The sequence below is a fragment of the Peromyscus eremicus genome, chromosome 2 (assembly GCF_949786415.1).
Source record: "Peromyscus eremicus chromosome 2, PerEre_H2_v1, whole genome shotgun sequence".
Classification (NCBI taxonomy): domain Eukaryota; kingdom Metazoa; phylum Chordata; class Mammalia; order Rodentia; family Cricetidae; genus Peromyscus; species Peromyscus eremicus.
Genome location: NC_081417.1, coordinates 163,800,761 through 163,924,388, shown reverse-complemented (window position 1 = coordinate 163,924,388; position 123,628 = coordinate 163,800,761). Strand labels below are relative to the sequence as shown.

The 123,628-nt window shown below is 50.7% G+C and overlaps 3 protein-coding genes across 7 annotated transcripts; 1 reads left to right on the top strand and 2 right to left on the bottom strand.

Moving 5' to 3' along the window:
- Window positions 1–3,233: 3,233 nt before the first annotated feature.
- Morn1 (MORN repeat containing 1) lies at window positions 3,234–63,297 on the bottom strand. 4 transcript variants are annotated; one of them, XM_059255503.1, is made up of 14 exons: window positions 63,022–63,297; window positions 62,087–62,158; window positions 59,112–59,153; window positions 57,844–57,954; window positions 56,691–56,781; window positions 55,946–56,033; window positions 47,245–47,341; window positions 46,430–46,540; window positions 41,078–41,201; window positions 40,452–40,624; window positions 21,163–21,299; window positions 21,000–21,079; window positions 6,043–6,086; window positions 3,234–3,553 (listed from the first exon to the last, which is right to left on the bottom strand). In XM_059255503.1, exons 1-14 carry the CDS (start codon window positions 63,098–63,100, stop codon window positions 3,405–3,407), a joined length of 1,398 nt encoding a protein of 465 aa, XP_059111486.1. In that variant the 5' UTR covers window positions 63,101–63,297; the 3' UTR covers window positions 3,234–3,404. The 4 variants fall into 4 exon arrangements, with proteins under 4 accessions (XP_059111486.1, XP_059111485.1, XP_059111487.1 ...); XM_059255502.1 differs by having other exon boundaries at window positions 59,055–59,153; window positions 63,022–63,294; XM_059255504.1 differs by lacking the exon at window positions 63,022–63,297 and adding an exon at window positions 62,674–63,015 and having other exon boundaries at window positions 59,055–59,153.
- Rer1 (retention in endoplasmic reticulum sorting receptor 1) lies at window positions 63,277–75,455 on the top strand. The gene is made up of 7 exons (XM_059255506.1): window positions 63,277–63,512; window positions 66,338–66,425; window positions 67,930–68,034; window positions 71,119–71,218; window positions 72,746–72,824; window positions 74,109–74,244; window positions 74,820–75,455. The coding sequence occupies exons 2-7, from the start codon at window positions 66,345–66,347 to the stop codon at window positions 74,907–74,909; spliced, it is 591 nt and encodes a 196-aa protein (XP_059111489.1). The 5' UTR covers window positions 63,277–63,512; window positions 66,338–66,344; the 3' UTR covers window positions 74,910–75,455.
- Window positions 75,456–76,622: 1,167 nt separating this feature from the next.
- Window positions 76,623–83,314, bottom strand: Pex10 (peroxisomal biogenesis factor 10). 2 transcript variants are annotated; one of them, XM_059255501.1, is made up of 6 exons: window positions 83,133–83,314; window positions 82,513–82,593; window positions 80,524–80,930; window positions 78,959–79,134; window positions 78,740–78,875; window positions 76,623–77,749 (listed from the first exon to the last, which is right to left on the bottom strand). In XM_059255501.1, exons 1-6 carry the CDS (start codon window positions 83,236–83,238, stop codon window positions 77,681–77,683), a joined length of 975 nt encoding a protein of 324 aa, XP_059111484.1. In that variant the 5' UTR covers window positions 83,239–83,314; the 3' UTR covers window positions 76,623–77,680. The 2 variants fall into 2 exon arrangements, with proteins under 2 accessions (XP_059111484.1, XP_059111483.1); XM_059255500.1 differs by having other exon boundaries at window positions 76,623–77,769; window positions 83,133–83,310.
- Between the last annotated feature and the right edge of the window lie 40,314 nt (window positions 83,315–123,628).

Here is a 123,628-nt window from a genome sequence, read left to right as displayed (position 1 = left end):
TGCCAGGCTCATCTATGTCAGTCAGAGAGGGGGCTGACTCAATATGGTTCGTGTCAGAGTGCTGCTGCTCACAAAGCCATGGAGCCCAACCACCTGGTCCTTCCCACCCACAGAAGGGAATCTACCCAGACAGGACAGAAGCTACGGCTGTTATTGTGCTAGGCATCGGGCCTCTGGATAGACGTGAGGCCACCATATTCTCAGAGCTATGGCCAGACCTGTATTCACTTACCTTAGCCACAGGCTCAAGTTTCCCAATGGTGGGTACCCAGATCAAGATAGGGCAGCTGGGGTACAGTCACTCCCTGGACATGTGCTCCTACTGGGCTACCACCCCAGTCTGACTATCATAGAAGAAGGGATCCCACAGGGAACAAATCTGGAGTGGGGGTTACTGGATGGCAGAGCCTGAGTTGTAGGAGCTACACCCTTAGTCACCTTTGGAAATGACTCCTCCCAACCCCAGGATAGTGAAGGACCCTCAGGATGGGATCCCCAGGCTTCAGTACTGCCCAAGAGGTCAGCTTGACCATGCTGTTGTCTAGTGAAGTCTTGGGGCTTGAGTGGCCTGTGGGCTGGAGGTCAGCCTCTCCAGGGGCAGGGCACTAAAGAGTTGTAAGCTGTGTACTCTGCAGTTCTTGCACTGGGCTAGGCTGGATGCTCAATCCCCTCAAGCAGGTGTCTATACCTAAGACCTGTCCTGATGAACTCATTTGTATTTATGCATATATGTGTAGGAGCACATATGTGCAAGTGTGTGTGGAGGTCAGAGGACAATCTTGAGTGTCATTGCTGAGGTTCTGTTCCTCAGGCACATTCACCTTGTTTAGAGGCATGATCCCTCACTAGACTGGAATGTGCCAAGTAGGCCAGCCACCTCCCCAGAGCTGTCTGGGATTACAAGTGTGAACCACTTGGCCTTTTTTTTTGGGGGGGGGAGGGTGACATTTTTATATTTTTGGTTTTTTGAGACAGGGTTTCTCTGTGTAACCTTGGCAGTCCTGTAACATGCTCTGTAAACTAGGCTGATCAAGCTCAGAGATCTGGCTGCCTTTGCCTCCCTAGTGCTGGGATTAAGAGGTGTGTGCCACAACTTTCCAGTGGGGAGGGAGGGGCTTTTTACTTTTTTATGAGTTCTGGAGATCAAACTCAGGTCCTCCTGCTTCAAGGCAAGCATATTACCAATGAGCTTTCTCCTCTATCCTGAATTTATTTTTTTGCTCTTCTTGTTTATAGATAGGGTCTGTCTGTATAGCCAAGGCTGGACTTGAATGCACAATGATCCTCCCAAGTGCTGGGATTATATACCACAGGCTTGGCTCTATAACTCTTCTTGGGTGTTCAAATTTCATATGCCTGGACCACTTGGCTAGGGCAGGGTGGAGGTGGAGCTATAGACAAAAGCATCTGCTCCTGTTCCTGTCCTGATCTCACAGAGGGCCAGGCCAGGCCCAGGGACCACAGTTTTCAGGAGACCAGCATTTGCTGGTGCAGATATTCTTGGCCAGAAGAGGCAGTGTCTGTCTGGGTACCATGGCTACCCCTGACGTCCTGAGACAAGGATAAGAAGTCAGTGTGACCTCTCAGATCCTCAAAGGCCCCATCAGGAAGCTAGGGCAGGGGAGGCAGGGGTCTTGCCTGGACCACTAGACCCTGATCATCTGGCAGGTTTGCTGACAACTGTGTAGATGGGTAGGCTGGAGCTGTCTGTTTGCAGAGGGTCTGTGATGGAAAGTGGCCCCACCTGGCCTCCCTTGACGGGATAGGCCTGATGTCTGCAGAAAGCCACTGTGGCACAAGACCTGCCCGCCATATCCCACACAGAGTAGTGACTGTGAGTTTCCTGATGAGGGTTTTGTGACTTTAAAAGCTGAGCATGCTTTTGGGGAATTAAATACCAAAGGACGCCTGACGATGGGCTGGAAAACGGCAGCTGCTGCTGTTCATTCCCAGCGATTTTCCTTCCTAAATTGAAACATCATTTTCTTTGTTTTTCTTTTGACAGAAATGTGGTTTCATCTTGAGGAGGAGAAAGGAGCTACAGAATGTTGTACTGTGTCTGAAGGGCAGACTCAGGAAGTGATGCTCAGAAGTAGTTTGAGAGATAGGCAGAGGGTGGGTCCAAAGACCTCCTATGACCTGGTGAAAGGTGCTTGTGAACTGAGGCACCTTTGGGTCACTGGTGTCAGAAACCCAGGCTCACCTCAGCCTCAGGCTCTGCATGGTGCACAGGAGGGCTGAGAACTGTGGGTTCAGCTCTGAGGTCCATCACTGCATCCAAACCAAGGCCACTGACCTTGACTGGGGCTTTGGGAATACAGAGAGGGTAGTCACCTGTCTTGCTCCTATGATTTCTTGGAGAGTCACTGGCTTAGTGTCTCATGTTCCAGGGCTTTAGAGGCACAGTGTCTCTCTAGACGGGCTGCAGTGCCACAGGGGCAGGGCAAAGAGGGCATGGGGGCCTGTGGAGCAGTAATCTGCCCCAAGTGTCCCGTGGGGAAGTCCCAGGCAACATGCAGCGGCTATTCCTGAGGACATTGCTATTGTATTGGGGGCAGACTTGGCATGTGTCATCAGGGCAGACGCTGAGCTCTGATGCCCCTTCCTGTGGCTTAATTTCTTCAGGAAAGAGGGAGCAGTTGGCCAGGTAAGAGGGTAGGCTGTGCTGGCAAGTGACTAGGGTAACCCAGGAGGGGATGGGCCAGGATGAGGCAGTGCCATGTCCTGCACTGCCCAGCTGGGTCCACATATGGACCAGTAGGCCCAGCCAGCTAAGGGTTGACAGCCACAGTTCTGAAGCCAGGAAGTGGGGGTTTCTGCAACGGAGTAAGCCCTCCCAGGGACGCCTTCTGTGTGGGCTAATGGCCAGCTGCTCTTGGCCTCCTCAGCAGCCAGTGTGCCCCTTAATAGCAATTGTGAGATTCTCTCCAACTACCCTATCTTTCCAATGCTGGAGAGGACTAGGCAAGAAAGCCTCTTCACTTTGCAGTGCCGTGGGAATCTGACCTGAGGTTGGCCATGCTGAGTGGCAAAGTTGCCCCCAGTCTCTGCCTTCACAGAAATCTAATGCAGACCTCCATGGGCCTGGGAATAGTGTAGGTAAGTCAGATATGAGGGTTCTCAAAGGGCACAGGGGCACTGAGTCCCTTCCTGTATCCCACAGAACTCCAACTCAGCTCAGGACTAAGGCCCAGGGCCTGCTGGAAGGGGCCCCATGAACGTGCTACTCAAAGTTGGTATGGAGAGTTTTATTGAAGTCAGTAGCTGTGGGGCTCATGTGAGCCAGCTCCCAACTCCCAGGCTGTGGTCCCTGGGGGAGGCAGCATGAACCTCCATTCAAGGGAGGGTGACCTTCCCTTGAGGGTGTTACTGGCTCCTTTATATCCACAGGAAAGGAGTGGTTTCTAGCTTAGAGCTTCTGGGTGATCTTCAGGGACATGGGGCCACTGGCTGTCCCTCTTTGCCAAGACTCGCAAGTGTTTGAAGGTGGTGGGCAGCCTATGGCCCAGGAATGGAGGAGTAGTCACATCACAGACCATGACCACGTACTCCCCTGTGAGGATGGGGAGGGATATCTCAGGCTAGTATGGCCACTAGAGCCCAGGCTCCTCACCATCCCTTGGGTATCTCAGCCTGTCGTCTCTTCCTGCCACTGTTTTCTCAGGCTCCCTACATTAGGACCCTGGGCCAGACTGCCATCCTGAGGCTGGGTGTTTGTGTTTGGGGCAGAGAAACCAGCTTTTCAGACCCAGGCATCCTAGAGATTGAAGTAAGTGGTGGTGTTGGGAGAGAACAGATGTGTGGACAGCCCTCAGGGTCAACCCACAGAGACCCCTGCTCCCAACTGCTAATTAGGCCACGTGGTTGAGTCTTTTTGTAAATACTTGTCTACACTGTTTTTGGAGAAAATACATTCATGTTCTCTAAATGTTTAAGAAATAGCGGGGACTCTGAAGGTTTGAGGTGCTTGGTGGGGTCCTGAGGCCCAGGGGGGCCGGGGGAGGGAAAGCCTGGGGGCTGGGGGAGAGAAAGCCTGGGGGAATGGGGGAGGGAAAGCCTGGAGGAGGGAAAGCCTAGGGGTGGGAAAGCCTGGGGGGCTGGGGGAGGGAAAGCCTGGGGGAATGGGGGAGGGAAAGCCTGGGGGAGGGAAAGCCTGGGGGGCTGGGGGAGAGAAAGCACTTTTCCTTTCCACAGTCTGTAAACTGTCTGGAGAGCTTCAAAGTTGAAGAAACCATAAAAAAGAAAATAAGAAATAACAAAAAGGAAAGTTGCCATAGAAACGGCCCTCTCTCCCTCCCCTGAGCCCGCTGGGGCTGGCACCAGAGTGTGGAAAAAGCTCCTTGGCTGGCCCAGGCTCACACCAGGAATGTGGCCACAGCTGAAACTGGGCTGGAGCAGGCTCCCACCACCAAGCGCAGCAGAGCCCAGCCGAGTGACATTCCAGCCACTGAGCAAGCGGTTACCCTCCATTCTGGCTAAGCTGAGGGTTATGCCTTCCTGGACAGGATGAGAGAGCCTGGGGGCTGGAGGAGTGTGCTTGGCCTTGGGTCAGTTTCTTCAGAGAAACTGGCTCTAGGAGGCCCATGAGCTGGGGCTGGGATACTTGGGGAGGGGGACGCATATTCCACCAGTAAAGCACAGGCAACAGGCCAGCGTCTCTGGCAGCTGGAAGAAAAGCCCTGCATAGCGACGCCACAGTGTTCCCAAGCAGCCCATCTCTAGGCGGTCCCAGGAACATGCAGCTGCACCAGGCTTGGCCAAGGGTGCTGGCCTGGGGAGCCAGTGTGAGCTCACGGCCATGGCCGCAGAACCAGGCCACAGGCCTGATCTGACCCTGTTCCTGGGGCCTGTCCCCATCAGATGCAGAAGACTGGCATGAGAAGAGCTGGCTGGTGTGTGCACTGACACCACATTGTTCAGGTGTGGGCTCGGAGCCTACTTACTGTCCCCCAGGCCAGCTCTTGCCGAGGGGCTTGGCTGTCACCTGGCCTTACCCAGTGTGGAGCCCTCAGTCCCTGGAGCTACCACACAACTATAAATCAGGCCTAGAGTTCTGCTGATTTCTTAGGCTTCCCATGACCCTATGTGAGAAGGGTCTGGATCACGCAGCCTATTGACCTCCCATCAGGATCCCAGAGATGCCGGAACAAGGGTTACGTTTTTGGGCCAGGCAGATGAGCACCCATGTCAGCTGCCCAGAGCTTGGGCACTTTTAGGGCATGGAACTGTCTAGAGAAATAATTTCAGTCCTGTGTTCTGAGGAAGTAAAGGCTTTGGCTTCTCTGGCTCTCTGGCATAGAGAGGAGGGCCCAGGCTTGACCACTGCCCCAAAGCTGAGAGCAACTTTACAAGAGGAGCTTCTGGCCAAAGGCCTCCTGCCCAAGCCCAGCTTTGGCACTGCCCAGGCCCTAGGACTATCACAGCTCTGAAGAAGCCCTGGACCAATGACCCTTTTCCCAAGCCTAGGGCTCTGCTGGCTGACACCTTAGAGCCCAAAGATTCCTCTTACTGTCTAAGGGGGGTGTCAGGTAGACCAACAGGCAGGGATTCTGTGCTAGGGCACATGAGGGTCTGAGAGTCTGAGACTCATGGCCACTTTGTGGTCCCCATACCCTTCAGGTCCAGCTGCTGATGGCCTCATTGTGGTCTGGTCCTTTGCCAGTTCAGGCACTACCTTGGCAGCTACTCTTCTGAAATGGTGAGGAGGACCCACACCTCCCACCCCTACCACACTTAGTTACCCAAGGTCCCTAACTTACTCAGCTCCTTCCTTTCTGGAACATTCTTATTACCTGTGAATCTTCCTGGCTGCCTCACAGCCTTGGCCCCTGTTCATAAAGCCTGGAAGTCGCTTGTGATTTTTCCTCTACTCACAGTCCACACACCTCCATCCACCTCTAGGATACCTGGGCATCTGCCTCCCCCCACCACCACCACAGGCCTGTATCGGCAGGAAGCAGCATCTATCCCCCAGACACTGTTTGCCTCTGCCTTTGTCAGTACAGTGATGGGCTTCTTTGTGGTCCACACCAAAATGCCTACCTAGATATGCAGATGTCGATGGTTCTACTGTGGTCCCATCAGGCCTGTGGGGAGAAGAGGAGGAACCCCTGAGTATTCTGCCCAGTCCTCTTTGGGTGTCGATTTCACCCAAACCAAGGCCAGCAGTTCTGGGGCAGATGCTGGGCCCCAGGACAGCAGAGCCTGGTGGCCCCCATGTGTCCTGCCTTCTCTAAGGCTCCCCTGTCTTCCAAGGCTGTATGCTCACATCCCCAGGCTCTGGTTGTGGTGCCTACTCTGAGAGCTCTCTCAAGCAGCCCATTCCTGGCTCTCTGCCCTCTAGGCCCCACCGATAGAGCTCTGTCTGATGCTTCATAATCCCAGAACTGCTGGGCAGGTGTGTAACAACCACACCATGACCCTGGACAGTCTTGCCTCCTCAGAACCAAGGTATAGCTTTTGGGATGCAAGAGGTTCTCATACCCAGCCTAGCACATGGGGAGGAGTAAGGAGCTGGTCTAAGAACAGCTGAGGTCTGGGCCTGCTTGAAGGTTGCCAAGGAATACATCCATCTTTCAGAAAGAAGTGACTCAAGGGGCTGGGGAGATGGCTTAGTCGGTAAAGCCGTTGTTTTGTAAGCACAAGGACCCAAGTTCAATCCCTAGTAAAATGTCAGATATGGTGGCATGCGTTTGTAACCCCAGCACTGGGGAGGTGGAGGCAGGAGGACCCCTGGAGCTTGCTGGCCATCCAGTCTAGCCTAATTGGTGAGCTCCAGGCCAATGAGAGACCTTGTCTCAAAGGAGGTGGACAGTGCTCCTGAGGATGGCATCCAAGGTTGTCCACTGGTTTACATACACACTAAAAGAGATGTGACGAGGCTGAGGCACCCATGTGATCCCTCAAAAAACAAAGGCCAGTATCACCTGGGAGACTCCAGAGTGGGAGAAAAAGGACAAAGGTAGAAAAAGGTCCCATTCTGGAACCCCTTATCCAGAGGCTCTGCTCTGGCTCCTGTGCCTGAGAGATGGAGACCTTAACACATCTGGGATCGAGGCCAGGTGTCTACATGGGGCCAGCATCCTCACCCTCCCATCAGGAAAGAGAAGAGGCTGAAAACCCAAGTCATTCAGAGACCCAAACCCAGGATGTGCCAGAGGGCCCCATTTTGCCCTTAACCAGTGAAGGTTAAGAGACCTTCACTGCTGCCCACAGGATCCATGAGAAACCTGAGGGGTTCCCAATGTAGGTACAGCCCGTTTCTCACATGCTTCAGACTTAAGCCCAAGTCCTACATGGGGCCCAGGGCCCACACCCTCAGGCTCTGAAAACAGCCAATGAGGGCTGGTCCAGCTTTTGAGACACACCCCGAAGAAGGACCAGCTGCCCGGGTGGGTCATCTGAGGAGGACCTGGCAAGGCCCTGATGAATGTGGCCAGTACACGTGGCAAAATGGGGCCCTCTGGCACATCCTGGGTTTGGGTCTCTGAATGACTTGGGTTTTCAGCCTCTTCTCTTTCCTGATGGGAGGGTGAGGATGCTGGCCCCATGTAGACACCTGGCCTCAATCCCAGATGTGTTAAGCTGGGCTGCATGCTGAATGATGGGTCTCTATGGACGGACGGGGAGGAGCCTCAAAACTCCAGCCACTTGGGTCTCCTCCCTGGCCCTGGCCCTCCAATCTGGGGCAGTTGATTTTCTGTCACTAGTAGCCCAAGGTGGAGAACAGCCAATGCAGATCTTGGGACGGTGTGGAGGGTCCCTGTCCAGGTGGGGCTTAAGTGACCAGCAGATTCTGATCCCTTGACAAACTTAAAGACCACATGCCTGGTTTAGGTGATAAAAAATTAAAGACAAAAGACTTTAAAATGACTTCATTTTAAGTAGGGAAAACGGCCTAGGCTGGGCGCCAAGAGTACCTTAAAGGGGAAGAGATAAATAATTTAGCAGCAGGAATAACTAGAGTCTGTCAGGCTGCCAGCTTTAAGAGAAATAAAGGGGGTTACAAGAATCCTGAGAGTTCCACGAGTTTTTAGAGAGCCCCAGGGCTTTGAGGAGGCCAGACACAGCCAGGCAGGAGCTGGCGTCAGAGCTGGTGGTTAACTGGGCAGTGAAGGAAGACATGTGTTGGTCAGGCCTGAGGCCAGGTCTCAAGGAGACCTGAGAAATGGTCTGAGAGAAGTGGGCCACTCTATGGTACTTGGTAGCTGTGTGAGGGAAAGGTTCCCACTGGTCCCAAAGTCATGGGTTGGGTAAGAACAGTATGTGCAGGGTGGGCTCAGCAGGAGACTCAGACCAGCTGAGGAGACAGTGTTGCCAACCCTGGGCAGGGAGGGGCCCCAAGCTGGGCTGGCATCCTGAGTAAACCTGGAAGCCCCTCCATTCTTCATGACCTCCTCTAAGAGTTTTTTTCAGTTTTTCTTTCACTCTTTTGAGACAGGGTCTCATGTATCGTGGGCTAGCTTTGAACTGGTGATATAGCCAAGGATGGTTTTGAACTCATCCTCCAGCCTCCACCTCCAGAGCGCTGGGATTGTATGTGTACACCAGCTCAGTTTGTGGGATGCCAAGCACTGAACCCAGGACTATGTGCATGCTAGGCAAGTATGCTACCAACTGAGCTACACCTCTAAATCTCTGTTTTGAAATGAGGCCATGGGCTAGAGAAATGGCTCAGAGGTTAAGAGCACTGGCTGCTCTTCCAGAGGACCCGGGTTCAATTCCCAGCAACCACATGATGCCTCATAACCATCCGTAATGAGATCTGGTGCCCTCTTCTGGCCTGCAGGGATACATGCTGTATACATAATAAATAAATAAATTTTTTGAAAGATTTATTTATTTATTTATTATGTATACAGTGTTATGTCTGCAGGCCAGAAGAGGGCACCAGATCACATTACGGATGGTTGTGAGCCACCATGTGGTTGCTGGGAATTGAACTCGGGACCTCTGGAAGAGCAGTCAGTGCTCTTAACCTCTGAGCCATCTCTCCAGCCCAATAAATAAATAAATCTTAAAAAAAAAAAAAAGAAGAAAAGAAAAAGGAAAAAGAAAACAAGAAAAGAAAGAACTGAGGTCATGCAGCCCAAGTTGGCCTGGAATACTGAATGCTGGGATATCAGGAATGCTCCATCATGCCTGGCTTCTTCATGGTTTTAGGATTGGGACTCCTGGTGTGAATTCTTATTTCCATCTTTTTGTTTTGTTTTGTTGTTATTTGAGACAGGGTTTCTCTGTGCAGCTTTGCGCCTTTCCTGGATCTCGCTCCGTAGCCCAGGCTGGCCTCGAACTCACAGAGATCCGCCTGCTTCTGCCTCCCGAGTGCTGGGATTAAAGGTGTGTGCCACCACTGCCTGGCTTCCATCAAAAATTTTAAAAGTTTAGCCAGGCGGTGGTGGCACACACCTTTAATCCCAGCACTCGGGAGGCAGAAGCAGGCGGATCTCTGTGAGTTCGAGGCCAGCCTGGTCTACGGAGCGAGATCCAGGAAAGGCGCAAAGCTGCACAGAGAAACCCTGTCTCGAAAAACCAAAAAAAAAGTTTGCCTTAATGAAAAAGTTTGGCAGTGGTGTTGCACACTTTTAATCCCAGCACTTGGGAGGCAGAGGCAGGTAGATCTCATGAGTTTGAGGCCAGCCTGGTCTACTGAGTAAGTTTCAGGACAGCCAGAAATACACACAGAGAAACCATGTCCAGAAAAACCAAAATCCACCCTCATTCTCCGCCCCCTGCCCCCACGAACGTTTGAATCCCAGCATTTGGAAGGTGAAGGCATGAAAATTAGGAGTTCAAAGCCAGCCTGGGCAACCTGAAGCCCTGTCTAAAAATCAAACGAGGCTGGTAGTGGGTGAAAGCATTTGCTGCACAAGCCTGACTGACAACCCTTGGATCCCATGATGGAAAGAGAACTGACTTCTAAAACTTGTCCTTTGACCTCCACACTCATGCCATGGCATGTGCCCACATTCACACTCATATCACACATATACAATAATAGTAGTAGTAGTAATAATAATTTTTTTTAAAAGCTCAACACAACACAAGCTTGGCCATCATTTACTGTTCCCACTTGCTCTCTCCCCTTTTAGGGTCTAGCTCCCTGTGTACTCTGCTTATCTCATCTCTCTCAACTCTTGGGATGATCTGAAGGCCATCTCCAGGTGGGCACCACTTCTCTTTTTCAAGGTTCCTCCACTCCTCAGGAAGGTTTTCACTTTGGATGGGTTGGTTTCATCCCTGCCAACTTCTGGACTATTTTGCAGATGTGTGCCACCCAGGTCCTTACACATATCGGGTCCATGTTCTTGACGGAACTGAGCCCCGCTGGTCCCTGCACGTTTGACCTGACTTCTTAGAGCCGCCCAGGACTCTGCGTGTCCCTTACACTTTCCTAGCGACCACTGAGTCCAGTTGCAGCTGTCCTCATGCTCTTGTCAGTGGCTCTCCTCTCTCCCATCTCATTTCTTTGGTTTTGATTGAATTTGAATTTTCTTCTCTCTCTCCCTGTCCCTCTCTCCACCCCACTCCCTTTTCCGAGACAAGTTTCTCTGTGTAGCCCTGGTTGTCTTGGAACTCGAGCTGTAGACCAGGCTGGTCTTGAACACAGAGACCCACCTGCCTCTGCCTCCCAAACGCTGGCATTAACCACGTTCAACACCACTGCCCAGCTGAACTTTTTCCTCATTTTGGGCTGTATTTCCCTGTGTCCTTTGTTTGATTGCTGACTTATTTAGTAGTGTGGTGGTAGAGCATAGGGCCTCCAGAGTGCTAACACTCCTTGCTGAGCTGTACCCTCAGCCCTTCCCAAACTTTCATCAGACCCCAGACACTATGAATTGTGCCCTGTTGAGGTCTTTATGTTGTGTCCATTGAAATGTTTTGATGGTTACTTGCTTAGAGATGGTGCCTTCCATCTGGGTTTTGTTTTCAGGGCTTCTTGGGTGTGGCTTAAATTCAGGTTAATTATTCTGAACTACTAAGAGAACCTGCCAGTACCCTGTGTATTTTGAGGTCTCCAGCTAGGTGTCTCCACCTTGCATACCAGTGACTGTCTTGGTCTGGACATACTGACCTTGGCTCAACTGACTGACTCTGAGGCTCACTTTTTCTTTTTAGTTTTTTACAACAGGATTTCTCTGTGTAGCCTTGGCTGTCCTGGAACTCTCTGTAGACCAGGCTGGCCTCAAACTCAGAGATCTGCCTGTCTCTGCCTCTCTTGAGCTGGGGTTAAAGGTGTGTGCCACCTTACCCAGCTATGGGGCTCACTCTTTACCTTTTCCCAGGCTCCCAGCTCCATCTCCTCCCCTCAGGAGACTCACAGAGTTGTTGGGGTTCCCTTCCCAGCACTGCATCCTGGAGGCTCACTGTGATTGTTTTCCCCCTTTGGGCTCCCTACCCTCCCTTGACTTTCAGTGGCTCTCATATCTTTCTCTGGTTTTTAACTGCTTCTTTATTTTTGAGGGGACAAGTCCCACCCCACATATTGTCTGGGCTGGAAGCAGAATCTGTTCCCACAACTACAGACCAACACCAGATGAGGGAGCCCAGCTTATACCAATTCACCTTCTGAGAGTCCAGCAGATGGGATGTGTGCCAGCTCTCAGTGAAGTCCAGGCTTGGAAACTGCTCCCAATCACCTGGCATGGTCCAAGGATGCAAGACTGAAGGCAAGTGTTTCTCAGCAAAGAGGAGAGCTCTGATGTTCGCTCCCAGGGGCCATTCAATGGGCATGCTCATGCTTGCCCAGAATTCTACTCTCAGCCAGAGAGGCTCAGCTTCTGAGAAGCCTGTTACAAGCTACAGGTCACAGATCCAGGGGTGTCTATGGAGCAGGGTTACTAGAAAGTATTCCTCTGGGCAGGAAGCCTCTGTCTTTCCTCTCAAGACCATGTGGGCTCTGTTGGAGAGCAAAGGTGTCAGAGGCACATGGAGGCTGTCAGTTTTGAAAAAACTGCTGGAAGGAGCCTGAGGCATGACAGGAGGCTGGTCCCAGGCTGACTAGACACACAGCATAGCCTCCTCCATACTCCTGACACCTGTTCCAGCAGCCTGAGACTCGGTGGGGCCTCACATGGGCTCTCAATCCTAGCTACTGCTGGATCTGCAGGGACACACTCCTGCTACCTACACTATCCTTGAACTTAGCATCAGTCAGTGTATTTGTGAAGGGCATTGTGGGGCTCTGTGGCTCACTAAGGAGTCACAGGCTTGTGTGGTGGGCTTGTATGAAGATCTCACAAAGGAGCAGAACAGCAGAACACACAGGTCATAGAAGTTCAGATAGCATGCCTTTCTACCCACCGCTGCATGGGCTTGGCCCTCTGTGGCTACAGATCAGTTTTTGCAAGCCTTGAAGGAGATCTGGGGTGCTAAAGTGGGTCTTGACTTGCCCTTTTTGCCTCTTGTGGTCCAGCTTATGAAACAGATACCCACCATCATCCTTGTTCCTAGTCTGGCCTCGTCAGGGGATCTGAAGTAGGGCCTGAGCCCAGTGAGCCTGAGGTGCTCTTGATTCCAGGCTAGAGGAAAGCAGGGGTGCAAGGTACAGGTTCCTAGGTCTCCGAAGAACCTATATGAACCTCCGGGTCAAGGTCAAGAGCCTGAGTAGATGCTTCTGTCCTGGGATTCTTAGGGTTGGATGCAGCCAAGCCCCTGCACTAACAGACCATGCTGGTTTAAAGAGCTTCTGAGTCAAGAGCTAACCAAGACACAAACTGGGAAAAACGGCCACTCCAGGGCAGCTCTCTGAAGAGCCAGGCCAGGCCACCCTTAGCATGAGCCCTCAGGGCTTCTGTAACCCCCTGGGACTCCAACTCAAAGTTCCAAAATTAGAACCAGCAGCCAAGTGTGTGTGTGTGTGTGTGTGTGTGTGTGTGTGTGTGTGTGTGTGTGTGTGATGCTGTCACTTTCTGAGTCTCCAAGGAGAGGAATAAGGGCCTGAGTGCTTGGCCAGTGACATTTGTGTTCCCACTGCCAGGGTGCTGATTCCAGTCCTGTGATCCCTTCTCCTGGACACGGGCCAGAGCAGGAACCTCAGCAAATAGGCTTGGTTGGCTCTGGGGTCACATTGCTATATGCCACTCCCATGAGGCCCCAAACAGAGGCTCAGCCAGGCTTCTGGGCAGCCATGGATAGGCTGTTTCTCAGGCCACAGAACAGGGGTTTGATGACTTCACCTTCCAGTGCTCTGTTCCACTTTGTTTGGTAGGGGTGCCTGTTCAGCGGGGGAAGGGTCCCATGTGAAGGAAGGGTTAAGGCTGCTGTCCTGTGTCCCATTCTGCCATGGGTCATTGTCCCAGCACTGGCAGGCGGGAAACAGCCTGCTGGGTGTGGGAGATTAGGGCTCCAGGATGCAGGCACATCCGAGGGCCAGCTGCTCCCTCCCAGCCCTCACACCTGTTTCAGTTTGTTACTCCTGCTTAGACAAGACAGGGCTCATTTTTCGGTCCTTAAAACTTTTTAGAGGAAGCTGGAAAGATGGCTTACCAGTTAGGAGCACTTGCTGTTCTTTCATGGGGCCAGAATTTGGTTCCCAACATCCACATCAGGTGCCTCACACCTGCCTATAACTCTAGTTCCAGAGGATGTGACGCCCTCTTCTGAACTATACCAGCGACCTCACACATGTTCATATACACAGACAGACAGACAGACAGACAGACAGACAGACACACACATTTAAAAAATACACTTCCTAAAGAAAGGAAGAGCCCAGGAATCCCTTCATTACTCCTGGCTTTCTGCACTCATTGCTCAGGTAAGCAGGTGAGGTGACAGAGGTCCATAATGGGCCTCAGGATCCCATGACACAACTCTTACTTCTTCATGTCCTTTCATTCCAGTGCCTACACAAGGGTCTAACCAGTCCAGGCTGCCCAGTCCCTCATCTCTGGAGTGCTCATCTTCCTCCCTGGGGCACTTCCATGTTTCCTGCAGCTATACTATGGGGGCTTCAACCCAGAGATAATGTGAAGCCCATCGCTCTGCACATGCCACTCAGCATCTGTCTCGCAGTCAGAAGAGAGCTCAGCCTCTAGGAGGGCACAGATGAGCTGCAAAAGAGCTGGGGAAGGGACCGGACTGTGCCTGTGGTGTCACAACCACATCTTGTGAGTCTCTGGGTCTATCAGAGACCATTCAAAATCATTTGAGTTCAAGGCCAGCCTAGTTTAGAATGAATTCCAGGACAGACAGACAGGTCTATGCAAAGAAACTCTGTCTCCAAAAAAAAAAAAAAAAAAAAAAAAAGGCAGCATTTTTTTCCTCCAGGATTCTCCCAGTATGGCTTGTAAGGGAAGCAGAGGGAAGGGGGCGAGGCGCCCAAAAGTACGTTCAGAATAAGCACCAGAATGAGCCAGGCATGCATCACTATGGATGGCATCAAGAGGCTGGGGGTCCAGCAGGGTGGGACTGAAGTGGGGCAGTGAGGAGCTACGAAACCACCTCCCTGTGTTGCATCCCCACCCCACGGCCTGGCGCCTCCTTCACTGGGTCTCATACACGTTGGTTGGGTGAAAGAACTGTGCTCTAAGCTGTGAGTCTGTGGGCTGCAGGCCTGGAGTGTGATGTCTCTCTGCTGGCTGCATGGCTGTCTCACTGGTTAGACCTTCTTGTTTGCCACAGTGCAGGGCTCAGTGCTACCCTGCACCATCAGGTTTCAAACTGGTGGTTGACTGGGTTCTTGCCCAAAATGTCTTGGTACACCAGTGGGCTATGGTAGAGGCTACTCACAGGGTTGTTCTTGTGAGGCAGCCTTGCCTACGGCATCATCTTGAAGCCCCAGGTTCAAGGCAAGAGGAAGCCTAGGAAGCTAGCATCTCCCTACCATGATGAGTGTTTGGTACTTCCTTCAGGGGGACGAAAGTCCAGTGTTAAGGGCACAGTGGCCACCTACGGCCAGCTCAGGAGGTTGTACAAGCTGCCAAACATCAACTATCTTTTCAAGTATATAAAAAAATTAATTGACTCCATCTGTGTTGGCCTAATGACTGATTAAATGACTAATCATGGAAGTCTTAATTAAAACCGTTTTTCTCAGAACTGAGGAGGGAGGAGAGGCTCTGATGGTCCCCAGCATGTGTCAGGCATTGGGTGAGTGGGTGAGAGACACCAATGTGCAATCAGGCCCAAGGTCATCTGCCAGGACTTCCCACATACATTACTGAGTGATTGGATATGTCTCAGCATCCTCACTGATTGAGTTTCAGGCAGTTGCATTTTTTCCATCTCAAAGCATGCCATTAGGGTTTCTGGGGGAAAAGTAACCAGAGACATTCTCTTATTGTATGGAATGTTCATGTGTGGCGGGACAAATTCACAGCCACACTTATTAAATCAAGTCCATCTTTTGCAGCTGACACGATTTCACATCGTGCAGAGACTGACAGGGCCCTTTGTCATGTAGTGAAATTCCATAACATGCTTGGAATGTCTCTGCAGGAATGCAGCAAGGGGCCCTGGCAGAAACATGTTCAATCCCAGGAAAGCTGGCAGGAGGAGCCTGCAGGACTTACCTATACTGCCTGCCTCTCTCTGCTGCTGGGGTGCACCCATCCATGATTGTTTCCTTCCTCGGAATAGTCTTGGTCTGGCTTTGAGTAGCCATGTATTCAGAGAGAGATCGGACTCTGAGAACATGAAAAACCTACTTACAGAATAAGAGGGATTCCTTTCCTACAGCCCAAGAACCCTACCTAGGACACACCTCTCCGTCATTCAGCCCTTCCGGCCTAGGCCCCAACCTCATCAGTATCACTAGCAGCATCATTGGAGTATGGAGGTCAAGAGCTCCATGCACTCAAGGACTGGACTCTGAACTTGCCTACAGGGCCCCATACAGGGCCCTGGATATAGTCGCTCTCTTCCTTTAACACCATGCACATAGTGATCAGGCCTGGTGAGCTTCCCACAGGCCCAGTGTCTGCTGGAGGGCAGAGGAGTGAGGCAGGCACCAACTGGGCCCACAGGACCTTGCTCATGTAGAGCTTGGTGCTGCTGAGATCTTATGGCTCCCTTCCCTACCAAAGCACCTGTTTTCAGGCAGCACAAAGGGACATTTTTGTAGTCAAATGAGAAGTTCCAGAATGACGCCTGCGAGTTCTAAGAGGCAAACAGGCTCTCCAAGTGCTGTACTCCTATGTAAATTAGACCCCATGTTCCCCTGCTCTGCTGTGAAATTACAGGATGGCATGTCACTCTCAATCTTTGCAGAGGTGGAGGAGCTTCTTCCCTACTCAGTCCTGTTGTCTGAAGCCTACAGATGACAGTAGTGACTGCTGATGCTGACTCTGACTCAGGCAAACCTAATCAATGAGACTGTCTCAGGTTTCAAGAATCGCCAGCTGGCGGCCAGGGTCAGTCTCGCCCCAGGACCTAGAAGCCCAGACTATTTTCTGCAGGCCACAGGGATAAGGGTATGGGTCCTGTGTGTACTGGATAGTTTTATGTCAACTTGACTCAAGCTAGAGTTAGCTGGAAGGTGGGAACCCTCTTTTGAGAAAACACCTCCAAAAAATCCAGCTGTAGGGCGTTTTCTTTTTTCTTTTGGTTTTTCAAGACAGGGTTTCTCTGTGTAACTCTGTCTGTCCTGGAACTCACTCTGTAGACCAGGGTAGCCTCAAACTCACAGAGATCCACCTGCCTCTGCCACTGCCCCCCCTTGCCCCTGGTGCTGGGAATAAAGGTGTGCACCACCACTGCCCAGTGGGCATTTTCTTAATTAGTGATTGATGGGGGAGGGCCCAGCCCATTGTGGGTTCTATAAGAAAGTAGGCTGAGCAAGCCATAGGGAGCAAGCCAGTAAGCAGCACCCTTCTATGACCTCTGCATCAGCTCCTGCCTCGACGTTCCTGTCCTGACTTCCTTTGACGATGAACAGTGATATGGAAGTGTAAGCCAAATAAACCCTTCCCTCCCCAACTTGCTTTTTGGTCACGGTGTTTCATCAGAGTAATAGTAACCCTGACTAAGACACTGTAGTTTGAGGACAGAGGTGTCCTCAAGGATATATTGCAGCATGTGCTGGGCTCACCCTTGACTGTTAACTCCTAGATACCATTGGCAGGAAGCTCTTGTCTCACATTTGGTCACTCTTGGTGAGATGGCAACTACCTGAACTTCTCAGTTTCTCCTCCCACAACCCTTGATCTTGAGCTACCTATGTCTAAACACACAGAGGCTACGGTCCACCATCCCACTGTAACTTCTACCTAGCATTGACCAATGCACAAGCCACCGCTGGCCCTTACCTAAGCTGGCTTGGCTACAGGGTAGGCCTTGGCCACAGAGGTCAAGAAGGTTGAGTAGCCTCACTTGAACCTAATTAAATGAGATCCAGGTTTCTACGCTGAGGGGTAGGAGGGTTCCCAGAGGGCTGAAAGTGGTTTCCAGTTTAGCCAGCGTTTTCCAGCAAGTGTGAAGTGGCTTCTCTCCCTTCATGCCTGGCAGGTTGAGGTGCCATGCAGTGGTGGCAAGGTCCAAAAGTTGTCGTCATCTTATGTGCTTACCTTGGCTGACTGAAATTATTCCCTTGACATCTTGGCTGCAGAGCCCAGTCTTTGCCAGGAAAGAAGGAAGATTAAGAACTATGACCCAGGTGTGGCAGCCAGCCTAGCTGGGTTAGGCAGGGGCAGGGGATGTGGCCTGCAGGCCTACTTCTCTATAGACTAACTATAGAAAGTAGGGGGACCCTTAGGGGCTGGAGAGATGACTCAGTGGTTAAGAGAACTGGCTGGTCTTCCAGAGGACCTGGCTTCAATTCCCAGTACCCACCTCCAGGGAATCTGACACCCTCACACAGACATATATGCAGGCAAAACACCAATGCACATTAAACAGAAAAAAAATGTGAAAGTAGGGAACCCAAATGATCATAACTAGATCCTTTTGGGCCCCCCATAGGAAAGCCAGACCAGAGGTTTGCTCAGGACAGTTGTGACTCAGTGGCTGTGTTAGGTTAGGAGTGGTAAGAACATCCTGGCAGAAATGTTGGGTCATAGATCCTCAAGGTTTCCTGATAATTGGGCAGTAGTAGGCCAACAGGCAGAACCAGGTGGGGTTGCGGCTCCATGAAAGGTCTGAGTTGTCTATTGTATGATCCACATTCCGTGAGGTGATACGGTGCCAAAGCGACAGAGGCCTGAAGAGCACCTGAAATGGAGGTCTCTGAGTGCTGGGCGCAAGGGAGGGAAGCACTCCAGATCTGGTCTTTATTGGCAAGGTTTGAGTCTTGATAACTCCAAGCTCAGATCACAAGAGTTCCACCTCCTACGCCTCAACAAAGGTTCCATAACCAGGTTCCTAATCCAGAGTGGCCCCTCATTCTTCCCCTCCTACTTATCAGGGTTTGTGGGCATGAGCCTCTCATATTCGAGCTCTGCCCAGGTGAGGGGCCCAGGACAGAAGTACACCCCCATGATGCTACTGGGCTCTTACACTCCTGGTTTACAGAGCCAGGCAAGGCTGCTGGAAAGGACACTGTCCTAGAATCCTGGAAGGTAGGCTCTTTTGGTCAAGGGACTTAAGGATCTGGTATCTAAACTGCAGAAGGATGGCAGAACGCTTTGATTGCCAGAGATGCTGAAGACACAGTGGGGATAGACCCTGCCATGGCTCCCACATTCTTTCTAGAGAAGTAGTTAAAACTCTTAGAGAGATTAGGAGTCTTCATGGGACAGAACTGAGAAGCCCTAGACAATGTCTTGAGGTAAGCTTCCAATACAGCATTTGCATGGTGAGGATAGCCAGGCCAGAAAAGACAACACCTCATGGCCCCGAGAACATGGTGCTGAGGGGGATGGGGAGCTTCTCTGCCTGTGACAGCTGTCCTAACCACAATGCCTCTCCAGGATGTAGCTCAGTTGGTAGAATGCTTGCCTATTATGCAAAAAACACTGGGTTCCATTCGCAGCCCTACATAAACCAGGTGTGGCAGCATAGGCCTGCAATCCAGCACTCAGCAATGGGAAGCAGGAGGATCAGAAGTTCAAGGGCACTCTCAGCAACATAACAGGTTCAAGGCCAGCCTGGGCTACATTAGATCCTATTTTAAAAATAAACAAAAAAATTTAAAGCTCTCTCTGGTGTTTCCATATTCTGGAAACAGGAGAGCAGCTGCTCAGAGGCAAAGTTCCCAGGAGAATGACCTTAATCTCAGTAGTAAGTGTGGAGTCTGATGACTACCTGTAGCCCAGAACTGTGATGCTGGAAGAAATACAGAAAGTAGGCAAAGCAGGGTACAAGCAGACACTGGAGGTGTGGGTCACTTTGAGTTTGCACACTGACTCAGCTGTCTGTCGGGGTCCGGGAATCCTATTCTGTGGTCACTTAATTGCAGACAACCTTGGAGTTTCTTAGTGGGCAGTGGGTGAGAGAATGGACCTTCCTTCTTTTCTGGAGGAGGCAGCAAAAGCCTTTGGTTGAAGGGAGAAAGGTGTCCGTGACACCCTTGGCAGAGGTTCTCCATGAGGCCAGACAGAGCATCCTGGGCCTTGAGGTAATCAGCATGAGTGGCCCTGGTGTTCAACTGTCGGCTCTCATATCCTCTCTAGGAGGAAACACTGGGCGGATGGGTGCTCCACACCAGCCAGATCTTGGTTATATTTTTAAGTCAGCTTTGGCTCTTGTGCAAACATGCTTCCTCGTCGATTCACAGGCCCTGACTCAGAGCGGCCTGGGACACATCTCCTGCTGTAAGAGGCTCTGTCCTAGTGCCGCCTTTGAGGGCATCAGTGACTTGTCAGTTCGCCAACACTTCACCAGCCCCCAGCGTTCCTGGCTCATCCTGTACCCACCGTGTCACCGTGAGCAACCCCACTGCAGGAGTGCCAGCAGGCAGCCTCAGCTCTGTAGGCCACAGGCTCTCCTTCCATTTCTACCACATCTCTTCTCTGGTAGCCTCACTGTTGGGTCAGTCTGCTCTGGGCATTTCATGTGAGCCTTACACTGAAGCAGTGCCCTCAGAACACTCCTGAGCTCCTGCCTTCTGCATGGGGCAGAAGACTGCCAAGGCTACAAATGCGGAGAGATCTGACTGGTCATGTGTAGGCACACTTCACCTGTCCCTTACGCTCTCTCCTGGCTATCTCAGGGGTAATGCTCTCCTGTCCACATGCTTCCCTGTCCTCTGCCTGCCCTACTTGCCAGTCTCTCAAGAATTGCCAGGACTTCCTGATCCGATTAGGTCCAGTGAAGGCCCACACCCGACATGTTCCACTAGCTGAGCACCTGGCATGTGGGTGCTGGCTGCTCTGCAAGGTACCTACCACGTCTCCTTGTCTCATAGCTGCTAAAGGGTGGTGACAGAACTGGCTGCCACATCCTCCTGAGTCAGCAGACATGCTGTCTCATCACCTCCCACTGTGACAAGCAGCCTTCTGATTTGTAAGACAGAAATCCAGACTTGATTTAGGAGAGCCATTGCTGAATGGTAAATCCCCATGCCTCAGTTTCCTCTCCTGTGAAATGGGGCTAGTTACAGCACTTGACTGAGTGTGCCCATGGCACAACCTGGCACCGAATGTTGAGAAAACATGTCCATTCTGAGTGCCCCACTCTCACCAGGTATCCCTACCCAACGTGGAACTTCTCAGGTGTATCCATTTTTGATTGCTATCTACCTCTGAGGGGCCCATAGTGTTGGGCTACCACTGCTACCAGGCCTCCTGGGGCTCCAGCTGGTGTTGGGGTGCAGGGTTTACAGTAAGAGAGCAGAATCAGGCAGACTGCTCACCTTGGGCCTTACTGGGTAAGCAGTGGTCATCAGCCACAGAGACATAGATGCTGTGCTCAGTGGTTCAGTCTCTAGCAAGACAGGCTCTGAGCAAGTGCGTTGCCTCCCTAGATGCCCTACAACTCTTTCTGGCCATCACTTCACAGACCCCCTCACCATGGTGCCCTCTGAGTGCGCCTCATGAGGGCCTAGAGGCGGGCGGTTAAGGCATGTGTGTGACAAAGGCCAGGGCTTTGCTGCAGCAGACCCCATTGAGCGCACTTTTTACCTGGTGCCTTTTGGAGGCTCCTGTACAGTGGGTACCACCTCTGGGGGATTCTGGACACCTTTGGGTCTATTGCCGCTCTTCTAGGGGTCAGACAGAAGGAGAGAAGAGGTTCAGAGGGGCATGGTGGTGGTAAGGAAAAGTCCCCGATGGCCTCAGGGCTTACCTCAAGCATGCTGGGTAGGAACAGGAAGGGCTGCATCCCAGGTGGAGGAGGTCCGAGGAAGATGTCCACAAACTCGGCACAGCCTTGTTCCACTCGCTGCTGACAGACTGCAGGACAGCAGGATTCATATCTCCTTGCTGGGCGGGTTTGCCCAGAAAAATAAAGCAAAGAAAGGCCCTGTGAACTCTGAGCAAAGGGAGCGTTTTCCTGTCACCAGGTGAGTGGGCAAGAGGCAAGAGGTGGAGCCTGGCTGGGAATGAACCTGTGTCCTGGGTATTCTTCTGAGCCAGTCCGAGAGAGAGGAGTACAGACAGGGAAGGATCGAGAGAGTGTGGATATAGCAGTGGATATGCTGGTGGGGCAGCATGGGCACAACACTTCAAACAGAGGAGTACAGACCAGGCAGTGTGAGCAGCCAGTGTGAGCAGGTCAGAGTGGACAGCTATGGGCAGGTCAGAGTGGACAGGACAGAGTAGACACGTTAGTATGGATAGGATAGTATGGGCAGAGCACTGTGATAGGATGTGATATGGACAGTGTAGACAGGACAATATGGACAGGATATTGTCCACTAGGGAGTGTGGATGGAGGAGTACGGGCCAAGCAATGTGCACAGAACAACCTGGACATAGCAGTGTAGACAAGGCAACCAAGTAGACCAAGTGGCATGGATGGGACAAGTGTGGAACGGGCAGTATGGACAGAGAGGAGTGTAGAGTAGGCAGTGTGGACACAGCACTGTGGGCAGGGTTGTGTGTCCAGTATAGGCAGTGTGTAACACGGACTTGGGCTTGTCTGGGGTTTACACAGAATCAGCAGGCCCTGCTGACGACCAGGAGGGCTAGTTCTTCAGCCAGACCAGCAGAGGCACTTGGCTCTCCGGACCCAAGCCACACAGACCACACTTTGGCCTCTTTTCAGCACAGTGCAAGATGGGACACTTTACCCATCAGGCCCCAACCACAGCAGGTTGGGGTACAGGAACTTCTTGTAACCATTAGTTCCTGCCTGGGCAACAGCCCCAAGAGGCTCAGAGGATGAGCCCCCATAGACCCTTGCCCATACTGGCTCCTTCTTCCTCTTTCAGGATCACAAGGTGTGTGTGTGTGGGGGGCATCTTCCTCTGCCTCTACTCCACTCACAGGTGGAGATGCAATCCTGGAACCTTCTGTCTCTCTTACAGTTAGCGGCTTAGCCCAAATGGTGAGTTCTAGCACTAGGTTGGTTCAGGGCTCCTGGTCCTTCCCAAATACATGTGCACACCACAGCCCACTTTCCTGTAGGACCAAGCTCTAGGGTCCTCCCAATGGCCCTTGACCTGAGGGTCCCTTATTGGGAAAGAGACATAAGCCCCTTGAGAGCCAGAGGACTAGGGAGTTCTAAAGGGGGAGGCTCTGACTAGAGCAGCAGCCTCAGATTATGAGCTGAAGAGGTGGTTGGGCGTTTCACAAAAGAGTAACAGCAAAGGCTGGAAGACAAAGGCTGGGTAGAACAGAGGGCAATATTTGGGTGGGGTCCTGAAAGAGGGAGTACAGTCTGGATCAGCATCTTTAGGGGTGGTGAGATGTCCCAGGACAATGTCTCTTCAGGGAAAAGGGACCTTCAGGTGGGACCCCCGCCCCATGCTCAGCTCTTGGGGTTGGCTCCCTTGATGGGACTGGGGTGAGTGGAGTAGTGTCTTTCATCTGTGTGCTAGACAGGGTCCTGGGGCCAGAGGCATTAATGTCCCTTCCCCAGAGTCCAAGTTTGCAGCAGCTGGGCCTCTGAAATATCTCCAAATTACAGGTGGGAGAATTATTTCTCTCAGAGGTGTATTAATTTTGTCTTATGGTGCATTAATAAAAACCTTTTTCTTATGCAAGGACATTCCTTAGCCAATGTCCTTCCCCGCAGCTCTGTGCCCTGCACACCGCTGATGTCCTGGGCAATGACTGGGAACAGCAATGCTGACAACATGGTTTTCAGCTCTCTGCACACTGATGCGCCGTGTGGACCATGGGCATCAGCTCTGCCACCTCCTTTAAGAACAACTTTTGCATTAAGATGCCAGCTCTGTCTTCGTATCTCAGAGGCTTGTGCCCAGGCAGGGTGACTGCTGGATGCCCCTAACTGGGAATACTGACAACTCTAGGCCCACACCATAACATTACTTTAGGCCACGACTTGCCCCGTACCAACTCCAGGAAGTGAAGTAGGTAGAAGACCCAGCAAGAATTTCTGATGAGCAAATAAATCTATCTAGACCAAGGCTATGAGTGTCTGCCTCCCTCAGGCTGGGAGGTTCTGGCCACACTGTAAAGGACTTCTCCAGAAATCACCACAGCTGGCATCTATGGAGCATCTGCTTGGTGCCATTCATCTGTGGTCATATCTGGTGACCTCATGTAATAAAGGCTGTCACTGCTACCATGTGGTTGCTGAAAAATGGACATCCACACAAGGTAAATGGGAGCCACAATGACAACATATGACATTCACATTGCTGATGCTAACCATGCTGCTTCACGGGAAAAATGGCATGGAATACTGGGAACCTAGAAGCCTGGTTCCTCCGTCCACACAGGACTGACACTTGAGGCCATTTGTGTATGTGGCAGACCTTCCCCCATCCCAAGAATGAGGCTGTCTGGCTGACCACAACCCTTGTTATTTCAAGTAAGAGAAATCTTCACTTCTCACCTTTGCCTCTTGCTCCCCATGGCCTAACAGACTGCTCCATTCAGCAGGACTGTGCTCTGCAGGGATGGTGTCCAGACAGGCCACACAAGGTCATCAGCTGCCTCTCCTATACTAACCCTGTGTGTATCTGGTCAGAGCTCTTAGGGAAGGGAGACTCATGGCCAGGGAATGGGCTAGAGGCACCCACAAGCATGTGGCTTCCCTAGAGGAAAAGGGTCACTCGGAAGGCTCGCCAGCTGGAGGAGGCCCTGCTGGCTGCTCTTACTAGAATCATGAGGTGAAGTTGACTCACAGTACTACCATCCAGGAACAGATATACTTCTGTCCATGGCTTCTCCACAGCAGATGAAGATCTGGGTTTCATGAGTAAACAGTTAGTACCCTCTATAACCCGGCTTCAGGGTAACTGTGAGCTCTTTTACCCCATTATCACTGGCTAGTGCTCATGCCCACACCATGCCAGGTCCCACTGCTGGCACCTCTGGTATAAGCTGGCCTCTGTTTTTCTGCTCATAACCCCTCTCACTTCTCACAGAGGTAGCTAAGTGTCACGTTCATCCAGAGGAGCCCCAACTCCTGACTCAAGCACGGATGCACAGCTTCCTGCTATACCCACATGTGCCCGGGATATCCACATACTACAGCCCCAGGCACGTGGGCCCCCAATACAATCCTCCTCCTCCCCTTACAGACAGATATCCTTTCTCCAACAAGTTATTCCTACTCCTGTCATTATTCTACTCCCGGGGCAGGTCTGTAGCTCCGTCCTTGAGTCCAGCCCACTACCGTCTGCAGTGGGATGTCTATGATGGTCCCAAATGTCACCAATCTGCCCTCACCCGAGCATAAAACTGGTTCAGTGCATTGGTGAGACCCTGTGACGGTTGCCCTGAACTTCCAAGGGTTTTGTCTGGCTAGTGGGGCACAAGTGAAACCTCTAGGCAGAGGCCATAGAATGGATTACATTCTCTGTCTCATATTCTCAGCTCTGCCAAGGTGACAGAGGGCAAGCCCCTCCCCTGCTCTACACTCTCAGCACTCTGAGCCCTTCTCCCCTGCACCCTGCTGCTATTCATTCTTCAGACAACCCTAGAATCTCTCTCACCAGCTGCCTTTTATGCCCCAAGAGCTATTTGTTCCCTTTCCTTGTCACCCTGTCGTCCTCCGCCTACTGCTATGGATGGCACCTGGAGAGGTCGTGACCAGTGTTGCCCCTGCTGCCATGAATCCCAATGGCTGTGGTGCATCTGACCTCCTGCTCGGTTCACCCTGGGGCACTCTTCTCACTGTGCCCACCCTGTCTGCAAACTGGGTCCTATTAGGCCAAACCATAAGAGAGATAAGGCTAAAGACTGCAAGAGCCTCCTAAAGGCTTAAGATCTTACTGCCTGGGAGAGATAAGCCACAGAGCTACTATCAGATAGGATGCAGTGCTGTCAACAGAAGTGTGTCTTCCAGCCACTGCCAGCCTGGGGTCACTTCCAATGCTTGAAGGGGAGAGGCATTCTAACACTACACATTACCCCACACCATCTCTGCAGGAGGGAACCACCCCTGATGGTGGTGGTGGTGGTGACAGTGGTGGTGGGGGGGGTGGGGGGGTGTTCCCACCTTCACCAGTTCTAGGGCAGGGACTTTGCAGCAGGTAGTGTCCACGGTAGCTACCAAGTGCTCTGTGGTTATTCTTGGTGCATTTTTTTTGGAGGCTCTCCTGCCCTAGTAGCTACATTTGCTACCTCCCCCAACCAAGAGGCCCAGGAACAGGACTCTTAATCTCTGGGAACCAACCCTAAAGCCTATGTCAGTGCTGATGGCAATTATGGCTTTATCAGCAAGATAAAGGTTGCTGGGCCACCTCAGGGAAGGAAGCTCTGGAGATGGGAGGCTCTGCTAGGGATCAGAACGGACAGCCTGACCTCTTTGTGAAGGAAATATCAATTAATTATCTTTTTACAGGCAAACCAATTAGACTCCCTAATCACCTGTGTAGGACACCGAGGCAGAAGGCAGAGAAACTGCAGGAATAAACAAACTGAGAGGACTTGCCTCGCCGTGAAACAGCCGCCCTGGGCCCAGGACTCGCCAGGAAGAGCACAAGCTGTAGGCTAAAATATTTTCTTTGTTTAAGTGAATTCAAAAAATCAAATGTTACTAGCCCTGAGGGGACAGAATGGACTAGCCTGGAGGTGACCAGATACAGTGCATTTGTCTCCAGTATGCACTCCATTAGCCAAGGAGCAGCACAGTGCCTGGGTAAGTCAGCGGTAGAGTTCCCATCAAAGGACGCCCAAGGTAGGTCTCCATGCTGCCAAGGGCCAGGCAGGCAGCCCGGGCTTTGAAAACTGCCCAGGTGTCCAGGTGAAGGTTTCTGCACCGCTGTCCATATGTCTGCCCTGTTCATCTAGGGATGCTCTTGTTCTTTTGGCCTTGCTGTGGCTAGGACTAAGCTGACAGAGGTTCCACCCTACAGCTAAGGGGCAGCAGTCTGCATAGGTCTCCCCAGCATGCAGCCCTCCAGCTCTCAGATCCTCTGTTAGCCTTCCACAGGCCAGCAGAAGTGAGCCAATCATGTGCAGCTCTGAGGCTCCCAGGCCTTGCCAAGCACTTCTCACAGTGTGTACACACCCAGCGACCACCCACTGCCCCCTTTAGACAAGCAGGAGAGTAGGCACAACCATGCAGGGCTAAGTGCCCCACGGCTCTGCAGGTGCCTTGGCCGAGGGGCTGTTCTTGCTTCCAGTTTGGCTGAGGAATGGTTTGAAATGTCTCCCATAGTCTCATGTGCTGAATTCTTGGCCTCCAGCTGGTGACACTATTTTGGGAGGTTGAAGAAACTTTGAAAGGAATCAGGTCACTGGGCTCAGATCTGAAGGTTACACCAGGTCTCCAATCTTCTACGCCCAGTGCTTTCTGTCCACAAGAAGTGTGGAGGGAGCTAGTGAGATGTTCAGTGGGTAAAGTACTTGCTGAACAAGCTTGACCCTAAGTTTGGGTCCCCAGTACATGTACAAAAGCCTCTAGCTCCACCTGCCACCACACACACACACACACACTGGTTGTGAGCCTAGCCTTTAATGGTTGAGCCATCTCTCGAGCCCACATCAATATATATATATAACTCTCCTCCATTATATGTTCTTGTTGCTATGACATCTTGCTTGAGTATATGGGGTCAAGTGGCCACAGATGGAAACCCTGAAAACCATGAGCCAAAATTAACCTTTGCTCTGGGTTTGGAGAGATGGCTCAGCAGTTAAGAGCATTGGCTGTTATTCCAGAGGACCTGGGTTCAATTCCCAGCATCTACATGGTAGCTTACAACTGTCTGTAACTCCAGTTCCAGGGGATCTGATACCTTTACACCAATGCACATAAAATAAAGTTAAATAAATTAAAAACAAAACAAAACAAAAACCCTTGCTCCTCTGAGTTGCTTATGTTGGGTATTCTGTCATAATGCCCCATAAGTAACTAATACAGACCATCTGCCTTATCATGAGGGTGGAAAGGTATGGTCTGAGAACCAATGGGCTGTGCCTGCATGCCAGATGACCCCTCCTGGGGCTATATACTATTTGACCTGGGCCAGGGGCCTGGCCCCAGAATCAGCTGTGTAAATGGCTATTTATTGGGTAGGAAAAGTATACAGGGTTTCTAGCTTCAGCTTTGCCCTAATTCCCTCCCCTGCAGGCCAGCTTTTGGTGTTTCTTTTTTTGTTTGTTTGTTTTGAGATTTTATTTATTTTTATTTTATGTGTTATGGTGTTTTGCCTGCGTGTATGTCTATGTACCACATGCATGACTGGTGCTAGAGGCAGGCAGGAGAGGACATTTGATTCCCTGGAGCTAGAGGTATAGACAGTTGTGAGCTGCCCTGTGGGTGTTAGGTATTGAACCTGAGACCTCTGAAAAAGCAGACAGAGCTCAAACTATTGAGCGATCTCTCCAGACACTCTGCCTCGCCTGATGGAACTCTCTCTTAGACCAGGCTGGTCCCGAACTTAGAGATCCGCCTGACTCTGCCTCCTGAGTAAAGCTGTGAGCTGCCATCACCCTAAACTTTTGATAAAGAATAAATCAAAACTGTCCGGAGCAGGGCAGTGGTGGTGTACACCTTTAATCCCAGTACCCAGGAGGCAGAGGCTGGCCTTTGTGAGTTCGAGGCCAGCCTGGTCTACAGAAGTTCCAGGACAGCCAGAGCTACACAGAGAAACCCTGTCTTGAAAAACCAAAAAGAAAAAAAAAAAAAAATTAAGACTGGGCATGGTGGTCCATGCCTGTAACCCCAGAACTCAGGAGGTGCAGGTAGGAGGATCAGAAGTTCAAGGTCATCCCTGACTACATAATATATGAAGCCAGCCCAGGTTACACAAGGCCCTGATCAAAAAAAAAAAAAAAAAAAAAAAAAAAAAAAAAAAAAAAAAAAAAATCTAATTCCAAATGTTGACCTCTAGAACCCTGGATGGGGTGTAGAGCCTGATGAAAACGGTGACTGTGGGTTCTGTGTTCTGAGCCAGGCTCCGTGATGGGCAGTGGTGGCTCTGGGACCCCAGGAAGATGCAACAACATGGCTGCTGAGTAGAGCCACGAGAGCTACAAGGTCCCGTGACAGTGCAAAGCCCGCCCTCACCCGGCCCCACACTCATTGCCAGTGTTGTCTACCCTGCTTTCCTGTAGCATGGAGAATGGATCTCATCCAAACACTCTTGAGCGTTTTATGAGAGCTTGCCTTGGGATCCAGAGTGAACACCAGAGTGCCATTTCTGTTTAGGTTCTACTTGGTGGCTTTTTAAAAAACACTTAAGGCAGGGTCTCATTATATATAGTCCAGGCTGGTTTAGAACTATGCAACCCCAGCCAGCCTTGAACTCATGATAATCCTCCTATTTCAGCCTTCCAAGTGCTGAGGTAATAGGCATGAGCCGCGGCCTGCCCCACGTGATTTCTTTTCTGAAGAGCCCACGCTTTGTGCCACACCTAAGCTGGTTGGAAACTCCTTTGTGAAACTCTGCAGCCTCAGGCACGCGGCTGCTCCATGCCTGCCTTCTGGAGCTCTGTGTCAGAACTGCTTTGCAACAGGGAAGCCAGCGTGCTGCTGCTGGCAAGCTTCCAAGACTGGGCTAATTCGAGGTTCTTTCTGAGTCTGTTTCTGACACCCCCGCCCACTCCTCGCCTTCAGGAGGCTCTCCCCAGCCAAGCTGTTTGTATACAGTGAAACAGCAAGGCTGGGCCACTGGGACAGCCCCAGGCCCTGTAGGGATGCTGGAAGGACCCAGGCCAGGCGAAGCTAATTTGAGGTCCCCAGGTGCCTGTTTATGTGGGGTTCCTGATGGCTTTTCATCCTCTGCAGGCACCTCTGCTCAGAAGCAGCAGCTGTCCAGGGCAAGCCGGGTACAGTTAAGAGCTGAAAAGCAAGAAGCAAAGCCATCCCAGAGACAAGTCTGGGTGTCCACCAAGCCTGTAGCCCTTCTGAAACCCTGCCTGACTCTAAATGGTTGTAGCCTGGAATATGAGACCCTTACGTCCCTGGGCAGGATGGATACACATAGTCCTCAAGATCAGGGCACCTCAAGTGAGCAGAAACCAACTAGAGGGCCCTGGGTCAAGGCCACAGGTGAACAGAGCTGATCACAGATGATCATGAATGGTTGGGGTTCCCACTCTGGCTAAGCTCATGCCAGCAGTCACAGAGTAAGTAGAAAGGTTGGCTGACAGGGGTCCTGGGTGGGGATAGCAGGGCCCTGGGTAGGGGATAGCAGGGGTCCTGGGTAGGGGACAGCAGGGGTCCTGGGTGGGGATAGCAGGGGTCCTGGGTGGGGACAGCAGGAGTCCTGGGGTGAGGTATAGCAGGTGAGGTGGGAGCCGCCAGAGATAATTCTTGTTGATTTGGCTTCTCTTTCTCACTTCCATCATCACTGTCCCTGAAGCTGGGTATGGTGGAGCACACCTTTGATCTCAGTACTTGGGAGACAGGGACAGGAGGATCTCTGTGAGTTCAAGACCAGCCTGATCTACATAAGTGAGTTCTAGGACAGCCAGGATTTCATAGACTCTGTTTTTATTTATTTGGTTTTTGAGACAGGGTTTCTCTGTGTAGCCCTGGCTGTCTTGGAATTCACTCTGTAGACCAGGCTGGCCTTGAACTCACAAAGATCCACCTGCCTCTGCCCCCTGAGTGCTGGGATTAAATATGTGCGCCGCTGCCACAAAACAAAACAAACAACAATAACAAAGCTGCCCTGCAAGCTGGCCGGGATGCAGGCAACCTTGCTGCTTGTCTGGTGGAAGGTCTTTAGAATGGCCCAAAGACACAGGAGAGGGTGATCTCAGCACTAAGAGTCACCCCTGAAAGAAGGGATGACACACTGGCAGACCCTGGTCTGGAGAACTGCCTGTCCCTGCTGCCTCTACCACGGTCCTCCGTGGAGTGGGCCATGCTTCCTCTCTCCCTGCCTCTGAATGGTTTCAGCATCGGCACTGTCAGCAGAGAATGGCAGCGGAGTAGGCAGAGCCACCCAAGCAGTGGTAGTGCATGTGACCATCTACCATTTAAGACGCAGTGCATCCAATGCAGCTGTGACCTAAAAGGGCCACTGTCCCATACAGTGTACCTTGACTTGCTGTTCCAGGAGTCCTGCACGGCTGTAGAGCTTGTTGCCACCTCCTTCCCAGCAGAGTAGAGAGGCCTCCTGGTTCTCAGAGCTGTGGGGAGTACTAGGCTCCTTTAAGGCTCCTAGGGCAACCTATCTATGTCCCATTGTGGACTCTAGCTGTGGAGGCCAGCAGGGTTCCTGGTACTTGGGAGGATGGGCACAAAGGGCTGCAAGGGCTGCAGGCTCCATCCTGACAGCAGGGTGCTGCTCAAACCTGTCCAGCAACCACATACTCTCTTAGGAAGTGGCAGGTAGGAAGGCAGGAAGGTCTTTTCTTTCTTTACTCATAAAAGCTATTGGGGAGCCAGAGGTGTGGCTCAGTGGTATCTGTGTGCTGGTATTTGCAAGGCCCTGGCTTCCACCCCTAGTACTGCAAAAGTCCATCAGAAGAAAATGTCTCAGGTCTACAGACACTGCAGACATCACAGACTTCAGGGCTTGCAATTTATCCCAGACCCTAAAGTTTTCCACCACATTCACAGAACACCATGGCAGGCACACAAGGGCACACCCCGGGACCAGTGAAAGTTCCAGACCAGGCCTTCTGGGAAAGTCTGTTTGTGTTTGTCTGTCACAGGTCCTACAACAGTTACAAGTAGGCTGTAAGTTTTTGGGCAAAAGTGGCCTCAGGTCTGCTCCCAAACCTAGGTGGAGTGGGGATTCTGTGAAGTTACCTACAGGGTCCGCTCTGGGGCTTGGTTACAGTGGCAGCTCAGTCCCAACTGAGCACTGTCTCCTCCCCTTGAACTCCGGCAGGATTTTTTGGGGCTTCAAGGCCACCTAAAATGTCACATGCTATTAGACTTACAAGACATCCCAGACTTGCTTCTCCAGGCACACACTCTTCAGTGGGCTCTGGTTCAGGGTCGTTATTCTTTTTTTTTTTTTTTTTTGAGACAGGGTTTCTCTGTGTAGTTTTGGTGCCTGTCCTGGATCTCACTCTGTAGACCAGGCTGGCCTCGAACTCACAGAGATCGGCCTGGCTCTGACTCCTGAGTGTTGCACCACCACTGCCTGGCTAAGGGTCATTATTCTTTATTTAAATGCCCCAGATGGTCTCAGGTCGGCCTGCAGTGCCCTTCACCACTGTGACTGGAGCTCCACTGTGACTGTCCTCTGGCAGACACTCTTAGCAGTTCTCCCCCCACCAGCCCTGCAGGTCCCCATCTCCACACTCGGGTTGTCAAGAAGCCAGGGTATGGAGATCCAGCACCAGGTGCTACGCCTGCTCTCTGCTGCTGGGGGGCCTGCTCACACACCCAGCTGTTTGTACATAGGTATACAGGCACACATCTATGTCTACTTTTATATTTGCCTATAATACCACACTCAAACACCCTTTGGCTTCTGAGGGTCTCATTTTCTGTACCTGACCTCCTTCCTCTGGGCTCTCAAGGCAGGGACTCATTGGATCTACCCTACTATCTTGACTCTGTCACCACTGTGGTCCTCAAAGAGCCTCCCCCAATCTCTCAGGCCCAGACCACTCCTTGCAGCGAACCTTCTTTATGCCACTTAGGGCCCCTCTTTCATGCCCTTAGCATCCCTCATGGGCCCCAGATATGTCCTCATTGTTAGGACTTAATAACTTTAGGATTGATTTTTTTTTTTTTTTTTTTTTTTCAGAACAGGAAGGGAGGGAAAAGCAAGAGAGAACCTCAGGGGCTGGTGGGATAGGTCAGTGGGTAAAGATACTTGTTGCCAAGCCTGACCCAAGTTGATCCCCAGGAACCACAGAGTGGAAGGGGAGAACTGAACTCAGGAGAGTTGGCATCTGACTTCCACATATATGTCATGGCAAAAATATATCCTCCTTCCATAAATAAAGACAAAAATAGAATTAAACCTTTTTTTTATATATATATATGAAAAGAGAGAACCTTTGAAAATTAAGAAGCCCTAGAGGAAGGGAGTCAGTGAGAGATTCAACTTTACTCAGAAGACAAAAGAGCTAAAGGCACAACTGAACCCTGGGGAAGGGAGGGGGTCCTCTTCCTCTTCCTCCACCCCTCCTGCATGTCAATGTGGGGACCCCACCCTCCTCACAAATTCTCTGTGTGTCTTTGCACAGATACCTAACATCTGAGTAAACTTCCACTGTCATTACTGTTTTGGCATGGGAAGCAATACATCTTTTTATGCTAAATTTTTCTGGGACATTCCCTCTATATAATAATTCCTTAAAGAGGAATTTATAGAATAAACTTCACTTTAGAAATACAGCTCTCTCAGGCTATCCTGCAGTAATTAACCATAGACAATTAATATTAAAATGCAGTGTCACCCTGTGAGGCAATGAAATTTCCAGAAACTCTCTGCTACACATTCCGCCACTTTATTGGCGAGATTGAATTAGCAGCAAAGGGCACCTTGGTTTTTAAAACTGTCATACAATAACGGTTGATTCTTCATAGATCAAATGTGATGAATGCTCAAAACCATTTGTCCAACACATGAAAAAGAGAAATCATTCAGACCAATTGAAAACATTCACTAGGAGGGTTTTGTGTATTACCAAAAGAAAAGAAAAGAAAAGAAATCCAACCTTCTCCCATGGCACTGGCTCCTTTAGGTTCCCAAAGCTAATTTGCAAGGGATTGTCTGAACCATGGGCCCAGAGCCCACCTCGTCCCTCCTGCAATCACCAGCCGGCGCCCACAGCGTCCACCCGCAATCATCCGCACCTGCCGCATGAGTCAATGGGCCCAAATTGCGGGGCGCGGCAGACGCCCCACCGAGAACAAGGAACACAAAGGGCTCTGCGCTTCAAGCTGTGGGTGGGAATTACAAAAGGTTAAGAGACTAAATATAAAAAGCCCTTTGAATATAAAATCAATGTGCTTTGTTGCTAAAATCTGGGTGCTGTAATTTATCCAAAATAGGACTTGCAATATCTGGCAATAGTCCACGCCTAGGAATTGTCGGTTCTGCTCATCGAAATGCAAATAGTCTACTGGAAACTTAAAAACAATTAAAACAACTGAAATATTTCATATCAACAGAATAATGAAATACCACACTTTGCAATTACCTATTACTGACATTAGGCCTCCAGAAGCAGAGTACATTTTCTCTTTTCATTTTACTTATTTGTGTAAGTGGAAACACAAGTTTTTGGAGGGCTTGTTTTTTTAATTGTCTAGAACCCCAGACCAAGGAGGCCTGAGACCCTAAGTCCTAGTTGGAGGCATGGTGGGCCAGGTCCAGAGATGCCTGGGAGGAGGGGCAGTCTCCAGAGTTGTCTCAATGACCTGGTGGCTGGTACATGTTTAGCAAACCTCAAGAAGTCTACCTACAGGTGAGGTAGGGGAGCGGACTGACTAGTCTCCTCTGTGGGCAGCAGCAGGCTCTCGGGGGCATCGGTGGCCTCCACCCAGCAAACAATGCCTGCTGAAGCCTCTCCTGCCAGCAGTGTGGAGCTCTTCTCACAAGGCCACTGTGTCACACTCAAGTCCAGAGAAACTGAGGGTAGTCTGGTGATGCTGTGACTCTGCGGAGGGATGGGGCTCCTCTACTGTGGCTGTCGACCTCAGGCTTCAGGATCACACTGGAACCCTGACGATTGCTCTAAGTGTGTGCCGCCTCCCGCTGCGCTGCTTTAACTTCAGGCTGACTCATGTGCTCTCTCTGTTTCACTCAAGTATCCTTCCCACCTCCTCCTCAGGGCAGCCTGACCTCTGAGCTGGGTTGCTCCAAATGGAAACCCCTCAGGACTCAAAGGTGCGAAACAGGAGGTTGGGTGAACATGCTGTCCTCTAGTGGGTACACAGTAGGAGTGCACCTAGGTAGCATGTCCCCCTAGCTCTCACATGAATGACCCTGAGCAGAGGCTGTTGGTCAACCTGACAAACTCCTGCAACGTGCAGTCAGCTGAGACCATCATGGCGCTTTGCACACTCCCTGCTCTGGCAGAAGCAGCAGCATGCTCACTCCCAGTGCTGTTATAGCTGGTAAGCCCACCATCATAGCCCCATGGTTCTGGGTGCTAGAGGCTGGGTTGAAGAGCTTTGGGGGTCATGGTGCAACAGTCTTTGTCACAGATACTGAGTGGAGGCACGGTCGGTCTATACCTAAAGCAGTGCTGGGGACCCTCTCTGATATCCATTTGTGTATGCAGCATTGACGGTATACCTTGATGGAATTTCTACTTGGCAAAGATGCCCACTGTCCGGTTTCCCCTTCTTCTCTGATAATGGAGCCTAATCTTTGTTGGCACATTATACTTATCTCCATGTGACCTGATACATAGCTGTGTAACCAAGTTCTGCTCCTCATATTTTCTTCCTTCCTAGCATGATAAAATTTAGCATGATATCTGAAGCTTGTGCAGCCTTCTAGGATCATGACAGTAAATGAAAATCACAGAGAAGCATAAAAATAGACAGAAATGGGGATCCCATGGCTGGTGATGAACCTGCCCCTGTCCCTGGGCTACTGTACAGGGAGAAGCAAACATCAATGGAGTTGAAGTTATTATTGTGCCATTTGCTAAAAGCAGCCATATCTCATCCTAAGCACTCATCCTTCTCACAATGAAGCCACATTTTCCAGGAGCACAGGTCAGTCCCATATATCTGGACCAGCTTGAAGCGGCGGGGGTGGGTGGGTTGGGGGAGTGGGATGAGAATCATCCTTGGCTCTGGCTATGCTTGGTGCCTAGTATGTAAGAGACATCTGCACACGACTTCTGGTGGTATCCTACATGCCCCTATACAGAAGCACCATCCTAAGGAGCCTCAGCAGGAACAAGACCCATGCAGCTTTTGGTCCCCTTCATCTCAGGCCTTCTTCTGAGTTAATAGCTATTGATGTGAGCTCTTGGGCTCTTGTCTCTGCCTTGCTCTTTAGTGTCTTGTTTAGATGGTAAGATGAGTGGACAGTTTCTGAGATGACCAAATATATAATCAGGACATCCTTGACCCATGGTGCCTGGCTCCTTCCAGACCAGCATGGGCAGAAGTTCTAAGCTGGTCCTCAATCCTTCACATAGCATTCAGAGCCACAGGACCTGAGAAAGCCTCACAGCCTTGGCAAGGATCGTCCAACAAGGGATGGATGTTGGCACACAGTGAGACAGCAGAGCACCATGCCATGGACAAGAGCAAGATGACCAGGGTTTCTGACTGTCTGAAGTCCACTCTAAGGACATAGTCCCTGGTCTACTTTCTCCTTACACAATGAGACTGTTCTGGATTTCTACCTATTACTGCTTTCTTTGAGGAAACCAGTGCCCCACTCTGGCTGGAGTCTCTGGGCACAGTTTGACATTTCTTCTATGTAGGACTTGCCTTTTAGTTCCTTGTCACAGGTTGAGGCATTCCTCCCCAGATGCCTCCTCCTTCCTGCCCACCCAGAGAGGGGCTCTAGGAGCAGCCCCAGATGTGGGAGAAGCCCCAGCCAGGTCCTTGACACAGGCTTTGTCCTAAGCTGTAACATTCGGGCTTCCTAGCTACAAGGGATTCATCACTCTTTGGCTGAGGGTCTTTTTTATCAGACCTTGCTCTTGCCCAGGACAGAGTTAAACTTCTGTAGTGACTTAAGGGCTCTGCAGAATGCCTAGGGAGGAAAGGCGCATGGTGAAGGGCCCTTCCATACTGCAAAGGCCTAAAGGCCAGAACAGGAAACTGGAGGTGCTGGGTGGGGCCCCTGCAAGTAATGCTGGGATCACTGGGGCAGAGGAGTCAGGTGTCTTTGTCTGGGTATCAAAGGCATACTAACAGGAGAGAGTAACTGGAAAGAAAAGTCAGCTTTGGATGCTACGTTGATAGAAGGAAAACTAGTTTAACTGGACCATAGTCTGAAAATTAGTAGTATAATAAATCTGTCCTAAACGGGATCACAGAAAACAAGGGTAAGACTGAAGAAATGAGAGAGAAGGGTGTGCTCTACTTTGTCCACCATGGGCTGGTAAAAAGAAGAATCACCTCTCCTGGGTTCCTAGTCCTCTTGGCTTGGGCTTCTGCCTTTCCCTGCCAGGGATCTGGGTTTCTCATGCATGGAACGGCAGCAGAAGAGTTACTTCAGCTGGAAGCAGTTCTAAGGAGCATGTTCCAGTGCTTGGTCCTGGAGCCCTGGGGGCTGAAGGGCTCCCGGAGAAGGATGGGAATTCATGTGTCTCTTGCTCAGTGAACAGTTCAGTTCCCAGTGGGGTCCAAGGGCCTGAAACTGCCTACCCAGGGGCCACTCCTGGGCCCTTCAGCCCACCTGCTGAGACAGACAGGCAGACAGAGCAAAGATTCATCCATTCCATGAGACTCTTGGGCAAGCAAGTTTTAAGAAAGGTAGAAATAGAGCTGGAGAGATGGCTCAGCAGTAAGAGCACTGGCTGTTCTTCCAGAGGATCTGAGTTCAATTCCCAGCACCCACATGACAGCTCACAACTGTCTGTGACTCCAGTTTCAGGGGACCTGACACTTTCATACCAGTGCACATAAAATTTAAAAAAGAAAAGAAAAGAAAGGAAGAAATAGGCAGAAAGCCATTTATCTGACCCTTGGTATGCCACCTTGGTTCCGTCCGGATTTAAATGGGTCCACCCTCACCTAGCCCTCCTGCACACGGAGGGGGTGGGGTGGGCTGGTTATGCATGTGGCTTGCCAGCTCTAGGAGGTGGAGGTTGCTGATCTCATTTTATAGAATAATCTCAGTCCAGTTAGAAACAACGGAAATGGCAGTCCAGCTCTCACAGATGGGTCCAGGGTGCTGGCTGGCCCTTGAGGAGCTCCCAACAGGGAACAATGACCAGGGATGTAGCTCAGTGGCAGAATATTTGCCTAGGTCAGTATCAGACTTCAAGTGTCAGATTCAAAGCCTTGTGGCTCTTCTTTCAGAAGAGCCATGCTCCTTATGGTTTCCTACATGCCTGAGACCCCAAAGTGACACAGATCTCACAGGTCCCAGAAGGAATCTGGGCCTGGCTCCTGTGTTAACTACTGGGTGTACTGGGGACCTCTGGGGGCCCTGTGCCCCCTTGGTGATCTCTTCTCAGGCTGTCCTGGGATAATATCACCACAAGGACCAGACTCTGAGCCACACTGTGGAGCTGCCTGTAGGAGACAGGGCGGGCACTTTCCAGCAGCACAGAGCAAGCTCTGAAATCTGGGGCCTGGTTTTCATTGAGACCGCAGTACTTGGCTCTGAAAGTCTCTCAAAGCGGAAGGCGTGGCGCTCAGTGAGTATTTTTATGCAGAAATATGAGAACTATTCTGCCGATGCAGCATGAAATTGCTCCTGTAACTGAGGTGGAGTCAGACAAAGCAGGAGATGGACTAGGCTGGCTCCTGGGGTCCTGGCCCCCAGGCCAGAACAGCATGGCTTCTGTTCATGGGTATACAGGGTCTGGTTGTCCTCTGGAGACTACAGCTTGCCCATAAGGGAAGAGTATGAGTCCCCACCCCAGCCTCTGTGTTCACATCGCAGAACCTTCTGCCTTTGTTACTTGTCTCAAGATGGCTGTTTGGACAGTCATCTTCTTGTCAGAAATGTTACTGCCCTGGCAAAGACAGGCATATCACACTCTGGGAGCCTCTGGCCACCTACTGGAAGGATTTCTGGGGAGTTGGGGCCAGTACCCCAAAGGTCTGTGTGACTGAGACTTTGAACTACCACCTAACCACAGTCCTTTTTGTCCCTCTTTTATCATGTGAATAACACAACCTCAGAAAGAACAAGCCATGGATAACTGCCAGGAGGGCCTTGGCAGGTCATGGGGCCACACAGGGCTTCAGAAGGCTCAGGATGAACCTTAGGAGGCTCAGGAGAGCTTAGGCACCACCATCAGGTTGGGCAGCCTGTGAAGAACATGAGCTGGAGTCAGGGGAGACCTGGCAAGAGGATCAGTGAAACATGTTGGAGGCCAAAGGCTGTATAGCCAGGGTGGGCAGGAGGGACAGAATCAGGGTATAGGGAGCTCCAGCCTATGGAGAAGCTGGACCATCTGAAGAAAAGAGGAGCCAGGGAGGGAGGTGTCATCCCTTCCTAATGCCAGCTTGAAGGTTTCTGGGCTGAAAGGCTGAGACAGGCAAAAGGCAAGAAAAGATTAGGGGTAGGAGGGCTCTGTGGAGGGACTTGTGTCAGGGGTGGGGAGTATGCCTAAATGGAAACTTACCTGTTTCAGGAAATGTCACCTGACTGGACAGCCACCTGGTGATCTCATCTATGTACTAGCTACAAAGAGAGGGACTCCACTTAAGGCTATGTGGTCTACAAGGACAAAGTGAGTCAAGGTAGGACTCTGGCTCCCACTGGCAGCCACAGGGAAGCAACAGGCAGGTGGGATAGACATGTCTGAGGTATACTTGTGATGGCCAGAAATGTTCTGTCAAACCCTGGCCTTTGCCAGGAATGGTGGCATATATCCATAATCCCAGAACTAGAAACACTGAGGCAGGAGGAAGATGGCTGTGTAAGCTACATAGCAAGACCCCGTCTCAAAAATCAACTAACAAACCAACTAACCAACCACCACTAACTAATCCAGGCTTATATACAAGTTGTGGAGAGCTATGGGACTCTCATCTCCATGCCACATCTGCCCTTGGTTTCAGGTCTGGGATGTGCTACAGCTTTCTAATACCCTGTTTTGCCTTGCTTGTCACCTAGAACAGTGGTTCTCAACCTGTGGGTTGTGACCCCCGGGGTAGTACAACCTTTTCACAGGAGTCACATATCAGATATACTGCATATCAGCTACTTATATTACCATTCATAACAGTAGCAAAATCACAGTTAAGAAGAAGTAACAAAAACAACTTTTGCTTGGGGTTCACTACAACATGAGGAACTGTATTATTAAAGAGTTGTAGCATTAGGAAGGTGGAGAACCACTGACTTAGAGCCTATACTCTGTGCCTGGCAGCCAGAGAGCTAATCCCAGTCCTGCGGGCTGGGGATCCTGACTGTCAATCCCAAGTCAGTCCACAAAGTGTCCTAAACATCAAGTGTATGATTTTTGCCTGGAAGACACCCTCTTACTGAACCTTCTCACTCCTGTTAAGAGTTAGAAGAAAGCCAGGCTGTGGTGGCGCACACCTTTAATCCCAGCACTTGGGAGGCAGAGGCTGGCAGATCTCTTGAGTTCGAGGCCAGCTTGGTCTACAGAGTGAGATCCAGGACATCCAGGGCTACACAGAGAAACCCTGTCTCAGGGAAAAAAAAAAAAAGTCCAGAAGAATCGAGATGCAGGCCCACAGCAAGGAAGCCACAAGAAGGTACACATATGGTCCTGGTGGCACTTGGCCCACTCCAATCAGATGCCTGTGTTGGTGCACACACACTACCAAGGTTGCCTCTGTTGCCACAGTCTGGTCTACAGAGCGAGTCCTAGGACAGCCAGAGCTATGTAGAGAGACCCTGCCTCAAAACAAAAAACAAAAAAACAAAAAACAAAAAACCAAAACTAAGGAAAAAAGACGCAAGCTCAGTATTTATGATTTATCAAAGTGTAAGAGAACTTAATATCACCAGGCATAACGAACTGCAGTGATTAAACGTCAGTTGCATGAATAATTCTCAAAAGACTCAAAGTAAATCTGGCTTTGAATTCTTCCAGGATGCAGTTCCACCTGCCTGGCCTGGAAGTAGGGACCACATCTTTGTGAAATGTGAAACATACATATGCATCGAAATGGCCTGGAAAGCCAGGCAGCTTGTGACCAAACAGGGCCACGGACCCACAAACCATCTGCACTGCTCAGCTTAGGACCATTGGTCTTACATAGCTGCTGGGGTTGTGTAGTAAGGATGTAGGCCACATGACCACCTAGAGTAGGAAGCCCCATCTCCTGGTTGGCCCTGTAAAGAAGGTTATATTTGCTCTCTGCTGACACCAGCTCAGGCCTGGGCCCAGTCTCCTGAGCTTCATATTTCTCCCAGGTACACTGTGCCTTGTCACCTTCCCACTCAGGTTCTAAGCACTGTTACCTTGCATACGCTTGGACTGCTGATGTGGCCCACTCACCTGGCAGGATGCTGGGGGTGTCTCCCTGGCCATGGAAGGCTCCTGAGTCCAGCACTGGCTCTGAGTCTCTCTTAGAGAGCAGTGTGTCAGTTCTGGCACTTTCCACATTAGACCCAGGCTCCAGTCCCCAGGACATGGGGATGGACAAAGGATAGGAAATACACTGGAACCCACTAGGAAAGAGATAACAAATATCACAGTGTGGGTCAAGAGAGCAGGGTGGGGAACAAAGAAAGGGTAGGGATCAGGGGCTGGGGCAGGTAGGGGGTAGGACTGAGGCAGCCCACACTCTGTATATGTCCTGGGACATACAAGTCCCTGACCCCGGGACTTAGACTAGTCAAGAAGCACTATTTAGTCATACTTGGAGGGTTGCTTGCTGAGCTTGGTCAACTAAGGCCAAAGAAGAACCAGTCAGTGGGTCCCCTCCTGCTCCCTGTGGCTCCCTCCAGTCCTCCACTCCCTGTTGACTCACCTGCTTCTATTTCTACCTGTCAAAGTCTATGGTTGGCACTGGATCCAGGCCTGCCCCAGTTATAGCACATGGGGAATGATGGGCAAGGGAACCATGGGGACATCTCTCTAATCTCCTCAGAGTGTTCCTAGGGAGGATGTACCATCCTTACAATGGTGTCTGGATGGGTGTCTCCATGTGATCTTCATCCATCTTGAAAAAGCTGACCTCAGAGTACTCTGGGAGTTGCACATATCTGACTCCAGCTGAGATCTTCAGGATCCGGCCACTCTCACCTTCCAAAGAAAGAAATCAAGAAACATATCCTTTATACCGTGTGAGGAATCAAAGATCCCGGCCAGGGGTGGGTGGATCTGGCCCCACCCTAGAGGTGGGCTTAAGGTGAAGGGCATCTGTGCTGCCCCATTTATAACTGATTGTGACTACATTCACCTTTAGCCAGTCACTTGGAAGGTCCCTGATTTGACTTCCTTGGATGAATGCCTGGCAGAAGTCTCCTGCTGGCCTTAACACTTCTGGGCTTCCTTTTTTACTCTGTACCTCTGTTCCCTCACCTTGAATCCTGGACACTGACCCTTCAGCTCTGGACCTCATCTCCCTGAAGGCCATCTTGTTCTGGCCAATGGACTTCATACTCTAGGAGGGCCTCCTCCTAACCATCTTGTGGGTCAACATGCTACGACTTGCCCTAGGCTGGCCAGTTGCGTTCTGTTCATCTACTAGCTTGACCATGGGTTATAGGCTCAGCCTCAGTCACCCGCCTCCCCAGTCACTGATACAGGGCCAGGTACACAATGGATGCTTAGGAAGCATTTTCTGAGTGGACGCACATGCTGACAGGTCTGGTGCTCTAGAGCACAGGGCCTGAGGAGTAGACAACAGTCTTCTCTGAGCCACAGAGCACAGATCCACTGGGCCCTTCTGGGGCAAGCAGAGGTAATGAAGCTAGGCACATGGCCACATCTGGAGGACCCAGTGAAGAGAAGCGTTGGCTAATATACAAGGAACACCTTGAGTGTTGTGGGTAAGGCAAGATGGCTGTGTGAGTGATGGGCAAGGGTGTGATGGAGTATAGAGTAACAGTCTTGAGCTCCCAGACCTGAAACAGAGCTCTGAGGTGAGTCTCCAGCCTTACAGGGGACTTAGGAAGTAGCCACGTTCTACAAACTAAGGAAAAACTTAGACCAAGTGGCAGACTCCAGTGGGCTCTGACTTGAGGTGGCAGTGGAGAGGGTCAGCTCAGACCCTTGGTGCTTCCCAGCAAATGCTCTCAGCTGAAGAAAAAGAGCTAGAAATCTGGGGATGGAGGGAGGAGAGCCTCCAGAGTTATGCAGGATTCACGGACATCAGAACACAGCTTTGGGCACACAAGCAACAAGACTCCATGAGGCTAAGAAAGAACTAAAGAAAACTAAGGGGCCTGAGGCTCACAAGGCTGGGGGTGCCTGTTCTTACTAGCCTAGATGGAAAGACTCAGAAGTCCCAGGAGACTGGTTAGGTAGGTGCTCATAGGGTCTTGCTTCCACACTGAGGAACATGCTGGTACTAGATGGTGCTTTCTCCTTCAGACCTGTTGGACAGATCATGAAAACAAGGCCAAAAGGATTAAGCCTTTTCCATATAACTCAACTCCGCTTCAGAACAAAAGCTCAAGAATATTTATAGGAATACAAAACATTTGGCATCCAACAAAGTAAAATTTATAATGCCTGGCATTCACTCAAAGATTACCAGGCATGCAAAGAATGCAGGAAAGTATAGTGTGTAATGAGGAGAAAAATAAATTAGTTGCAAATGACCCAGGTGCTAGAACTAACAACCAGGGACAAACTTACTACAATCCAGACTGTAATCCCAGCACTTAGAACAGTGGAGGTAGGTAGATCTCAGGGCCATCCTCCATTACAGAGTCAGTTTGAGACCCTGTCTCAAAAATGAGAGTGGAGGAACCAAGTACTGTAACTGTTCTTATGCCTCGTCAGTGAAGTAGAGATACAGGAGGTAAGAAAAGAACAAGAGATGAAGACTACAAAGCTGTCAGGCATGGTGGCTCCTGTCTGTAATCCTAGCACTCAAGAGGTAGAGGCAGGAGGAGCTGCTGCAAAGTCAAGGCCAGCCTAATGTACACACTGAGTTCCAGGCCAGCTACAGACACATGGAGAGATTCTGTAAACAATGAGTGAGATAAAAAGTACACTGGATGTGATCCACAACAAATTAGCTGATGCAGAAGGAAAGATTTGTGAGCCTAAAAATATAGCTAGAGAAGTCATCCCTCCCCCCCCAAATCAAACATGAGGGCGGGGAATGAGAAGGAAGGAGGGACTCTGCAAACTGTGGGACAATTTCTGGCAATATCACACATGGGAAAAAGAATCAAGCGAGAAAGAAACTGCTGGACAAATAATGGCTGAAATTTTCCTAATGTGATGAACCTGGAAGTCCATGGTGCAAGAAGCTCAATGCTATTGGAGATGATGGAGCAGCAGTTCTGTAACAGAGAGGAAGAACCAGAATCCTACAGCTGGAGAGGACACCTCAAGGCACCCCTCCAAGCGGCAGCATGTCAGGTGCGTCCAAATATCAACCGTCAGCTTTCATGACAGGAAGTGGTAAGGCCCTGGGAAGATGACACTAGATGGAGACATCCATCTATAGGAAGGCAGGAAAACCAGAGAGAGTTAGTGAGAATTATAACTAATGAGGCAGGGTATTGGTGAAATTATTAAGGTTGGCAAGATGGCTCAGCAGGTAAAGGTGCTTGCTTGCTGCCTACCCTGATGAGGGAAACTGCTGGGACAAACTGGGGGGCACCATCACCAGGGGGTGAATCTGCATCTACCATATTAATAACTATTGGGGCCAGATAGTGGTGGTACACACCTTTATTAAATCCCAGCACTCGGGAGGCAGAGGCAGGTGCATCTCTTTGAGTTTGAGGCCTGGTCTACAGAGAAAGTTCCAGAATGGCCAGGGCTATACCAAGAATACCTGTCTTGAAAAATGGAAGAAAAAAAAGAAAGAAAGAAAAGGAGATAAAAATGTAAACTTCTTCACCCAGCATCTCATAAACTGGTGTGGTGGTATACCACTGTAACTGCAGTACCAGACCGTAGAGAAAGGAGTTCAAGATCATTTTCAACTATATATGGAATTTGAGGACAGCCTGGGCTACATGGGACCCTGCTCAGCTCAACTTCCACCCACCCACCCACCCCCAAAAAAAACACCTCCAAAAGAGATAACAAAATCAGCAGTAATTATTAATCATACTAATAAAGCAATTATAATCAAATATCTCATGGAAAATAGTCATTTATTAATAGGTTTTTAAAAATACTGTAAGACTTATACATGGAAAATGCACATTGTTGAGAGAAATCAAAGTGTTAATTAAACACAGTTTTCTGTCTATGAACTATAGGCTCAGTGCTAAGAGATGGCTCACTGTGACCCCATTATAATCCCAGCAGGTTTTTGTTGTTAGAGAAATTGACAAGCTAATTCTAAATTTATATGGAAATGTAAAGGACCCAAAGAGCCAAACAGTTTTGAAAAAGAGCAAGGCTGGAGGGTGCCCCAGTTTCAAGGCATGCTGAAGGCTAAGATTAAGGTGGATGGTATGGCACAGATGAGATTTACCTGATAAAAGTGGTCACACAGATCAGTAGGCAGAACTGAGAGTCCACACAGAAGCCTAGTTCAATGGAGAAAGGATAGTCTTCCCAACAGTCATGGCTAGGGGATGGATCAGACACTTGTCTTATTCACAAAAGTTAGCTCAAAATGGAACACTAACCTAAATATGAACACTAAAATAACATAAAACTTTTATAAGAAAATAGTCTCTCCTGGGCAGTGGTGGTGCATGCCTTTAATCTCAGAGGCAGAGGCAGGTAGATCTCTGAGTTCGAGTTCAAGGCCAGCCTGGTCTACAGAGTCAGTTCCAGGACAGCTAGAGCTACACAGAGAAACTCTGTCTTGGAGGAAAAAAAAAAAACAACCCCAAATTTAAATACATTGACCATATGATACTGCAGTGCTGCTTGCAGGTATACACAGATAAATTAAAATCTGTGCCGACAAAGCCTTGTGCCGTATTCACAACAACACTGTCCCTAACATTATTAGTCTGAAGGCAATCAGTTGTGTCCTGTCTGGGCAACAGGATGCTGCTGACTAGTATGGAGGATGAGGCCAATAAACACTGCCATGCAGAGGCATCCCCAAACACCATGCAAATGGGAAGCAAGCAAAAGACCACATGTGATATGACTCTGCTGGCATGAGATTTTCAAGAGCCAAATCCATAGAGACAGGAAATGAGTGAGGGACTGGAGTGGGCACAATACTGGAAATAGGATCAAAGGGTTTCTCTAGAGGTCTGAACTGTTCTGAAAGGGCACTGTGATGTGATGGTGGCTGCCCGTATCTGCAGATTTAAGAGATCATGGACTCTATCTGGACATGATAGCACATGCCTATAATCCTAGCTCTTGGAAGGCAACAGAAAGATCAGTTCAAGGCCTGCCTCAGCTACATATTGAGTTTGAGGCCAGCCTGGTCAGTTTCAAGGGATGATACCCTCTTCTGGCCTCTGTGGGTACCCACATGCATGTGCGCATACCCACACCGAGACATACAACACAACATACACATATCATTTTTTAAGAAAGAGATCATGGAATAATTTAATACTGAAATTAATGGTATGTAAATGATACCTTAATAAAGTTGCTAAACCAACTTAATACATACATTAAAGACTTTATTCTTAATTATGTGTATATTATATGTGTGCACATGAGTACAAGTGCTCATGGAGGCCAGAGGTATCAGAACTCCTGAGTTATCAGCCCCGAGCTATGTTACGGTGGTTCTGAGTCAACGAATATGGGTACTAGGAATTGAACTTGGGTCCTTTGCAGAAGCAGTCTGCACTCTTAATTGCTGAGCCATCTCTCCAGTACACACACACACACACACACACACACACACACACACACACACACACACATAATGACTTTTTCACTGAAGCACTCAACTTAGGTGAATTAATAAATATTGGGAATTAACATGGTAGACAGGGCTTTAGGAAGTCAGTGGCCCATACCTTGTCTTGGGCCACTTTTAGGTTCAGTTACCTAAAAAAGAAATCTGATTACCCCAGAGAGGAAATGAGAGGCTGCTGAGCCAAGCTAACCATATATTTTTTATCTTCTATGCTCTGTACAATGCACACTAGTCAGTGAGTGAGGGTCTGCATGTGCCAAAACACATGTTCATGTGTGCAAATGCACATGCCTCTCAAGGCACACATATACTTGTACACACAAGACTACCTCTTCCTGGCTGTCTTACAGGCCTCCCGTACCTTCTGCTGAAACCAGGCTGCAGGGACTTCTGTAATATTATCTCAGGTGCAACCCCACCACCTTACCCAGGTTGGCTCTAGAGCCCACGTCTTCTGGAAGAGCAGGACCACCACCCTGAAGACACTTACTCTTGGCAATGTCCCCATCATCTTGCTGCAGCTGTACCTTCAATGTGAAGGGAGAGCCTTGGAACACTTCCAGTACCTCTGGGCCCAGAACCACAATTTTCTTAGCCTGTGCTGAGGGTAGAACACAGCTTTAGTGTTTATAACAGCCTCAACCAAGGGCTCCAGTTCTTTCTCGCCCTGTTACATAGTCTACCAAGATGAGGCTGCTGGGGCTGGGGCCCCCAGGTATCTGTTAGGCATAGGCAGGTTGGCTGAAGGTTTAGATCAAGGACTCATGTCCTTAGCTAGGCCTACCCCTGAGACAGCATCTCTTTCCTAAGTCTCAGGATAGGCCACTAGGAATAACATGGGAGCAAAGGATGGCCAGGAAGGTACCAACCCAAGGTAGACATGGGTTGCTCTGCAGTCATGTCAGAGTGTGGAGATCTCAAGAGGGCCTGATAGAGGTGGCAGGGGTAGAGGTGTCAAGTCAGCATAGTTTGACCAGGTAACTCCAAAATTCTGTGGCTAAGAGGCCCCATGTCTAGGAGGTATCTATGGCCTAAAAGGTACTATGGCTGGGGGGCCTGTGGTGGGGCTGTAGCTGTGAGGCCCATAGGTGGGAGGCCCTGCTTGGGTCTGCATAGCCACAAGCCCTTTTGAAATCAACTAGAATATGCTTTTCCTGAAAAGGGTTGGATTTTGTGTTCCACTCCATCCCAGCCTGGTCTGACACCTCCCATGGGGCTGCCCAGGGTCATCAGAGATACGAGGCCAGGCTCAGACACAATCCACAGCAGACCTCACAAGGACATGGGAAGTCTGGGAACACTTACCTGCTGGGTGACCATTGATAAACATCCCACAGTAAGTGACACCCGAGCAGTGGGCCAATCTGCCAAGCCCACTGAAGACATCACTGTGCCACTGTCCCTGCACAAAGAACAAGGTGGCCTTAGAGGGTGGCTCCAAGGAGTCCTAGGTCCCTTTATTATAGGACCATCCAAGGCTGTGAGGTTAATGCAGCCTTTCCTAGGTGGTGAGGCACTGCATTCTGTTAGGAGTGATCCAATTTGCTTTGCTAAGTGTTCTCCCCTTGAATTTTAATGACGCCAGGAAAGAGGTGAACAAAGGCACAGCATACACCATGCAAACAAACACCACTGAACAGGCACGCTTTTAGCACAAAGGCCTCCTAATACAAAGATGTGGCACTTGGTTGATCATGAGGAGACCTGAACCTGTGACACTACATTGGGGCCAGGACCAAGGTGGGTTGTTCTGATGCCCAGAGCTTTTAAATGAAAAGGCAATTAAAACACACAATTTGAGCACACACACACACACACACACACACACACACACACACACACACCTCGGAGTGGGGGCAGGGCACCACTCTCCAAGCCCCATTTTGCCTCCTCTACAGTACACCTGGATTCCCAAGCAATTGTGTGAAACAGCAGGAGGATTACTTTTTTTTTTTTTTTTTTTTTGGTTTTTCGAGACAGGGTTTCTCTGTGTAGCTTTGCGCCTTCCTGGAACTCGCTTTGGAGACCAGGCTGGCCTCGAACTCACAGAGATCCACCTGCCTCTGCCTCCTGAGTGCTGGGATTAAAGGCGTGCGCCACCACCGCCCGGCTGAGGATTACTTTTATAGAAAAATTTTAAATCAGAATCTTGTTTTGCCGGGTGGTGGTGGCGCACGCCTTTAATCCCAGCACTCGGGAGGCAGAGCCAGGCGGATCTCTGTGAGTTCGAGGCCAGCCTGGGCTACCAAGTGAGTTCCAGGAAAAGGCACAAAGCTACACAGAGAAACCCTGTCTCGAAAAACCAAAAAAAAAAAAACAAAAAAAACAAAAAACAAACAAACAAAAAAAACACCAAAAAAAAAAAAAACCCAGAATCTTGTTTTATTTGATTATGAATTACTTATATTGGGGAAAATCAACCCAAAACAGGCTTGGTTTAAGTCATTCTTCTGCTGAAGTTAGTTGGGCACCAGCTGCCCTACTCTGTCCTGGACCCCCTCTGCATGCAGCCTGGGCTCCCGAGCCACTGGGCCACATGGTCACTGATGGGAGTGGAACACTGGCCAGTGTCTGAGAATGCAGACAGAATAGGAAAGTGGGTGGTAGGGTTCTCTCAGGCCTAGAGGTGCTGAGAGGCTGTGGTGAGAAGGTGAAGCCCTAGTAGGGTCAGAGTCCTGAGAACCTGAGAGAAAGCTTTGCATGGACCGCTGAGAGCATGGCCACCACAAGATGGGGAGCTGCCGGCCCTGAAAATCTCATGCCTCTAGGCCTCATTCACAAATAACAGGCAGCTCTAGGGGCCCCTCTCAGTTCAGGAGAGGTCAGCAGCCAGCTGTGGAACATGTGAGCAGGGGCCTGGTGGCTCACCCCTCTGGGATGTGGATGGGTCTTCATCCTGAGAGTTGCCAAGTTATCCCTGAGCTAGGCTCCAAGGTGCCTGGGGTGGCTCCATTCCTCCAGTCCTGAAATCCCAAACTCAGAAACAGCACAGGAAGCACCATAATACCAACACAAACCAGCTGCATTCCCGGAGTGGCTGACGGTGGGTGCTCACCTGACAGTGTCCTAGCCCAGCAGACATCATTCACCCCACCACTTTACTGGATCCCACAGTCCTATGCTATGAAGAGTGTCCACTTTGCCTTGGGCAGGTTGCCAGCTGCACTGACTGTGACAATCCTTTCTTGTCACTGCAGATGTGGATGCAGCAGGGGTAGGAGGGCAGACATCAGGTTCGCTCCAGAGATCACAGGCTGCACTGAATACATTGAGCCTTGGGAGCCCTGCTTGGAAGCCTGGGAGGTGACCCATGGCACAGGGCCTTCTCTTGGTCTGGCTTTCTCTACCATGAGAATTCAGGTGTCCCATCAAGCAGGCCAGTCTTTAGTTTCCTGGCTTCCCTCTAGCGGCTTTCCCACCCCCTCCTGTGACTGCTGTCCTTACTGTATCCAATCTTTTTCCTTCCTGTTCCAATTCTCTCAAGGGTGACAATAACACACAGATGGCTGGTGATAAACGTTCTGAGCGGATACTACAGGAGGGTCACCGTGGCTCTGGCTGATGGACTCTCGAATGTGTCCTAGGCTCTGAGCTATAGGATAGAACAGCAGTTTTTCTTCTCTTTGCTCGCTGCCCACTTGGGCTTTCTGGAAGGTGCCAGTGTGGGCTTTCAGAAAGAAGGGAGAAAGGGCCATGGGCAGGTCAGGGCATGTGGCCAGGTGCCTGTTTATAGGGTGGTTGCCATGGAGGGATGTGGCCAGAAAGGAGTGCCCAGGCACCGGCAGTGATAAACACAGTGATGTGGAGGTGTCTGCCGGCAAGGCCAATGACCTGGGCAGTGGTGGGTGAAGAGCTGTGGGTGGCACCAGTCTGCCACAGGAGCCTCTCATCCAGCCACTCCCTGGCATCTCCAGCTCAGTGCTCACCATCCATAACATTTGCCATAGTTCCTGAGGTGGGTGGCCAGTGGGTTGCATGCTAGAATCAGAGCCTATGGTAAGAGCTGGAGCTTGGTGTTCCCGGCTTCAGGTCAGCACTTGGATGCTACAGATCTGTGCAAGAGACTAAAGATACTAACCTATGGACTTGCCTGAATATTATAAATTTTATATTGGACATTTGCATCCAGATCATGAATAGATACATGTTATTAAAACTCCTAGAGTGTCGGGCAGGCTCCTGTAGATAACACCCTTTTATGGTGTCCCTGTGAAGCAGACCAAGGAGGCAGCTGGACAGGTACTGGTCTGGACTTGAGAGCCAAGAGCCCTGGAACTGCCAGCTCTTACCTGGGCATGCTTAGTGTGGAATCAGTCTGCGAGTCTCAGTCATTTAGGAGGTGGAATAGGGCACCATACTACCACCACAAAGCCCCAGGGTATTAGAGACACCTGCTCTCCTCTCTGCCCAGCTGCTGCCTGACAAGCAGGGAAAGATGGATATGTATGATAGGACAGAAGAGGGTGATGATGACATAGCCAGCCACAGAAGTCATTTAGGGTTCAGATTTGCACCCCGAGCGAACACACAGCAAAAAGGAGCCAGTATCAGGAAAAGGATACCCAGGATAAGAGTACAGCAGTCTGCTCTGTGACTGTACAGCAACCCCAAAGAGTGGAGCTCAATCTTATTCCTGCCCTTTTCTGCCACAGCTGCAGACCACATTTATGACAGTGAGCACACAAAGTTTAATAAACTGCAGGAAACAAACCCTTGGCCCCTCTCATCGTGGGAAACATTTTCCAGTTAACCCATGCTGGTTTTCTTCCTACACTTTTATTAGAAGTGGGGCTCTATAGTGACCACACCCTACTTAGATGTGGATTTGGGTGCAAGTCCATCCTGGGCAAAAGTTCACCTCTTTGCTCTTGCACATCTTGGTCCTTCCTGGGGTGAACAACAAGCTCCAGACATTTTTTGAGTTGGTCTCCATGATATTATGGCATGGAGGGGGCAATTAGCACTGACTGTTGCTAAGCCGTGGGACTTCTGGTTCCCTTGGGTGATGTCACCTGTGAAGGGTTGGCTAGGCTCTCCTCCTGGGGTTGTGACTGTTATGGAGCTTGGTTTCTAGCTTGCAGGGATGGCAGGTGGCTTCACTTGCATTCTAGTAACAGTAGGCCTGCAGGATGTTGGATTTGACTGGTCTGGACTGTCTTCCTAGGATTTCAGCATGTGGAGTGGTAATAATTTGTAGGGACAGGGACACGCTGGCACTAGAACAGCACTAACTGTTGCTGTGATGGTTTCAGGATGGGGCCATTGTGGGGAGGAGCTAACTCCTGAAGAGCTACCATTGGACACGAGTGCTCCACTGTTCCACATGCTCAGGATCTTCAGTGGTGGAGACATGCCTGGCTGAATGGTCTTTCCATCCTGGCCTGCACCTTCTTGGCCAAAGGCAGGCAAGTGATATGGGAGGCAGCCACAGAGCCTTGTCTTCATCTGCCTGGTGACATGCAGGCCTCTGGGACTCTCCAGACATGCCAGGAAAGGGGGAAGCTGGGAACTGCAGCAGATGAAGACACCCATAAGGCTAGCCACCTGTTTCATGTGTGCACAGGTGTGCCAAACAGCAGGTTGCCCTCTGGGAAAACTGATATGGGAAATGTTGATTTTCAGAAAGCCACAGCTTTAGGTGACATACACGTTCATGCTATGGGAGAGGCTCCCACCAAAGACGTGGATGGAATCACATTACCACGACTGCTGTGCCAGCTGCCTGGCAGTCTCTAGACCCAAGCTTGCCTTTAGAAACAGCAGCTTTCCCCTAGAACATCTGCTCAGGGTCTGGCTAATATTATAGGTGGCTGAGGGGGACCCTGATGGACACTAGGAAATGCAGAAACGGAAACCTCTATTAGTTCCCGTTGGGAACTTCAAGCAGTACAACCACTGTGAAAAAATGTGGCAGCTCCATAAAAAATTAAAAATGTAAATTGCCACATAATGCAGCTATTCCACGGCTGGGTCTCCATACTCACAGGCCTGCACACAAATGCTCAGAGCACTGTTCCTAGTGGCCCAGAGAGGGAGGCAGCCCAAGTGTCCACTGGAATGAATGAGCAAGGGAAATGGGACTTATATGCACATGGGCCACTCAGCCTTCAAAAGGAGGCTCCTGCACATGCTTCAGTGAGAATGGACCTGAGGCCATGATGAGGTGAGAAATGCCAGTCACTAAAGGACAAATCCACTCAAGAGGTCCCCTGAGGAGCCAGATGGAGACAGAAGAAAGGTAGGGGCCAAGAGCTCCAGGGGACGGGGAGTTTGGGTTTAATGGAGCAGAGTCTGATTATATAGATGAGTTTATGAACAGACAGTGGTAATGGCCACACAATAACTTCAGCATTTAATGCCACTGAACTGAACACTCACAAGTGGACAAGAATGGTACACTTCCTGTTTGTGTGTTTAAGAGAAGCCTACCTGTTTGATGACAACATAAAGAACAGTGGTGCCTGTGGGAAGCAAGTCTCATGGTCCCTCCCACTTCACGGCCTCTCTTGGTTGATGTCTCTGCCCTCCACTCCATGCAGGTGGTGGCCCCTTGTGTGGGTGAGCCCAGCGCAGAGATGGTCATCAGCTGAGCTAGAGAGCCTCATGAAACCCTCTGCCTCTCTTGGCTAATGAGGGCTAAGTGACAGACTGGGTAATTACCTTTTCTCACTTGGGCGGCATGTGAAACCTCTTGCTGCCTCACAAGTGCAGGTCAGTGAAAGTTGTCTCAGACAGGCAGGCTTGGGTTGGCAGTTAGTTGTGAGTGTCCATGGTATCTGAACTCTGCTTTCCAGATGGCATTGGATAGCGTTCACCTTTCCTCTTGGCCTTGGGTACCCTTTTCTGTTCAGTGTCCATAAGATCCTTGAAGAAGGTACTTTTCTTTTCTTTTCTTTCTTTTTTTTTTTTAAAGATTTATTTTATTTATTATGTATACAGTGTTCTGCCTGCATGTGTCTTTGCAGGCCAGAAGAGGGCACCAGATCTAATTGCGGGTGGTTGTGAGCCACCATGTGGTTGCTGGGAATTGAACTCAGGACCTCTGGAAGAGCAGTCAGTGCTCTTAACCTCTGAGCCATCTCTCCAGCCCCGAAGGTACTTTTCTTTAGCCTTACCAAGGCCACCATAAAAAAAGTGGCTGGGGTGGGGGGATATGGAATTTAGGGCCTGCACGAGCAGATGTAGACCCGCTGGTCACTCCTGAGGACTTGACTGTGGCTGCTTTTGCCCATGCTGTTGCTTTTGGTGCAGCCTGTGTGTCGAAGCCAGAGGCCTCTGTGTCCCTTTCCCTGGACACTGCTCAGGTCTCCTGTTGACCAGCCACAGTGTGTGGCGGTGGGGGGAGGGATCAGGATTAAGCTGAGGAAGGAAGCCTTTATGAAGAGTTTTGTGGAGTTCAAGTCTGGGCCCAGGAAAAACCACAGTAATCTGAACAGTTTCAGCCTGTGTGGCAGTCTCAAGGCTTGTGCTCACTGTTTAGGCATTTAGGCCTCTCTGCTTGCCTTAGGGCCCAGGGCATTTCCATCCAAACTTGGAACAAGGACCCAAGGCTGGGCCTGCTGCTGGTGAGCAGATCTGGGCTGCCCCCTGGTGGACATACTACAGGCTGTTGACGGTGAAAGTGAGGCATCCAGGGTTCTTCTGTCTCTTCTTGGCTGTGCCACAGATTTCAGGGTTCAGAAAGGGAAGGCCTGGGCAGGGCCCCACAGATCCTAGCCACTGATAGTCAGTGGCCAGCAGGGAAGCCCTACTGGAGGTCTGAGTACTTGTGGGATAGAAATGCCTCTGGGAACAGGAGTGGAGGGAGCTCGAAGCCTCCCCTCACTCCTGCCTAGGTGATGGTGTGAAGGTATCTTTCTGGGCTGTTGGTGACAGCTCATCCATCGTCTCTGAGCAGTGGGATGGGTTCTGGAGGGACCTAGTGGAGCAAGGCCTTTCTCAAATCCCAGGGAAGGAAGGGCCAGGTATACTGATTGGGAAACCAAGTCTAGGTCCCATTTTCCCTGTTTATAAAATGTGGCAAACAGTCCCTTCACAGAGATGTGGGGATAGTTTATGTGAATCTACAGTAGAGGGTCTGGAACAGTGTCCAGCAGGTAGGAAATGATCTGATAGCCCTGGCCCTGCTCACTAGAAACAAGACACCGTATAAATGTGGCCATGGTCATGGTCGGGGTGCAGGACAAGCAGGAAATAAGTGACTCCTTTGTGTCCTCATTACCTTGTACTCTCCCATTGCACACCTGATTTGATCCTGCTTTGGACATACTGTAAAAGACAGGTCCTTTGAGGATGACCCCTTAAGTGGGCAGGGGCAGACTGGTGACTGGTCACAATAGCATATACAATGACAACGTGCACTGTCTCAGGGACAGATCAGAGGCTGCTTCAAGGCCAGCAGGGTGGCAGCAGTGTCCACACAGACTCCAACAGCCCTGACCAGACCAGTCCTGCTGGCTAGTTTTTATGTCAACTTGACACAAGATAGAATCAACTAAGAAGGAATCTTAATTGAGAAAATGCCTCCATAGGATTAACCTGAAGACAGGTCTGTAGGACATTTTCTTGGTTAATGATTGATATGGGAGGGCCCAGCTCACTGTGAGCAGTACCACCTCTGGGCTGCTGGTCCTGGGTACTATAAGAAAGCTGAGCAAGCTCTTGGGGAGCAAGCCAGTAAGTAGTGTTCCTTTATGACCTTTGCTTCAGTTCCTGCCTCCAGGTTCCTATTCTGACTTCCTTCAGTGATGGACTATAACCAGGAAGTATAATATGAAACAAACCCTTTTCCTTCCCAAGCTGCTTTTGCTCATAGTGTTTTATCACAGCAATATCCCTACTAAGGCATGGGCTGAGATCTACCCAAGCAGAACTCTTCTGTTCTATAAACAGGTATGGACATCCATGCTGTGTTTTCTGTGGCCCCACAGCTCTGTAGGAGCTGCCCTGCACCACTCCATTTCCATCAGGAAGCCAGGCCCTGAACATTTCTCCCTGACTAGTGGGCACAATGCCAGGAGTCAGCAGAGGGAGCTGCAGGCTCTGTGGTGGTTGGTTTTTGTTCCCTAGGGCCAAAGGCCTGTAGGAGTCAGCAGGGACCACTCTGAGTGTCCTGCATCTGGGCAATCTCCTACAGAGGTCCCCCAGTAGACCTCTGGCTACTCTTCCCAGTTCTGCGTGAACTGGGCTGGGCTCTTCCTACTTTCAGGGGCCTGTTCCTTTCAGTTGTTACTCTAACTGCCATGTGAGAAATCTGGAAAAAAATATGAATCACAACATCCTGGTTACTATGATTCAACAAGAAATCAAGCAGCCGAGGCAGTTCTGACACTCATGAGTCTGGAGCCTGAACTCGTCCTTCCTTCCTTCCTTCCTTCCTTCCTTCCTTCCTTCCCGCTGGAAACCCCCAATAGGATTTGTGTCGCTGTCCCAGCAGGGGGCAGCACGTGGGCTTTCAGCCTTGCATCCCGCCAGGGCCTCACCTGTGACAACTGGAGTGGCCAAGAAGCCTGATTCAGGGGCCCGTAAGCTCCTGCTTCCTGCTAGGAATTAGCGTGCAGTCAGCCCAGGGACGGTAGAACCAGCCCAGCCCTGCCTCTGGACCTCCCTGCACTGTAATCCATGTTTCTTCTTGTGCCCCTCCTGGGAGCATGCCAGTTTTCCTGTCCAAAAACTTCACATTTCTCAGGAATAGCACTGGTATAGTCTTGTCTTCTGCCCACAAAACTCACAGTGTCTCATACCTCCCATGTGGACAAGGACAAGCATGGGGGCTGACCTCAGTCCTCCTCATCAACCTGACTTACAGCACAGAGTTCGTTCCACAGGAGGACTTAGTAAGCAGAAGGAAAGTCAGCCTCCAGGGTGGGTGTGGGGATGTGAGGATGAGTTGACTGTGAGTCCATTACCTCCAAGGCATTGCCAGATGAAGTATGGGCAAACACCACCAAGGCTCCCAGTCCTTCCATGGCCTCCCACCTTCCCCCCATGGCAGCAAATGCAGTACCTCATATGTGGAGCCATCGGCACAGCACAGCACCCCATGTCCCTGACGCTGGTCTCGAACCCAGTCGCCTTCATACTTGTCACCATTCCTGAGGGCACAGTATAGGACCCTCAGCCAGGAACCAGGTGGTTGCAGTGACTCAGACCTACTCCTCTGACCAGGCACAGCAAGCACACCGGGGCCAAGGCAAAAATAGGCCCCGAACAGATGGTCTGTGAGCTCCTGCCTTGCCAGAGCTGGCTCAGGAGGGCTGGTGACAGGCGGGGACATGTCTGCATGCACCCCATCTCCCCCATGGCAGGACCCACTTTCCAGAACATGCTGGGCCCTGTGCAGGACTTGTTTGGCTTCTGCTACTCAAAATAGGAAATGACGGAGAAAAAGAAATGGGAGAGGTGACTCTGTCTGTTTCAAGAGCAGGTGTGGGGTAAGAATCCACCCAGGCACCTGAATACAGGCTTAGTCTCTAACCCTCTGCCTCAAAGATAATGGCACTGCTGGCCATTGTCCTTGTCCAAACCTAGGTCCACCCTGTACCTGCCTGACACAAAGGTGCTAGGTCCTGGATTCAACAAGTGTGGGAGGAGACAGAGACAGACACAGACACAGACACATACAGACAGAGACACAGAGAGAAACAGCAAAGGCTCAGAATATATTTAAGGCCTGGCGACTAGTTAGCACTTCCACAGACTCTACCTACCCAGACCCCTATTGCTATCAGCATTCTATTAGTTATACTCACTTAAAGATCATCTGCCCACGGCCATGTCTCTTGTTGTCATGGAAGGAACCCTGGTACACTTGCCCATCCTGGTCCTCCAGAAACCCCTGTCCTAGTGAAGGAACCAAAATATACCAACTTCACTCCACACCTCCTGATGGTGATGACCCTTTTCTCCCTTAGCCTCCTGGAGGAACATGCCTGCACCCAATTCTGGCAGGAAGATGGATTTAGAAGGCTGAGTACCAAGGCCCCCTGTAGAGGCCAGGTTGCCTTGTAGGCCTGCTGACTAAGCCTGCTCAAACAAGAATGGTAGATGCATTTAGGGACAGATAATGCCGCTGCCCATGTCAGCAGGGCTGATAACAATGATCCAGACTAGCTGTTACAGGTTCTGAATGGGGCTCCACAGGTCCTCCAAAACCACCTGGTTTTTGGTGGACAGCTTAGATTTATGATTAAGAGTCCACTTGTTTGTTCTTATGTCTTGAAATTAACACTGTATATGGTAAGCAAAGAAATGCTCTGCCTGAGTTCCCCTTGGCTTGTCAACCCAAAAGGGCAAGGAAATGTGAATGAAGATGTGGCCTTGTTGAACTGTCAATACTCTCAGGTTCTGGACAGTTCAAAACTCAAAGGTATTTCTGTTCCCTAATTCAAGCAAACCTGGAGAAAGAAAAGGAAGTTCCCTCTACATTCATACACACTAGAACCTGCTAGGATCATTCACAGGGTTCGGTTTACAAGAAAGGTCGGGCACTTTCCACAGTGCCCGAAGGGACAGGTATCTCTCAATCTGCCTCTTATCCTCTTTGGCTTGCAGATCACACAGGAAGTGACTGACTCAGGCTCTAGGGGGACCTGAGCGTTCCAGGGTCACTGGGACCTTGGAAGAGTGGATCTGGTTAAACCATGGCTGTAGCAGCAGGAATGACCACTATGAAACTGGAAGACCCACCTTAGGACAAGCTAGAGGACCCATGATATCATTAAATAATTGTAAGTGGTGGATGGTATAGCTCAGGTATGACATGTCCCTGTACAGGCTCGGATGGGCTGAACTGCACCGTGAGCAGAAAAGGGGTGCCAATCCCTGTCTTCTCTAAACTCAGACAGCTATGTCAGTGGCTCTGCCATCTGGGCGCACAGACCCCCAAGCCCCTGGGCATCAGACCTTCCCTCAGGCCGTAGAAGAGCTCTCCTTCATAGTGTCCTCCAGCTTTGTACTTCATGATGCCATGTCCTTGAGGCTCTCCTAAAACAAACTGTCCAGAGTAGGTGTTTCCTGGTGTAGATAAGAGGGAAGAATCAGGCTGTTTTCTATTTCTCTGCTATGCCCTAACCAGCGACAGTGGAGATGCCATTTTCTTTTCTTTCCTCCTTCTTGTTCCTCTTTTCTTTTTTTTTTTAGTTTTTTGAGACAGAGTTTCTTTGTGTAGCCCTGGCTGTCATGGAACTCAATCTGTAAACCAGGCTGGCCTCAAACTCAGAGATCCATCTGCTTCTGTCTCCCAAATGTTGGGATTAAAGGTGTGTACCACCACTACCTGGCCTGAGGTGCCATTTTCAAATGGAGGTCTCTGTCTCTGCCTCTACATGTACACCAGGCTGGCCTCAAACTCAGAGACATCTGTCCGCCTTTGCCTTCTGAGTGCTGAGATTAAAAGTGTATGCTACCACACCTGGCTGGTGTCTGTCTCTTTATCTTACTCTTTGGTGTGGATTGCAATGGACTAGTGTTTCCTGTCCTGGCTGAGATGGCAGACTGTCCTAGGAAATCCTCTCTGTGGCATTGATGGGGAACAGTGAAGGCTGAGCCTTTTTTTCCTGCTCTTTAAAAACAACTGAATGCTGAGCCCAAGAGAAAAGTTCCCCTGAGCACCAACAACCCACTTACTGTGAGGCCTAAAACTCTAAGAAGAAATACCCCTGACTACTGGCATAGATGTCAGGAGCAGTTTGCCCATCCCAGGATACAACATGACTGAAATATCTTTTGTTTGTTTGTTTTGAGTGCTGGGATTAAAGGCATTTGTCACCACATCTGGCCTAAAATATCTTTAATGTAGAAGAAAACTGTAACGTTAGGATGGTAAATCTTTATTCCAACTAGGTGTTAAGGAGAAGACCAAGTTGTCTCAAGAGGTAAGTGCAGAGCCTCAACTAGGAGTCCCCAGGGCACTCTTTCACTAGGTTAGGCCTTCCATGGGCATAGAGGTCACCCGAGTTGTAGGCCTCACACTGCCTTGCCCCAGCCTACATGCTGTTACTCTCTCATTGGTGGAGCCTGAGGTCTCCTGTTTACACACAGCACTTTGTGTGTCCATAAACTCTGAGAGAGTTTATGGGAACACAGTCAATAGCCCACCTATGTCCAATGCTAACCTGACCAGGCCCAGTGTTGGTAGCCTTCCCCAGTGATTTCTCCATCCACAAATTCACCTTCATAATAACTTCCATCTTTAAACAACAGCTTCCCATGACCTGGTAAGAGAAATCAATGTGCAGTCAGCTGGGGAGTGAGAATGACCATAGACCAACCCATGCCATCTGAGCTCATTTTTTTCAGAGTTAAAACTTCAGTTGCTATGGTGGTGCATGTCTGTAATCTAGCTATTCAGGCGTCTGAGCCAACCTGGGCAACTTAGTGGAAACTCCTATAAACAAAACACCCCGCCCCCCCAAACATTCCTGAATGCCAGCTTCTCAGTTGGAATGACCACAGAGGCACGAGCCGTACAGATGAGACCTTGCCTCTATCCACATGAGGAGAGAGGACATGTACGCACATGTGCCCATGCATGAGCGTGCCTATGGAGACTGAAAGTGGGTGTCAGGTCCCCTGAAGCAAGTTATGGACTGTTATAAGTTACCTGAGATGTAGGTGCCAGGAACCAAACTCTGGTCCTCTGCAAGAGCAGTAAGCATTCTTAACTTCTGAGCCATCTTTCTTAAAAGTGGGTGCTCGGAGCCGGGCAGTGGTGGCGCACGCCTTTAATCCCAGCACTCGGGAGGCAGAGGCAGGTGGATCTTTGTGAGTTCGAGGCCAGCCTGGTCTACAGAGCGAGATCCAGGAAAGGCGCAAAAAAGCTACACAGAGAAACCCTGTCTCGTAAAACCAAAAAAAAAAAAAAAAAAAAGTGGGTGCTCGGGGCTGGAGAGATGGCTCAGCGGTTAAGAGCACTCGCTGCTCTTCCAGAGGACCTGGGTTCAATTCCCAGCACCCACATGACAGCTCAAAACTGTCTGTAACTCCAGTTCCAGGGAATCTGGCACCCTCACACAGACATACATGCAGGCAAAACACCAATGCACATACAATAAAAATAAATAAATTTTAAAAAAAGTGGGTGCTCTTCAAGTAGCTCTGACAACAGTTTCAGACATGATCTTGATGCCTGCTTACAGGAAAATAATCCTTAATGGTGGTACAAAAATAAGAAACGTATGTGTGCAGGGTGGTGGTGGCTCACACCTTCAATTCTAGCTATCAGGAGGCAGAGGTAGGTAGATCTCTGAGTTTGAGGCCAGCCTGGTCTACATAGCCAGTTCCAGGACATCCAAACACTAAACAAAATGTGAAAGGTGTTGAGGATAGACTAGTGGTAGAGCACTTGCCTAATATGTACAGGCCCTGGGTTTACAAGAAAACAAAAAAGTAAAAATAAAGAGTCAGGTGGTGGTGCATGCTTTAATCCCAGCACTCGGGAGGCAGAGACAGGTGGATCTCTTTGAGTTCGAGGCCAGCCTGGTCTACAGAGTGAGTTCCAGGACAGCCTGGGCTGTTACACAGAGAAACCCTGTCTGAAAAAAAAAGAGAAAGAAAAGAAAAGAATGGTAGAGGCTGGGTGCAGTGGGGCACTTGGAGGCTGAAGCAAAAGGATTCCAGGTTCAAGGCCCACCTGAGCTATACAGTAAGACTGTGTTTAAAAAAACACAAAAAACAAACAAAAAACTATAAAGACGGGGGCGGGGGGGAGGGGGGAGACGGGACACGAAAATGAGAAGAACATTTTGGTAGCCAGTAGATATGAAAAGCCCTCTAATGTACTGAGCAGAAAGAATCAACAAATTAAAAAAGTCCTAGAAAGTCTAGACCCAGCACTTTTCTGGTGTGTGTGTGAGCTATTCGAGGGAATATTTATTTTATTCTTCTTTCCTCTATTCTTAGGTTTTCTAAAAATATGGTCATTTCTTCTTTTTTCCTATGTGTAGTCCTGGCTGTCCTGTAAATCGCTCTGTAGACAAAGCTAGCCTTGAACTCAGAGATCTGTCTGCCTCTGCCTCTCAACTCCCAAGATTTAAAGATATGTGCCACCACCACAACCGGCTGTTTTTTTTTTCTTTTTCTTTATTTCTTTTCTTTTTCTCTTTCTCTCTCTCCTTTTTTTTTTTTTTTTTTTTTTTTTTGAGACAGGGTTTCTTTGTATCGCTCTGGCTGTCTTGGAACTAGCACTATAGACAAGACAGGCCTTTAACTAAAGAGATCCGCCTGCCTCTGCCTCCTGAGTGCTGGAACTAAAGGCGTGCACCACCACAACCTGGCCATAATGCCTTGCATGCATGAAACTCATCCACGCTGCTAAGAGAGGCAATAGGAGGCAGCCTGCTGATAACACAGTTGTCTTTCCCCAGGAACCGAGAGACTCACTGTCTCAAAGCATGTGAGACAGTCAATGTCTACGTATCTTCCGGCTTTTGTCTGGTGGTTTTTCTATAAATGCTGCCACAGACATGACGGAGAGAACAGGGTTCTTCCTCTTCCTTGATTACCAAGTTTGTGTCCTGTCACCTCTCCCCACCCCCCGACAGTGTTTCTCTGTGCAACAGTCCTGGCTGTCTTGGAACTCACTTTGTAGACCAGGCTGGTCTTGAACTCACAGAGATCCGCCTGCCTCTGCCTCCTGAGTGCTGGGATTAAAGGCCTGCGCCACCACCGTCTGGCCCAACTTTGTTTGTTAATTTCTTTTGGAATACAGAGAAACTCAGGCTGAAGACTAGGAGCCTAGGTGTGCAATAACAAGCACACAGCATGCCATGATGATGTGTGTGCGCACACCTGTGTGAGTGCACGAGCGAGGGAGAGAGATGATGGTGTGTGTGTATGTGCACCTGTGAGTGAGTGAGAGGGAGAGAGAGAGAGAGAGAGAATGACAGACAGACAGAGACTTGGATCAATCGCCTCACTCTATCCCTCTCACCAATAGTTCCAGCACCTACCAGCACGTGATGAGCTCCAAGCCTACAGAACTGGTCTTATACTGGTTCCAGCATGACTGGGGCAAAGTGGTACCAGTGTGCAGGGGCATTACTGTCCTGAGCTTGGTACAACAACACTTGCCTGCCCAAGCTTCTCAGAAAACTGGCTCTGAGTTGCAAAGGTATTATGGCCTCTGGAGTGACCAGAAGCTTCTTACCATGTTTCTTTCCTCCCTTCCATTCTCCTTCATAACGGAAGAAAGAATTTGGGTATACATATACGCCATAGCCTGTATGTGGAAAAAAGATGAACAGTGACTGTTTGACATCAAGACGCAGAGATGGGGCAGCTCAGGGTCTGGAGTAGTTTGCAGGTCATTTCTAGTCTCTCAACTCTTTCAATATGACAGCATGCTTCACCTGGTTAACGGTTCAAGATGTATGGGGCTCAGTTCTGCTTACTGTTGGCCCACCCTCTTCCTCCTTGGCCCACTCTTCACTCCTCTTTCCTACATGGACATGCACCAAGGAAAAGGTAAGCCCAGCAAGAGGAGGACTAGGACAAAAACTGATTGTGGGCTCTTACGAGGGATTCAAAAGGTGGTGGTGGTGAGGGCAGAGAAGCAGTGGAACAGCTTCAGTGAGGATACAGAGAGGAGCCCAACCTGCCAGGACCTTCACCATCCTCTTGTCCCCACAGAATAAAAATTCACACTTATCCCTAAGGACTCCTGGCTAGCCTCATCTTTCTATCTTGCGGCTCTGAGACACCACACACAACTCCCATCTCTCATTGCTTTCTTACCTGCAAGTCGCAGCCTGGGGCGGAGAGACAGTAGCACTTGCCTGGACTCTGGCCTCATATCGACCCTATTTCTCCGGTTTCAGGGCAATTTTCCATCAGGCTGCATTGGGTGGACCTGCATTCCCAAGCCTTGCGTGCTCACCCTGCCTAGCCAGCCTGACCTCTACTCTACCCGCCCTCCTAACCCAGGGAGGGCAGGCCCGGAGCCTGCAGCCTTGACCACGCCTGCCGGGCACCCGAACGCGACTGAAGCCTGTCTGAGGAACAGGCTTCAGCATTGGCGTGGCCTCAAGTACCAGCCTTGCTCTTCAGAGCGACCGAGCTCCAGAGGGGATACGCAGTTTGTACCGTCTCGCGGCGGACGTCTTGGAGAGTGCCGGTTCGGTTGGAGTGAAGCCTGAGTCCGATCGCCAGTCGCCGACATCATGCCGCCAAAGGATCCCGAGCAACCATAAAGCCGCTTGTCATTGGCCTCCGGTTGCCACGGGGCGTGGCCAAGCTCTGTCTTGGAGACCGTAACATCCGAAGCAGCGGTGTCCGGTCCGGCGCCCGAGGACACCAATGCGCCTGTGCAGCACGGCGCATTTCCGCCAGCCCCGTCCTTCCGCCGGGAAGCACTCCCGCCAACGGCCTCGGCGTCCATACAGGAAGCGGAAATGGTTGGAGCTTGGGCCCCGCCCCGCGGCCATCTTGGCGGCTGGAGGCGGTGCCGCAGGACGGAACGGAAGTGCCTGTGCAGCTTCCCGGATCCCGAGCCGAGCTCTGGCGGCCGCCCTGCCCGCCATCCTCCTTCCGCAGCCGTGAGGGAGACCGCGGCTCGGCTGCAGCGGAGCTGCGAGGTGCTGGGGGTGGGCTGGTGGTGCGAACCTGGCCGGGCGGCACATCACCGCCTTCCTCTGGACTGTCAAGGCCATGAGCGGGCGGGCGGGGCCGGGCAGTGCCTTTGAGGCCGGCGAGGGGTTGCCAGGGGGCCGGCCGATCTCCGGGAGGGGTCTGCGAGGGAACTGACGAGCGCTGCCCACCCCGGCCGTGGGATATCGGAGAAAGGTGGCCTGTGGCTGCCCGTACAGCTCAGAGAGTCCGGGGTGGGCATGTGTTAGGTGTCCTCTTGCTGTCCCACCACCGTGTTCGGTTTCGAGGCACACGTGTAGGAATTAAGCCTGAGGGCGAAGACATTACTGAATGGATTGAAGGGGTGATGGTTAAATGACTCTAGATTATATGGTGACATTAAGGAAGTAAAACCTCCAGCTCTCCAGGCTGTACTTTCGGCGTCGTGCTGATAAGGCTACATTGTCTTCCTTGGCAGGATATCAGTGCAAGAGGGTTCCCTACCTTGACACTAAGAACCCCCAGTGGCTTTTCTTCCTTCACCCTTAAGAATAGAGACTAGTTGGGATGAGTTTTCAGGAACTGTGAGTTTTCAGTTCACAATGTGGAATTCCTGAATAAGTGCTCAAAAGAACATCAATAATCCAGACTCTGTCCCTTGGATCCTGGCGTGCATGTTGGGGGATTGGCTGCAGTGGAGGTAGTAAAGTAGAGGCCTGAGGGAGATCCAAGATGACCATCCTCAAAGGTGGGAGGGGCCCAGGCTGGAAGGGCTGTCAAAGAGAAAACAACTCTTGGAGCATTCAAGTGCTATTCCTTGGCCAGGAGGCAGTGACTCCTGATGCTAGGCAGAGAGCTTTCTCCTCTCTGCCATGTTCTTAGAAGTCACGGAGTGCAGAAACTAGCCAAATAACGGGCTCTAGAACAAGGCACGGGGAGAATGTCCTGTGTGCAGTACTTGTAGAACAGTTTTTAATCTTACTTTTTTGTGATGAAACATAGAGCAGTTTCAGTAGGTATGTGACGGCACTGCAGGTTGTGAGGCCTATCCAAAAACTAGATAAGCTCCCTCAAAGAGCTTGCATTCCAGTGGGAGGAAGTTGAGTGCTTACCAGAAAGGAATTGGAAAACAATTGTTAAAGGAAGCCAGTGATGTGACATGGAACTGGTGGTCAGTTTGGACAGCTTGGAGTGCCTCTCTGACCTTTTGTCTGAGTGAAGAGAAGAGGACTGCATATAGAACAGCTGGGCCTCTCTAATCCAGGAACAAGTCTGACATGTTGAGAGGCTGGCACTTGCTTGGAGCCAGGCTCTGACGCTTCAGTACAGGCTGCCATTAGATCCTCATAAGAACCTTTGAGGAACATAGTGAGGATCTCACCTCATTTCCAGATCCCAGTCCTGGGCATTCTTTAGTTGCCTTCATCCCGACAGGAAGTGAGTGCAGTACTGGGATCTGAAGCAGGCGGTGGGACTCCAAAGGTCACATTCTTAATCTTTATGCTACCTCTCTCAGGTTGTTATTGGCAGTGAGTTTAATCAAGATACAGATCAATGTTCGTCTGATGATCAAAACTCGACTAATGTGTTTTTGATAGGTTTGTTACGTATCATCTGAACCAAAGTCTTAAGCAGTCAGTTCAGCTTAGAGTACATACTTTAAAGGAGTAGCCCTGTTTTTTGTTTTTGTTTTTGTTTTTTTAAATGGTCTCACTATATAGATAGGCTGGTCTGGAACTCACTCTGTAGACCAGACAGATGTGTAGCTTTGGAGCCTGTCCTGGAACTCACTCTGTAGCCCAGGCTAGCCTTGAACTCACAGAGATCTGCCTGCCTCTGCCTCCCGAGTGCTGGGATTAAAGGCGTGCGCCACCACTGCCTGGCACATTCACAACTCTTAATGCAGACTTGAGTCTGGCCTGTGTAGCTGCTGAGGAGACTATAAGAGTACCCATTTGCCATCCAAGGTCACATTATGAGGTCACTGACATCTTTCAAAAGATTTCCCCAGTGTTCACATAGAGGCTAGGCTGGAAGTGTTGGATTTACAGCCCTGCCGCCCTACTCTAGCTGCCCTACTCTGTGAGCCTGATTTCTTACCTACTTTGGGAGCTGAGACCAAGCTCAAGACTTGCTGCAGATTGAAGTCTGCTTATATGTCTAGTTTTTAAAAGAGCATCATTTTGCACATGATGAACCTGAGACTGTAGCCAGAGAGTCTGCTGAAGGCCTCTCAGCTGTTCAGCATAGGTAAATTTAAGTCGTACTTGAATCATAGTTTGTTTCTTCTCTTCACTCTTTGTAGCAGAAGGAACTAGGACAGGTTCAACACACAGATTTGAGAGGATCAGGACCATAAGATTCTTCCTTCCTGCCTTTCAAGTAGGATTGATGACAAAGGCCCCATCCCTTAACAGTTTCCCTGAGTCCATATCTGAAGAGCTGGGTATCAGGCCGGGCCCAAGCTGCTGCTTGCCCTTGGTCTGCTGATTTGTCCTCTGTGAAATCGAGAGTGATGTTGCTCTTAGCTGTTTAGGTTCTGTAGTGAATTCTGCCTGGGATCCCAGCAGCATGTTGAAATGTCCAGGGGCAGATAGAGTTACATTTAGTTGCCAGATAAGAAAGGGGCAGGGACTCATGGGCTAACTGCTAGTCTTGTTGATAGGGAGAGGACCTGGCTCTGGGAGTATGGATCCAGGGCACAACATGGGGAAGACAGGATGTTTGGTGGAAACCCAAAGGAATGCTTTGGATGAAATGACTGGTCTGTAGAGTGGAACATTTTCACATCCTGAATGCTTTTTGTTTTTAAAGTATCTTGTGTTTATGTCAGTTACAGAATGTCTGAAGGGGACAGTGTTGGAGACTCTGTCCATGGGAAGCCCTCAGTTGTGTACAGATTTTTCACACGGCTTGGACAGGTGAGTGGATTTGTAGATCATTAATAGAAATATTTGAAAGAGAAACTTACAAATCCTCCTGAAGGGTGAGTTGCTGTTTCACAAAGAAAAGTTAAGCTACAGCTTGCCCTGGGTGCAAACTTTTGCTTTCAGGGTTTGGCTCTTTTCTTCACCATGAGTACCTGCATACGTGTTCCAGAAAAAGGTCAGGTAGAAAGGTCTGGACAGGGGGGACCCCATCCTGTTTTTGTTTGGCTTCTTTTTATTTTTTATTTTATTTTTTTTACAACCTTTACAAATACTGAAATCCTTCTCTCTTCTCTGCTCTTCCCACCCCTTCCCCTTCCCCTGCCACCTGCATCCACTCGTCCTGGCTCACTTCACCCCTCCTTTGCCTTCATGGGCTTGTTGAGTGTTGCTTCCTGAGTGTGAGCCTTTCATGTTGGCTCAGGTAGATGTAGGTCATTATGTATGGTTGTGTCTGAGGCTGCCTCACACTATATCTAAAGTCTGATTCCTTGAGCTGATGTGGCTCAATTAAAAACACCAAACTTTTGCCAGGTAGTGGTGGCACAGACCTTTAATCCCAGCACTCAGGAGGCAGAGGCAGGCAGATCTCTGAGTTCAAGGCCAGCCTGTCCTACAAAGTAAGTTCGAGAATGGCCAGGGCTAGCTTATATATATATGTTTTAAAATGCTATAATTAAATTTTAAAGTTATATTACAAAATTAAAATGTGAAATTTTAACACATGTGTTTATAGAAAAACCAAGAGTTTCCTTAGTAATGGCTATAGCTGTTTTGGTATGTCTACACGCATATAAGCAGTCAAGCTGTGGTCAGCCACTTACTAGTGGGGGTAGGCAGGACCAGTGCAGGACTGCTGGGCAAGTGCAGGGTCCTAGAGTCTTGAGAGAACATATCTGGGGCTGGGGAGATGGCTCAGTGGTTAAGACGACTGACTGCTCTTCCAGAGGACCTGGGTTCAATTCCCAACATTCACATGGCAGCTCACAACTGTCTGTAACTCCATTTCCAGGAGACCTGACACCCTCATACATACAGATATACATGCAGGCAAAAACACCAACACACATGAGAGAGCATATCTGGGGCAGGGAGAGACCCCTTGGGAAAATAGGTTTTGGGGTAGACTTTGAGCCATGAGTCTTACAGTATGGGATGATGAATTTAAGATTTATGCTTTTTCCTTTGAAGCCCAAGTCCTCTCTTTGGGGTTAAGTTGGTCTTCCCTGTATTGATGTTTCTGGGCTAATGCAGTAGCACAGTATTTATGCTTGATTATTTTATAATGTTTTTCCTTAAGAATTGGATCTGTTTCAGGAATTATTGCAGGTAAATCTTGGATTAATCATAGTCAGTGCTTCATGCTGGTATATATTATATAATCTCTTGCTGTTTCAAGCATCTCTTTAAAATTGAAACCCAGCTATACCAGAAAGGGCACTTTGTAGTACAGTGGGTGTTGTGGGCTGATGTTATGCCTTTAATTCTTGCCTTACAGATTTATCAGTCCTGGCTGGACAAGTCTACCCCCTACACAGCTGTCCGGTGGGTCGTGACACTGGGCCTGAGTTTTGTCTACATGATTAGAGTTTACCTGTTACAGGTAAGTGTGCTTTCAACTGTTTTCACATTGTGTAAATGTGCTGTTGGTTGGGGTGTTGATTGGAGGTATATTAAAGGGTGTGGTCTGTAATAATTACTTTCAGGTTGGTGGGAAATGTAAGAAAAGTTTCAGTGTGACCACCTGTTTAAAGAAGATTGGTTACAGTCTGTCCTGACTTTTTCATATTCTCTACCTAGAGTTCCTAGATGCCCAGGTTAGTCTTGCCCTTGCCCTGTGTCCTTTTCTGGGTAACAGACCCTGTGGTATCCCTCAGACCTTGCTGTGTGTCTCTGTAGGCACAAGCTGATCCCTGAAATCTTGAATGGAGTGTTGAAGACTCAGGGTACCATGCGTGCCTTTGGCATTCACCTGGGTTTAGCTGTTTCTGAGCTACTTCTATGTGGCTAAAGCAACATTAATAGGGTAGTAGATAGAGTAGCTTAGGCAGTTCTGCAGGTCCGTAGGCTGGCTGTGGAAACCTTGAACAGGTGGCTTCTACTCAGACTTTCTGTTTGGAGCCTGTTGCTTCCTAGTTAGACACTTGGTTTCCAAGAATTCCTTGCAGACCTGGGTTAGAGGCTTTTAATGTCTGTAAGTCCAGAGGAAGGCAGCTTGGAGGCCTCATCTAGAGTATTTTTTCTCTGCAGCCATGAAAGGTGATTTCCTCATTTAAAGCTCCTTCCTTCGATTCTTCCATCTATCCATCCAGTATTTAGAAGGACATTAGGACATGAGGCAACACATGTATCTACTGGATTCATTGATGCATTCACTACTGTGTGAAATTCTTCAAGTAAAAGTAGAAACTTGTCCTTTATTGTTTCTATTTTGAATTATGGACTAGACACAGTGTTGGTTTAGCGTGACATGATGGTGGTAGGCTACTCTCTGGTTTATTCTAGAAGGACTTGATCTGTACTGCATGTCTGAAATTAGTGTTGAATTTCTGTTCATTGGAACTTGGTCGATTCACTAGTGGAAAGACTGGCCTGGCAGCCTTGGGGTGGGGGTGGGGCACAGCACACAGGTTGGTTGTACTCTGTTCTGAATCAGATTTGTGCCTGACCTGGCATTCCTCAGAGCTTGGCTTTATCAAACATGATAGCATATGTGCATAAAATCTAGCTTCTAGTTGTCTGACTTGAAAATTTTTTAGGTAGAAAAGTTTCCTTTTGTTTGTATGAAAAGTACAGGCCTTTAAAGGTGTACCATTCAGTTCTGGAAGTCAACGAGGGTAAGCTTGATGGTTTAGTGTGCTAATGTAGAGACTACAGGGATTCCCAGTTCTTTGTCTTCTCTGGAAAGTTGGGCTTGAAAACTGCTGCAGGCCGCAGGAATATATCATAAGAACTCAGCTGGTTATGGCAAAGTCACTACCTAGAGGGATCAGGGAATTCCTCCAGAGGAAGCCAAATCCCAAGAAGTTTTTGGTGTTACTTGGCTTGTTATATATCAGCTGTATTCTGTTATAAAAATCATGTGTGCCTTCATAGTTTTCCCAATTGACTTTTCCCTAAGAAGGACTAACAGTGTGGACTGATCACCCTCTGGACATACACATTCCAGGTATTTGGAGAACAGCCTCAGGAAAGGCTTTCTCTGGAATCAGATATCTCCCTTAGCCACTTTCAAGGACTACAGGAAACACCACCCAGGTGGGCGCCCAACTTCTGAGGACTAACAGTGATAACAGCCCACCTGCAAGTCTCCTGACTTACGGTAAACTCCACAAGGAGACACCGCCTAGGAGAGGTGGACGTTAAGTAATAGCTTTACACAATTTAGCTCGGACCCTCCCTTTATATACCGTGACTTCCAGGGCACAAGGGGAGAAGAGAGAAGAGAATGGCAGAACTAGATGGGTAAGAACTTGAGAGGAACAAACCAAGATGGGGAAGAACTAGATTGAAGGGCTAGAAGAGAGGACTAGAGGAACTAGATGAAAGATGAGGAAGAGACAGATGGGGAAGAACAAGATGAGGAAGAGCCAGATGAGAGAGAAGGAGACGGGAGAAGAGCTGATAGGAGAAAGAACTAGATAGATGGGAACCTAGAAGGGACAGAACTAGATGAAGGAATTAAGATAGAACCTAGAGGGGACAGTAGATAAATTTAGAGAGAAATCAGGCAAGAACGGAGCTAGACATGAGAGCAGAATAGAAGCTGTGTAGAGAGAGAACTATCACAGAATAATAAAGTGTATGAACTAAGGAGTTTCATGTACATAGATTCATTTCTTTTCATCAAAGATTAATTATCAGCTGGTTGTAGATTCTTCCCGGACCCTGGGAGGGGACTATCCAGGGGCTGGACCCCCTTAGTCCCTGATAGAAAACTTTACTCTTGATTTCTTGTCTGAGGTGGTAGTGCAGGTCTTTAATCCCAGCACTCCAGAGGGAGAGGCAGGCAGATCTCTGAGTTCAAGGCCAGCCTGGACTACAGTGAGGTCCAGGACAGCCAGGGTACACAGAGAAACCCTGCCTTGAGAAACCAAAAAAAAAGAAAAGAAGGAAGGAAAGAAAGAACGAACGAGCAGCACTTTTCTCTGATTTCCCGGTTCTGATTCTGGATTTCTTCTGTGAGGCTGACATTCCAAGTGGAGTGTTTTGATGCTGTCTACATGGACTGCCAGCTGCCGTGTGTGTAGTCATAGCTGACACTCTGTTGTAGACTCTTTGTGAACCTGTTTGCTCACAGCAGGTTTTGAGGCCAGGAGTACACTTGAAAGTCACACAGGTACCCAGCCCACACTAGTCCTATGGGGCAGGGCAGTGTCTTGTTGAGGAAAGCTTTCTTTTCTGCTGTAGCCAGTCCTGGTCAGGACTGTGGCTGACTGTCATGCACATTTGTCTGGACCCTTAAAGAAGGTTGTTACCTGGGCTGTGGATTGCTATGGTCATATCAAACCCACAAGGTAAGTTGAGGTAAATGGTCACTGTGGAACATGCATTCAGTCCTAACCACTTCACCTTGAGTAAACTATGTTCATAGTACAACAGGGCTTCATGGGTACGGGCTCAGTGAACTGGTTCCAGCTGGCAGTGTTTGGGCTGCTCATTGATGATGGCTTTCCTTCTCTTCCAGGGATGGTACATTGTGACCTATGCCTTGGGAATTTACCACCTAAACCTTTTCATAGCGTTCCTTTCTCCCAAAGTGGATCCTTCCTTGATGGAAGACTCAGGTACAGCAGGGGCCGTTGGGGTGTTGTCCAGGCTGCTCTAGGCCTCTACACTCTTGGGATAGTCCATGGGTCTGGGAACACTTGGACCTGAGCTTGTCATATTTACATGTGCTTGCAGTGTCTGGATCAGGATGAGTTTGTCTATAGGATTACTCATTAAACCCCGTGCAGCTATGAAGAGGTTCACTCTTTATCCCCGTTTTGTTAGGAGGAGACCAGAGCCCTGGGTTCAATAACACATCCAGAGTCACACTGCAAACATGAGACATGTGAGCAGGGAGGGTCTGCTCCTCTGCTTCCTGCGTCAGAATTCACTGTTAGGCACTCTCCGGTGTGACCAGAGAAGTACAGCAGAGATGCGGCACAGATCAGTAGAACCCTGGTTGCCAGGAGCTAGTCTAGGCTGAGGGCATTGGGTACTCCCTGGTTTCTGAGTTGAAATGTTGTTGGTGTGTTTTTGTGCCAGGGTTATGGGCTTATGTTGTCCCCAAGTGAGGCCAGCTTTGGGCTGTGGTTGACAGATAGTGAACAGTGGCCTTTGCAGGAACTCTGCTTTCTTGGAGGAGATGCTCTAATGCTGATTTCAGATTGGATGATTAGAAGCACCATTTAGGGGAGACTTGATAACCAGGAGCATTTCCTGTAGATTTCAGCTTCTCTGTCTGTAAAATAGGATAGACGAGAAGAGGCCTTGCACTTGGTAGTCCTGGTGCATAGGCATTCCTCCATAGGTTTTGTGGACAAGGACAGTCTTGCCTGCATTCTTTTTTTTTGTTGTTGTTTTTAGACAGGGTTTCTCTGTGTAAGTCTGGGTGTCCTGGAACTTGCTTTGTAGTTCAGGCTGGCCTTGAACTCAGAGATCTACCTGCCTCTGCCTCCCAAGTACTGGGACTAAAAGTGCGCCACCACCGCCCAGCTTTTTTTTTTTTTTAATGTGTGTATCATATGTGGAAGTCAGAGGACTTGCAGAATTTGGTTCTCTCCTACCATGTGGATTCCAGGGATTGTCTGACTTGTTAGCCAAATGTCTTTATCTGTGGAGCTATCTCAGTGACACTTATTTTATTGTGATAATGGCTGAGCCATCTCAGTGACACTTATTTCATTGTGATAATGGATTTCTGTGTATTCCATGCTGGCCATGAACTCCTCTTGCTTCTGCCTCTCAAGTGCTAGGATTATAGGCATGTACCACTATGTGGCCTACTTTCTCTCTTTACTACTTGTTTTACATATATGTCAGTTTATCTTTGTCTTAACTTATATAACTATGTAGTACAACAAATGAAAAATCTGTGTGAAGTTGAATTCTTTTTTTATGCATTTAAAAGGTGCACAAGTCTTTTATAAAACAAGTCTTGCCAAGAGTTACCTGCAGACCCCACACTTTATCTCTGGTTGAATAAAATTTGTTACCATGTGTGAGGCATAGTAGTTCATAAGCATTTAAGGAAGACTTATAAGTGGGGACAACAATCAAAGGTAAGAGGCAGATGTTTCATCTCTAGCTGACGTTCTAACTTTCAGATGATGGCCCTTCATTACCAACCAAACAGAATGAGGAGTTTCGTCCCTTCATCCGAAGGCTTCCAGAATTCAAATTTTGGTGAGTGAATTTTTTTCTATTGAACAATAAAATAATGTATCTATATATACCTAATTTTTTATAAGCACATAGTAATGGTCCATATATGGGGATATGGAATGACATTTTGGTACACATACATTGTGTAATGGTCAGGGTTAGAGGTATTTTGAAAGAAGGCCAGCATTGTTGCTCACTGCTTACCCTCATGTCTTCATGTGGAATCATTTCTCCTGACCAAATCCTACCTTATTTCTTCAAGACTTTTGTGGAAGATACTTGGGCTTTTAAAATAAACCAATTTTTGTCCCAGTTAGTTCTTGGTTTCTTAACAAAATGAGAATTTTGTTGTGCTTTGTTTGCATGTGGTGTGTATTAATCTACAAGGTAACAGCAGTGTTGGGTATGGGGGGGGGTGTCACAGGGCTCTCTGGGGAGACCACCACTTCACATTGCTTTCTCTTGGGTTGACACAGTAATCTAGCATTAGTAGATGAAGCTAGTTCTAGAATGAAGGGTCTTAACAACTGTTTTCCAGGCCTTGTGCCTCCTGTAGGCACTGCTGTTGATTCAAGGCCATCCTGGGCAAGTTAGGCCTTCCAGAGCAGACACCCTGGAAGTGCTAGGAGACCAGGAAGAGAGTAAGTGTAGTGTAGCTCCTTTTATGACTGTCTTTCAAAAGGTCAAAGCTATGGCCTCCTGGCCTGTCTTTCAGACCATCTGCTCCTGGAACACAAAAAGAGCCAAAGTCTTTGTTGGCTCAGTAAATTGAATGAGCAAACCGAGCTCTTTGAGTGTTTTCACTTGTGGAATGTGAGTGGGATGTGATCTGGAGAGGAAACTGAAGGTGGGCAAGGAACCCCCAAGGAACCTGGGTGTTGTTCTGTAGGGAAAGAAGAGATTGTGGGGATTCCAGGATCATAGAGCCTGACAAGAGGTGTGATGATGGTGGCAGGGTTGTGTGCTAGGGTGGGAGGGCACTGTGCTGTACGTCAGGCCCAGGCCTCGGTTAGTGCTCCAGATGGCAGTTCCAGGTAGCAGACATGCGGTACATTTGGCTTTCACTGGGATGTTTTACACTTTGTGTAAGTTTAAGAAGTCTTAGCTTTTAAAAGGCTAAGAGGAAGACTTGGTTGTGGTTCAGTATAGCACACACAGACTGTGACTTGACACTACACTACTCTGATGTATCTCTAGTAGGTACCTCTGAGCAGGCAAAGGCAGGAGTGGCTGTGGAGGCCAGAGCAAGTTGACAGATGCCTGGTGCTACCTACAGATCACACTAACTTCTCCTTTTGCTTTAAGGCATTCAGCTACGAAAGGCATTCTTGTGGCTATGATCTGTACCTTCTTCGAGGCTTTTAACGTCCCAGTGTTCTGGCCGATCCTGGTGATGTACTTCATCATGCTTTTCTGTATCACAATGAAGAGGCAAATAAAGGTAAAGATAGCAGCCCTGCTGTGCAAGATGACGGTTACCAGCCCGTGACTGCAGTATCCCTGGGAAAGCATGCTTAGGTCTTAGTGCTGGGCATTGCCTCCTGTGTGTGATGACTGATCTGTGCATGGCTTCTGGCCAAGGCCACCAAGTCCCAAACTACAGGCCCTCTGTGAGAGAGAACAAGTGGGCCTTCCTTGAGGTTGCTGGAAGCTGAGTAGGAAAGCCCTGGGTAGAGCCAGGTTGGGCTTGGGCCTGTAGTAACTCAGTGGCTCTTTCAAGCTCAGAGCTCCAGGTCCTGTGGTAGCCTGCTAGAGTGTTTGGCACATCCTCAGATTGGTGGTGTAGCTGAACCCTCTGCTTCCCTTAGCTCTTTGTAAACAGAGGGTCATGAAATACTTTCCAGATGTTGGGATTTCAGACAAGCCTCTAGTGGGTCAGAACTTCTGGAGCACATTGCTGGCCTCTTGACTTCAGTTGTGACAGGCAGAAGCAATCGAGGGGGTGCCTTTGGGAAAGGGCTGAGCAGGAAACTGTTTTGAAGTAACTCAAGTTTGTTTGTGTGTTTGTTTTCCCAGCACATGATTAAATACCGGTACATACCATTCACACACGGAAAGAGGAGATACAAAGGGAAGGAGGACGTGGGCAAGACATTTGCTAGTTAGAAGCTGGACTGAATCTGTCACACGTATTCAAGAACGGTTTTGAGCCATTGTAACAATGCCTTTTTCTTCACATAAAGTAGCTGATTATGAGGAAGTTGAATTTTCTTTTTAAGAGGAGCCTCAATGATTTGTATCTGAAATATCAGGTTCTTGAGGAAACTGGCATTTAAACCAAATTGCATTGATTTCTTTTTCAGTGATGTTCATGTGTTTGAAGTGGACAGATTTACAGTGAATCAGAGGCTTGGGAGGCCAGATGGGTGGCCGCTCAGGAGAGCAGGAGGGAGGGTGGGAGTGCAGCCCTGCCTTCCTGACCACGCTGAGGCCACTCCTCTGCGCCAGCCTGCTTCCTACCTGTGAAAACGAATGTAACACTTTGAGGGTGATTTTCATGTAGCTCTGTGGGGTTCTCATGCCAGTTTCTGAATCTCATCTCACTAGAGATGTTTTTCAAGTTGGCCTCTATCATAATGACTCAAAACTTTGTTCTTAACTACCATGATTGCTTTTGAGGGCCTGGAATTATAAATCTATATTATATTTTAATTGTTTGAGATTATTTGACACTTTGATACGTAACATTTTCCTTTTGATTAATTTAAACTTGTTCTCGTGCAACAACCTCTCTAAGGGAACAGAACTAGCCAGGGCACACCAGGTTTGGGGAAAACAGAACCCCTCCGCATGTCAGACTTTTTGATGTGATAAAAATAATACTCTAAACATTTTACTAAGTGACTTTTAAATTCCAACTTTATTAAAGAAAGTGTCCCTTGCTTGTATAGTCTTCGTCTACACCATAGTCATTCCGCTGAAGCCCAGCTTGCTGTTGACAGCTGTCAGCGGGGAACCGTTATACCAAGTGGCACCAGGAGAGAGAGAGCAAACACCACAGGTATAGGGGGGACAGAGGCTGTCAAGTGCAAGTAGGCTTTTTCTCCAGGCTGTGACCTATTCAGAACCCTACTCGGTGGTGTTTCTCATCCAGCCTACAGTTTCAGGTACTGAATAAGTCAGTCACCTGGGTTTTCTTTTACTGACACTATGATGCTCCTTTTAGAGCCACATTTTGTACACTCAACCCATCATTTTCTAATGATGTTCTAAGGCTTTTTTGTTTTTTTTAACCATGTGAGCACTTGGGGTTCGAATCTGGACATTTTTGTTTATATTTTCCACGTTGTTTTCCTCATCACTGACTAGGCTCAAGGTACAATGGAAAGAAAGTTGGGAGTACCTGGCCAGAGCAACGAGTTACAAATGGGGTACAGCAGACAACTGTAGAGTTGTGTTCCAGGTTCCCACAGGGTCCCTAAAGTTTCCTTATGTCAGTCTTGGTCCCCTGCTCCACCTAGAGGGATGGTTCCTGCTCTTGGTAAGGAGACTTCACAAGGAATATTGCGACATCAAACACCACTGCTGGTGGCTGGGCTTTAGACCAAAGGTTCTATCAGGACACCGTCACACTGTTTTATGAAGTCTTTCTAGATCTTCTGGGGTTTTTTTGTTTGTGTTTTTGTCTTTTCGAGACAGGGTTTCTCTGTGTAGCCCTGACTCTCCTGGAACTAGCTCTGTAGACCAGGCTGGTCTTGAACTAACCGAGAGCCGTCTGCCTCTGCCTCCCGAGTGCTGGGATTAAAGGTGTGCACCACCAGGCCCAGCTAGATCTTCTGTTCTTTTTCTTTCTTTCTTCTTCTTCTTTTCTTTTTTTTTTTTTTTTTAGTTTTTCGAAACAGGGTTTCTCTGTGTAGCTTTGTGCCTTTCCTGGATCTCGCTCTGTAGACCAAGCTGGCCTCGAACTCACAAAGATCCACCTGCCTCTGCCTCCCGAGTGCTGAGATTAAAGGCGTGTGCCACCACCGCCCCGGCAGATCTGTTCTTAATGTACCTACTCTGTGGAATTACATCTCTTAAAAGATGTGCCAGGTTGTCTTTGACATGAATTAATTTTAAAAACTTGGAAATGTCAAATGGAGGCAAGAAACAAGCTAGGGACAAGCTAAGAGGGAGCTGGACACAGAAGTGACATTGGGTAAGCAGGTCACACTTGTTCATCTAGGCCTCCAAGCAGATACAACTCACCTAACTTCCTCAGAGGACTGGTGTCTGAGACACATGGAAATTGGTTTATTTCCAAGCCAATTCTGCCAGGTAGGTGAGATGTTCAAAAGTAAAGATGCTGCTGCCCAGCCCAACCTGAACTTACTCCCTGAAAAACGTGACAAAAAGAGCCAACTCCTGCAAGTTCTCTGATCTCCGTGCATGTGCTGTGGCATGTGTGCACTTTCATACAATTAAAAAGAATCTGCAACTCAGGGAGCCCCCATTCCTACCCATTAGGCCAAGATGAAGACCTTCATTTTTCTTAAGGAGTTGGCAACATGTATTAATAGCATGTGGCAAGTGTGTTAGGAGTGCAGACCTTGGTTGGTGTGGAGCCCACAGTGCAGTGCTTCTCTTCTACCCTAACCCTCATCCCTGCCTCTCACACAGACCTGAGTTAACCCCCCTCATCCCCCAACTTCTGAAGCAGTTTTCAGCTGTGTGGCTTGGGAAGGGAGGAGGAACCCGTTACCTCCAGAAACTCAGAAGAAGCCATGATAAGGGGCAACAGACTCTCCTACCCCATATGGAGTATTGCCCATTTGCCCCTGACCCTTTCTCTTCCCAGGTAACTAGTAGCTTACATGACAAAGAACAGTGTGTGAGGATTTTATACTTCTGTGCAATCACAGTGCTGAGGATAAATGCTGTGAACTTCCATCCACTTCTTAGAGCTGTTCGGTGATGATCAGCGGTAGTGCCTCAGGTAGACCAGCTTCTGGGGTGGGAACTTCTCCCTGCACAGGGGACACTCTGTCTATGGGGTGGGGTGTGTGTGTTACAATGACTGTATACTGAGTCCGGCCCTGATCCCCACCGCATCTCTTCCTGTTCCACACACACGCACAGCTGTAAGTCAACCAGAAAACGGCCTCTCCCAAGATCTGAGTCCTAGTGGGGCTAGGTATAGGACAGTGCTGACTGAGCATAGCTGTGCCCACCCACCCTCACCTATGAACCTTGGATTTCTAGGGCCTCTCCTGGGCTTTTCCTTCTGAGTGAGCCTCTACATGTCTTCGCAGCAACCCTGGGCCAAGAGCTGTAGAGGGGAGGGCTTCAGACCCCATCAGTAAAAGACTTCAGACTGTGTATGCTATTCTAGCCTCTCCCTTGTAGAACTTCCACCAGGTCCAACTCTAGATGCACCCTGGTGTTTGCTCTCAGGAGATAGGACTTGTTCTGCCATCTGTATGAGAAAGGAGGGCACACATTCCACACTTACACATGCTGGCACTTGGGGAGTGCCCACTATGCAGACTGCTGACTTAGCAGTGTGAATGCGTGTGTTTTCTGTACTGCAGCCCAGGATGCCCACCTCTTAGCAGCAGGGCTGCAGCCACATAAAGTTCCTTCTCACTTGTAGCCTTGGCTTTTGGCCAGGGCTACAGCTCACTGGCTAGACATGCCAACCAGGGCCCTGCTGCTTATAGGAAGCAGTGTGCTTTGGGCATCTGCCCTGCCGGAAATGGTTCAGTGGCACACAGGGACAATTTGGTGTGTGCTCATGTCCCAGCATCCCAAGTGTGCTGAGCATACCAGGAAGCAAGACGAGTCTGGTTAAGTATAGCCTGATCTATGCACCTGTCATCTATCATTCACCTGCATATTCAGTCACACCTCAAAAGGGGAAGTTTCCCTTCTGACTGGGGACTTCATCCCCAAGTTGACAGGTTTGAGAGGTGGGGTAGCATAACTGCCAAGGGTTGAAGGCCTGGGAGCATACATACCTTAGTGTTGCACCACTCAGTAATGCACTCCCAGCAGAAGAGATGGCCACAAGGTGTAGCTGTGGAGTGTCTTCGTTCCTCCAAGCACAGGGTGCATAGTGGGGTTCTGCAAACAGCTCTGTCTTCCAGGGAACTCCTGTGGGGGTCAAGACACATCTCAGGTGAGTGCACCTTTCACAATCTCAGGACATGCCAAAGTAGCTGAAGCCCCCTGCACACCTGCGGTGGGACAGGTTGCGGTGCAGCCTCCACTCCTTCCTAGCTCGCTGCTTCTGCCTGAAGCTATACAACTGCAGCCCAATGGACAGTGCCAGGTGCAGCAGGGAGATGAGTCCCAGCAGTCGGTAGCTTGTACGAGCCCTCAGGTCCTCTGCAGGTAGGCGGCGAGTCCGGAGCTGCAAAGACAGGTGACCACCACCCCCACCACCGTCAGGATCTGGTCTCTTGTCTGCTGGAGGTTTTATGTTCAGCCAGTCCTCCCCTTGGCACTGGGAGTGTCCAGAGAACAAGAACCAACCAGGGAGGTGGGTTCAAATGTCAGTAATGAGGGAGAACCCTAGCTATAGGTTGACCTTTAGGCATTAGATGAGAACTGAGCCAGGAGGCTAGATGGGTCAGGAAAATGGGTGAGGATTCTTGAGCTGTTTGGAGACCAGTTCAGAGGAAGAAGAGGAGCCTGAGGGAAGAGCAGGATGGGGAATATCAAGGGGAACCTGGACAGGGAGATGCTGTTCCCTTTACTGAGTCCTCTATGACACTTTGGCTCCCAAGGATACTGCCCTCACATCTGCTGTAGCTAGTGATGTAACTTCCATCCACATCACAACAGAATTGTGCTGTCTTCCACTTCCTATCCCTTCCTACTGGCAAGACACCAGGACACATTATGCCTTGGGCTGGAGCAGGAAAACAGGATAACGGGCCCTAAAAGCGAATATTCAGTAGCCATTAGGGAGGGAGGCACAGCTGCTCAACTAAATGACTGCTGGGAAGATTTTGCTGGATAACCCCTTGTCTAGCAGTACTGAGGTCAAACCTGAGACCAGACTATGGTTCTATGATGAGGGTGTGTGGGAGGGATAGTTTAACTGGAGGCAGAGATGGCATGTGGTCCCCTTTGACAGGAACTTTGAGCAGCTCTGGTGGGTGGTGGGCATGGAGGCAATACCCAAGGGGGAGGGGGGTTGTTTTAAGGGTATTGGTAGAAAGCCAGGGTGAAAAGAGGCGGGAGGCTGCCCAAGGCAGCAACAGGGTTAGTACAAACCAAGGTCTGGCCAGTGGTGTGATGAGGTGATGTGCTTACTGTGAGAGTATATCTTAGCCCACACCCGAAGACCATGCCTTTCTGGTAGGGCTGTTGGATGGTGAACAGGGGCTTCTGTAGGCAGAGATGAATGGGAAAAGCCAGGCTAGAACCTGCACTTGACACCTTCTGGAATAGGTGCTCATCCCCCTAAGCAGTGAAATGGACATAGCCATGGGCCAATAGTGAGAAAACTACTGTGGGGCCAGACCTAAGTCCACTCAGTCAGTGCCTGGCTCTGCTGCCACACATATGCTGGTTTTAGGAAGGGAAGACTTCCTTCCACCTTCAGTTTGTGGAAACTGGACTTCCTGGGCCTTGTAGGAAACTATAACTGAACAAACTGCTGTTTCCCAAGTGCAGGGTTTCACTTCCAACTTGGAAACAACACTTGGCTGTGATCATGCCATCAGCATGGGCCTCAAGGAGGCTGCTCAGAGGACCCCGTCCATATCCAGTACCCCTTGGCATGGCTACTTACATAGCTGATCCCTGCTAGTCTCTTGGCCAGGTGATAGAAGGCACCATGGATATAAAACCAAGCAACATGGAACCGATGGAGGCAGACAAGGCCCTGTCTAAGGATAAAGACTGCCCGCTGGAGCGTCCTCCTTTGCTGTTCTGTCAGGGTGGCTGCATGGTGGCGCACCCAGCGCCTTGCCCCTGATCGGCTGCGTCCTCCAGATAGCAGACTTCCCTGTGAAGCCCGTGTACTGTCACCATCGGTTTGCAGTTCCTGCTCCAGGGGCAGCAGCGCCTTGTCCAGCAGGTAGGGCAAGACAGCATGCAGTGTGACCAGCACCCCACGGCGGAGCCTGGAGGGCACTTGCTGCTGGGATGGGTCCACCTGGATGATCCCAACGTACTCCTCTCCAAGTGTCTGGTAGCCTGAGGATTAATGCACAATGATGAGGATCCCACACAGGGACAAACTCCTAGGCCAGCTTGTTCCCCACCCCCTCCAGCATCATCAGTCACTCTGGAACCTGCCCTTCCAGGCTGTCACCTGTGAGACCTAGCCAAGGTCAACATGACTTGTTAAGTCCACTGTGGTCTTGCTGTGATTTCATGATGTGACACAGACTGCAACTCTGGGCTAGGCCCTTGTTTCCCGTTGGTTCCTGCTCTCCTCTCTTTCTCTTTTTTTTTTGGGGGGGGGGAGGGGGGTTGAGACAGGGTTTCTCTGTGTAGCTTTTGGAGCCTTTTCTGGAACTCACTCTGTATCCCAGGCTGGCCTCGAACTCACAGAGATCCGCCTGCCTCTGCCTCCTGAGTGCTGGGATTAAAAGCGTGCGCCACCACAGCCTGGCTTCCTGCTCTCTGCAGTTTTTATTTGTTCCCAGTTTTCCAGTCCCTCTTCTGCCTAACCACTATCCCTTGTCCAAGTGATGGGATCCAATCTTGTGGTTTCCTACCTTCCAGATTATGGCTCAGTCTGGATCTGGTTCAGTCCTGAGATGTAAGCCCAGCTGCTTACCTGACAGTATCACATGGAGTCAGATAAAACACCTTCAAGCCTATCCCTGCCAAAAGCTAGCTTCTAGTTGTCCAACCTGGGAAAGTCCTGTTTTCTTACACCCTGCAGAAAGTAAAGCCAGGCCTCTTACTCCTGAGGCCACACCTGTGTTGTACCTTGAACTGCTCTTCCATGAGTCTCACTGTGATCCTGTTTGTAGCAGCCTCTGCCCTCAACGTGTCTGGTCATGCCTGCAGTTAGCCTCTTCTTTGTATCTTGCAATGCCTCATGGCTCATAAAAAGGGAAGGCCATTCTCCTGAGAGAGGCGTCTTCAGTGACTGGCTACTTGCTTTGGTTGACTAGAAGTTATTTTCCCCCAGACTTGGTGTTTTGCCCTGAAGCGCTCAACACTTCTCAGGATGCGTTACAGCGTCGTTCCTTGGTCCTGTGTGTCTCCCACCGCTGAGTGTGGTCCTTGGGGGCAGGTCACCCACAGTGACCTCTCTGGGCATCAAATAGGCACTCTGCATTCCTTGCTGGATGTTGAGCTGGCACTGGTGACCTGCAGCCCTTACCACAGCTTTTCTTTCTAAAGAACTACCAGCTTTTGTGTGTCCACCTCACAAGGGTTTAATGGCCAGTGTGTGATGGGTCAGTACTGACTTGCCTTTTGCCACTGAGAAGTGGGTCCTGGGGTTGGGGATTTAGCTCAGTGGTAGAGCTTGCCTTGTCTAGCAAGCGGAAGGCCCTGGGTTGGGTCCTCAGCTTGGGGGTGGAGGGTCCTAACAGCACCCTTGGAAAAGTCCTGGATGAAGGTCCTCAGGGACATACAAATGCAAGGAGAGCCCCTGGCTGAGGGCTGAGTGCTAGCCTCTAGGGAGCTCTAGGGCTGCACCCTCCTGTGCCAGTGGCTTTCTTCCCTGAGGCTGCATGCAGGTGGATTCTAGGAGCTGCTCAGTGGGTTGTGTGGGTTGTGGGCCCCTCAGTGCCAAGGACCTGCCAAGTACTGCTACCTGCAATTGTGGTGAGGCCAAAGTAGGCTATGTCTGAGAGCAGTTCAATCTCTTTCCTCCATTCCAGCCATTTCTTTGCACCTAGAAGAGAAAAATATTACCTCTGGGCAGGTGAGGTGGAGGTGGTTAAAGTCCAGGTCAAATTCCTCCTCTTCTAGGGCGACCCTCAACTACTTCTCTCTCTCTTAGGCTCCTCTGCTTCCCTGCCCTGTCCCCTCTCCCCACCTGGTTGAAAGGAATGACTCCGAGGGAAGGCCACTTCCTAAGAACCTCTCAGCTGTAACTGTCTTAAGTCAGGAACTGTCCTAGAACTTCGGAGGCCCCAGGAAAGTCTAGGTAGTGCCAACAACACCTGTTTAGTATCAAATCTCGGCTCTCTCAAATGCCTGCCCGTGAGATCTTTTTGGAAACCTCCACGTGCCTCCCTGTAAGAGTAATACTGTTAGGCCCAACCTATAGGGGCGTATGAGAAGGAAATGGGCAAATGTTTGAGAACACTAAGCAGGCACTGCCTGGCGCAGAGACCTGCAAAGTGTTCTTCAGTGTGTAAATCTGTTTTGATCCTCGCTTTCCTAAGGAGCTTCGGAGTTGCTGCCTGTCCGGGTGCCCAGGGAGCTCACCCGCTAGGCTGTGCAGCGCGCCACCCGCCGCACTCCGCAGGCCTCCCAGGTAGTAATCGTCCTTCTGCGCTGCCCGGATCACCTCAGGTGCACCTGCCAGCGACATGGCCCGACTCAGTGAGGTCGCACCGCGCCGGCGTGCCCTATGGGCGGGGCCTGTGACGCTCGACGTGCCTCGGTCGTGCGGCGCAGGCAGTGAACATCACGCGGACGAAGGCGGGGCCTAGGCATGATATCCTGAGAGGCGGGCAATCCACGGGAGGGGCGGGCATCTAGGGGCGGAGCGATTGGAGGCAGGGATGGGGGCGGGGCCACGCAGGAGGGGTGGGGTCGGTGCTTTCGGTGGAGCCACGCAGAGCAGGGGGTGTGTGGTCTGTGCTTCGAGGGCGGAGCCACGTAGTGGAGTAGCGAATATTGAGAGGGATGTTGTCGTGGCGGCCAGGACCCTGAGAGACCTCAGCCTCGCAGATGTGTTTTTTGCTTGATTCAGGTTGAGTTTTTTGGCAGTAGGTACATGTCCCTGGGACTGTAGGAGTGGACTCTTTTAGGATAGTCATGTGATCTCATCTGACTACTGAAGTCCCCAGTTCTGTTTTGGAGTTCCTCCGGCTGCCCTTGCCCTGGTTTCTTTGGCTTGGATTGGACAGCCCCAGGTAGTACCTTTGACCACTGCCAGGAGGCAGTCACGTCTCTGGCAGAGGCACAAGGTTCTCGCCAAATCAAATATAACAGTTTGAAATGCTGGTTCCTTGAAGGCCCAAGGCTGCTGTGTCCCTAGGAAACTTTTTTCTCTTCAAACTCAGAAGCTCGGTTTTAACATAACTATGAGGTACGGCCTGCTCTGAGTGTCCCCTCATGGACTGCTCCTTTTATGGGACTGCATTTTCTGGATTCTCCTCTTAACCATGGGGAGCAAGACCAGAAACATTATCCCAAGTATCTGTTCCCAGCGAGACGCTTAAGTGTCTTTCTCCATGGGCTCAAATGCTAGCCACGTACTCTGTCTCAGCTGTGGACCGGTGTTTTGACCCCTAGGTTCCTCCTCTGTGGGCTGTGGATATAAGGCACGCCTAGCCGCCTCCTCTCAGGGGTTCTTCTGAAGGAACAGACCACAGGCTGGCCGGCAGGTGGCGCCATCAGCCCATTTGTTTTACTAGCTTGGGCCGCTAGGGACTATTACCCCAAAGATATCCTGCAGACTGGGAAACAAGAGGCCTTTTAGCGAGGAGAGAAAGTGGGTGGGCGGGATGAGCAGTGACATCATTGTAAATCAGTTCTCTGGCCTGGAGTCCCTCTTTGCTTTTCAGTATTCTAGGGTCCCAGGACTCTGAGGTGGGGGTCAAGTTCTTGCTGGGGACAGGACATGTGCTCCTGTCACCTCCCTTTGACCACTCTGTCTGAAGCACAGCGGTCCTGGGCCTGAGCCTCGCGACAACTCCTTGTAAACTTTTCCCTCTGCTGCAGGGATGGAGGACAAGAAGGCCAGGGTCCTGAGGACTTGAGGGAAGACACCAGAGGTGTGACTGACAGGTCTAGTCCTGGCTTTGACCCTCCCGTATCCACCTCCTGGGCTCCTTGAGGGCCACCCCAGTCTGTGAGCTGAGTGTCATTCCCTGTTATCAACTGCAGTGGGGTGTATCAGGAATCTTAAAAGTTCTCAGGGCTGGAGAGATGGCTCAGAGGTTAAGAGCACTGATTGCTCTTCCAGAGGTCCTGAGTTCAATTCCCAGCAACCACATGGTGGCTCACAACCATCTGTAATGAGATCTGGCGCCCTCTTCTGCTGGGCAGGGATACATGCAGACAGAACATTGTATACCTAATACATAAATAAATCTTTTTTAAAAAAAGTTCTTATTAATAAAAACAAACCCGGAGCCAGGTATTAGGGTGAACACTGGAAGATCAGAGAAGCAGAACAGGCCACAGCCACCTCACCTCGCCAGTTCCTCAGCTGATCCTGTTTCCTCAGACTGGAAGCCTCTGTGTCTTTATCCAAATGGATCTCAGCTGAACTGCTTCTCGAAAGCCTGAAAGCTTAACCAGCTAAAAGCTTCTAGTTCCTGGTCCTCACACCTTATATACCTTTCTGCTTTCTGCCATCACTCCCTGGGATTAAAGGCTCTTGTTACCACGCCTGGCTGTTTCCAGTGTGGCCTTGAACTCACAGAGATCCGGATGGATCTCTGCCTCCCAAGTGATAGGATTAAAGGTGTGTGTGCCACCATTTTCTGGCCTCTATATCTAGTGACTATCTGTTCTCTGACCCCAGATAAATTTATTAGGATGCACAATATTTTGGGGAACACAATATCACCACATTGGGGTTCCTTGGGGACATTGCACTGTAGCATCTCTGGGCTGGCCTTTGACTGCCCCCCTCGGGGGCCCTCACTAGCCCTGTGCCATTGACAAGGGACAAGGTGTGTCCTGCACATTTCTTTACTTGGTGGGCCTCAGCTTTTTGGTCTGTAGATCAGGAATAATGATGGTGATTAGCTGGTGTCTATTGAGCGCCCGCCATGCTAGTGCTGGGCACATGGATTGTTTGGGTCCACATAGAGATGCAGGTGGGTAGTGGATCTGGAACAGGATGAAATTCTGCATTTCTGACACAGGAGCTTCTGGAGCAAAGGTCAGCCATCCTATAGGCAGTGTTCACAGTTTTGCCCCTCAACAACTGCTTCTATATTCTTCATACACTGGGTATTTCATTGTCCTACCTGATGTTCTTTGCCAGGAATGCTAGCTCTGGCCACACTGTTTTCTAATTTTATTAAATAATTAAACTTATTGTGTGTGTTGTATGCATATGTGTGTATGCATGTTTGCATAAGTGTGGGTATATGTGGTGTGTGTGTGTGTGTGTGTGTGTGTGTGTGTGTGTGTGTGTGTGGTGGTGCAAGGATGATATCTGGCGTCATCCTGGATTGTGCTTCCACTTTATTCATTGGAACAGGGTCTTTTAGTCAAACCCAGAACTTGCCCATATGGCTAGTCTTGTTAGCTAGCTTGCTCTGGGGATCCCAGTGTCTGCCTTACAAGGCTGAAATTACAGGTGGGCCACCTCACCCATCAGGTGAGCTCTGGGATCTGAACTGTGGTCCTCATACTGGGACAACAAGCACTTTATCCACTTAGTTCTATACCCAGCCTTATCTGATCATTTTTTACCATAGTTCTGTAGATGTGGGGGAGGCAGGGATGGAGTAGGCAAGGGCTGGGAGGTCAGGGAACTGGGAGGGGATGCTCAGCAGGTGTCCCCTCTACCCCAGGTTAGTTATTCCTTCCAACACCACCTAGCAGACTGGTGAATGAGATGGTGAGTCAGCACACAAGCTCTCCTTTGCCCGAGTCTGTGTGAGTCCTTATAAACGCTTACCTCTGCCCCGGGAGGGATTTGCTGTTTTGGTGGTTGCTGTATACATCAAGCCTGGGATGGGGCTGGCCACACAGCTGCCACTCAGGAAGACAGTGGTGAAGCAGGAAAGAAGGAAAAGTGCAGCAAGTACATTTCTCTGCCTGATCTAGCCCTGGGGTTGTACTGCTGGGTCCACACCTGCTTTGAGGCAGGAATGTCACCAGGTGATCCTTCACTGGACTTCTAGAGCCCCTGTCCTCACTGGTCAGCTGGCCTCCTGGGAACCCATGCTTTCTCTGCGGGAATGGTGAGGGGAAGGCTGCCTTAGTCTGATGGGTTCTAGGAGGCCTGCCCTACCCCCTGGGGCTTGGAGCAGGGGTGAGTCCTGGGGCTCCTTAAATTTTCCATTGCACCCTGTCTTTAACTGTAGAGGGGCAGAGGGACTGGTTAACAACCCTCCCAGGAGCAGTTCATGTACAAGGACATGACTGTTAGGGTGGGGCATGCCCTAGGCAGGAGGCCCCTCTACAGGCACCACAAACCTGGAAAACAGGTTCGTCCACCCAGAGCAAGCAAGCTGGAGGCTCTGAGAGCACACCACAGCCAGCTGCCTTGGTTGCTGCAGATTGGAGCCCTGGAGGTACTGTGGGCACCAAGAAATGGTGCGGGTATTGGAGGGAATATGAGGCCCTAGAACCAAGCCTGGGAGGCTCTATCTGATAATCAGAGACCTCTGAGAGCCTCCCCAACTACTCCTGTGGGCTTGCTATTAAGGGTAAAACTGAGGGCAGGAAAGTTAAGCCCTTTTTGGAGGCTATGTACCCTGGGAAGGGACTCTGGGTAGTTCTAGGGGCACAGGCAGGTGGCTGGGATGCTACCCTTAGCCAGGACTCAGGGTAGAAGGGGTTGTGTTCCTGTGCTGGTCCCAGGGACAAGAAAATTTGGATTCCAAGTGCTGAGCCAGTGTGGGGCTCCGGGCTTTGTGCAGTCTCAGAATGTGGAGCTGAGATGGAAACAGAACCCTGGGGCTGGGGAGGAAGGGGCTTGGTCCTGGTGGCGTTAGCTCAGGTTAGAGGTTGCAGAGGATTGAACCCAAGCCTGGCTGGTCCCACTTCCACACATCTCTTTATCTGTGGATGGAATGGGTTGTCTAGCATTGGGCAGCAAGACTTTATTGGTGGAGTGAGGGGTCTTTACACTGTGACCATCATGCTGAACTGTGCTGGATAACAAGGGGTTTACATAAAGGTTCCCAGGAAGCCGAGCGGTGGTGGCACACGCCTTTAATCCCAGCCCTCGGGAGACAGAACCAGGCGGATCTCTGTGAGTTCTAGGCCAGCCTGGTCTACAGAGGAGTTCCAGGATAGGCTCCAAAGCTACACAGAGAAACCCTGTCTCGAAAAACCGCTCCTAGGGAGTGGATATCTGGAAAGACTTTCCAGTGGAGGAGGGGCCTCTATCCATGAAGAAAATGTGGCCATAAAGGCACATGCAGGCTAGGGATGATGGACAAGTTGTAACTGAGCAGGGATACAGGCTGACTTTCTATACCCCTCCCATAGGATGGAGGGCAGGAGGGCTGGTCTCCTATACCTAAGACAGTATAGGAAGCAGTACCTTAAGAGTAATCACTGGCCCCAAGCACATGAGGCAAGGCCAGTGAGGCTTGAGGGAAGCCTAGGCTGGGAGTAGAATGGGCCTGGAAGGTCAGGTTCTGTGGGGCTCTTCGTGGACAGGGCTAGGGACAGTGTAGCTAGCTATTGGGAGCTGTGGGCTAGCTTGTGAGCTCTACTGCACTCACCCAGCAGTCTCCTAGTATAGGGTAGAATCTGGAGCAGGAGGTAGTGGGGAGAATGAGTAGGGAAGGCACCTGCGTTTCAGGTGTGCCTTCATGTCTTTATTTTTCCTAGGCCTCAGCTCCATCATCTGTCAAACAGGAGAGTGGAGGTTCCACCACCTGTATTGTAGGGCAAACCAGGAGGGCAAGCATGGGTCCCCTCCTGGCTCAGGGTCTGCTGGGAGGTGGTGGTTGGGTAGTAGAGGCTTTTACTGCAGGCATGGGTCAGCATGGATCCTATGAGGCAAGGCTGGGACCCAAGACATCTCTGTGTCCCCCTCTGCTCTAAGCCAGGGCCCACCCTAGAGCTTGGCACATGCAGAATGCAGAACAAGCAAGAAGCTGCCAGATGGTAGTGTGAAAGCTTGTAGTTGGGTGAGGGGGAGAGAACCATAATTTCTGATCTCTGATGATTCCTGGATTTCCAGAGAGATGCTGTGATGCTTTCTTGGCCTTAGATGTGAAAGTCAAGAATGGCCAAGGCTGGTGAGCAGCTGCTGTCTGTGGGTTGTGATGGCCTTGAAGGAGCTCCTTCCAGACAGATATGAGACTGGTTTAGTTCCACAGAGTATAGTTGAGGCCAGCCACAGGGATTCCACTGAGAGCAGAGTGGCTTGGACCCAATGTAGGCAGAAGCTGTCTCCTTGGGTCTACTGGAGGTGAGAATCATGGTCAAAGGCTTATTAATGTGAGCTCTGTGCATCTCAGATGGGTGGAGTGGTTCTGCAGACTTTGTCCATGGTGTTCTAGAATAAGAGGGCTTTAGGGGTCAATGCCTCTTGTCACCCTGGTTCCTGAAACAGTTCTAGATGGTACTTGGCCTGTCACCCCCTGCTCTTCTGTTCAGGAACCTTCAGGGGATCCTCAGCTCTACTGAGATCTGGTATTCAGTGTTTCTATGGGCAATCAAGGGATCCAAGAAGCTGTTGCTCAGGGCAGGATTCTCAGTAAAATGGACATAGTTCTTAGGAGCTACATTCTGGCTTGTCCTCGAACCCTGTTAAAACATCAGCTTACTTCCTTGCCATGTCTTCACGGGGATATCCCTGTGTCACTCGTATTTGTCTCGAGGGCCTCTCCCTGTTTTCTGGGTTTTTCGGACATTGTCTTGACAAATAGGTAAAAGATAAATGATTGCCCATTAGCATCCAAAGGCAGGCTGGAGCACTGCCTCCCCTGGAACAGCTGCTCCTAGGGATGGCAGGGCCTGAAATGCCCAGCTGCCTATGCCACATTCCTAGTTGAGTCCCTAGGGGAATGGGATTTTCCACTCATTAATGGCTAAGAAGCCCACCCAGCAGTGGATTACAAGGTGGCACAGTTGGTATCCTCTGGTGACAGGAAGACAGTGAGGAAGGAAGGAAAGAAGGAAGGGAGGGAGAGGGCTAGATAGGCTCATAGTGTTGCAGTTCCTCCAGATGACTCTGGGGTGCACAGCCACTGGCTCCAGGTTTTATGGAGGTGACAGTCTTCCTGAACACGCCTTCTCCTAAGGACTCCTTGGACAAAGCCCAAGCCTAGGATGTCCTAAGTCCCCTCAGAGCCCCATCATGCTCTCTCCTGAGCTGATGCCATCTCCCCATTAGCCTAGGTACTGCTCCAGGGTGGGAGCAGTCTCTGATTACTGGGGGAGAAGAGCTTAGCAGGGGACACAGGCTGAGTCTTGCCCCCATACTGTCTCTGCTGATCCTTTGTGACTCCACACTGGGGTTCCATTTAGCCTGCTTCAGTAAGCAAGCCTAGGAGCCAAAGTCCAACAGGGACCGAGAAGGTTCTATATGCAGCCCCTTCAGCCAGCCCTTCCTCTGACAATCTTTGGTGGGGCTTACCAAGTTCATGTTTCTATGTCTCCATCCCATGCTGAGGACGGGATGGGGTCCAGGGAGGGCCAGGGATTAGGTTTGCCACAGAAGTGTGGGTTTCTGTTCGCAGGAATGTACGCCATCATCATAGCCTATTCTTTGTGTTTCTGACACATTGTGAGAGAAGTGTCCTCAGGGTAGAGGAAGGAGCTGAGTGGGATTCCAGAGTGTGACCACATGGAAAGGCTATGTGTCAATCATCAGGCCTGGCTTCATTGCATTCCAGGGAGGGAGGGCACTATACCTGTGACCTCCTGTGGAAGGCATGTTCTGCACCCTACTTTAAAGATGGGAAAACCTAGGCTCTGGGATTTTCTTAGCCACACTGGGCAGGCTTCAGGCTCAGCTGTGACCCAGGGACTCCAACCCTCCAAGTGTGTTCTTCAGACTTCAGGTAGGAGGGTTATGGGAACCATCAAAGCACCCACCACAGGGTTCTCCTGACTGACTCAGACCAATAGATTGAGTACTATAGCTGTTTGGCACAGTGGTGTCCAGCCCTCTTCCCCCCAGGACCTGTCTGAAGAGCCTTTGGTAGGTATCTTTGGGATTTTTGTATTTTTCAAATACAAGGTATTGTTCTGTTTTCTTGGGATCTTGGGATCACTTTGCATTAATTGCTGAGGATCCCAAAGAGCTTTTGCTTAGAAGGGTTATATCTAGGAGTGTGTTAGAGCCTGCAAGGACCAGCTTGTACAAGTCAGTTGTTAAATCTCCAGTAATTCTAAGAGCTGGATGTTGAACACAGCCATTATTAAAATCAAATTAAACTAATTACATATGTAAGACATATAAATTACATAAAACACAGAAGTAATAAACACTTAAAGCATATCACTTCCTAATTACACCCTGCTGTTATCTTTGCTCTTGTATAGATAGGAGTTGATGGTGTCTATGTAGTGGGAATGCTGCCGACACGTCCGTCTCTTCTCAGCCCCATGTTTGGTGATAGTATTGTCCGTAACTTAAAATCAACCCTGGTGGAAATATGTGCATCATGGAAATGGTCAGATGTCACACTTCCAGGCTTCTCCTGGGACTTGTTGCTAAATCTCAGCCACCACATTCTAGTTCTGCCATTCGAATCAAACCACATTAAAATCTAAGCTGCTTCAGGCCTGGTGGCACAGGCCTATAATCCCAGCAGTAGGGAAGCTGGGGCAGGACAATCTCCAGTTTAAGATTAGCCTGGTCTACATGTCTAAACCCTGTCTCAAAGGGATTAATAAAATGGCTCTGAGGATAAGAACACTTCATATATAAACTTTATGACATAGTTCTATCCCTAGATCCCATGGAGAAAGGAAAGAACCTACTCCTGAAGAGTTTTCTGATCTCTACATGCACACTATGGCACATGTGTGTCCATATTTTCACACAGACATAACACACACACACACATACACGCACACACGCATAATAATAAAACCCAAGTGCCCAGGCATGGTGGAACACTCCTTTAAGCCCAGCACTCAGAAGGAAGCAAAGGCAGGCAGAATTCCATGTGTTAGAGGTCAACCTGGTCTACACAAAAAGTTCAAGTCCACCAGGGCTACATAGTGAAACCCTGTCTCAAAACAAACAACCAACTCAAAAAATGGTCATTTAAGAATATTTATTTATGAAGTCTTGTTAAAAATAACAATGATAAACTAAGTATATGTTAATATAGATAACGTTTATGACAAACTCGGCTTTTTCGAGGCAAAAAAGAAAACAAACAAACAAAAACACTAAAAGAGTGGCATGTTCTGCAGCTCTGCAGATCTCCCCAGTGCCTGTCCTGTGAAGGACAGCTGGATCGTCCTATCCTTTCTGCACTCCATCTGTTACAATGTGTTGTTTTGGTTGACGGAGCTGAAGAAACCTGGCTTCACACAGATCTGCTGCCTCTGTCATAACTGCGGACATTCTTCCTAGATACTGCACTCAGCAACACTCCACAGTTTCTTAAAGGTGGCTGCAATGTGGATCTGATACACGTTGGGGCTGGGGGCAGTCACTGCAGTGACATCCCTTGGTGTAGTATACTTTGAATGGACTCTTTTTCTATGCATGTCTTGGAATCTATGTCTGGTCTCCTGGAAGAGTCCAGTTCACTGAATTATGTAGATTTCTCCCACTGTTGACACATTTCATGATGCTACCCAACTCTTGATAGCATCACTGCTGATCTGGTGGTGTTTGGGGTGCTGACAGGCTCACAGCGGTAGATACAGATTGTACAAAGCACTAATTTTCACTTAATTTTGATTCTATTATTGGTGAGAAAGCCTGTGGATTCCTTTTTTTAAGTAGCAAGCTTACTTTGTTCTTTATTTTGAGATGGGTCCTGTTATGTTGCCCAGGCTGGCGTTTAATTGCTAGACTCAGGTCTGCTTCTAGCCCTTACTTCTCTTTTGAGAAAACATCTGTCAGATGCCCCTGCTGGCATGCCTTGGCTCATCTGCCAGCTGTCTTTCAGATACAGTGATGTTCCAAGAAGCACTTTATCTTACAGCTTCATCCTTTTCCAGGACACCCTACCTCCTTTTGTTCAGTAGGAGTCCTGAGTCTGTGGTTGAGATTCAGTACAAGTCCTCAATCCTGCTTCATTAAATACCTAAGGGAAATATCTGCTTGTTTACATTCTGAGTTCAAGATGGTGAGGCCCACAGTGCTGAGACCCACAGTGACACCGCCATCCATGCCAACCTCACTACAGGGTAATGAATACTCCTAAGAGGCTTGTCAGGCTCTTGGGTTCCTAAGGGTTTTGGGGACCCCAGGCTTTTGTAAAGCAGCACTTTGTAGCCTAGCACTTATGGCACACTTGGTTCTGATCTGTGTTTGCTCAGAACTGTGCCTTCAAGATCTGCCTTCTTCTCAAAATGCCACCCTCTTCTTGCTTCCAGCACTGAATGCCCTGTGTATGTCTTTGCCAGGGCTGCAACGACTGTATTCCCTTAGAGACTGGGATATGTCCTACAGAAGGCCTGTTCCCAGGGCTGTCTAAGCTGTTCAACCCAGTGACCTAACCTCCTGGGACCTACTTCCCTTGACAAATGTACTCCCCCTGTCTCTGGAGCTCTAGTGAGCAAGGCAGGCTCTGTTCTCTGTGTGAAGCCAGCCCCTGGGCCTGTCCCCTTCCCAAACAGTTGAGGGGCAGGGGCAGGGTGCTGAGATCTTTGCTGGCCATCTGTGCTGTGTAGCTGGTCTCTGGCTGGCTAGACCGGCTCTGTTATGATGGCAGAGCTTGCCTGGGCCTGTGGCTTTACTGGGGCCAGCCCCACTTCTGTGTTCTCTACACTCAGTGAATGCAGAGCTAGGCAGCAGGATCTCGGAGGAAACCTCAGACCGGAAAAGGCAGGAGTGGCTCAGTGCAACCGGTGATTCCCAAGGGCCCAGCTACAGTTCACCTGCTGTGCCACCTGCCTCTTGTCACCAGCGTTTTTCGGCCCTATGTCTCCTCACCTGGAGACCAACTCCCAGCTTTAACAGCAGTCAGGCTAGAGTGTCCAGGAGTAAGTGGGGTCTGTGTGGAAGTGGGTATCAAAAGGTCTACCTGAGCAGACTCAGGGGCCTTTGAGGTGCTCTAGCAGGGGGACACTGGCCTCCAGGACTGGTCAGGAGGGAAGCTGGGGCAGGTTCGGGAAGTGGACACTCTTTTTACTGTCTAGGAACTGAAGATGGCCAGCCTTAGAGGGTTAGAGCAGTAAGAATATGGTGAGCTGGGAGTTGGGCATGAGTAGATGAGGATTCTTTCTTTCTCAGAGCCTTTTCCCACACAGGGAGCAGGCCTCAATTTCTCCTTTAGGAAACTGGAAAGATGTTTAGTGTTCTGGAAAGATGATCCCTGCATTCTGACATCTTAGAGACTAGGACTTCCCCTTTCCCCCATAGGGATTTCCTGAGCCAGAGTACACAGTGCGAGGGTGTGGTTGTTCCATTTCCTGGGCTCTGGCAGACAAAGTGGGAGGCACAAGGGGGAGGACGTAGAGAGGGACAGGCTGGGGCTTGTGGGGGGCCTTCCTCATGTTTTTAGACAGGCTAACACTGTTCAAGACACTCACGGTCACCACAGATAACAGAAATAGAAGCAGTCAGCAGTCTCAGAAGATGAAGGGCATCCCTAAGCAGGTCCTCTGGAGGCTTCCAGAGGTGGGAGCCTAGAATTGAGAAAGGCTGTGAAGTGGGATGGTCATTTCATAGAGAAATGTCTACCAGCCTGAGTGTGGACATCATGCCCTGGGTACTGGACAGCCTCTAGGGGCTTGGATTTGAGTTACTGACTAATCAGGGACAGGGTCATGTAGACTTCCTTGTCTTGTGTGCAGCCTGGCCCCACATGAGGCCACCAGTGAGCAGTTACCCATGGCAGCAGACAGTTCCCAACGGCTTGAGGTTGGCAACCTCTGAGCAGAAGTCAGAGGCCTGAAATGGAAAGTATTCCATCCTTAGCCTAGGTTATAGGCCTGAGGGTTAGTTAGGTCCTGCAGCCAGTGTGAGGAGGAGCGACTTGGCCAGGATAAGCCCCACAGCAAGATCAGCCAAGGATCCTGCCCCCCCTCCCCCAGCTCTCTGCTATCCTGCCGCCTCCAGAACTGAAGGGCCAGCATGGATGGGAGGAAGGGGTGCCATGGAGGGTAGACATAGTGGAGTCCTTGCCAGTAGCCAACCTCATGGTCCTCTGGGGCTACGCCTTGGCTTCAGGCAGTCGGCATGGTGCTGTTGCCTAATTAGGCTCCACTATGCCAGTCTAGTGGAGCCCCACGCCTGGCCTGCGCTCCAACAAGGCGTGTTGAGGCACAGCTCTGGCTCTTCTCTGCTGCAGGAAGCTGACTCCCAGAGGGCGCCGGCTGAGAGCTGGAGCTGGTGACTGAGGGGCTGCTGCAGTCCAGCTGCCTTAGGAGGAGCTGGGCTGGGAGACCCTGTATCTGTGGGTGAACCTGGACCTGGCTCAGAGGTGAGGAGTGCCAGGGATAAGAGGGAGGCTGAGGGTGAGCCCAGGGTTACTGTGCTGTTTGGTGTCCACTGCCTACACTGCTCCTGGGACCCTAGGAGTCCTGGTAGGTTAATCTTTGCTGATCTTGAAGGAGGTGAGTCAGGCCAGAGGGCCTGGGGTCTGGGCATGTGGAAGAGGGAAGACTCAGAGGCCTGGAAGGAACCAAGAGCTCTGACTTAAGGAAGGGCTGAGGTGGAGGCAGGAACCTTCCCCACCAGGGCTTGAGGGGCCTCCCTTTCCCTGCCTGTCTTCCCACCTGGACAGAGCAGAGCTCTTGGTGTCAAGAAGGTCTAGGCATGCTGATGTCCATCGTATGTCCAGGGTAGAAGCTCCATCTAGGGCAGGTCCAGGCTTCAAGTGGCCAACTCCTCCTTCCTTGCCCTGGCAATTTCTCTGTATCTCCAGAGGAGGTGCCAAGGGGAACAGAAGCCCTAGAAGAGGTGTCCAGAAAGCCTCTGGAAGAAGCTGGCCCAGACAGTCGATGTTGGAGGTGAAGTGAGAGGTGGAAAGGAAAGTTCCAGGCAGGGACTGTGCAGAGGCTGGGGGGGATGGGCTTCAGGGCAGAACAAGGAGTTTTGTAAGAACCTGGGGTGCCTTGAAAATCAGGGGCCTGGAGCTCAGCCAAACGGGTCTGCCCTGGGCAGACGGTTGCCTGGGAGACAACAGGGCCTCCATTCAGTACACCGCAGAGTGAGAGATGAAAGGATTCAAGACTCTGGACCTAGAGTGATGCTTCCGTGAGGGGCTGGAGCAGGGATGAAGGATGCCCACACGGGGTCTTTAGGTCCTCCTAGGCCTCAGTGTGCCTAAGGGTTGGCGAGGAGCTTGCTACAGCTACAGGGCTACATGTTCTGAGGTGTCACAGGTGCTTTGTCTTGCAAAGTTTGTTCCTATGAGGCTGGCTGGTTTCTGTAATGCGGCTCTTGTTTTCTTTCGACTCTGATGGAGCTTTGTAGAAAGTCCTCACTCAGGCAAGCATTTTGTACACTGCTTAGGAGCTTGGCAGCTTGGTCACAGTATTCTGCCTTCACCTGCTGCTCATCAGAGGTGTGAGGCTTTGTAGACACCCTGTGCCCTTCTTGCTCCAATTCCTCACCTTTGGCTCCCCTGCCACCTGGCTCTGCACTAGCCCTAGTGGCCTGTTTATTTACAAGTTGCTGTGGTGCTGGCTACAATCCAGAATCCTCCAACAGGGGGAGCTGTGGTGCGTATTGCCTTCCCACAGCAGAGGTAGCTGGACAGATGTGCCCCCCCCCATTCTTTGCTCTTTTTGCTTTCTCTAGGTGTATGATGAACTACAGGCCTCGACTTCATCTCAGCAAGGGACCCTGGAGACCCAGGGAGCAGAGGGACCTCAGATAGGTCTGCTGATAACTATCTGCTAGTCCAGGCTGGCTGTACCCAAATCCCAGAGAGGCCCCATCCCTCTAGGATGGCTCCCCCGCTGGATAGCACCAGTGGTCCTGTTTCATTGCCGGAGGACCCAGGGCCTGATCTGGACAGCAGATGGCTTTTCCTGAATGCCAACGTTCTGCCTGTGGGTGAGTAAGGCCTCATTCATGCCTGGTACTTTTCCTGCTGAGTGACTCTGTCCTCTAGGCCCAGGGGATAATGTGAATCCTATGATGTCACCTAGGGAGGAGTCTGCCAGCTTCCCCAAAACAGGGGTTCTCCCATATCTGGGAAGCCCAGCACACAGTGCAAAGGCAGCTAATATATACTGATCCTACACATGAGCAAATTCTATCTGGCTGGACACAATGAACTGTATGGCTTCCCTGGAACAAAGACAGCATTAACTCCTGGGGGCCAGCTGTCAAACAGCACAGGTATCTGATGTGGGGAGGCTTCCAGGTCAAGTGTTAGGTTCTAAAGGAGTTAGGGGATTCTCTGCTCCTCTGCCTCTGCCTGTGGGTATGCGCGTGCCTGCGTGTGCCACACGTGTTCACACCACACACCCTTTTGCTCATGAAGCCAGCTCTAGCTTGTTAATCCCACATTCTCCAGATGTGCCTGGACAGGCCTCCCCACCTGAGGGTGGGGAATCTGCTCAGCTGTGCAAAGTCCCTGCTGGGCTTTGGCCCTGATTCCTGCTCTATCTGAAATGGACACCAGGAAAGGGGGTGGCTAGTTGGAGGAAGAGAGGTGAATGGAGCCCTAACAGACCCCAGAGTTCCTCCCAAGGCCCTGACCCCAGGCAGGGGCCTTATAGGGCGGCCTGAGTTCTTAGGTGCAGAAACAGTCCCGGGAAGCAGGCCTCTGCTTTCTGGCTCTGTATTGTTGTCTCCACCCTGGTCACTGAGTGCCCCACAGCCCCTCCCCATGCCTGGTTTGCAGATCTTGTGCTAGGTCCAGACCTAGTCTGCAGGCAGAGGCTCCTAGTCTGGCCTGAAGGTCTTTCTGAAGCAGCCCCATGGATCAATGGGAAGTTGCCAAGCTGAGTGGGTAAGGCATGAATGGTACTTGGAATATTAGCTATGTGTGGTTTGTTCTTAGTTTAACTAAAGTGAGTCTTTCTGGCTAAGGCTAGCTCAGCCCCCCCCCCCCAATGTGTGTGTGTCTGTGTGTGTGTGTGTGAGAGAGAGGGAGAGGGAGAGGGAGAGGGAGAGGGAGAGGGAGAGGGAGAGGGAGAGGGAGAGGGAGAGGGAGAGGGAGAGGGAGAGGGAGAGGGAGAGGGAGAGGGAGAGGGAGAGGGAGAGGGAGAGGGAGAGGGAGAGGAGGAGAGGGAGAGGGAGGGAGGGAGGGAGAGGGGGAGGGAGAGGTTGTTAACCATCAGCTGCACCAGCTGAGTGTACTTGGGGCCTGTTCTGGGCCTGGGCCTGGCCCATTGTGTTTTGGATCCTGGGTCAGGTAGCTGGGACAATGCCCAGCCATAGCTGCTGTTACCACTCTTTGCTGAATCTTGACCTCTTGGCTCTTGCAACCCACAAGGGGTTAGGCCTCATTTTCTGACAAGGTAGTAAGACCTCTATGATGCTGGGGCTGGGACCAGGGCAGATGGACAATGTAAGGCTAAAGCTAAGGGCTATGAACAGTGGGACAATGCTGAATGCCCTTCATGCCCAACATTTCTCCCATTCAGTCTGTCCTATCCCACTTCTGGTGTATCCGTGGTAACAGGTATCATTTAGAGCAATTCAATCCACAGGCTGAGGGATGGGGGTGCATAAAAACTACTGTCTTGTAGGCCAAGCCAGAGGCTTGCAGTGTTGAGGTGTGGCACCAGCTCCCCATGTCCATGGTCCCAAGGCATAGGGGTACAGCAGGAGTTCTGAGGCTGTTCAGTCCCAGGCTGGGTCCATTCAAGTCCCTACTGAGCACACCTTAGCTCTGTGAGCAGCTGCCTCCTAGTTCCTGCATCCCTTTTTCCTCCCATGCCACTAGGGTCACGGTGAAAATCAGAACTTGGGGGTGATCGGTGGGAGAGACACCATGGCACTCCTAGAAGGGAGAGCGAGTTCCTAGCTTACCTGCCAGGAAACTGTCTTGGCAGCCAGCTGGAGAGGTGCAGTCCTGTAGACTGAACCAGAGAGGTTGCAGTGGCTGCTACCTGTACTTCTGGGGCTTTAGGCAAAAGTCTTGTTTCTCTTCCAATGCAGATGGGGTTGAGATGGGAGACCCCAAGGGTCTATCACCCACCTTCCTGTGGCCAGCTCTGCAGTTTTTCAGTAGGTAGGTCCACTGAGGTATGAGGGGAGTATTTGGAGTGACCCAGTATTGAGTCAGTGATGCTGAGGGAGCTCCTGCTTCCACCTAGAACCCAGCCACAGCTGTTTACATGCTCAGGTGTTGATGGAACAGAAGAGCCCTCAGAGACAGTCTGTCCACTGCTAACCCAGGTGCACATAGCTGGGTTTCTACTTCATTTGAGGAGAGAAGACCCAGCTGATCCAGCAAGGGGGTTGGCTTGCAGAGTGATTGAAGTTGGGATGCTCTCCAGGGATAGGTGGTGTGTGTGTGTGTGTGTGTGTGTGTGTGTGTGTGTGTGTGTGTGTGTGTGTATGTGTCCCAGGAATGCTTACCAACTCCCGACTATCACCTGGAGGTGCCAGGGGAATGAGACCCTGGCCATCAGGGATGCAGGCCAGCTGGAGCATGTATCCCTGTGTCTGTCTGTCTCCCTGTGGTGGCTGAGCCCGGGCTGTGAGGCTGGGGTGGGGAGAAGCACAAGTATCTGCACACAGGATGTGTACCCCAGGGGGCTTTCCCACTTCAAAGAGTGCTCAGATCCCAGCTCTCTCCCCACCCCTGGGACTTCTCCAGTGCTGTGTCAGCCTTTCATGTATTTTTTTTTCCTGGCTATGAAAGCAAGTCTGGCTCAGAGGAGCTGCTCTGAAAAGTACAATGTAAACTATAAAGAAGCAAGTGAGACTCACTGACACCATCCACATCTCTTTTAAGAGTTTTGTGTGTGGGCTAGGTGGTGGTGGCATACGCCTTTAATCCCAGCACTCGGGAGGCAGAGGCAGATGAATCTCTGTGAGTTTGAGGCCAGCCTGGTCTACAAAGTGAGTTCTAGGACAGGCTCCAAAAGCAACACAGAGAAACCCTGTCTTGGGGAAAAAAAAAAAAAAGTTTTGTGCATGGATTTCTGACTATGGCCTGGTGGAGTTTTATGGCTGCCTATTTCTCCCACATCAGTTCAACTGAATTTTCAGTGTGAACACATTCTGGGGCTCAGGACACAGTGCTTTATTTTTTTCCCCATCTTAGAGCTTTCTCCTGGAGCTCAGTTTGTGTGTGTGTGTGTGTGTGTGTGTGTGTGTGTGTGTGTTGTATGTATTCGTGTGTGCACATAGGGGTGTGTGTGTGTGTGTGTGTGTGTGTGTGTGTGTGTGTGTGTGTAGCTCAGGGATTGGCTTCAGTGTCAGATTGAAGAATCAGTCACTTTCCATCTTATTCTTTGAGACAGAGTCTATCACTTGCTATGATGGCTGGCCAGTGAGCTTCTGGGCTCTGCCTGTCTTCACCTCCCTCATTCTGGGATTGTGGACGTATGCTGTAGACCTTGCCTTTTTATGTGGGTGATGAACTTCTGAACTCAGGTCCTCCTGCATGACAAGTGCTTTGCCAAGTGAGTCATTTCCCTAGTGCCCCCCCCTTTTAAAGTATACTAGACAAATGCACTACCACTGAGCTACACCCTTATAATTTTTATTATTTTTATTTTGAGACAGGGTCTCACTGAGTTGCCCAGGCTGTCCTTAAATGCTACCTGTAGCTCAAGCAGGAGGTCTTGAGCTCAAGATCCTTCTTCCTCAGTCTCCTGAGTCTCAGGACCCTGGATTTTAATGGCTGCCTTCTGCACCCATGGGTTATCACCTAGTATCTAGCACATTTTGAAGGGAAGCTACCACCAGTGTTGCTGCAGGGGAGTCTTGCAGCTTGTCCAGCTTGGAAATCCGTTTCCAGGAGGATGTGGATATGAGGAAGCATTTGATGTCCTCCAGGTTCTTTGAAGCTGCCACCTTCAGCTTGCTGAGCAACTGGAGGAGGATCCTGGTTGTGTGAGTAGTGCCAGTGAAGGTCAGTGGTGGCCTGGCCTGGTCTGGAGTCTGTAGGGTGCCCCAGTGCCTTTCCAGCATTAGCCTCGCACGGTGCAGAAGCAGAGTCTTTTCTTTTTATACAAAATTCACATCTGTCTGTCTACATGTGTGAGCATGTAGCATGGTGTGGATGTCAGAGGACACTTTTCAGGAGTCAGTTCTTTCCTTCCATCATGTAGGTCCTAGGGACTGAACTCAGCCTGTCAGGCTTAGCAATAAGCATCTTTAACTTCTGAACCATCTCACTGGCCCTAAAACCTTTTTTAGAAGGTGATAGGGTGCATGGACTCTCCTCTAGGACATCTGTGACTAGGAAAGTGGCCTAATAGCAGCTGCTTAGGAGCTCCCTGAGGTTGGAGGTGTGTGTGAGTTGGGGGTGGTAGGTGGGGAAACTCTTGGCAAGAGGACCTGGAGCTGCTGTGGGATCCTGTGGGAGCAGCTGCTGGCCACTGGAGCCCAGGTGCAGTACTTCCCCCTTCTGATCTAAAGTGATTGGTTGGTGGACCCGGCTACCCTTCTAAGGACGGGAGACTGGGATTCAGAGGAGGCTGCTGAAAAAGGGTTGGTGGCAGAGGAGATTATAAGCCATTTAAGGAGCTGAGGCTCAGAGCCACCATTGCAGGAAGCCTGAGGCATCCTGGCGAGGCTCCAACCCTGGGTGGACTCAATGGGATACCTGGCCAGATGAGTTGAGAACTAGCTGGACACTTGAGACTTTCACTTTCAGAGTCTCTCCCTGTGGCTGGGCTGAGCCTTGTCCCTGGGAGGAGGGAGAGTTCCTGACATGCTAGATTGGCACGTGTGGCTGAGTACTGGACTATTCTTGTTCCCCTCTCTCTGCCACTGGGCTGAGTGTGTGCAGGAGACCCCCTCTCATCCCAGTTTCTCCTGATATCTACAAAAGACAATGGGCTGGATTTCAGAGGTAGGTGCAGGTCTACAGAGAGAGCAAGGTGTAGGCAGAGTGGTCAAGTCCAGCTAGAGTGTCTGGATCCAAGAGAACTCTGAGGAAGGTTTTCCTAGGCTGCTACCAGAAGCACTGTGGGGGAGTTCTGGGTGGAAGTGTACCTCTTTGGACAGAGAAGGAGCAAGGGGGACATGAAGTCCTGCTTAGCCTACTTCAGTTCTGTTCTCAAGAGTGGGGACATAGCTTGGCTGGGCTCTCTCTTCTGCTGAGATAGCTCTATGGGCCTGGCACACAGTTGATGCCAAATGGATACTGGTACAGGCTTATTAGCACATAAACAGTTGATCCCAGAAGGCAGGTAGTGTGGTCAGTGAGTAAAGACTTAATCTCTGGTGCAGAAATCTGTGGGTCCTGCTTTTTTGCCAGCCTCCCAAGGAGTGTTCAGGCAGTGGCTGGGGATCCCTGTGTCTGGTTCAGAGTCCTGGTGGGCTGCCATCTCCTCTGAGCATGGAATTCTGTTTTGAAGACTCAAGGCTCTCCGCTACTCCTGGTGTTCCCCCACTTGCTTAGCTTTCATTCCAGCCCATTGCCAACTGCGTGTGGTTGTGGCCACCTAAATGGCTCCATCTGAATGCCAAACTCAATTTCAGCTCTCTCTGTCAGGAAATAGTACCTACTCCACCAGAGTCCTTAATCCCAAACCGTGAGTAACCTTTCAGCCATGATATTCACCCACCCCTGGGCTGCTTCTCCGTGCCTTAGGCTCCATCCATGTTTCCTGTCTCTCCAGCTTCTGCCCCATCTGAACAGCCCTCAGGTCATGCTCCCTAGCTGAGCAGGGGCTGGTGATCATACTGCCTGCTTCCTTTCCCACCCCACAGACATACACGAACATACACATAAACACACATGCAGGATGTTACGTACACAATGAACTCACAACACACACATGTGCATGGCCATCCACCCATCTATCTTGGAGTTCACCTGCCAACATCTCCTCACCTGGGCAGCTAAGGATCTCACTGACTAGCCCCTCCCTGCCTCTCTAGCCTCCCTCTGGCCCCTGCTCTGTTCCACCACCCACACTAAGCCACCATACCCTGCCTGTGTCAAGAACCCCCTGCTGGGCCTCCAGATCCCCTGGAATCTCCTATTACGACTTGGTTGCATGCTTACTTCACACAGCTCACTAGGCAGAGGCCCCTCTAGGCAGGGTCACAGTGATTGTTAGCCGTGTGCCCTGGACATGTTCAGAGAACACTTATGTCCAGTTGTAGAATGGAAGAGTGATCCTGTGAGTGAATGATTAGCCTAGCTGGGGGTGGGGGGTGGGGGTGGGGTCCTGCAGTGATGGGGATGCATACACTAAACCTGGGCTTGGTCTGGGGTGAGATGAAAGGGACAGGGTAAGTGTTCTGGTTATCAATACTGTGCTCACTGGTGGCTCCTGGAGACAGCTCTGTGAGGCTGGGAGACATGGGGTTACTGGTAAGTCCTAGGACAGGTCTTTTCGGAGACCCTGTCTTGTGCCCTTCTCTGGTCCCCAGCTCCACCTAGGCAAGCAGGGGTGTATGCATACGGCCCTGAGTTGGAAAAGGCAGATACAAGCAGGCCTAGAGTTCTGGGTGGGGGATAGTGGGAAAGGAAGGAAGGGGAGGAGTTGCCCCAGCACCATCAATACTTCTCCAGCGGCATGGTGGTCCATATTGTATTAAACACTGTAGCAAGCCATCAACCACAGCATCCCAGTCCACGTTTTTTTCCCCAAATTGTGCTAGGGTCATGCAGGCTGGGAGAAGCCCACCTCTATCATCTACCCCCCCCCACCTTCCACTAGACCTAGAGGGCCCGATGGCCCTAATTTCAGGAGCACCTTCCCTGTAGGTCCCAGGGCTTAGAGGAGCTTAGTGGGTTTGCCTTGGAGGAATGCCAGCATAGAATTCTGTCTGCCTGTCTAGCCTGGGGCTGTTCCTTGCTCAGGGCTGCTTACCAGGGATGGCCAGGGGTCTAGGATGGCACAGAAGAGGCAAGACTCTGGCACACAGAGGGCCCTGCCCAAGCTCACAGGTGCCCTATCCTGGAAGACCTAGATTTAAGTATTGCAGCCTGTCAAAGGAAGGGGCTGTTTGGGACAGGGTCCCAGTTTTCAGGCACCCTGAGCAAGTGACTTCCTTTCTAGGTATCTCAGTTTCCTTCTTACAGAAAATGTATTGCCGGGAGCCAGTGAGATACCTAAGGGCCAGCAGCATCCACAGAGATACCTCTGAGCCTCCCAGTGTGCCCTCACCCCTTCTTATTGATACCAGCTCAACACAGCAAAGTGTTTGGAGGCCTTGCCCTGAGTCAGAGGCCAGGTCACCTTCCCATCTCCATAGTGCTGGCCAGGCCAGGACTTCCCTTCCTGGGTGCCAGACCTTGGGACTTGTGTGTGGGAAGCAAAAGCCAGTAGGAATAGAACCAATCCTGCACGTTATCTTGATTTCTGATTGAGAACGGGATGTCTTAAGACCAGATGCTGGTAGAAAATGAAACACACACTTTCTAAATTTAGGCAGTTGAGAATTGCACATTTACCCAATTAGACGTATTGATTGGTGAGCGTGTGCTTGCTGTCTCCACAGTGCCCTGGCTATGCCTCTTGCTGCCTCTCTGTGAGCATCCTTGCAGCCTGTGTGTCCATGGTGGTGACCACTGGCTGCAATCTAGGCCTTTAAGCTGTGCTCCTGCCTTAAGCCATCTGTCACATCTAGAGCTGGACCCTGCCATCAGCAGGGGAGTGTCTCAGGGTGAGGTAGTGGGGCCAAGCCTAGGCAGACTCTTTTCCACCAAGGTGGGATAATACTTGAAGGTCCCCCAAAGCTAGGCCTGTTGAGTGTGTATGGGAACAATGGGCATATGGCTCCTCACCTACAAGGAACTCACGTTTTTACAAGGAAAAGTGCCTTAAAACAATGACAAGGCCATGTCCTGGGTCACTGTGGAGGACAAGACAACCGGAGAGGCTTCCCAGGTTTGGGAAACAGGCAGAAAGGATGGGGCATAAGAAGCAGGAGAAGCCTCTGTGACACAGCTTGGAGGGAAAGGATGTGTGATGCAGTCAGTGCCCCAGCAGCCCAGTGGGTATTTTGGAGAGGTCAGCAGGCCTGATTGGGGATGAGAGAGAGTGCTGTGTTAGACCTCAGGCAAGAAGGCTTACCGGGACACTGGGCCTTGGGAGACTCTTGTGTTTCAGATGGTGGTCTATGGGGCAGGCTGTCTACTCTGGATGCTAGAATTACAGCAAGAGCACCTTGCCATCACAGTATGTGCATATACCTGCCATACCCTGTGTGTGTGTGTGTGTGTGTGTGTGTGTGTGTGTGTGTGTGTGTGTGTGCGCGTGCATGCATGCCAGGGATCCTGCTTCTAGGGACTGGTATCAGTCCAGGAGGGACCCTCTCCCACTCCAGACAAAGCCATCACTGTCTGGGAAAGGTGTGTAAGTGGGCATGATCTGGAAGGTACTGCCTATTCCATGTCCAAAAAATAGAGGGAGTTGGTCTGTACCCAGCTCTGGGGGTCTCTAAGCTTGGACAGGAGTGCTTGGGACTATCACACTGAGAAGAGTCCTTCCGAGTGCCTGGGGATGGACAGAGCACAAAAGGAAGCCCAGGACTAGTGCCGTGGTTGCCCGGCCAATACTCTGTTACAAAGTTGCAGAAGCCAAGAAACATTGGCACCACAGGTGCGCTCACGGAATGCTCCGCGGTTTCCCAGCAGGAATCTCATCCTGGCCTATGTTTGGCTCCTGTCAGCACCTGGCATGTACTAGAAGGATCTGCTTGGGCAGGAGGCTGAGACTCAGGCACTCTTCCAGCTCTGAGAGCCTCTGGTTTCTTCTCACTCACTCACACTTTATTTTATTTTTAATTGTGTGTGTTCATGTGAGTGCAAGTACCTGTGGGGGCCAGATTAAGATGTTGGATCCCCTGGTGTTAGAGGTACAGGCAGTTATGAGTTGTCTGATGTAGGTGTTGGGAATCAGATACTTTTCAAGAGCAGCATTTGCACTTAACTGCTGAGCCCTCTCCCTAGCATTTCATGCATGCTTTAGTCCTCTTTTATACTCTTCTGGAGACTGGGGTCCTGGGAAAGCTCATGCTGTCAGGATGGGAGTGTGTGGTTCAGGCCTGGGCATTATTATGCCCTATGGAAGTGGGAGGAGAGGGAAGTTGCTGGAGATTGTATTCCAGAAAAGGAGCCAGGTGGAGTCTGGGGGAATATGTGTGTCTGTGTGGCCATGGCAGGAGAAGTACAGAGTTGGTACCACAGGCCCCTGGAAAGAAGTTCTAATAATGCCTCCACAGCATGGATAAAGCAGCTGCAGCTCCCGGAGCAAGGCTCTGGTCATCTGTTTCATGGTGATGATGTATGACATGACAGGAGTTAGTGGCTGTGGTAGGAATGCCTGGGGCTACTTACCCTGGGCAGAAACTGAGCACACCCAGCTTCAGCCAGATGAGGCATTCCAGAAGGTGTTTAATAGAGCTTCAACTGCTGGCTTTGAGGGGTTGGCAAGCCTAGAAAGCAGAGTGTCTTGGGGTTCAGCTGTGACACAGGTGTGATGTGTCATCTCTCATGAGTCAGCTTTGGTCCCAGGATCTATGGCAGAGCTAAGGAATCATTGAGTGGCTTGAGGAGAGTCAAGGATCTGTAGAGAACAGGGAGTTTGCATTAGGGGAAACAAAGACTGGAGAGGAGGTCCTGGGGCATCTCATGGATCTGTAGGTGCTTGGACATGAACTCTTAAGTCATTAGACCAAGGCCGATGAGTGGAGAAGATCTGGCCTGGGACAAAAAGAACAGGCAGTATTTGTCTCAAAGGACACCCTTCCATATAGCTTCCCCGCTCCTTGCCTCATCCTGGCTTAGAAACCTGCTCCCAGTATGCAGAGATGGGCCTCATCCCAGATTCAGTTTTTCTTCTGTTGGGTGACATTCAGGGTTCGAGTCTCCTCAATGGGTCATACACCCTTCTTTGGCTAAGATTTCCCATCCCATTCTGAACTGCCCAGGCCAGACCATAAAACACAGAGTCCAGGACCCCACTTGGTATGGAAACAGCACAGTATGCAGTAAGTGCTGTGGTTCCTCAGCAGTCTGGGTCTGGGAGTGGCTTGCTGGCATGGATGGGACCCTGTCTGGGTCATAGCTGGCAAGGTGGGCTGACCAGAAAGTTGTTTTTCAGCCCCAAGCCAAAGCACACCCAGGAGGGGGCCAAGGACTCTGTGGACACAGGTGTGAGTGGGACATTTTCTCTTGGCCTTTTCCCCCCTCTGCCTCTCCATCCCTGCTTGCTACAGACAGGGGTGGGGGATGGGGGAGATGGGGGGCAGAGAGGAAGAAAAGAGCTAGGGGCTACTGAGAAGCCTAATTTGGCAAGGAGGTGCCAAGATGGTCCCCAGGATCCAGGGCCTGCCTGTGACAACAACGGTGCATCCCCTCCAGGACCTGGAACAGCAGGAAGGGGCTTTGTGGGAGGCCAGGGGCTGGCCAGGGAGAGTCCAGCAACTCCCATCCTGGTCCTTTCTCCAGGCCCGAGCAGTGGTTTCCAAGACAGCAGCACCAAGCCCCCTCCCACTCTGACCCAGAAACACTTCTTCAGAAGGAAGCTAAGGGTTGCTCCTATCCAGCTCTTAGGGCTGCGCTATTGCCCTTTTCCACTGGTCTCGGGACTTTCAGCGCTCTGCATGTGCTTCCTGACATCTTCGTTGGGGAGAGGTGACCTAGACCCTTCTCTCCAAGCACCTGGGGCGGGATGGGGGGCGGAGAGCAATGACCTCCGGCTCAGTGCTTTGCTTTGGCTGCCTGGAGCAGCCTCCAGAAGGGGGAAGCGCTCTCGGCCCCGCCCCCTCCTGGTCCAAGGCTCCGGCCACGCAGAGGCAAGGGGGAGGCTTCGGGTGCATCTTCACAGAAAGAGTACTTTGGTTGCCACGGGTGCGGGGCGGGTGCTGGCCCCGCTGTCCGCCCCGGGCCCGGTCTCTGTGCGTTGCGCTTACCCGAGGTTCCACGTTGCGCCCCGCTCTACGCGCAGCCGCCCCCCCCCCGGCCCCCTCCCAGCGTGGGGCGGGCAGGGGGTGTGGTGCGGGCGGCACGAGTGACAGCGCGCTCCTCGCGCGGCGCCTCCACGGGGCCTCAGTGTCACAGCGCCCGAATGCGCTGCGCGCACAGTCCGCCGCGGGCCGCCAGCCCTGGCGAAGGGATGCCCTGGGAGCCTTAGCCCGAGTCAGAGCCCAGCCACTGACCACCCGAGTCCGCGCCCTCGTTGCCACCTCGCTGCTGTCAACGCGGAGACAATGGACACGGGAGCCGCCCCGCAGAAGCACAGTAGGTGCCGCTCCTGTTGCTGCAGACACCGGGCTGGGGCGGGTAGACGCGCGGGGGCGCCGCTGCTCCTGGCCCCGGTCGGGGCTGCGGGAGGGGGGACTTGCGGTTCCAGAGCTGCATGCGGGGCTCAGCTGCTTCTCTTCTCCATTGGGCACCAGTGCGCAGGTGGGATCACAGCAGGACAGGCAGAGAGGTCCAAGGCTCTCTAGGTGGCCTCAGGTACTGGATGAGGGATCAGAGCGCCACTCCCTGCAAACTTTCCTCCCCAGGTTTCAGGACGATGTCTTACTGGGGCTGTGATTCTTTGTGGAAACGGACCCCTGCCGGGGTGGGGGTGGGGACGCCCCTACTTCCTACTCAGTGGTGCAGCAGGGCCACGGCCGTGTGAGTCTACCACAAGTGCTGGGTGGACAGCTGCAGCATAGTCGAACATATCACACATCTGCACCTGCCCTGCCCTCAGCTTTGCACACTGTGGGGCCAGGTGGGAACCACATGACCCTGTAGGGCGGTGTGGGGGAATAGTTCAAGTATCCACTGTGTGTGGTGATTCCTGGGGCTCTGGGCCTTCAAGTCCTTCTAGGGCATCCTGTAGGGGATGGAGTACTTCTAGAACTATCAAAAGGGAGATGCCAAAGAAATAGGAGGCCTCCTCTCCCCTCCCTTCTTTCCTCTCTTCTCTTCTCTCCTCACCTCCCTCCCTCTTCCCTCCTTTCTTCTCTTCTTCATTTCCAGTCTCTCTCTATGCTCCCTGGTGACAACTGAGGCATATGAAGTGATCATAGACTCCATGACAAATCGGGCCTTTCTCCTGTGATCTTCTTGGTGCCTCACCATGAAGAGGTACCAGTGTACCCCTTGCTCCCTAATGTCCTGGGTTCCAGAGGTAGTGCCTACTATTCTCATGCCTGGGCCACAGTACTGAAAGCATCCATCCCAGGGATGCCCACTGGTGTCCTGCCAGGACCCCTGAACAAAGAAAGGCCCAACTTACGAGCTGCAGCTGCGGAGGGGAGTCTGGGCACCATGGACAGGAGCAGGTCAGAGGTCAAGCCTGCCTTCTGACCTGCCTGTTAGTGGGTCAGGAGCTGGTCCGTACATCTCTCCCCTCCAGAGGGCCCTGGCCTAATTGGCCCCATCACATTACCTCTGCACTTACTCCACAGACATGTTCTTTGCAAGTCCCCATGAGAAGGGCTGGGCTTTAGATGGAATGAGAGATTCCTGTGGCAGCTAGCATGTGCCACTGGCTTACCTGGAGAGTCCTACAGTCCCTTTCCCTCAGGCTCAGCTTCTTGGGGTCCTTGTCCAATGTAAGATGACAGCTGACCCCTCACACTCTTAGAACGGGAGAGATTGGAGTTGGCCTGATAGTAGCTCGACAGTGTGTGCTGTTTGGAGCTCCAGGGGTTGGTAGCCTTGATGCCTTGGGCCCTTGCCCATCTAGGAAGCTGAGTAAGCCTGAGACTGAGGCGGGCTTGCTCTCTGTCACCCAGCCAGACTGATACGATACACTGCCATTGGGTAACAGCCAGGTGTGGGGTCCAGAAAGTGTTTAGTAGTGATGGTGGGTGCTCCACTGGGTAACCCTTCAGATGATGCTTAGGCTAGGCCGTGGGCCCTGGGCCCCCTGCAGGTCTTGCTGCTTTCAAGTGAGAGAGCCCCACCTGCAGACCCTCCTAGGGATAGGAAGCCCTAGTGCCTGAGGCTCTCCGTCCTACCACCAATAGTTCAGGTTACATAATCCCCCACCCCACACATGGCTTGCTGTAATCGGCAGCAGCCAGGTTTGACAATATGAGTTGTAATTGGATTTTAATTTTTAATGCCTGCAATAGATGAAGAGCTATGGGCCAATTTGTATAGACTCAGTTACTCTGCACCTAACAGGACTACTTCATTAGCTGCCAACTATTGCACCCACCCTGCCTCCTGCTCCTGGGAGGGGTGATGAGCCAGTGCCCAAAGGCAGCCTGCCACCTGCTGCAGTGGAAGGACTGCTCAGGGCTACCTCCTGGACCTCAGAGCAGGCTGAAGACCAGCGCAGAAGGTTCCCTCCTGCTGCCTATCACTCCTTCTGTATCACTGTAACTCCCAGCTTACATGGGGCTGTCTGCTCTTGGCTGCCAGGAAAGGGGTTGTCATCTAGGGCCCAGGCGTCAGTATACCTAACCTAGGCTGCAGCTGCCTGCTTTTGGCCAGGGCTCTTGACCCCAGGGCCAATAGGCACAGGTGTCTCTTGGATCCTCTGGACTCCCAAGTTATCCTGAGAGCTCTGAGTAGGGATGGGAGTCAGGACTGCAGCAGGTCTCCCAGGTGCTGGGGGCGGGGGAGCCACTAGAGGGGTGGCACATGGCCTCCACATAGACTGAGTCTTGAATAGAAGCATGGTCCTTTTCCAGTGGTTCCTCCCACCTCCCCAGCTGGAGGGGTCCCAGGGCGAGGCGCTCATCTGCGACCGCCCTTTAGATTATTCTTAGGTCTGTTGTGTAACAGGCAGCATCGCAGGCAGATGGAGGAAGGGCTCCTGGAGATGTCTCCAGTGGCAGCAGCTAGCCAGCCGGGAGTGAGCTTTTGTCCTTTCTGCCTGCCCAACACAAAGGGACAAAGGAGACTGCTTCTGCCGCCCAGTCCTGCCAAGAGCTGGCCATTCTGGAGAGGGGCTCAGAGTCACGGGGTTCCAGTGCCCCTTGGCCTCCCAGGGCTCCCTGGGTTGAAGGTGAACCTGACTTGGAGCTTTCTCAGACTCGTGCCTCTGTAGCCTTATATGGGCTCGTGTGTGTGTGTGTGTGTGTGTGTGTGTGTGTGTGTGTGTGTGTATTACGTGCACGCACACACACATATACCCTCCTCACAGATCAATTCTGAACAGGGGTCTGAGGAGGGAGTAGAGGTGCCCACCCTGGATCCAGAGCTTCCTACCCCTTGCTCTTGCTCCTTTCCCACCCCATTCTGTTCTCTCAGCAGCTTTCAAGCTTAATTCCAGGGTTTCCACACCCACAGAATGGAGCAGGCTCCTCATACCTGTTTTCTGAGCTCCTGCTGGGTATCAGACCCCAGTGGGCAGGGCATGTCAGGAGGAGTCATGTCTGATGACAAGCAAGAGGGACTTTGGAGAGACTGACAGACAAGACTATGGAGTGGACTCTTCATGCTGTCAGAGACTGCCGGAGAGCGCCGCATAGATTCCAGTTTATCTGCATCCTGTGGGCTCATGGCCTTCTTTACCTCATCTCTCCTTCTTACTAGATCCTCTGAGATACATATATCCTGGAACATATGTGCACATACATGGACGCATACATACATGAATATGTGTATATAACTTACACATACATGCATAATCTGCACAGTGGCATAGATCTACTTCCAAGGCAGAGGCACCAAGTCTGCCTGGGGATGGAGTGAACTAGCTGGCATTTTTATTTTTTTTAAATCAAGACAGGGTATCACTTTGTAGCTCAGGCTAGCCTTGAACTCCAGGCAATCTTCCTGCCTCAACCTCCCAAGTGCTGGGATTACAGGCATGTGCCACACCACACACATGCTGGCTCTAGCCAGCTGAATCTCTTGAGGCTCATGTTCTCTCCTGAGACACTGCTGTGTGTAAAGGGCATGAGAGAAAGGAACTGCAGGGGCTTGTAGCTCTGGGTTGCTAATCTATTTATGACCCATAATTATGACTGATCTGCTGACCTTAGAGAACCTAGAATGCAGGGAACACTGGGGGATGGTGAAGGACAAGATTCTGAAATGTTCTTCTGCTTGGTTAGTGAGGGCCCATACCAGCACCTCTAGCCTAGACTCTTCTTTTGTCATGGGCCAGCCTAGATCTGGACGGGGGGTCACTTGCCGATCTGGCCCTCCCATGGGGCACCATCACATCTGGTAGTTGCTCTGTCTGTATGAGTGTTCCCCTGAGTTGACACAGAGGTGAACCTTGGAGTCCTATGGGCAGCGGGGTGGGGGGTGGGGGGTGGGGGGGGTCGTTCTTTGCACCGATTACTCTAACCAGCTATGAGAGCTAGGCAGGTCACCTAGCCATCTGAGTCCCTTTCCCCTCTGCAAAGTCATGTCAGCAGCCACCTCCTCCAGTGGTGCTTTAAGGAAGCACATGGTTCTGTGCTAGGCTGGGGAAGTCTCAGGGCCCTGTGGCCACTGGGACCCTCCTTCCCTACAGGAAAGCCTTCATGACAGCTAGCCTGTACTCTTCTTCCACAGACTCCCAGTCGTCCATCTCAGCGTGAGGGTTATCACCTAGGTTGCTGGAACAAACTGCCGCACACTGACGACTTATATTCGTAATGCACCCTCACTCAGTCCCGGAGGCCACAGGTCTGATGTGTGGGTAGTGTCATGCTCCTTCTGAAGGCTCTGTGGGAAGGCCCTTCCTATCATCTTCTCATGGCCGTGGTCTTCTTCTTTGGTATCCTAGCCTTATGTCTGCACATTTGTCTTTTCGCCTCTCTCCTGCGTCCTCGGCTTTCTGCCTTCCCCACTCTGTCTCTTGAACCTTCCCCTTCTGTGAGGCTCATTGCTTCTGGTGGACGGTGCTGCCCACGCTCTGGCCCCTGTACACAGGAGATGGCAGTGGCTAAGGCTCCTGAGCCTCTTGCCCTGTCCTGCCTTACGCATGGTCCCTGATGTTCCATAGAACTCCATTCTTTCTGCCTTTGACATGTGAACAGGAGCCCATCATTGGACCAGGACGGCTGCTGATACAGTGGACCCCTTGAGTAGCCACAGATGCTCAGGGTCACCACCTTAAGGTCCCTAGCTTAGTCTTATTTGCAGAGATGCTTTCCAAGTACAGTCATGCTTATGGGTTCCAGGGACACACATGTATTTTTGTCATTGTTCAGCCCACCTCAGTGGTCACGTCGTCTACCCTGGCATCTCCCTGCCTCGACATTGCTGAACCAGAATCAGGGGCACACATCTCCTGCTACTGAGTCCCACAGGCTCAGGACAGGACTGGTGCAGGTATGTGACATGCTGATGGTATGAACATAGCTATCTAGTTGGGGAAGTCCAGGTTCTCATCACCTTCATCTCTAACTGGGCTGCCGCTGTCTCCAGAGGCAACTAGGATAAGAGAAGAAAGGCTGGGCTCTCCCAGATGTTCTTTTCTTTAGGTCTCCAATCAATGTCTACTTTGACAGAGCAGGTTGGTCCCCTGGGCTGCCAGGTATACACACAGCATCTGTTGTTCCTGGGCAAGGTCATGCAGGCTGGGCAGTAGCTTTTCCAGGAAGATGGGGTAGGGCCCAGCAGGATAGAAACCACAAGCCTGGGACTGGACAGACAGGTTGGAGTTTGGAAAGCTCAGCCTTGGTGTCATCTCTTGTAAAGTGGGCTGACAGTAGCAGTCTCTGATATACAGAACTACCCACATTATGGTCCTTGAACATGGGAGAGGGCAGTGGCTGAAGAATTTGCGCCTCTTACCCTGTCCTATCCCATCCCTGATCCTTGATGCTCCCCCCAGACTCAAATCTTTCCTGTAAAACAGTGGCCTTAGATGGCTGATCAGTAGCTGCAGGTACCTGTGGCATGCAAGCATGTGAACAGGAAAGTGGCATTGAACCAGGATAGATGCTGGTATATTGGGCCTCAGTTCCCTTGAGCTCAGCCCTGATATCCTGCCACTTGTTGGGAAGAGTGAGGCTGTTGCTTTGTGCACAGTGTCTCAGCATCTCCACTGGGCTTTTCTGAAATACCCTGGAAGACATGTGGCACCTGTTCAGCTGAGCTGTGTCCCCAGGGTTGGTTGAGGTAGACTGGTTGGGGCAGAGACAGCTCTTACGGTGGTTATTCCATTGTTGTGACTGACCCTGGAGGAGTGGGTGGATTTGGTCTGCAACGGTGACCGGAAATTCTAGTTCTTCCTGAGATTTTTCAAGTGGTTCTCTCCCTTGCTGGTGGCCTTCCCCTATAGGGCAGCAGTCCGCTGGGCACCTCATTAATCAATCATGGAACACCCCACTTTTCTAAGAACTGTGATCATCTCCCCAAGCCTCTTGCACACAGTGAAGATGCACTGGTCTTCTGGGAGGTAAAGTAGACATAAAAGGGGCCAACTACCAGGCTGGTCCTCCTGGTGTCTCTCCCTGTTGCAGAGTCCCCAGACCTACCATACTGTTCCTCTCCCAGACCCTTAGGCCAAGTCTTCCAAGACTAAGTTCAAGGTCCAGAGCAGGTGCAAGGATCTATTGCCCCCCTAGGCTGTTCCAAGTGGCGCTGACAGGCCCCTAGGGCTCCACAGTGTTTCTAAGGAGGCACAGGCTGGAACTTGCTTCCTTTGGGAAGCCTGGCTCCAGCACTGCCCCAGGCTATATAGCTACTTCTCACTTGCTAGTGGAATCAAGGAAAGTGCAGGCCAGCCTATTCCTGCTCCTTTTTGCCATCTCAGGAGAAGTATCTGTTCCAGTGGGCCTCTGGACTGACCCTGTGGAGGGAATGCAGTTGGGGTGGCCCAGGGGCCAGGTCTGTATGTGATCTCTACTGTTCCTGGAGAGAGTCAGTTACCCAAGACTCAATTTTTCTCATCTGTAAGAAGGGTTTGGCACTGGCTGTGAAAGTGTATTAGAGAAGATGAAGAACCTGCTAGAAAGCATGAGTGCTGCCAGTTCTGGGCTTCCTGGTTCCAGGGGAGGAGAAATTAGTTCCAAGAAGAAAATCTTCACTTGAGCCTTCTCCCTGGGGTCCATTGCTTGGATATTTAGCACATACTACCACCACTACCACCACCCCGACCCCTGGAACATAATTTGAGATGAAGCTTAGATTGGTCTATATAGCAGGCAATGGATAGCCCTTGGGTGTCCTGGGATAGACTTTGGTCAGCTTCATGTTGTCAAGGTGCCAAGATACCACCCAACCATCTCCACCCCAACCTCCAGATGATGACAAGCTGCTGGGGTTTTTTTCTATGTCCTAACCTAGGGAGTCCTAGCTGTATAGTGATATGCAGTATCCTCCTCAAGGGATAAGACTTGCAGAGACAAATGAAAAATTACAGCCAAGAACATGGCTAATAAAGATAGATTTCAGGGCTGTGCCGATCAATGCCGGCTTTTGGGAAGCCTGGTTAGCTCCCAGCAGCTGGAGAAGGTGACTTCACAGACCCCTGCTCTCAGAGTAAAGCCCTCCTGCCTGTTCCTTGTTCTTTCTTCCATCCCTAAGAAGTGGCACCAAGAGCCACTATTTACCCCATTCCATCACTGTAGGTCACAGTCCTGCAAGGAACATGACCTGGATGTGCCGTGGGCTCTCCAGATGCAGAGAAGGGATCGATAGCCACCCCAGAACCTGATACCTGTAGTTGACCATGCCAGTGCCAGCCCTTCTGGGGGGGGGTAAGGGGGATGGGCCTTATTCCCCTAAGTCCCACTGGGGCTGGACCATGATGTGCTCTTGGCCTCATCTTGGCTGATGATTCAGGCCCGAACTGCAGGGGAGGTACTGTCGTCTGCATGCTGGTACGGAAGTGTCTGTTCGCATACACACACACAAAAAAAAACCATTCTGAGCCCGGGATCTTTGTCATCTTTGGAAATGCCATGCCTGTTAAGTGAGGGCTGTGTTCTGCCACGGGCTGATGGGGTGGGAGATGAACAGAGCCTTCTGTCTGGGCATTCAGCCTGGGGGTTCACTTGCTCCCATGGCAATCCTCTCAGGCAGTGGCAAGTGAATGGGATGCCTTCTCTAGGTTTCCTGGTTTTTTTGTTGGGCGAGGTGCTCCTGGGCATGGAGGTGGGGGTTGTGGGCAGTCTTTGCTGCACTGCCAAGCTGTTTGGAGTATTGCTCTACTGTCCTCCAAAGTTATGGGGAACCTCATATCCATCCAAGTTTACAGAAAGTAAAGGCTGGAGAGGAGCTGGGATATACTGCTGAACTGAGGGCTGTGGACCCTCAGGGAGCAAGCCGGAGGAGACTCCCTAGGAGCTGCGGAGGTCCAGGTCCCTCCACCTGGGCCTTGCCCAGTGGGTGAGCAGCACTGTGGAAGTATTTCATCTCAGTTCAAAGGCAGCAGCTGTTGTCCCAGAGTGAGCCTGTGGGAAAGGGCTGTTGTGGTGGGGACTTGGAGTCCTTGATCCTGCCCCTTCCTGCCTGACCTACCCTACCTGCCCCTGCTCCTAGCAGATCTTCAGGAATGGTACAGTGTGTGAGTAGTCGGAGGCTGGGACTGTAGTCTGAGATTGGGGCTAGAACTATAGCCAGAGAGGCTGGGGCCGGGACTGGGGCTGGGGCTGCTACAGAAGGCTAGACTGTATCAGGAGATGAGGTAAGCTTTCTACTTGCTTCTCTGAGAGTATGTATAAGAGAGCCACAGGCAGGCCTGGGGAGGTGCCTCGGAAATTCATAGGGACAGAAGACTATTGGTTGGAGCTCCCCAACCAAGGACTAGACATGAGCTTCTTGATGTTTGACCCATCCAGTGCCTGCTAGTCCGTATTGATTCTAGGAGGAAGGATGCTTGGCAGCTACTTTATCCAGCCTCCTAGGCTCCTCAGATGATCTTTCTTGGTCTCCAGTCTCATTCATAGCAATGCATAGTAAAGGCTATTACTTGGCTGGCCGGGAGTTCCATGAGCCCTGAGAGGGCTTCCCTCAGGGGGTCCTGTCTGAGCTTTGCTGCCCAAGGGCAGGACCAGGGAAATAGCCTGGAGACCTTGCTGGTTTTCATCGCTCTCTTCCTCTAGATCCCAACTGAGTGTTTCACAGCTGGCCACCCCATCCTGCTTTGGGACACACCCACTCCCACCTCACATTAGCTGACAACAACCTCCTGCTGGTCCTGTTCCTGAAAGGCAGTTGAAACAATTTGTCAGAACAAAGTATAACAGGACCACCCCTAAACCTCACAGCACTAGAACTTCCTCTACCCAGGGCATGGCCTGGGGCCACCATGCCCCCCTGATGGTGCACACCCCTTCCTCATGTAGCACAGAAGATGGAGATCATCTTACATATGTGTTTACAGCTGGTCCTGTCTTGGACCCATCTCAATGATGAGGAACTTCAGTCTGGAGGGGGAAGAACTTGCTGGGGTCTCGAGACCCTGTGGAGAGTTGAACAAGAGTATGTATGTAGAGAGAACGTAGGCACTTACTGTGTGTTTCCCTTTGTGCCCGGAAGAAGAGCTGTGGGAACTGGGCATGCTGGAAAGGAAGTGACTCTGTCAAGGGTGCCTCCCCCGCAGTGTCCAGAGCCAGCCCCTGTGGAGGGACATGGACCGCCTTCCTCTACCACCTCTCCTGTCCACTCCTCTGTCCCAGAGCTCTGCTCTCTCAGGAGAAAAGAGCCACACTCAGCTTCTGGATCCTGCTGTTGTTCTTTTTCTGGGGTCTGTGAAGAGTTTGGTAACCCTTCGTCACTGTGTCCCCCAGCAGCAGACTCCATCGGTGGATCCAACTGGTCCAGCTCAATCAAGGCCAAGGGGTCCTGACTTCCAGTGCCCCAAGATTGTGTCCAACAGCAGGGCAGCGGCTGCTGCAAAGCCCTTGTTGTATTTCCCAGGTTTGAGGAGAGAGTTTGGGGTACCTGAGCCCTCAGCAGGGGGGCTGCCAGGTGTGTCATGGTGGGCTCTGACCAGTGCCCACCGACTAAGGCCCATGCTCCTGCAGGTCTGACGAGACACCTGCTATGAAGCGTATCGTGATTCACCAGTTTCTGAGCAAGAGTTTTCAGGTCAGGCCTGTGGCCCACTTCCCAAGCAGTGGGGCTGTTGTTGACAGCAAAATTTCAGGGCAGCAGAGGTAGCTATGGCTTGGGTAGGTGAGGGGCAAATGCTAGCCTGTCAGCTTAAGGGCCCTCGAGGCTCACTTGAGGAAGGAACAATTCCAGAAAGACAGGCTTCCCCAAGGTGAAGCAGCCTGTGCCATCCAGGTCTGAGTGATACGCCCATGGCCACTGTCCTTTGACCTTCTTCATGGGCCAGCCATCCCTCTGGCCAGTGCCTGCTGGTGAAGGCTGCTGTCTGCCAGGCCCTCAGTAGATTTTGGAGACTTGGTGAGCAGGGATAGACCTGATTGCCAGTCTATTAGACTGCCATTTCCCACAGATGACACTGTGGAAGGAGCTGTCTTGGCTACAGACCCAGCCAAGCATATCCTTCCTCCCCAACGGCTGTCAGTGTCCAGCTCTGCCCTGCTCTTCCTTCTTGCCTTGCAGGACTGTTAGTGGACCCAGCAAGAGACTCAAGCTCATGTGCCTGGACTTCTCTCCCGTATATTGTTAGGTTGGCATTCAGGATGCCCCAGTGACCCCAATAGGGGGGTCTTATGGCCTATATAGGCCACTGGGGGGCAACTGTGCTGCTCCCTACCTCTCAGGTACTTACTCAGGAAGTAGCTGGGTGGCCTCATGTGGTGTGGTGGCTGCCATCTGAAGTGGGTTGTAGAGGACCAAGACCATAGACCATCGCTTTTCCAGGGGTTGAGACAGCACACCCTGAGTGGACACCCCTCCCCCCATTACCAGACAGGGATAGTCTGATGGCTAACCCTGAGCTTTCCTGATAGAGCCCTGCTGTATCTTGGAGCTCCCTTGCAAAGGAGTCCCTGAGTCTGGGGAATGGCTCTAATAAGTTTCTCCAGCAGCTTCCAGGACTCAGGAGAAATGGTCTTGTCACTTCCAGGCTATTGCCCTCGCCCAGTCCACTCAGTATCCTGACTCTTGCTCAGTAATTCTAGACAGGGGCCTATCTTTGAAGATTGCTGGCCTGTCCCTGTGCCTAACTTGGATCTGTGCTTATTGGCAATGTTGGTGTGACAAAGTGTCTTGTCATGAGTAGGGAGTGTGCTCCAAGAGCCTGCTGTTCAGACTGCAGTGCACAGCCACGTGGGTTTCAAGTAGGGAAACTGAGGGCAAGAGAGGGAAGTCATATATTGGCTCCTTTCCACAGCCTCTATGGGTCCAGGTCCCAGGATGTTTAACTGTGGGGGCAGACTGTGTTCCTTCCTGCTGTTCACATCTGTGTGCCGTCACTGTGTGCAATGTCCTGGGGCCAGTCTGCCCAGGTCCTCCTGGTATAGGAGTAGTGCTAGTAGGCCCTGGCACTACCTGCTGGCTACTTGATGCCTGTGAATCCATCAGCCACTCTGTCTCTGCACCCCAGGAGTAGAGGTGCCAGGGATGTCCCCTTTGGCCTGAGAGCAACCTAGGGCTGGTATCTCCTTTGGTGTAGTGCTCCATGCCAAGTGTGCAGGGGCTGAGTACCCTTAGATGAGGGGATTCTGGTCAGGAGTCTCTGGGACAACAGGAGACCCCCATCTGCCCTCCTCACTGCCACACAACCTCCCCCCAGCCCCCAGGAGGGAAGAATAGGGTTCCTCCCTCGTGTCCCCAACCTCACCCTGCATACCTGTTGAACAGAGCCCGTGGGTGGAGGCAAACATCCTCACCGGCAGCTCTCACGTATGCCTGTGTTTGTGTGTGTTTCAGGGTATTTTTAAAGCGACTTGCAGCTGTGTTTGAGTCAGCCCCGTTCTCCCCTCAGAGCTCTGCAAGCCGCACATTGGGGTGTTATTTTGGGCTTGGCATTATTGGGAATTATTATATTCTGTTTGGAAGGAGACAATGCAACTTGGGGATCATCAGACTGGGAAGTGGGGACTTGATGTGATTTAGGAAGTGGAATTCAGAGTGAATGCACCCATATCCCTCTGGGTCCTCAGAACCAGGTCTCATATCAGCACTTGACCCCACCTCAGATTCCTTCTTCCAGGCTCTTCTCTGATTTGAGCCTGTCCTCACTGCCTCCCGATGATATTGGAGCAGAGTGGGAGTTGCTGGACTTCCTTCTTTGGAGGTGTTGGAGGCTGGGCTCCTCTCAAGGACACTCCTAGCCACTCAGCAAGGCCCAGGCTATCTCATCTCTGCCAGGCTGCAAGCACAGCACTCCTGGTGGCCAGCTTCTGTGTGTCCCCTGTAGGACATAAGGGCAGGCTTCCTCCTCAGGAAGGAACTCTGGACCGGGGCAGGGTACAAAAGTGTCACACTCTGGCTGGTGTCTCCATACCCTGTTCTGTGCCGTGTGTTCCTGCATCTCCTCAAAAAACCTAAATTACCCCTGCAGTCAGCTGAGCCTTAAAAAGCTGCAGGCATGACTCAGACGTCACTGCTGCCTCTGCCCCAGGAACACACGAGGTCACAGAGGTGGTTCCTTCTGGCAGCACAAGCCAGGCTGGACCCCTGTGGACCTTAGATGAAACTTGATCCTTGCAGGTCCAAGGGTAATATGGACAAGGTGATGGACTAGGGTGGATGCCTGGACACTATACATTCTTACCATGGCTAGTGACCTCTGGGCTGTCATTTCCCCATCTGAAACTAGAGTTCAGCTTTCTTTGGAATGGGGCTTGTGCCTGAATCTTGGTGTAGGACTAGCCCCCACTGTGAGTAGGACAATTCTCCTATCCTTCCCAGGGAAGAAGAAGAGGCTGTGAGGGACCCCTCCTTTGGAAGAGACCTCTGCCCCTTGACTCACGCCTTGACTCCAGAGCTATGAGGGATGGCTGTACCTCTCCGATAGCCCTTGGTCAGGCTTTCTGTCCAGTCTGGGTCCCAGCCTGTTGCTTCCTTTCTTAGGGGACAGAACTGTTCCTAAAACCTGCCTGATATGTCCAGTCCTCAGGCATTCGGGTGTGGCTGCAAGCCCTTAGGGACCCTGTTCTGGTCTAGGGTATTCTCTAGGGTATTCTGGGATCAGAAGTACCCAGGGCTATCAGGGAGCCAAAATGACTGACTGATGCCTTGTGCCCCCCCCCCAGGGACCCCAGGGATAGGAATGAAGTCTGGCTCTTGTGGATACTGCCCTCATGGGGTGCCTCCTGTTCTTCTGCTGGAGGTGGGACCAGAGAGAGACAGACAGACAGAGACAGAGAGAGAGGGAGAGAGAGAGAGAGAGAGAGAGAGAGAGAGAGAGAGAGAGAGAGAGAGAGAGAGAGAGGGCTTCACAGGCTGTGATAACAGGGTGAAGCCCCTCTGCCTCAGTCACCCTAGCAGTACTTCTCTTGGGGCTCCTGTTGGATGGTTATAGGCATTCCTTCCTTCCCCCAATACTCCAGGAACCTGTGGCAGTCAGGTAAGTGTCCCTGAATGTGGCAGCTTTCTTAGAATGTCTAGCCGTGAGGGAATGACAAGTTTACCTTGAGTGGCTGCCACAGCCAGACACCTGCAGCCTCGGGGAGGATTGGGGGTGAGGATGTTTCCACTTCTGCCCAGCGGCTGCTGGGTTGCTGGCCTCAGCCTTCTACTTGAACACTCCCAGTGACTCACAGGATTTCTTTTCTTTTTTTGCACTAAAGGGAAAAAAAATAAACATTTGCCTGTGTTGCACTGGGTGGCGGCTGGGCCCATGCCATCTGCAGGTGGCACATAGCTGAAGGTGCAGAGGGCAAGGAGAGGGGCTGGCACCGAGGACAGGCAGATCAAAGTCAAAGTGCCCTAGTGGGGAGTCCCCATGGACTGTAGGTGAGTACATGCGAAGGTGTGGTGACAGCCGTGGGGCAAAGAGAACAACACATCTCACCCAGACCCATGACCCACACAGCAAAAAGGAAGTGATGCTAAGGGTTGAGGGCTTAGACCAGAGCACCAGGCTTCCCGGAAGTCGGGACAGAGTTCCTGTTGTCACTTGCTAAATACCTGGCTCTGGCGAGGCTGAGAGTAGATGCTTTTGTGGGAAACAGTGGCTTTACCCAGGCCTTTGGCTGCTGAGAATGAGGGAAAATCAGATCCTGCTGGCTGTAGATGTTGAGCACCTCAACAGTGGTACATGGGACTCAAGGAAGGAATAGGCCTGGGAATGCTGCTCCCTGTGAGCTCCCTGCCTGAGCTGTGCATTCACACTCTTCCTCAGCCATGTGTTTATACTGTCCCTGAGCTGTGCGTACACAGACCCATCCTCAGCTGTGTGTTCACACTCCCTCCCTGAGCTGTGCATGCACACTCCCTTCCTCAGCCAAGTGTTCACATTCCCCCTAACTTGTTTGCTTAAACCCCCTCCGTGAGCTGTGTGTTCACACTCCTACCCTCTGCTGTGTGTTCACACTCCTTCGCTGAGCTGTGTGTTCATACCTCCCGGGTACATTCACACTGCACTGGTGCTGGCCACAGGTTTGTTGGCAAACTCTGCTCACCTAGCAAGACAGCTTCCTTCTAGCTGCTCTTGGAAGATCTGTAAGTACGTTTCCTGGCAAAGTGGCAAACACTTGCCACTTGGGTCTGAATTTGGGGAGATCGTTCCACAAATAATATGAAAGAGCTGGCTGTGTGCAAGGTCATGTGTAGTGTGGCAACTGGCTCTGCTTCCAGGGAAGACCCAAACAGACCCTCATACTACATGGGCACGGCCTCTTCAAAGACACGTCTCTTTAGAAATGGCTCCAATGGCTAAGATTAATTCCCTCCTTGTATTCCCAGGGTCTCTCCACCTTGTAGTCTCTGCTTTTGCATCACAAAACCACTGTGTAGATGGGGGTGTGGGGATGGTACAGTGCATGCCAGGATGTGTGTCTGTAGCCATGGAGAGGAGCCCAGGACCGTGATTTGATGGCGCTACAAGTCTTCGGTACCGGAACTGCTGGCTCATAGGGACCCAGTCCCCCTTTGGAAAGGCAGCCTGAATCCTGCTCCCTGCAGTCACTCTGGGGTTGGGACTCAAGTGGGCAGCAGGGCTGAGGCAGAACTTGTGGAAGCCAGCCAGTTCACAGAGCCCTTACAGCCTATCAAGAGCCTCGCGGTGCAAATACCTAGAGCTCTACTATCTGTGGCTTCATGGGATGTGGCAACCAGTTTCACACTGACCACAGGCATGCTGTGGCTTGTGTATTCTGTTTTTGTTTTGCATGTATGAATTACCACTTAAGATTTTAAATTCTACCACTGAACACTGTGGTGATATATTTTATACCCCAATAAAGCTTGCCTGGGGATCAGAGGACAAAGTCAGCCACTATATTAAATATAGAAGTCAGGCAATGGTGGCACACGCCTTTAATCCTAGCATTCGGGAGGCAGAGATCCATCTGGATCTCTGTGAGTTCAAGGCCACACTGGGAACAGAGCCAGGTATGGTGGCATACACCTTTAACCCCAGCACTAGGAAGGAAGTAAGATGGCAGGGCACAGAAAGGTATATAAGGTGTCAGTAAACAGGAAGTCTGTCTCTTGAGGCTGAGGATTTCATAGAGGTAAGAACATGGCTGGCTTGTTCTGTTTCTCTGATCTTTCAGCTTTCACCCCAATATCTGGCTCCAGGGTTTGTTTTTGTTTTTTAAATAAGACCTTTTAAGATTCGTGTTACAGAACACTGGTGAGCTGTTCCCAAAGGAAGTGTTGGAGCTTGAGCTGAGATTGACATGGGAGGCCCAGCATGGGAGAAAACTTTCAGGTGAACCTCAGCAATAGGGCTGTTCATCCCATTGCACAGTGAGGGGTAGGTGCTGATGGCCAACTCCACCCACAGCCTATGGCTGTGCATTTTCCTCTGGCCTGCTCTGTTCTGAGCATGTGCTCGGAGCTAAGTCCCATGCCAAGTGTTCTGTACTGGCCGTGTTCCGCTGGCAGGGGCATACCCTGTTTCCTCACTTCCGGCTCTAGGTCTGGTCTGAGGTATAC

Coding starts and splice junctions, on each gene's coding strand:
- Morn1 (XM_059255502.1), bottom strand. CDS start 63,100: ATGATGTCGGCGACTGGCGATCGGACTCAGGCTTCACTCCAACCGAAC. Junction 56,034..56,690: donor CGTGGGCAGATGATCTTTAA/GTGAGTATAACT, acceptor CTGTGCCCTCAG/GAATGGTGACAAGTATGAAG. Junction 47,342..55,945: donor CCGATGGCTCCACATATGAG/GTACTGCATTTG, acceptor TTCTTTGTGCAG/GGACAGTGGCACAGTGATGT.
- Rer1 (XM_059255506.1), top strand. CDS start 66,345: ATGTCTGAAGGGGACAGTGTTGGAGACTCTGTCCATGGGAAGCCCTCA. Junction 66,426..67,929: donor TTTTCACACGGCTTGGACAG/GTGAGTGGATTT, acceptor CTTGCCTTACAG/ATTTATCAGTCCTGGCTGGA. Junction 72,825..74,108: donor CTTCCAGAATTCAAATTTTG/GTGAGTGAATTT, acceptor TTTTGCTTTAAG/GCATTCAGCTACGAAAGGCA.
- Pex10 (XM_059255501.1), bottom strand. CDS start 83,238: ATGTCGCTGGCAGGTGCACCTGAGGTGATCCGGGCAGCGCAGAAGGAC. Junction 82,594..83,132: donor CGCGCTGCACAGCCTAGCGG/GTGAGCTCCCTG, acceptor TTTCTCTTCTAG/GTGCAAAGAAATGGCTGGAA. Junction 78,876..78,958: donor CGCAACCTGTCCCACCGCAG/GTGTGCAGGGGG, acceptor TGACCCCCACAG/GAGTTCCCTGGAAGACAGAG.